Raw genomic sequence first — 144063 nt, 5'->3', positions numbered from 1 at the left:
TATAATTCAGCCCATCCTCAAAGAGTCACATCGTGCGACTATCCAATAGTAGCATGTCACTTTGATATCCTAGAAAGCTACATCACGTTCTAGTTGGATGAATACTCTCAGGCTCCTTTAGGGCCTCTGGATACTCCATCGTAGTTCACAGAAGGCGTCCCGATAGAAACCCATCTTCTTTTAAATGGGAAATGTTCGCAAAGACTTCTAATTTATTGTGATTTTCTATTGAACTCCAAAAGTTTGCTTGTAATTCTTGGCTTTTCTTAATTTTCATTTTTTTCTATTTTATCCTTACGTAATTAGTTCTAATAATTTGATTATATGTGCTTGCGCCACAGGATTAAGCTGCACTATTTAGATTGTAGCATTAAAGCCTATATGGTGTCTGGTTCTCCTGTGAAGTGGGATTGAGCTGTACTGTTCGGGTTATAAATTTCAAGCCTGGGCGGTATCTGGCTCTCCTGTTAAACGGGATTGAGCTGTACTGTTTGGGTTGTCACGTGAAAGTTTGAATAGTGTCTGGTTCTCCTGAAAACCAATGTAAAACTACCCTGGCCCACAAGTGTATAATATCAATAACTATGAATTCTCATTGTATCCAGTCTACTAATTACCTACTGTTGTTTTCTTTTTACAAATGAGATTAAATATTTATGTTTCAAACTGAATTTCACATTTCTTAATTTCTATTCCTATTCTTACGTAATTATTTGCAATAATTAACTGATTGTGTAATATTGTCTTTATTTTGTATCACTATAGTTACGAACTGATCAGAATCTTTAGACTAAATATTGAGATATAGATAATTTATTCTAAACTGTATATTTGTTATACTGTGGATAAGAACAAATCAGCTTCCATATGGAGAAGAAATTAGGGAAAGACGTTAGAAGTGAATAGGTCATACATTGACGAGATCACCAAATTACATCACGAAACAAGCACTAACTTGGAATCCTGAAGGGAAACGGCAAAGAGGAAGACCAAGGAACATACTACGTTAGAAATTGGAAGCAGACATGAAAAGGATGAATAGCAACTGGAAAAGATTGATCAGGACAGAGTTGAATGGAAAGTACTGGTGAGTGGCCAATGGTCCTCTCTGAGATATAACAGGCATAGATAGGAACAATAATAAACCTATTACTACCCTGATAATTCAATTTTTTGTCATTAGTTTTTTCGTTAATGTTTAGTTTGTGTTATATTTCTCTTCCATCATCGAATTCTTAAACCACTCCATCGCTCACAGATTTCCACTCACTTGATTCTCTTAAATTATGTGAACTTTTCAAGTTCTATTCAATTATTACGTAACCCATCTTATCAGTTTTTAATTCCATGATTCCTTCATTACTTCTAAACTGATCACATAGTTTATCTTATCTGTCTCTGAACTCCACTCAACTATTACATCACCCATTCTAACACCAAATAACCTCTGACCTGTTCTTGCACATATATATACATACATATGGAGTTATCATTGATAACCCTTACCATTCCTAATTCTTTAGATTCACTTATTCAATTGTTTCACACTATATTTATCTCAATGTAAAATCCCAATACATATCTGGTTGTAGGCAGCTGATGAGAAACGACGAAATATAATGAATCCATATTATTCTGCATCAATGTTTGTTCTGGCTGTATTCAAATTCAAAGTTAAGTAAGTATATTTGCTATTAATCTTATATTACAATATAAAAACGTTATATTAGTATAGAGCCATAATAGGGAATTAACTAAAAACAAATATTTCTCCTCTTATATTGATAATGTATTTTTAACGTAGTGTAGTATCGGTTACTATGTTAAGCCCATATAACTTATTCTAGCCTCTGGACAGGTCAATTTATCCATTCTTCTTGAGTCACGTTTTGATCATGTTATAACTATTCATTTATCAATCTTGATTGTTTTGATATGAGCGTATGTGTGTGCATATTATCTTACTTATCACATAACTGTGGCTCGTTTTTGTATCACTACAAATATTGATTAACGCTTGGTTAAATCCAGTTGTCTCACGCGCCTACTCTACTGTGAGTCCATTTGTTTCGCTTCGCTCTCTCTTCTTCGCTTCATTCGTAGCGATTCTCTGATTGTCTGTTCCGATCAATGATTGTACAAAATATATGTATTGGGAAATCCATTCTCGTATTTGACTTATTAAATTCCGTTATTCACTAACGCGATCTAAGTCGATAACTATATACGAGGATTGACAACAATCAATCATGCGATCTAATTGAAATCACATAAGGGGCCACTAAAGTACTAATGAGAATAGTCAATTCATTCATATAGGGTGGTTGAAAGTAGTTCACAGAAAACCTTAAACCAAGATTTTTCGGTTCCATTTGTTACAGACCGATCTAAGTTATGGTATGGTGGATTACCAGGAAGCACCATACATCTGTTCCATTACAGTCTGAGAATCCTTAACATTGAAAACCCATGATCCTATTGGAGGTCGATATATTGAATGGCCTTTTTATTATGACATACAAGCATTTTTATTTATAGGAAAACCCTAATATCATTTTTCTGATTCATTTATCTATAATAACATTGTCTAGAATTTGATTAGTTGGTGTCCTTTTTAGTTTACTACCTTCATTATGCGTCCCAACGTCGTTAGGTGTTACTATAAAAGCAGAATTATTTCATTTCTATTTATAACTTCTGTTCTTGAAAGTCCCATCATTATTTCATATTAATCTTTGGATTACAAATGTTGAAGTGTTGTTGTGTGTAACATGTCCGTTCTGTTCGAGTTACCTTTCGTTTTAATTCATATTAGAAGAAACTCAATAGTTCGTAAATAGGATATTAAATAGGCTAACCGGGAATCTCAACAAACATAATGGTTTATATCAAGATTTAACTGTGACACAGTAATCAATGACATCGGATAATCGTCGTGCCATATTGATTGAAGTAGAAATTATACCACTATAGACTAACATAATGATTCTCATAGTTAGGCGCTCGCAGAGAGGACTGAAGATTCTAGGATTCAATCTCTTGTGGTGGGAACGTGGGAGCACAATATATTGCATATAATTCAATGATTTTCTGCCTTATTATACACTTATTGATTTTAATGAACTGCAAAGATGACAAATTAAATATGATTGTAAAGATTAAGTTAATAGTGTTATCGGAATAAAAAATCCTTTTTGTTAAATTACCCTTATTTTTAATAGTTGAGATCATGAGTCAATTAAAGTTAGACCAACATGGAAAGCCTGGAAGCATTGAACGGCCGTTTTGTTCTAGTATGGGACTCTTCATGTTAATGTCTAACTTCAACTAATCAACCAAATTGAGCGACACTGCTGAGGAGTCCTACAGTAGAATGAAACGGCCGTCCAGTGCATTCAGTTTTTTTCCATGTTGGTCTAGCTTCAATTGACTCATGATGTCAGTTATTAAAATTACTATCATATCCACAAAATCCCTTCTGATATTATCTTTATTGTTTATTTAATGATTTTGATGAACTTAAAATAAACTAAAATGATGGTGTTGCTATGATCTTCATAGTTTTAATGATCATTGAACTTTCAGTGCACTTTTTTTATCATTCAATGAATATTATTTGTAATATTGGTTTATAGGTTTACAGAATAGATATTTCATTGATTATTATCTTACTAAGGTGATTTACTCTTTGTAATGGTTTAGTTTCCATAAATATTTTGGGTTGTTATTTAATAGTAATAATTTTTTGGAAATATACGGGAATTAGTGATGCGTATGATGATTAATACATGAATAGAAAAGGAAACTTCAGGTGGCTGTATCATCATGTATGCTACTGATATCGACAGATATATTAATAGTGTGTATCAATAATAGAAAGTGGAATGCCTGGAGACAGAAGACTGAGAAGATCGAATAGAATAGAACGGAAACGGGTAGTGATTTGTATGGAAATGAAGAAGCAATCAAGGATTGGACAATTGATGAACGTTTTGCAAATGAAGTATTGAACGTATGGTATTCATAGGGGGGATATTTCAAAATATGCCCATGTGAATTTCTTAGGAACCATTCAATTTATTGTGGATTTTAAATGCCTTAAACGTGTAGACAGATGATTTTAAGGTAAAAATAGTACTTTTAATTCATCAAGCGATTCTGCTGGTTCAGCGTCGGTAATGAAACCTGAAAATTCTGGGCTCTATCCCCGATAGGGTCGTAAGTGGTCACTACTGATTAGTCCTGTGATAGGACAAGATTTCTGTCCAGTGACCACAGGTTATTAATGCCACATAAAATGTAACCGATCTGTGACGAATATAATCAATAAGTGAGACCAATTTTCATGAAACCCTTTCCATTAAACCCTAATAGTTAGCTCATTAGTAACTGACTTCAAAATGCTCTTGATTTTCTAGTTGAAAGTCATAAATCATAGAGTTTAAACATATTGAGAGTGAAACAGTTGGATGGTTTTCAGAATACATCACAATTTAAGGAATAAATTACATTCATGGAATACCATGAGGTACGTAACTGTTAAGTATTTAAATACAAATAATCTTTTATGAATAAAATAACTAGTTGTCAAGGGGTAATTTGGTTTGTGAAAAATTGAAAAGAAATGAAAAGAAATATTTCTTCATAAATCAAACAAGTGGTTTTAATCATTATGTGATACCTTGAGCCAATGAAAGATGCTAGCGGGTACTGATCAATAGCAGCCCTAAACATCAATAGGAAGACTAAAACAACCAATAGAAAACTGAATTGAATTTATTGTTCTTTGGTAGTGTGAAAACCATACATTTAAAACTTTATTAGCAAATTCTTCATTAATTGTGTCGGACTTCATCGTTCCTTCATTGATAATTCAATTACTCACTTCCCGTTCTCTTCAGTTCAACCGTTCAACGTTCTGCTTCCAGGCATTCAATTTATGACTGAGGCTATACAGATAATCTTCAGAAATAAATAGCGTATATATATATATATATATATATATATATATATATATATAGTTAGCTTATTAGTAGGTAGAAAGGTGGGTAGGTATGTAGGTAGATAGATAGTCAAGTATATATGTACGTAGGTCTGTGTTTAGCTAGGTAGGTTGGTAAGTACGCAGGTTGGTAGGTAGGTATATAGGTCTGCAAGTAGTTCAACAGGCAGTTAGGTGGGAAGATAAGTAGGTAGATAGTAAGGTAGGTACCTAGGTAGACAGTTAGTTAGATAGGTAGATAGATACATAAATGGATAGATAGATAGATATCTAGTTATGTAGATAGATAAGTAGGCAGGTAGTTAGTAGGTAGGTAAATTTTATGGTAGGTTGGTAGTTAGAGAGATAGTAAGGTAATTTGATAGGCATGTAGATATACATGTAGGCAGGTAGGTAGATTGTTAGGCAGATAGGTAGGTCGATAGGTAGGTAGATAGGTAGGCAGGTAGGTCGAAAATTAGACAGACATGTATATAGATAGGTAGGCATGTAGATAAGCAGATAAATAGGTAGACATTTAGATATATGGATAGGTATATAAGTATGTATGTAAGTGGATAGGTAGGCTGGTAGGTGGGTAGATAGGTAGACAGGTAGTGTCGTAGACCTTCAGGTAGTTATATAGGTACGTATGTAGATAGATAGTTAGGCGGATAGGTAGGTAGACAGTTTGGTATTCAGTTAGATAAGTAGGTAGATACATAATTAGGTAAATAGGTATGTAGATGTGTTTTTAGTTAGGTAGGTAGGCAGGCAGATAGGTAGGTATACGGTTGGATAAGTAGGTAGTTAGGCAGTAAGGTAATGATATATTCAGTTATGTAGTTAGATTGGTAGGTAGGTAGGTAGGTAGGTAGATAGATAGGCCGGCAGATAGATATTTCGATAGATAGGTTGGTAGATATGTAGGTAGGTGTGTAGCTAGGTAGGTAGATACAGACGTAGATAGGTATATATGAAGGTAGGTAGTGAGATAGAAAGGAGGTAGACAGATAGTTAGGTAGACAGGTAGGAAGGTAGATAGACAGTGGGGTGGATGGTTCGGCAACTAGTTAGGTAGGTAGATAGATAGTTAATTAGGTAGGTCGGTATATATCCAGGCAGGTACACAGATAGATAGATAGGTATTTAGACAGATATGTAGGCAGGTTTGTAGTATGTCGGTAAATAGATAGGCAGATAGATAGGTAGGTAGGCAAGTAGATAATTAGGTAAGTAGATAGGTTTATATGTAGGTAGGTAGATATAAAGGTATGTAGATAGGTAGGTAAGTAGGTAGGCAGATATTTAGGTAGACATAGAGGTAGGTAAATAAATAGTTAGCTAGGTAGGTAGATAGATGGTGAGAGATATGCATTTATGTAGATAGATAATTAGCAGGTAGGTAGAAGGTAGGTAGATAAGTAGTTAGATATGTATGTAGATAAGAATATATAGATATAGAAAGATAGGTAGTTATGTAGATAGATATGTAGAACTGTAAGTATGTAAGTAAGTAGGTAAGTTGGTAATTAGGTAAGTAGGTAAGTCGATAAGAAGTTAAGTAGGTAATCGTATAATTAGGTAATTCATTAAGTAGGTAAGTAGGTTTTTAGGTAGTTTTATAGGTATGTAGTTAGATAGGTAGGATGTTAAGTAGGTAGGTTGTTTGGTAAGTAAATAGGTAGGTTGTCAGCAAGGTAGGTAGAAAGTCAGATAGGTATGTCTATAGGTAGGTACTTAAGTAGATAGGTAGGTATGTAGTTAGGTAGCTAGGCAGATAGATAGGTAGTTAGTTAGGTGCTCAAAAATACCCTGGTATGGCTGAGAGTGCGACGGGCACCCCTCCCTCTCGGAATGCTCTGGCACGGCCACGCGTATACAGCCTCTGCCAGGGAAGTCCTACTCATTGCCTTCTCGTGTCGGGGGTGTTGTTTATGAAAATGAGAGGACGAAAAGTGAATGTCCGACGCTTTATCCGGATTACAAAACAATGGTACACATGGGCTGCAGTATCCTGAGGGAACGAATGGCGTATGGACCAATAGTTTGTCACCGGTTACCATGGGACTGCATCTCCTCACGATGCTCCACTGCCTTGTGGTAGGTCGATAGGTAGTTAGATAGGTAAATCGATACGTAGGTAAATAGACAGGTTGATAGTTAAGTAGATTGGTAGGTAGATACGTCGGTCTATAGCTAGGCAGTTTGGCTGATAGATAGGTAGTTAGATAGGTCTGAAGGTAGATAAGTAGGTAGGTAGGTAGACAGGTAGGTTGGGAGATTGATAAATAGGTAGGTAGGCAGGATGGTAGTAGGTAGGTAGATATATAGGTAGGCATATTGGTAGTTAGGTAAATAGGAAAGTAGGTGTATATATAGGTAGATATGTAAGAGATCAAAATGCTGATATGTAGGTAGATAAGCAGATAGGTAGTTAGGTAAGGAGATAGGTAGATAGACAGGTAGGCAGTGACGTAGGTATATAGTTATGTCGGTAGATAGGTAGATAGATAGAAAGACATATAGACAGATAGATAGATAGATATTTAGGTAGATAGACAGACAGACCGATAGAAAGTCCTATAAATAGACAGGCATATAGCGAGATAGATACACAGTACAGCGATAGATAGATAGATAGATAGATAGATAGATAGACATAAGGTTAAATAGACCGGCATACAGACAGTAAGATAGGTAGATCAGTAGACATAAAGATAGATAGATGGTTAGACAGACCCACAGAAATGCAGATAGATAGTCAGATAGGCAGACAGATATATAGATATACAGGCTGATAGACAGATAGATAAAGTGATCTATAGAGAGATAGACAGATAGAGATATAGTTACGCAGCAGAAAGATAGATATACTGGAAGAGAGAGAAAGATATATATATATATATGTATACATAAATAGATAGATAGACGAGAGTGAGATATATAGGTAGATAGACATACGGACCTATGTAGATAGGGACACATAGACAGGTGGATAACAGACAAACAGCTGGTTAGATAGACAGATGGCCTGATAGACAAGTGGACAGATGGTCAGATAGGATGATATGGAGATCGATAGATAGACAGATTGGCGGAGGGTCAGACAGACATACAGATAGATAGATAGACTGCCAGACATATATGTATGGTGAGATAGACAGATAGACTGATAAATAGGTAGTCAGATGGGCAGATAAACCGTTAGATAAATAGACAGAAATATAAAAAGAAAGCGAAATGCACAGATAGACAGCTAATCATATACACAGATAGACAGACTGACAGACGGAAATTTAGACAGATAGTATGGTAGACAGCTATGAAGGTATACAGACAAATCGATAGACATATCCACAGATGGACAGATAATTGGATAGACAGATATACAGATAGAGAGATAGACATATGGTTAGATAGGTTGATAGACATGTAGGCATGTAGATAGGTAGACATATAGTGCTGTAAGCCCATTCAACTAAAGCATTATTTGTCTACTCACTGTAATTTAGACACTTTCTGTGTGTGTGTGTGTGTATCATTGAGTGCATGTCTGCACATAAATCCTTAATCTATTCTCCATTTGGTTGTAACACACAAGTAATCAATGATTTATCCATAATCGATTAACACTGATTGATATATATGGATTTCTAACACTGACACACACCTTTGGTTTCACTGTGTGCTTGCGGATTTTATTAATCTTTGACAATAAAATATCTCTACAACTGGTGTTCAGCCTTCTGAATAATCTCGAGTAAATCCATGATTCTACTAGGAGATTTAGCCTGCATTAAATACTCAGTTAACGGGATATCATTTATTGGAGTCAGATATAGGGGCGATTTGCCTCTACAATAGACAGATAGATAGATAAACAGATAGGCTGAGAGACAGATAGATAGATAGACAGACCGATAGGTAGACATCTTCAGAGCTAGAGAGTTCGACAGATAGAAACGTTGACGCGTGGAAAGATAGACAGACAGATTGATAGACCAATACACAGACAGCCAGCGAGAGAGATAGATAGAAAGGTAGACAAATTTACAGAGACATTGACAACTAGAGAGATAGGTAGGCAGACAGATATATGGGAAATAGACAAACAGACATATGGACAGATACGTGTAGAGATAGATAGATGGGCAAGTAGTTGGATAGACAGGTAGACAGAGAGTTAGACTTTGGACAGATAGACATATAGGCAGAGAGATAGACGGGTAGACAGAGAGTTAGACCAGCATTCTCCAACGCACTCTGTTCACCGCCTTCCTTTATAGTTCTATCCAATTTTCTTCATTATTTTAATGTCTGTCTCCATTCCTCGATGTAATGTGTACTTTAGTCTTCCTCTTTTCCTTTGGCCTCGAGGATTTCATGTAGGGGCTTGCCCTGTGACTCAGTTGGGTACTTTCCTCAATGTGTGTCCTATCGACTTCTAGCGCTTCTTCCTGATTTCTTCCTCCACTGGAATCCGGTTTGTTCTCTCCCATAGTAGGTTGTTACTGATAGCGTCTGGCCAATAGATCTGAAGTATTTTGCGCAGACAACTGTTAATAAACACTTTCTTCTAAATAATCTCCTTTAAGAATTCTAACTAATCAGTTACATTGATCTACTTAGAACATCAAACATACAAAACATAATCTTCATTCTTTTGTCTTCAATCTTGTTTACATTCAATAAGAACAATCATTACTCTTAACTCATATTACTAATTACGAATACTATTTCCGTAATCTAAAGAACCCTCTATTGTATGAATCAGCATTTTGAAAAAACTGTAGGAAATACAGTTACGGATTTTTCTTTTTTCTTAAAAGAAGGTTAATTATGCTAATTAGTAAAAGAATTTATCTTGTCCTCCTTAATTTATAAAGGTAATTGCCAAAGGGATTTTTGTATTTCTATTGTTTGTTTTTTTGCCAATAAAAGGTTTCAATATTAAATCATAATTCAGTATTGAAAACCTGGAAGTATTGGATAGCTCATCTCATTCTAGTATGGGACTCTTCATCAGTGCGCATCCACAATCCTGCACACGAACTCGAACAATGCAATGCCATTCAATGGTTTTAGGTTTTCAGTGATGATCTAGCTTACATCAACTCATGAATTCAACTATTAAAACCATTACAATCTGCATAAACCACCATTCTGATTAATAGTTGATCTGATATTTTGTTTGCTCATGTGTAGTATGATATGGAGTTCTAGGTAATATTCACGCTTTCTTTTCATATTGATTGTAGTTAAGTTGCTTGGTTTACAAACTACAAGGTTCAAAGAAAATCTATCGAAAGAGTTTTATCAACCATAATATTTTTTCCTATAATTAAAGACTTCAGACAGAAAATTTAAGTAATAAGTAACCTTGTTATTAATGTAAATTTTTATGTATGTTTTTGATTGAGATGATGAATCGATTGATGTTAACGTTTTTTCTAGCAAGGTTGTTTTCTACTGGATGGGGTTGCCGACTCCACGTCCAATTCCCCTTCTTTACCCTGGCATGAAACCGGCACTAGCCCAAGAAGAGCTAAAGGCGGAATTGATCGATGTTAGACCATCATTGAAAACGTGGAAGCACTGGACGGCCGTTTCATCTTCATATCGGTTATAAAAAACAATTTATTCAATGTGATGGTTAATAGTAGTATGAGAAATGTTAAAACAATCATTAAATGAAATTCGTTTAGGATGGGAGTTATATGTAGTGTTGTATATGAAAATAGTTTGTACTGTGGATAGACTTTTAGCCACAACATTGAAGCTCTTGCACCTCCCACGTGATTAAGTCTAGATCCTTTAAGTCTTGCTTCAAGTGCATCATCTACAGAGCAATAAGTTAACATTAAACGGTTTACGTTTACAACTCCAGTTACTTGACAATATTTTACAATCACTATCTATGTTGTCAGTCTCACGAAATAACTGAACTCCACCGGTTACTATTTTTCACTAGAACGTCATAAATTTGACATGAATTTAACCACCAATGAAAATATTATTATTATTATTATTATTAATAAGTTAGAAAGCTTATAGAGACTACTCGTTACTAAGCTTAAAGAATACGCATAAGTTGACAGAATTAATTCAATGAAAAAACCGATGAATGAAGAGATGATTTGGTGTATATAAAAACAAGAATTATTTTAGCGAAGACCATATAACAGAATAAACACTAATAAAATATTAAACCATCACTGAAAACCTGAAAACACTGGATGGCCGTTTCGTCCTAATATGGGGCTCATCAACAGTGCACATCCACGGCAACACACGGTCACACACTAGCCTCCAGACTAGTGATCCGTCGTCTAATGGTTTTAAAGTCTAATTTCAACTAATCCACGATAGTGAGCGACTATCTTCAACCGTGTTGGGTGTGATATAGTTAGAGATTAACACCATTGGATACTTGTTCACTGGTCTACCAGTTAAGTGCTTTTGAGAGAGACTGAAGAGCCTAGCTTCAAATTCCACGTGCGGGTTCGTGGTGCACAATGCTGAGGAGTCCCACACCAGTACGAAACAGCCATCCAGTGCTTCCAGGATTTCAATGATGGTCTAACATTGATCAGTTCATGATCTCAATTAGAACTCAACAATCTCCAAAAGCCCATATTGACTAGTAAAATAATCATAATAATACTGTCTATTACTGGATAAATAAATCAGGTTTGGATTTTTTAATTGCTAATGCTTCGGCAAACCGAAGAGAATACACTAATTTTCATGTATTTTACCTAAACTGTTCAATAGTCATATATGAATTAGTGGGACTAAGTAGCAGTCAATAATTTATAAATCAACAAGGTAATGTCTAAACGCAACATATATCATAAGATTAGACTATCATAACCCAGCAATGTAAATAATTTACTAGGTTCCTTCAAAACAGTATTATTTTATAAGCAAAGATGGATGGTTGCTAGCAGTGGAATCCAGGATGCGCATTTAATCCTATTTGGGACTCGTTAGCTGGACGTACCTACATCTATAATGCTTGTAACTAGGCAATATATCGAGACAATCTGTACACGATATACATATGCTAATAAGAGACTGATCAATTGCAGTCCTAAACATCAATGGAAAGATTTAAACGATATAAAAGGATTATTATTTCATATTAAGCATAGATATTTAAATAACTTTAAGTTAAAAAGTTATAATCCGACATTTTTGTATTTTCATTAGTAAATGTATAAAGTATGTTTAGTATTAATGGATGGATAGATAAATGGGCCAAGGATTTTCATAGATCCATTTTCATTACGTTTCTATTCCATATATATATATATATATATATATATATATATATATATATATCACTTTTATTGATTTTCTGACCGCTTTATTACTTTGTATATGTGCTAATCAATAAAACTGTTGAAATTAAAAGTAATAGTACTGTTATATCCTGATGAGAATAATGAATGGTAACTTTTGGGATCCATTTATAAACCAGTACTATACGTATATTTTTATTGTATAATTGTTAATTAACTAAACTATTCATATTCATGTCTCTCTTATCATAAGCTTTATTTTAACCTATGAACTGTTATTATAAGATTTTCCATTCTTGAATTATTCCTTGTCTATTAATCACTACCTCCCTCATTCACAGCCACTTTTGGCCAAATCTTGTACAAATGTTATTTCCTATTTTATGGTACGATGTGGTCGGTTTGATTGGTATATAAACCCCGTATGCTTGAAATGAATGATTCATATTGCAGAGGTTGAGAATGGTGTTCTGGACTGAACTGGCTGGGCTAGGCGGAAAGCAGTACCGATGGGCAGGATATACATGACGGTAATCACCAAACTGCATCACGAGGCAAGCCCCAACTTGGAATTTTGAAGGGAAGCGGAAAAGAGGAAGACCGAAGAACACATCACGTCGGGAAATAGAAGCAGATATGAATAGGATGAATAACAATTGGGAAGAGCTAGAAAGGATTGCCCAGGACAGGATTGGATAGAGAGTACTAGTGAGAGGCTTATGCTCCTCCACGAGGAGTAACAGGCGTAAGGAAGTAAATAAGTAGGTATTAGTGTTCATATTGAGACTTGGATTTAGTAGCCTTCATATTAAACACCAACGCTTTATCCTCTATGTATGTTTATTAGATTAATATCTAAATTCACTTGGAATTTAATGATGTATACAAACGGTTGATGCGAAAATCAAACTCTTTAAATTATTCTGGAAAACAGACCAGCCCAGACAGGGACAAAGAGAAACTTAGTTAAACTTATGAAAAATAACAACTGTTTAGTAAATCAATCATAGAACATTTAAATACGATACATTTTCCAGAAGAAGTAAAACCAATTTAACTTTTGACATTATTTTTCTAATGAATTTAGTTAATGTATTGATAGTTAAATTGATGATTCGATTAAAGCTAGACCTTAGTGGAAAACCTGGAAGTACTGGACAGCTGTTCCGTCCTATTACAGGACTTATCAGCAGTGCGCATCCACAGACCCGCACACGCGATTTGAACCCGGGACATCCAGTATCAAGTGCGAACGCTTAACCTCTAGGCCACCGAGTCGATATCCAACGGTCCACCATTGTCTTCAGTCAGTAACTACCTCTATACCAGACACAGTTGAACTCCAGGAAATCCGTCTTGGAGCCAGTCACTAGTGAGCAAATGAGAAAAAAAGTTAATTTACCTTTATCTAACCATGTAATAACAATGTAATAATAATGGGGAAAAAAGAAAACATTATTAAAAATGAATTAATTTTTCTGGTTAGAGTTTTTTCTACGGGATGTGGTCGCTAACCTCATGCCCAACCCTTTTCCTTCACCAGGGCGTTGGACCGGTAGTAACCCTTGAAGAGCTACAAACGGAGCTGGAAAGGATCGCCCAGGACAGGGTTGGGTGTAGAGTGCTGGTGAGTGACCTATGCCTATCCACGAGGAGTAACAGGCGTAATTAAGTAACTTTTCAATCTAAGAACAAATGTACCACTTACCAATGAAACCCTTTTATTCTTGATAAATTGTCATATTTCTATGAATAGAAACTGTATTTAGTAGCTATAAATTCATTTGAATTGATTAATATATACAATATCAGACCATAATACACATTTCTGTCATAGAAATACTCATGCGTACTATTCAGTTTAATTCAGTTAATAAATGTATACTTAACGACTAAGGGTATAAATAGTAAGATATTTAACCTTTTTTGTTTCATATTCATAAGCTTTGTGAATAATTATAATAAATCTGATGAAATCTCATATGATTCGAAATTTGATCTCATAATGAACTAAGAACTAACTTGGTTGTTTCTTTCTTCTATTTTTGTTTGCTTTGATTCATGTCTAGACTATACTAGTTAGTTAAAGTTAAATGTAACCTAGTTAACATCAAGTATACGTGTATACTTTCAGATTTGAGTCAGAAAATTTTAATATTATGTTAAGGTTTAGTGATACTTCTACAATTGATTGATCACTGGGTGGTGATTAATGTCATGTATATCAGGTCCTTCTTAATGCAGATCAAATTCGATCAACAAAGTTGTAATGTGGCCACTAGTCTAGGTGACTCGACATTGCGTGCACTATACTGAGGTAAGATTTTGGTTGGAGGTGGTCAACAGGAAACCCTGAACCTAGGTTCCGTGCTACTTGGCACTCCTCAGTAAGGTGTGCGTGTAACATTGACGGAGCTGATGCTCTCTGACGGGTTCGATCCCGTGTCACCCAGCTTCACAGACAGAGACGTTACCATGAGCTATCCGAGCCGCGTCTGAATCCCTATACGACTGAGATGTATTTACAATTGGTTGATCACTGGGTGGTGATTAATTTAATGTATATAAGGTCCTTCTTAGTGCAGATGGAATGCTATCGACCATGTTGTAAATGTAGTTACTAGTCTAGGCAACTCGACATTATGTTGATACTTTTAGTTAAACTGAAGTATAAAAGCAGTTCGTTTGGAACTTCTAACTTATATGTATATTTTAGCTATTAAGGTATCATTCTACTAACCGATTCATGTTCATCTCTATCTTTATTCCTAGAGCAGTTAATGAATTGACTGTTCATGAATTTTATCATTTACTATTTTAATGAATATTTATTGAAACATCATTACCGGTACCAAACATCAATAAGGTAAATTATCACTAAGTGAAGTTAATTAAACACTATATGTTCTTAACAATTTCTGAAACATTTGTGGATCTGAAACGTGACCTTTGATAATAGAGGATACCAGTAGTTTAACTAGCATTTCTTCACACGTATCTTCCAGATATCATTCTCATATTGTAAGACAATCAGGTAAGGAGTATTGAAATTAAATTTAGGGTACTGAAAAATATATAGCAAATTGGTTGTTGAGGCTGTGGATCTTCATCGACTAGTGAGTGGAACTAGTGTTGCATACGCTTAACTAATATGCAGTGCTAGTTAGCGTATATTAGAAAAAAGCTAGAAACAGTTCAACCAGGGAGTGAGTTCAATTTATGGAAACACTGATAGTTGATTTGGATCATGTTTAGAAGTACAGGCTAAATGGTTGAGTACTCAGCGATAATTTTACTTGGAGTTCAGAGGTTTTGGATGATAAGACCAAATATCAGTCACAGTAATGCCTTATCTTTATTTCGCTCATCATTTTGAGTTTTATTATTATTTCATTACTTCTTCAGAACCATATTTTCTAACAAATAAGCCATTTGTTTATCGTTATTAATACTATTACAAGAATAGTGGCCAAGGATTAGTGGTCAGAGTGTTCGAATTTCAGTCAATAAACCGCAGGATTGAAGCCCATCCAACTAACTCAGGTTTTAGCAACCAGGTAGTATCGTTAGCTTTCACACTCAGAGTGCAGCTCATAACCAAGTATCTGACGAATGAGTTTATTTAATCGGAATTTATCTTTTTAATTTCAAATCCCACTGTCACTTTAACATAACGAAATGGATTGAAGCATGTTTACACCGGTTCCAACAATGATTGCGACTGATGAAATCTTAAAAATAATCATTTCAATATGCTTAACAGGTATAAATTATCACTTCCAAATATCGCTTTATTTCTTTTTAGTAATAATCATAATAGATTTTGTGAGATAAGTAAATGAAACAAATAGTAAATCCTTTTATGCATATAAAACGGTACATCAATAGGGTACAGATGAAAATACGGAGAACACCAACACAATCATAGTTGATGGAGAAACTCTGTAAGTCATAGAAACCTTCACTTATCTGGATAGTATCATCGATGAGGATCTCAGAGAGATGTAATTGCAAAGATTGGCAAAGCAAAGATCTCATTTTTTACAGTTGAACAATATACAGAACTCAAAACAACTGCCAACCAATATCAAAGTCAGAATCTTCAATACGAATGTCGAGACAACCCTATTGTACAGAGCTGAAACTTGAACTACTACAAACATCAACAAAAAGGTACAAGTATTTACAAAAAATTGTCTACGTAAGATACTGAATGCCCGTTGTCCGGCTATCATAAGCAACAACCTATTGTGTGAGAGAACAAACCAGCTTCCATCTGAAGAAATTAGGGAAAGACGTTAGAAATGGATAGGATATACATTACGAAAATCACCAAATTACATCATGAAACAAGCACTAAGTTAGGATTCTGAAGGGAAACGAAAAAGAGGAAGACCAAAGAACACACTACGTTAGAAATTGGAAGCAGACATGAAAAGGATGAATAGCAACTGGTAAAGATTGATCAGGACAGAGTTGGATGGAAAGTGCTGGTGGGTGGCCAATCATCCACCCTGAGGTGTAACAGGCGTAAGTAAGTAAGCAAGTAACAGATGAAAATATTCTGATCAAATCGATTCTTTATTCAAGTTGTTGTCAATTATTCACGTTTACGTATTAAAAGTTTCATTAGATGTAAACAATGTCTGATGTATAATTTAAGAACAACCCGACTGACCATTCGTTTATTATAAATTTCATTAAAACAATTTCTGTACTAGTCAATCAAACAGTAAAACTTGTATATTCGGTTTAAAAAGTGAGTAAAGATTGATATATTTTTTACAGCATAATGTCATTTATCCGACATATACGCAAGAACTAAGATCTCTCAATGAATTATTTATAGTGAAAATTCCAACGATACTATCTTGGTCACTACTGAAGCTTCTGATATTTCAAATAATAGAATAATCAAAACAGTTAATGACTTTCTTAATATAAATCCATTCAGTTAAAGTACATATTAATAATCTTCAGCAAAGTTGAAAGACTTGAATTCATGAGTAAATTGAAGCTAGGCCATCATGGAAAACTTAGAAGCACTGGAGTTCAACTGGGTCTGTTGTGAGATAGTAAATCGGTGAAGACAATGGTGGACAGTGGTTTAATTTCATGGATTATTGAAGTTAGATATTAACACTATTGGATGTCGGCTCAGTGACCTAAAGGTTAAGCCTTCGCACGCGAGACCGATAGGTCCCGGGTTCAAATCTCACGAGTCGGGGTCGTGGATGCACACTGCTGAGAAGTAACCACACTAGGATTGACATAGAATCTCAGGCTCGTGTCATAAATCAGTTTTCTGATTATGCTCAATGGTCATAAATTTACCAAGTCTAGAAATCAGTTACGAAGTCAAAGTCACTAATGATCAGCTTGACAGATGTGTCACACATACAACCTAAAAGTTAAAAATCATACTATCGTTGAAATATTTATATTGTATGAGAATCACAATAGTGATACAGCTTGATGATTCAAGTTAATATTCGAAGCAAGAACTTAGTGGTTAATTTGTTCCGGATTTAACCATTACGTCACGGATTTGAATCTCACTGCACTTATAACAATTTGAGCAACTGGATAGTATTACTACTTACTGGCTCTAAAACATAAGTGGATCTTAAAGCTAAGTAAACAAATCTGTACTTGTTAAGTGAGTTACATCAAAAAACATATACATAGTTCCCTTTATTATTTTAAAGAGAGCAAGAACAAAGGTTAGTGCAGAATAATATGAATTCTTTTTGTATACAAATATCTGGTTTTAAACGTTTGATTGCTATTGCTTCCGCGAATTTCAAAAGGTTTGAGTTTGATTGTTTGTTGGTCACCTTGAAGGACTTCAGTATATCGACTTCGTGTCCTGTGTCAAGGAGATGTCTTGCGACAGCGCTGCTAAATGCTTTTAGTCCGTTTGATCTCAAACTCTTCGGAATATGTTCTTTGAATCGGACGTAGGCTCTCCTTTCTGTTCTAGCAATGTAACTGCTTTGACAGATACATGTAAATTTGTATACACAGTTGGTGGTAACATGAAAGGGAAATTTATATTATTCTGCACTAACCTTTGTTCTTGCTCTCTTTAAAAAAACATATATATTTTTTCCCTGGAGTTCTAGTGAGAAGCAGTGGTCAGTGGAGTTCAACTGGGTCTGTTTTGAGATAGTAACTCGGTGAGGACAATGATGGACAGTGGTTCAATTTTACGGATTATTGAAGTTAGACATTAACATTATTGGATGTCGGCTCAGTGATCTAGAGGTTAAGCGTTAGAATCTCGCGAGGCGGGGCCGTGGATGCGAACTACTGAGGAGTCCCATACTAGAATGAAACGACCATCCAATATTTCCAGGTTTTCCATGGTGGTCTAGCTTCAATTGACTCATGAATTCAACTATTCAACTTTTATAATATCCACAAAAACCCATTTCTGATATATACATATCCTTAAAATTGATCACCATAATCAATAATCAATTACCCAGGTAACATAGATGTACAACTAAAGTGTTAATAACATGTTACTTAATTTCAATGATCGAATGAGAGAAAAAATGTCTATAAGAGAGAACAAATAAGAAATCAACATGATTTCAGATGTGATGAGAAAATATTGAATCTTGATATTTACATACCTATTCTTAACATAAATAACAACAAAAATAAAAAAGTCAAACATTCATATAGTTAGAGAGAATTAATTGATTGATAATGAGACATCTAGTAGATTATAATTTATGGACGAGCATTGGGCGACGCTAAGGTGACCCTGAGAATGTCCACCTGTTGACTAGGACTAAATGACGGTTGTAAAGTAGTGTGAATAATTGGAATTATGATTAACAGTTGATGGTTAGGGTTGAGAATTAGATCTAGAGTTTTCATCACGATTTGACATCGGCTAAAATGCCAAGACACTATCTAGCCAGATGGATGAATGAAGTTCGTGCCAAAATTAATGACCTATTATCTTATATCTGATTGGATCGTTCATGAATTATAGTCTCGCCACTGAATGATAATTGAAGCTTACAATTGGAAAATGGTTGTATCATCGATTGTACAACAGTACTGTAGTTGACCTTGTTTAAATTGGTACCCTACTAATGAGTAATACATGAGTCAAGGAACTAACGTTCATAGCTTTACACGGATTTAACAAAGAAGGTGTAATCTAAATATATTTCTGAAAAATTGATTTTAATCATTACTGATAAAGAGGGAGTGATATTGATTGCTAAACTTAAATCTCCAGGTAAGTACAAAAAACACCGAGAAAACTGTCCACTTGGTTTTTTAAAAAAAGTAGTACGACAAAGTTAAATAACTAAACTGCCAATAAATTTACTGTTGTTTAGGTGACTAATATTATAAAGTCAGGTATCGAATACAAGTGTCCAAACTTATTAATGGTTCAAATAGTAGGAAGCTCAAGTATTACAATGATATGATGACAAACAGCAGAGAAATGATTTAACGTAATAAAAATTACACAGTAAATTAGTAAATTCATTGTGAAACCTGGAAGCAACATACAGGTGCTTCGGCCGAGTATAAAACTGCATAGCAGAGCAATTATTTAGTTCAAGGAGTGATACTTGTCTCAATTCCGATACATTTGAATTTTCCATAACCCTATACATATAATTATCATCTGCTCACTAGCTTCAAAATGCAACTCGTGGAGTTCTAGTGAGAAGCCGTGACCAGTGGAGTTGAGACAGTTATCCACTACAATCAGTGGATGAAGAGTGAGCAACATAACGGAATGACTGAAGTTAGCAACGTTGGATACTAACTTAGGGGTCTAGAAGGTAAACATTCGATACGCGACAACGAAGGTTGAATTCTATTAGTCATTGTAAGTTATTCTGACAATTAACAGATCTTTAGTTTTAGTATTGAGATTCATAAAAGTGTAAAAATTGAAGAACTAAAATGGAACTGTGTTGTGAGCTACTTATGTCCACATAAGTAGCATATAACGATAGTCAGGAATAGATTGTATTTCAGTAGAACATCGAGAAAGAAAGAACAGGAACGGAATGCAATTGGCATGAAAATACAGGAACAATGAAATCTCAGACGATGGACTGATATTTGCAAAAGAAACAGTCGAGTTTGAGACAATGGATTGATATTTTAGAAATGAAGTGTTTACTGTATGGGTCTCAGATTTTAATGAGATATTCTGTAATTTCGTGTTCAGATACATTCGGATGTTCCCATTCGTGTTCACTATAGAGCCAGACGTAAAAAAGTTTTCTTTCATATTTAATTAACTAATATCGTGACTTCATTAATTTTTGTACATGCGTTAAGAATTATTGAACTGTAGACAAGCCTTAATAGCAAATGTTCCATTTTCCTAATGGGATTGACTTATTTCTTTTAATGATATAATAATATAGCTTGACTTATTACATAATACAGAAAAGAAATTACAAATATTTAGTGAAGTGAGTACTTGGGAACAATTTGAGAGAGAACTTAACAAGACAATTTGGTGAATGGTGGTTTGTGGAGATTGTGGTGATCTTAATTGTTGAATTCATGAGCTAATGTAAGTTGGATCGAAGGTCATGGGTTCGAGTTCCATATGCGAAATCGTGGATGCGAACTGATGATAAGTCCCATACTAGAACGAAACAATCATCCAGTGCTTCCAGGTTTTCAATGGTGATCTAGTTTATATTGACTCATGAATTCAACTATTAGGCTAAATTTTCATCATTGATATCATTTACAGAAACTGTGCATTAGAATTTACAGTGATTTAATGAATCCTATTTGTCTATTCAAGAGATAGAATAAGAGTATATCATAGAATTTTTGGATACTTCATATACTACTAGTAGGTTGCGTATTGGTTGAAGAAAGATATGCAAAAGTATTGTAGACGTCACACTTCTAGATCCATTGCACAATCACTCTTGTCGCACATGTAGTATCCAGAAGCTCTACAGTACAATTTTAATCCAAATTTTCGATAGACTATTCATTTATTAAACCAGTATAAATTCTGCTTTACAGTGTCCGTAAACGATATCCTATAACATAATTTATTTATTTAAGCACAAACATTTGTACAAGGAGGCACCAAATAGATATACGCCACATAAATCATCCGATATATGTGAGGGATGGGATACTCTACGGGTGCCCAAACCGAAGCAGGTGGTTTTCTTAGAGGACCACGCCCGGAGACTTCGACCTAAAGGTCTGATCCACAAGGCAGTGGAGCAGTGTAAGGAGATGCAGTCCCATTGTAGCCGGTGACCAACAATAGGTTCATGTGGCATTTGTTCCTTTAACATCCTGGAACTCATGTCCATCACTGATTTAAAATCAGGGTTTTCTAACTCTTCTAGGTGGACTCTCTGTGTCCACTGATCCGGCTAAAGCGTCGGACATTCGCCTTCCGTCCTCTCAGTTTCGTAAACAACACCTCCGCGGCGATAAGACAGTGAGCAGGACTTCCCTGGAAGTGGTTATATGCACGTGGCCATGTGAGAGCATTTCGAGAGCGAGGGCTGACTCTCCCAACTCTCGACCGTACTAGGGCATTTGGAGGCGCTCTTTCGTTAAATTACAGCAACATTCAGAATGACTTGAACTAATATTTATAACTTACTAACCAAAACTTATGTACGTTCAAGGCAAAACTATTGTTAAAGTAGGTATCTTGTCGGTTGTTCGATATCTATTTACTGGAACGATGTTTAGAAGCTAAATTAATTAATATTTGTCAAACACAACGCTTACTTAACAGGAAATACTCTGTAACGATATCATACTTGTATATATTTACCTTAGCATCTAACAGCTTGTGAACAAGACTGGTTTTGTGAAATTTCATATCATATAGTCTTTTGAAAACGATTTACGTTCAGCCCTCATTAACAGAGTGGACTCTGGATCCTCCTAAATATGAGGAACCCAGGATCTTCAAGTCTTTAAAGGAGTAAGTTACAATTCTAGATCATTATCTTAATATCCAAAGGTTTATATTTCCAACTCTAATCAATAATGAATAGATAGTTTTAAACTTTACAGATAAACAAACTTAACTACAAGGAATAACCACTAACAGAATACATCCATTATACTATAGGAGAAAAAAATAATTTATTTCATTTTTAAAAGATCAAATGAGCATTATTTAAACAAATTATGCACAAATTCAAAATTCAATGTTATAATCAATGAAAGAACAATGAACATCAAAAGAGGAAAACACAATTGAAATTGATCCATATAAACCTGATCTATCTATCTATCTATTTGTGTATGTATAGTATGAAGAAGACATGTAGTCGACAATGTCAAGAACAAACAATGAAATAAATAAACTATAGAAGGAAACATTAATTAAAGTCAAGAAATCCATCTATCTGTCTATATATATATATATATATATATATATATATATATATATATATATATATATATATATAGTGTCGATAAATAGTAGTCAAATTAAGTAGTACATACACAGGCACCAAGATAAACTATTTATGACATTTTCTTAGCCATAATTTATGAATACAACATATATATATTAATGTAATATTACTAGAATAATGAATTGTTTTAAAACATCTTTCTGTATATAAACCAATGACCACAAAGAGAAGAAGAAGAAGAAGGAACAGAACTGAAAACCATACTCCATTCATTTATAACAATTCACCCATTTACACACAATATCGATAGAGAAGAAAGATTAGAACTTATGAAGAAAACAAACAAAAAGCCACACAAAGAAAAATCTCGTTCTCCTCCTCATTATCATTATTATTAAAAATACAAACAATGAATGCATTTAAAATCAAATCTCTATATGCCTGTATAAAGTAATAGAAGGAAATAGAGTGGAATGCAGATAGTAAACAGTGAATGTATTAAATTTTAAAGACAAGAAACAAAATAGAACCTGTGAAAAAAACATTGTTAATTACCTTTTTTGTTTTGTTTCATTCTTTTATCGAATGTTGTCAACATTGATAGAAGTCAATATAACAGTCAACACATTTAGTGTATAATATGTAGTTTTGCCAATGTATTTATGTGTGTGTGTGTGTATGAGCTGGTCGGCGGCCTATGCTCCATCGGGAGTAACAGGCGTAAGTAAGTGTATGAGCGTGTGTGTGTGTGTGTGTGTGTGTATGTGTACATTCCCAAGGTTTTTTCCCCCATTTTAATAACATATAAACATCATTAGTGTAAAAATTTAGGAAACAGAAATAATCGACTTCACAAATACAGGGATTTTAATAATAATAATAATAATAATAATAATAATAATAATAATAATAATAATAATACTCGCTTCATGTAAACAAAAAATTGATAATTATTTTTACCCAAATTAGCAAAACTAAAATGTCACGAATGATGATAAAATAAGAAAGAAAAAAAAAGCGAAAATGAGCAAAGAGGAAAAATCATCGATAAGTATGAGAAGAGACAAGTAAGTAAGCAGATAGGTAGATAGGTAGGTAGGTGAGTAAACAGTAGTAGTATATATTTCTCTGTTTTATCACGAGAAAACGATGCCGTTTATTTTTTTTAAATAAATAAATCAATAAACAATTTAATAATATGGTATATTTGTAAAAAAAAAGAAAAACAAGCGTTTTTCGGGGGGGGGGGTTGGATTGGAGAGAAATAGTAACATTAGCAAAACAAACATGTTAATAATTTTAATAAGAAGAGAGGTTATCGACTATAACAATAAATTAACTATGCTAAATGGTATTCTTCTGTAATTGTAAGTGTATTGCACACATACATGATCATACTTTATGAATAATGAATGATTATGACAAATACATTTAAATTTGAAGGCATCAGAAAACCATACAGACAGCATTAGAATGACTCTTTTTATTTTTATTGCCCTCAAACGTATCATTGAGTTGTAGATGGATGATATGGTGAGAGTATGAATAGAAAATGAGAATAATAACTATGAACAATACTGAAGAAGAAGAAGAAGAAACTGATTAAATAAATGATGAATATGTATTTATCATACAATATCATGTGTTAAATACATACTTCCCATTGTAATACAGCTGTATCTTTGCCCCCAATAGATATTAATCTAGATCCATCATATAAAAATGTTACATTTGTCACATGACTTGAATGACCATTATAAGCACGAAATTCAGCCTGAAATAGAAAATGATAAAAGAGAATTGATGTAATGATAAAGGTGATTAATATGAGCTTGTTTATGGTTATTATTATTATTATTTTTTAAATTAAACCTCTGCATTTACCTCATCTGAAACTGTATGATTTATTTAGTAGTTAAACAAATGAAGATTTGCAACAAATTCACAACTACTTCAGTGTGTGAATAATCAAAGTACCCAAGTATATCGATGGTGGGTAGGGTTAAATATCCCTATCGAAATTATCTTATTTGGCCATGTGTATATAGTCACTCATAAGGAAGTTCTACTTACTGCTTTCTCGTAGCATCACTGTTGTTTACGAAAATGAGAAAACGGAAAGTGAATGTACAGCGCTTAAACAGGGTTTGTGGGTACACAGTATACACTTAGAAGAGTTGGGAAACCCTGTTTACTAACCAATACTAATGGTGCATATGAGCTCCGAAATTCTGGGGAAATAGAGGAAGTATGAAGTTATTCTTGATCACCGGATACCATAGGATAACACAATCAAGAATCGATTAAATAATTTCAAGTGAAAAGTTAATATTTATGCAGTCACACATATCATAAATAAATAAATTAATAGGCAAAATTATTTGATCAAGTAATTACACAACTTGATATTGAGTAGTTATTAAAGTGCAGAACTAAACGACAAAACATCCAATTACTTCACAGTCTGGAAGTTTAAGTAATAGTAGTACCACTAGCTCTCAAAGTAAAAAAAGAACGGTTACTTGAACTACAATGGTGTACATGACTTGTTACTCGTTACTGTGTTAAAAAAATATTATCATTATTACCTTGATTTTTACCTAGACAACCAATGATAAGATTTGAGACAGATTCTTTCCAGTTTAGGTGTAAATCATTTTAATCTATAATGTTAACTATATTTTGAATATACAAAAGTTGGAAATACGAAATGATGGGCTTCAGTTCATTCAGTCAATCTTGAGCAACAAACGATCTGACACATACAATAGTTCAAGTTCTGACACCATAAAACACACCAAGAGGAATACCAAAGAAGTAGAAACAGTAACAGTATCAGTGTTAATAAACAAGATTAGAGATCAGCAATTTTTATTTGAGAAGAATGAATTCGTAGGATAGGAAACTTTAGAAATCATGACCTACAAAAATACATGGTGAATGCATTAAGACAAACTAGAACACTCAAATGACCTGAAACTGTCAAGAGTAAGGAAAATTCTCTCTCTCTCTCTCGAAACACTCTCACATCGCCACCTGTATACGGTCACGAACGGCATTACTGTTGTTTACGAAATTCAGAGGACGAAAAGCGAAAGTTCGGCGCCCTAACCAGGTTGGTGGATATGGAGGATCTACCTGGTGGAGTTGGAAAACCTTGATTCCAAATCAATGGTTAACATGGGCTACAGGATCCTGAGAGAAAAATTGACCTATGAACCCATCGTTAGTGATTGGTTACCATGCGACTGCATCTCCTAACGTTGTTCCACTGCCTTTATAGATTAGACCTCTAGGTGAAAGGTCCGTGGAGTGGTCTCCTAAGAAAACTACCTGTTTCGGTTTGGGCACCTGGTCAGTCTCCCAACATTCACACAAATCGAATGATTTGTGTGGCCTCCTTGTAGGAATGTTTATGTGTTTAAATACTATACAAAAATAATATAAGATTCTAAGTTATACTATACATCGTTTCTAACCATTACGATTTATATGTGGACGACTCTAACATGATAGACTACACCTATCAATATGACCTAATCCAACAATCAAAGACTCAATGAACTAACTGTTATTTAAGAACATTTTATTCATCAGAAGATTGAAATATCCTCAAATTCAATCCTATATAAAATCTTGATCCATATACCCTATTGTTAACAAGTTGAAAACAATTAAGATGACACAATTATGTTGATATCTAACCAACCACCACCTTTTGAAGGAATTCACTACCAAAATACATTCAACGTAAAAACATAATAACATAGAAAATTGAAAGAACCATTGATAATGTAAAAACGAAAAGGGGACTTTAGATTACAAACATCAGATATTACATAAACACAATATGTGTCATCTGATTTTCATTTGTTTAAACTTTATATATATATATATATATATATATATATATATATATATATATATATATGTACGTGTTATTTATAGGATGTTCATTAGAGTCGTATACAATTAGACAAGTAGAACGAACATTCTGTCAAAATGTCAAATAGATACCATAAATATGTATTAACCGATATGACAGAAATCAAACTAGAGAACGAAGAATAAATGAATAGTAACTGCCAGGAATTATTTATGGATTATTAATAATACATATATTCTTATAGGGTAATTATCAAGCAACTAGATTATATACATGTTCGTATTCTTTTTATCATAAAACTTCATTCGACTTATTAGCTAGTGTCATACGATTTAACAATCTTAACTTATTCCTAATCCATTCGTTATAATCTCTCACACTCACAGGAACTTTTGGCTTGATTTTGTATAATAATTATTTTTTATTTCATGTTGTGATGGGGTCTGGTCTGTTTGTATGTAAACCATGTATATTTGGAATATAGGATTCATATAGCGGAGGCTGATATCTGTATTCTCAACTGAACAGGATGGGTTAGGCGAGAAGTTACCATACAAAGGATCGATAAGGACTCAGAGTTGACTCAAGGCTGTTAGTGCTTGTTGATACATCGTTGATTTAGCACAAACACAAGGTCATAGAAGTCTCTCATTGGCGATTTCGTAACACAATATTTAACGGGATATAGGACGTAACAAATAGAATATCGGTTGATGTCAATAATGATGTGGTTTGTTGTGTGATGAATAAACACATGAATGAATGGTTATGGATAATTTTCGTAAGTTGATTAGACACGATTCTATTCGAACAAGTAAATGGCTTCTTTGTTTAAAATAAAGGAAATAAGAGTAATGAGAGAACTTGGAATGTATTTTAGATGAGATTACAGTTTTGATTGTTCATTACACATAATTTATAATGCATTTGTGCTGTTAATCTGTTAAAATCGATGTACACAATTCTAATGTTCCTCTCTAGAGTAACACACGAATCCAGTTTTAAACCCAACATGATCCCTGACATATATATATATATATATATATATATATATATATATATATATATATATATATATATATACCGTAAATTCCCTGGTACGGTTGAGGATTTTTAGACCCCCCCCGCCCTATCAGCAGTTCTACCCACAGCATTCTCGCGGCATTTCTATTGTTTGCGAAACTGAGAAGACGGAAAGTGAATGTCCAGAGCTTAAACAGGGTTCTTAGGTATTCAGTATCTACCTAGGCGAGTTAAGCGAATAAACCCTGATTACAAACTAATACTAATGGTGCATATGGGCTCGCTTTGTTTGGTACCATTTCAACTGGCAGGAGATTGAAACGACGAGAAAACTTTGGATTAGAATCAAAACAAGACTACTGAACACATTATGGTAGTTTTCTGATGTTCTGGCTAAAAAGTAAGTCATGATTAGCCAGTGAGCAAAGATGGACATATGTGTTTACATGAAATACAAAAGACTGTCATTTGTCTGTAGGACTGGGTTTTTTTTCACTTTCATTCCATTTATTGGCCGTTTTATAATGTATTATTAAATTGTCCTTCTAGATTCTGTCTGGTTCCTGATTTTTTATCGGATAGCTAACTCAACTGTATCATGCACCTATATAGGATCAAGTAAAATGATCCATTGATTCAGTATCCAATCTAGTGAACTAGTATTTAAACTAAATGATTTATCTAGAATCGTATTAAATGTGGAATTGTGAACTGTGAATCTTGTCCCTTATTGTTATAACATTTCCTCTCAATCATATGTGAGTGATCCAGAAAACGTCTCGCAAAAGACAAAAAAGTTTCTAAAAACAACTAAGAAGCATTTTATCCAATCAGCATTCACTAGAAGTTTGGAGAAAAACATCAAGGAAGTGAAAAGTCACATGTAGAGTCTCTGATTGGCTGGTTACTACACTACTACTATGTTGAGTAGCATTCCAGAATTTTCGTGAAACCTAAGGACATCTAAAATATTATAAAAACCGTATAATTTCTGTACTAAAACGAACTGTTGGAGTAAAGTGCTTCTCGTATATTTTGTGCCTCCTCTCTCGTGTACAGGTCGCTGTTTAGTTCTAGCTTGGGGGTTACGAGAATAGATTAGGAACCAAATATAGCGTTCAATTAACAAGACTTATCAGCAATGTAATATGTATAGCTCATTTTAAATTGACTTAATTCAGGTTATAAATATTAAAGATGATATCTTTTGACAGACTAATATTAACTAAACAACTATCATTAACAGTTAGATTAAAATTAATAGTTGTTTTGTTCAAAAGTTATACTTTCACAACATCAAGATACACAATCCATATCACATATGATCAACTTTAAGTGTTCATTATCAGTTCTTTTTGGATAAGAACACTTTTTTTTTATGTTTACAGGTCACAAGGCCCATTTCTTTCTAAAATATTTCTGGAACCCAATTATATTAAATTTTTCAACAGACCAGACAATATCAGGAGTTCATTGAATGTTATCCATTCATTTAACTATCTTTCCAACGTGTACTTTCTTTCAAAACAGAATTTTTTATACAAAAAAAGGAACCAAATATTGTTAGGTCCCGATAACCATAATGAATAGTAACTTTTGTGATCCATTTATAGACCAATACTAAACGTATATTTTTATTGTATGGTTCTTAAATAACTAAACTATTCATATTCATATTCCTCTTATTATGAGCTTGATTTTGACTTATGAACCATTATTATACGACTTACCATTCTTGAATTATGCCCTGTCTATCAATTAATATCTCCCACATTCACAGCCACTTTTGGCCAAATCTTGTACAAATGTTATTTCCTATTTTGATGGTACGATGTGGTCTGTTTGATTGGTATATAAACTCAGTATGTTTGAAATACAATGATTCATATTGCAGAGGCCGAGATCGGCGTTCTAGACTTAACTGGCTGGGGCTAGGCGGCAGGCAGGGCCAATCAGAACTCTGGGTTGCACGCACGTGTTTTACGCGTCACTGGTTCAATCGGTAATTCGCTGCTCTCTGGTTGGCGGTATTATTACGTTATCCATTAACAGGGCACTCAGGCCACAAGTTATAACAAATATACAATTAGTATTTAAAATAAAAATCTTACCTTTGGTTTATTAGTTGGATATTTGAATAGTTTAACTTTTCCATAATCATCTCCAGTAGCTAAAATATCAGCAGTTGGACTATGATCACAAGCATTAACATCAGTACCATCTGAATCAGATGGCCAAATTCCAGCTACTTCCCAACCAAGTGTACATGTTTGACTAGCCCATTCTAAATCACGTAGTGTACTAGGTGAGACAACCTTGAAAATTAGAGATAGGAAAATATATCCATAATTATTACATTAAATGAAGAAATTTGTAACGTCAACACCTTATTAATCATTAAATAACATGAAGAAAAAGAATTAATAAAAAACCAGACAAATTGGAAAGTGCAATATTAATAAAAACTGAGATCGTGAATGCGCACTGCTGAGGAGTCCCGAAATAGGACGAAACGGTCGTCCAGTGCATCAAGGTTTTCCATGGTGGTCTAGCTTAAATTAACTCATGATCTGAATTAATAAAATTACTATAATATCCACAAAACCCCTTCTGGTACTAAAAAACAGATCCCTTGGTCTATGAAATCAATTTAGTTACATTATCTCGACATATTAAGAGAAAAATATATATGTACATGAGTGGGAAGAAAGTTACGGGGTAGTCATATCAAGACGAAATATAAGTTGTCTTAGTAAATATTTATTTGTTTTATCGAAATTCACAAACATTAGTCAAGATGGCAGCAAATATATACGCGCTAGGCAAATCATTCGATTTGTGTGGAGGCTGGAATACTCTACAGGTGCCCGAACGGAAGGTGATTTTCTTAGGGGACTACTTCACGGACCTTTCACCTAGAGGTCTATTCCATAAGACAGTGGAACGTCAGAAGATCTACTCTGATGGTAGCCGGTGACCAACAATAGGTTCATACGTCATTTTTTCCCTCAGGATCCTGTAGCCCATGTTAACCATTGGTTTGGAATCAGTGTTTTCAACTCCTCTAGGTGGACCCTCCATATACACCAACCCGGTTAAGGCGCCAAGCATGCGCTTTTCGTCCTCTGAATTTCGTAAACAACAAAAATGCTGTGAGAAGGCAGTGGGTAGGACTTCTCTGGTAGTAGCTGTACACAGGTGGACGAAGTAGTCTAGTTGGAAAGACCAATTTATTATTTAATGCAAAATTAAAGAGTATTTTCGTAAAACAATGATAACCAAACATTAAATACATAATTTGCATATTTCCCTTCAGTTGTCCTTTACATGCTTTATGATTTCTTCAATTCTGTTGTTATTATGATTTATTTCTTTTTCCCTTTCTGTTCTCTTCAATTGTGGATTCTCAACCTTCTGCTGAAAGGCGACCCACTTCTCATTGGTGTTACATACTATGGTGTATACTATTTATATCTGTCGACACAAGTAGTATGCAATACCAATCGGAAATGGAAAACCTGGAAACAGAAAGCTAAGAAGATCGATTTGAAGGGAATATAAGGGAAAATAAAAATGAACTGTGAACTTGAAAAATCATACAGAATGTGAAGCACAAACAATGAAAATTCGCAAATGAAGTATTCAATGTATGGTTCATATATTTCACCAAGATCCTCTGTAATTTTGTGTTGAAATACAATTGATTGTCTCCAATTGAGTGTTTGTTCACTACAATACTTCTTATATCTGTCAACATAAGTAGCATACATTACATACTTAAGGTTAGCTAGACTTGAAACAATCAAATTAATCTCATTAATCTTAGATCAGGTGAATGATGATCTAAAGCTTTTACTTATACTCATTCATTAGTGTAGTATACTTTGTTAAGAACACTTTTGCGTCAGTAACCAAAAAACGTACAAAATCGCTAACTGAATCGTTCTTTTCTTGCAAACTTAAACTGCTTTTTGTTTTAGGAGCTACAGCTTGTTGACTCATTTTCAGTTAATCACAGTTAAAGGGTAGGGTAAGAGAGCAAGAATCTAGAACTTTCTAGGGTATAAATTATAAATGAACTGATAATTTTCTGACTTTCGTTTCAACTTTAACTTATTTAACTTGCTTGTTAACAAAGTTTGACTAAAACAATAAACACTGAGAAATAAATGCATTATTACAACAAACTTGAATACGTTTTTGTATTGATTGTTTGAATATCCCCATTGATGTTTAGGACTGCAATTGATCAGTCTCTTATTGACAGATGTGTATCCTATGCGAAATGCCTCGATAAATTGCCTTAAGTCACAAGAATTATAAGCAGAGGTGATGAAGCGAATGGCACTGAGTTCTAGTTCCGTAATGAACATCAACTCTATGATGCAGGCACATCAAGCTAACGAGTCGTAAATAGAACGAAATGCGTGTCTTGGATTCCTCCGCTAGCCACAATACATCTCTGTTTATAAGACTTGTATTCGTTAAATCATATGTCTTGAGTCATTATAATTTTGTTCGGAGATTTATGCAATGTTACTTGGCTTTAAGTAACATTGATGATACAATCAAACCGTAAAAATCAAAACAGAACGAGTAAAGCATAACTCAACTTCAACTGACCACTAGTTAACTATACAATTTGCAATAACAAATAAACATTGTTTAATTCATTTTCAAAATAGAATAATAAATAGAACAGGTCACTTGTTAATAAACTTTTGTTACTCATAACCGATAGGAATGCATTATGTCGTGGCAAGAAAAAACACAAATAAGTCATTTATATACAACCAGTTAAAAGTATGCTTTAATGAGGGCTTTCACTGGCGCTAAAAAAATGACCTTTCATAACATAAAGCCGATCGGAATTTAGATTGTAGGAACAATCTACATTAATTAAATAAACGCTTTAAAGAAAAAAAAGTTTAATGTTAGAATTAGGTTGGGGATAAACTCAATGTTGTCAAGCCATCTGAATGTATCGCAGTTAGTAATTACGGTTATGTTTTCGTTTATTTGGTCACTCAATTGTAGATATTTTGGAACAATTTCCATTACGAAATTAATTAGACATAAGTCTTTTGTTATGTTGTGATTTTTCTTCCATCATAACCGAGTGAACTACACTTGACACATTCATAGCATCATGGAGTGATATTTTCGTCGTAGGAAACTCCACATTTTTCATGTAATCCAACAAAAATGACCAAAAAACGAAACGCCTTCTATCATGGATTGCGATAATGCAAATAATAAATACCCGCTTCATTTTGGTTGGTTGCCAGGTGCAGGGTCAAAATTGCGAGACAATCACTACCAAAAAAAGGGTTTTAAGATTTTGCACATGAAAAAATCAGCAACAACTTTTTATACGACTTAATACCTTTTAATCAATGAGTGGATTTTCATTGCAATAAATGTAACAAAACGTTCAGGTACAAATACACCTTGAAACGACACTCGGAGGTTATCGATAGTGACGTACGTTTTCTCTGTAATCAGTGTATGATGAACGTTGTAGATCAACACCCAAGCCAGGAACTATCAAGTTCTGTAAAATGATTTTTTTAAGCTTTCAGAGGGTTAGAGAAGACAGATAAGTCAGATCAATAGAAATATTTATTTAAGCCGAAGACTCCAATAGATTAGTTCTATAAAATTTATTAGCCATTTGTAATGTACTGGCTGAAAATTCATCCATTATCGAATACAATGACGTGAAAACTAAAGACGGATTGAATGATATATTTGACTGAATTAAAAAGGAATGTAACATACTACTACTATGCAGATACACTTACTTGTCTACAATCAAATGCAGTCCAGAACAGTATTTCATAATCTCCTGATACAGAACGTAAAAATCGCCCATCTACAGACCAATCAATATGCAGGATAAAACTACTATGACCGCAGCATCGTCCAACACGATTATATTTGTAGCCACGTTCTAACACATTATATACATAAATAACATTATCTCGTGAACCAAGAGCTAAGTAATTTCCGTCTAGAGAGAAAGAAAGAAATAGAGATGAAAAAAACTTATCAAAGAAGCAGAACATACAATGGAAATTGAAGAAAACGAAATTCTGTGAGTAAAATGAACTATTAAAAATGGATAAAAAAATTAAGCATCGAAAATGAAACAAAGATTATTCTATTGAGATCACGATTCAATTTAAATCAGTTAACCTTTGAAAATCACAAAGCACTGGGCAGATGTTTTACCCTAGTGTGGTACTGCTCATCAGTGAGGACTCAGGACCTCACAACAGAAGGTCAAAATGAGAACCATAGGTTCCAAGTGGCAGTGCTTAACTTCTAGATCACTCAACCAGCATCCAATAGCTTACATATCTAACTTCAGTCAATATGAAATTTTCTGCAATCATCTTTGGTCGGTAACTGCCTAATATCTAATATGGTTAAACTTTGCTGACCACGAATCTACACTAAAGCTCCAGAAATTTACCGCAAAGTTACTCAACAGTGAGCATACGATACTTTTCAGTAAAGGGCTTTTCAGAAGTTGATGAATCTTCTTAAGATTAAGAGGATGTGTTATGTCCCGATAAGCATAATGAATGGTAACTTTGGGATTCATTTATGGACCAATACTATGCGTATATTTTTATCTTAAATAACTAAACTATTCATATTCATGTCCCTCTTATTATGACTGTTCGTGCAGGTTTTATACGTCATTGATCCGATCGATAAGTCACTGTTCTCTAATTGGCGGTATCATTACTTATCCATTAACAGGGCACTCAGACCACAAGTTATAACAGTATGTTTGCTCAATGTTGCTTACTGATCGTAGTTAGGCTTGTAAACTAGTGAATTACGACATGTTTTGGAGGTTGAGTACTCCCTTGCGAAACCGAAGGTCCTGAGTTCGACCAACTTTTGAAGGATGTACACATATGAGGAGTCCCGTACTACAACGGAATATCTCCTCAATACATCTTGGTTCACAATGATTATTTTACTCAAGTTGATTCATGATCTCGATAGCATTCAATAATCCACATAAACCACACCTTACTGAGAAATTCATTTTTTATTTTCTCTCAACCTAATCACAAAAGAATGAACTTTAAAAATAGTTAACAAGCTAAATGTATGAATAGATCATTCATCATTAATATACCAATGAAATCATAGTGAAAATAATGTTTACCATCCTTCTTCTTACAATGATGCTATTTTCTAATGGATAAAAACAAATTAAGTGGGGGGTTTTTATTTAGAAAAACAAAACATCTAACAAATAAGTATGTATACTTTAGATACCTTTGCTAACTGACAGTTTTTTTCTTATTTTACAGTCTTAAAACCAATGAATCTATATATAAAATTAGTGTATGAATATACTACTATTACTATCAAATTATAGGTTTGTATAGACAAAAGTACATGATTATTAGTATTTACTTTTTAGTTTGTTTTTTCTTTACTTTATACAATTCATTCACTAAATTTGAAAGTGACTAGTCACTGATTAGCAACTAATATTACATTTCCCTAGTTCTTTAATGCTGATCGAGTCCTATCGATCAAGTTGAATAACATAGGATGAAATTCTGCAAGGAGCAAAATTACCTATATGACTTTCAGATGAGTGACAACTATATAGAATCTAAACCAAGGAGGCTTTTCTGTCAGCTACCACGAAATGTTGAAAACATTGCAATACAGTGCACACAATGCATGCAAGTTAATTAGGTAAGTGTTTACATTACAACTCAATTGATAGAATTCAATTAGCCTTAAGACTAGATAAGTATAGCGTAGTTCACAGTAAAACCACTGATGTTAGGTCTTTTATTGAAAGACTTTGTATAAACAATTACACCAGAAAATACTGAAACTGATGACAATTTTCAGCAGTTAAAATATGATACAAAATTAACTTGTTCATGAGTGAGCATACCTAGAATCTATTTAGTTAGAACGCAATACCTTATGTATTCAAAATAATAATCTTAAACATCAGATCAAGTAAATACCAATTTCACATAAGATATCAACTTTAAACGTAGAAATGTATGCATAACTAAATCTAATGACACCACTCATAGTATATTTTAACCAAATTTTGATAGAATATACACTTTAGACAGAAATAACACAAACGACTGATAGAATAAACTTTTGCACTCGTTTATCGGCTCTAATCATCTAGTCTGAACTCACCTCACAAAGGCTCAATTCAACAGTCAATGAGTTTATGAACTAGTAGGTGCTATTTTGTGATTTGATTCGGTTTGAGCTACAGTAATTTCTGTTAAAAATGATGTTAGCTTATTATAATACAGATATGTCCTGTGATGGACTCGATAGAAAGACAATAAAAATACAGCACTACAACCATAATCTCCAGCAATAGATACCAGATAAAGACATCAGTATGCATTCTAAATTTGATACTCTAGTCTCCTCTACAAATCACACCGCTGATGCCCACTTTTCAAGTATAACTCAACTTTTGTTTATACAAATCAATCCATTTCACAATATACTATCATAATCAATAGAAGAGACATCTTTATTCTCTTAATATTGTCAATTGTTGTATGCAGTTAATTTAGAGAATAATCAGGGCTTACTATATTCATTTCCCGAATAATGTAATCGAAGTTAACATGTATTAATTCATTCTTATCAAGGTTTGTCAGTGATAGATGCCGATCATTTATTTCTGATTTATAGTATTATCACGCAATAATGGATAGTTTCTATCTTATCACAAGAGGTAAGTAAAAACTATCAATATATAGTAAGAGGAAAAAACGTCGAAAATCCAGACTAAGGAAAAAGAATGAAATTGACCAATGCTAGAGATAAAGACCGGGAAGTGACAAGTATGTAACGGATAAAATTAATGGAAAATAAATCGAATTCAAATGTATACAACATTTGAATATTTTCAAATTATTCAGGATAATTCCATGTTTGTTCTTAGAACCGAGAACTGAAAGATATCTGGATAACTATTCATGAATATGATTATTGAAACAATCTCTGACTTCCTCAATCTAACTTCTTATACCAACCCTAATATTTTTGGGGGATTTTGATGAAATAAATTATTCATCTGAATTACTACTCGCAACCTGATTATTTTATAAGATTAACTTCATCGTATCAAAATTATTATAAACATCGGTAAAGGTCTTAGTATCTACCAAGTCTGAAAATTGACGGGGATGAAGCAGTTACCCACAGAAGACAATGGAAGATGGTCACGCAATATCATTGGTTGATTAACGTTAGACATTAACACCTTTGTATGCCGGCTCAGTGGTCTAGAGGCTAAGCGTTCTCGAACAAGACCAAAAGTCCTGGATCCGAGTTCCGCACGCAGGCTGTTGGATACGCACTGCCGAGGAGTCCCATACTAGGACAAAACGGCCTTCCATTGCTTCCAGGCTACCAATGGTGGTTTAATTTAAATCGGTTCATGATCTCAACGAAAGAAAATATGATGTTGAAGAAGACAGTCTGTCAAGTTTCTCGCCGACATAGTAGATAGTGCATGTGATGTCAAGTCATTTAGACAGGCAACCACGCAGCAAACTGATTGGTGGAATTCGATCACCATTGATTAAAGAACTAGATAAACGTGACATCTGTCACTACTATGTAATGTTGACAGAAATAGAGTTAACAATTGAATAGCAAGTTTAACAAAGAAGTATGCATAGATAAATACATACGAGAACAAAAGAAAGAAAACAGTAATAACAACGTACCAGGTGAATATGCAACACATTCGATCTGTTCACCAAGTCCATCGGAATGTGCAGCAATTATTTCTTGTTTTAAACAATTGAATACTAACCAACGTCCTGTACTTGTGCCTAATACTACTAATAAATCATGTGAATTCATCATTGATACATTGAAATCTAAATTATTTGTTTCATCAATTATATTATTATCATTATTATTAACTGGACTCATAGTCCCATTTGTTATTGAAACTGATTGAAGTGGATAGAATGCAGCACAATGTATAGCATCAGTGAATTCTTTTGACCAAATAGCTTGTTTTGATAATGAATCCCATAGAATTACTAAATGATCACGTCCACCAGTTAAAAATTGATGAGCTTGTGGATGTTTAGCAAGACTCCAAAATTCTTCAGAATGACCAAACATTAAAGGACTTATTTCCATACCAGGACCAGCCTTTATTTAAAAGAAAATGGGAAATTTACATCACTAGAGACAATTATTTGAATTAAATAATTTTGTATGCTGATCCAGTAAAGATTCAACTACGGTTGACCAGACTCCATTATTCTAATGAGAAGACTGAATCGAATAGGAATTTTAGAGCTGACAAAATCGAATAATCGTGCACATATCTCAACCTAGGCTTAGTGATCAATTTACTTACTCCAGTGATATGCTTCGTTTGTACACCTCACCAACTGGTGGACTTGAGATATAATGATCTATTCAGTCTTCACAATATGTGACAGGTACTGTTATGCGGCGTGTCATCAACCTTTACCTTTTAGAAAATTCAGCAAATTGAAGTTTATGGATGAACTAAGAAATTCATTACTGTATTATAGTTGATGTCACTTCCTGATGAAAACCCTAATGAATCATACATAAACGTTTGATAATGTATGGAGGACTGAATTCTTTTCTCATCATAAACCGTTTCACAACAAAACACTGTTTTCTCATCAGCTAAAATGTACTCCAAAGTCGTCCATACACTCTGATCCCCCTAAGCATTATTCCAACGATCGGTTACAGTGAGATTACGTTCAAAAATGATAGAAAAGTGCTTGTCATGCGGTACCAAAAACGGTAAAACAGACAATATTCAATGCAACAATAATACTACAGTATATAATACCTGTAGTATCATATTCTTCGTTGTGCCAATAATTAACAATTCTCCAGGACCTTGTGTAATAGTTCTTACAGCACCATATAATTCAGTTAATTCTTCAGTATGACCAGTTGGATTAAGAGCTGCATCAAAGAATACTAAACGACGATCTTTCCCACCACCAGATATAAGATGTCCATTATTTGTTAAACACAATGAAAATATACCGCCTTCATGTACACCTTGACATATTTGATTCACTGTATTTGTACCTGAATAATAATAAGGATTATAATGATGATAATTCGAAAATATTCAACAAAGATTAGAAAGGCAGAAGTATAATTTACTGACGAACCACTCATATGTAAGATAACAACTATTGAAATTTTCTACTAAATTCAATATATGATGACGGAAAACTTGCAACTTATTAACAGCTAAGTAGGCGGAAGTTACTAAGTCGCTTAAAACTTCATAAACGTGACAAAAACTACACAATTAGGGACGAATTGGAGCAGTGATGGAAACCATCTCTTTTGATATTCAATAAAAGTGCGAAGTCCAACATTTTCCAGTATTTTCTCTGTTCACTTTGTGGGTTATTGATACGTATAAGGACGTAATTTTCACTGGGGAATTGGTTTTAATAGTACAAACTGATTCACATACAATTTCTGTGAACACTCCACCGTCGGACGGGAAAACGTAATTGAGAGGACGTCACGAAATGAGACGAAATACCAAGTAAAAATTATACTGTTACATGCAGTATTCGCTCACTTAAATGAAACGGAAAACTTTAGATCACTTCATTCGAAACTTCATTTCAGTAATCAACATGTGTCTTCTGTGAATGCATTGTTTTAGTGTTTATCAAATTGCCAGATGGAAAAAAAGCCAGTAAAATCTAGGATAGAGCTTGCAATGAAATCCTCAGTCAAATTATACTTTTTCTAATATGCCACATCCAATCACTAAATGAACGGAAAAAAGGCTAGATATTGCAGATTTAAGATAACACGCTTTGGATTTTGGCGTGAAATTCATTCATTTGTCTAAATAGCGTATTAATATTTTAGCTGAAGTCGGTTCGTGATGAAAACCCTAAATCCAATTCCTAAGCCTAACCATCAATTGTAAGTCATAAGTTTAATTCCTCACACTGCTTTATAACCCTCAATTAGTCCTAGTTAGTAGGTTGATATTCTCAAAATCACTTTAGTGTCACTCAAATGTCGTCCATAAATTATGGTTTCGTCGAAAACAAATACAATTAAAATGTATATAACATTTTAACACGACTTCGAAAGTGATTTAGAGATGCTTGATATTTAAAAGTAAGACAGCAAACACACACAGCATATCCATATGTCAATATTAAATAAGAAGTATTCTTGCATTCTATTACTCCTAAACATCAATTTGAATTTTTGATCCTGATCCAAACTCAAAATTACAAACTTTAATCATTAATACATATCACTTGTATTCTGATTGGCTAAAATGTAGCTTCATTTTCTTAGGATCATTTATGACTTGATGAAGAAAGCTAGTACAACTATACTTTTCCTACTGAAAGTGCCATAATCTGTACGAAAATTAAGATATTTTTGCGAACCTCACACCTTCACAAAATATTCCTCATGTGATCAGTTTAAAAGATGTAAATATAATAGGGAAGGCTACTGTCAGTGACCAATGGTTAATATGTTTAGTTAGCATGTGAGAATCATTTACTAATCGATATTAAAATGGTATTTGGTTTTTAACAAATAGACATTTATTATGTTGGGGGAAAAAACAGACTGTTTGTTTGATTTTGAATGGGTCCTGTGTAACTAGGCTGTAATGACATGATAGGAAGGCAGTTGATTGATATATATCTCTTTCTAGTTCGATAATCGATTAGCTCATTTATATTCGCATGGGGATCAATATCATTCTATTTACCAACTGATTGGTCAAACAACAGAAAGGGAAAAAATCACTTGATAAGCAATAGAGCAGCACGCAAATAAATTAAAAGTATAGTAACTCGTACCACATCGTCTAAAACCATAAAATATTACCATGTTTTAACAGAGCTGCTTTGAAAGCAAAGCATTCTAAGTACATTTTAGAAATACAAAAAAAACAACGTTAAACGGTCATACCAAAGAATTTAACAACGAATAACGAATTTTATTTTAATTACCTCGTTTCCATGCAATAATATTCCCAGCAGAATCACCAGTCAGTAGATCACCATTTTCAGCAAATGTTAAACAAAGTATAAATTTAGGTTTATCGATTGGCTGTTTACCATTCTAAAATAATATGAACAGGTAAGAACATTGATTTCTACATAAAAATTGAGATTGACTGAGTAACTACTGAAAAACAATGAGTACTGAAGGTTGTCACTACTTTTTTTTAAAAAAAAAGAAGTGAAGCCACGACTCTACACAGTGAATCCATGATGTACAATTAGTGACGAAAACTATAGGAGAGACTATAATCTATGGACGAACCGATTTGACTTAACAAAGTGACACTTGAATTTTCGTATAAGATTCATTTATTCATATGGTAGGGGCGTAGATGTACACTGTTGAGAAGTATCATACTAGGAAAGAATGGTTGTTCAGTACTTCTCGACGAGCGATGGATGTCTAATCTAAATCACTTCATGATCTTAATCTAAAAACAAAAGGTATGTAAACAAAACAATACTGTTGTAGATAACAACACAAATATTGAGTTTTACAAACTTTAATTCATGAATTATATTAAGTGCATTGGTTTAATGGAGGGAGTGCTTCAGTACAATACATAAGAACCAATATTTGTGTCGACAAGTGAAAAATGAGAACTACGAACACAAAATATGTAAACTACTACAAATAAAAAAGTTTGTATTAGATACGGAAGTGAAAATAATAATTATTATTATTAGTGTCAAGAAATACAGTAACAGGGATAAATACACTAAATATCATAGATCCACGTTCATGTTTAAAACTACGATACAACAATGAAGTATTATTGTAAGCCATACATACAAAAATAATTGACGACTGTTTTGACTACTGAATATTAGTAAGTAGTATAGTGCAATATACATAAAGAAATAGCATCAGGAGAAAAATAATGGTGAAAACAGCCAAGCGAATTGAAAAAAACAAGATTGATTATATTTCAAGATCAATTAGACAATCGCTGAGAAAAACTACTTTTCTTTCATTAGTTTATTAAATTTGCGACACATTGTTTACCTACATAAACACATATACACATGAAATAACATAGACGAAATTCATTCATGTAGATTTAAACTGCTACCGTCAAGGTTTTTAAATATTACACAACACGGAAGTAAACAAACAAACAAAAAATATTGACTTCTGGACACAAGATGTAAACAAATAACTTGTATATATATAAATATTCAACAAATATACGTACCCATGAAAAAAAATACTATAAGTAAGGTGAACACCAACAATCAGAAACCTTTAACATTGAATAATCTATATTCATATAAATAATTTATACATACGTATATGTATATATATAGACTAGTAAAAACACATACTCATTCTAAGATCTTCAAAGTTAATCAGTGGGGCAGAAAATATTGGGATACAATATGTAGTGGAAGTTAGTGTATAACAAATGAGAAGTTGAATGGGTAGAATAAGAAAACGATGATTAACGTTGAATGAAATTTAAGGTACTGAGTCTGGAAGGGAATGAAATAGTGAATACTATAGTCTTCAACTATAGAAAGCCAGTTGAGGTGGGAATAAATTAGTGGTAGTTTGTAGTACTAAGATGGTGCATGATGTGTGTTCAAACTCCAGTTCCATACAAATTATAGGTACGCTTTGTTGGTGAGTTAAGATTGATGAATTTGTAAATTATTATGCATACATGTAGATGAGGTCTAACATTATTTTAATGATGAATATTTAGAAAGAATCAAAGTAAATATATTAACATTAAAAATCGAATATCGTTTAGACTGTTCAATGTAAAGCCCTTTTAGTTTATTATCATGGAGATCAGTGATGAAGTACAATTTGATGTACTTGGAAGATAAGATGAAGCCTAGTTTTGCACCGCTGAGCAGTTTCGTACAAAAAAGAAACGACTGTCTTAAACTCCTTATTTTTTATTGGTAATCCTGTCGAATACCTCCAACCACCGAATAATACTTTTGATTGTTAATCCTAAACTTAATGTCTCAATTAGAGGTGATGATTATCTTGTTATTCAGAAGATTCGAAAGTATAGTAGTGGTTTGTATATTTAATTTCGAACTATACATTGTCTAGTGATCTTGATCGGATTCGGGGAAACGGAACTCAATATTTTAAAGTCAATCGCACTAATTACCACAAAGGCCTGTCAATAAATACGCTAAATTAGCAACTAGAATTATTTGGTTATGGCTGTTGTACAATGGCAGTTGGCCTACATATTAATCAATGATAACCATTGAATTTCTTGGTGCTAGTTTGATCACTAGACTAAGTCACAATTTCTAATCACTAAATGCAGCTCTATGAGTGATATTTTTTTGTTATCCAAATATGCACTTGTCATAGAGAAACAAAAATGAGATGATGTGTGACGAAACAAAATGTGATATGGAGAGGCGACTGAAAATCTTGACATTAGAAGACTTTCACGGATGATTTTTAGACAATGAAAACATAAATGGAAGTTTTGATGCAATAAATCTATTGTATTCTTGAGGGGATGCTTTAATGTACTTTGAATTCAGTAAAATATAGATCTCAGACCATGTATTTATTGAACAGACTATTTAAATTATCACTTCACCCAAATTTCCATATCCATACCAGTTATTATTATTATTATTATTACATTGATTGCGTGATAACTTACAACGAATCCATTACACTATTTGTAACTGACCTTTCTAATTTACAAACGGTACAGTTTGAAGTTTTTATACACAGTGGTAAATGCAACAGTTCACTATTTTTTACACACACAACAACATTATTCTCTTCACTAACGTGGTTTATTTTGACCATTGTAAAATAACACAACAATTATGGACTTAAAGCTGTAAAGCCTGATGATAGAATTTACTTAAAACAATTGTTCTCTCACATATTTTTGTGTTCTGAATATTTTATGAGAATAGGATCAAGGACAAGTTGGTTTGGATGGGTTTTTTCTCTGAACTGGTTGGTTTTGTCGTGAAGGTTTCATTGTTCTTCTGAACGACATCAGCACAAACTTCAAGTGAAGTGTTCTCCACATACGACGCATAGCTTATCCTGTCGACCTCGATCTTGATCGGATAGTGTTGACCTTTAACTTGTTATTGTTTACTTCTTTATTTTGATTGAATGTCCGATTGATTTGATTATTGGTCCCATATTCATCCATGATTATTCACAAGAACAATGAGAACTCAGTGACCAAACCAACTAGTTCAGAGAACAAAACTCCGCCATAATTATCCACCTGACCTACAAGTTTTCTCCAATATCTCAACAGCAGGTTGACATTATACTGAAATCTTTCAAGATCGTCAACTGATTATAAAAGTCTAATCACTACAAATTCGCTTAAGTCACAGCCGTCAAATATCTAAAGCTAGATTTATATATCCAAAAAGGAAATAGTGGGAAGCTTTCCTTAATATTTTGACGTCATCATCAGTTGATCACACAATATTCTTGTAACGCTTTCTCATCTTTTAATTACATCATCTCTTCCTGAAAAAATTCAACAATTTATTTTCAACCGACTGATCCGAACTCATATTATTCTTAATAACTATTAATTTATGTTCGCTTACAACATTAAATTGGCTGTATGATCTCGTGTTCTGTTTCTGATGATCTAGAATCTTGTATTACATCTTATATTAATTGACTACATTGTTTATATTACTTCTTTGCATCAATTCGAACTGAACATTTTATCATACTGCGATATAAATTCACATCAAATTAATTACACAGTTTTAAGTAATGTGAAGTTTAACTTTCAAAATATATATTATAAGTTGATAAGTATCAGTTGAAGAAAATCTAACCCAATAAAGTGGAATCATATCATACTACCTCAATTATATCTTTAAGGTAGCCTGTTTGAATATGTGAGCGACTTGTTCTTACCGTGTAGATATTTCAACAAGTTATTTGTCTTTTTGTTTGTTTCAACAAATCATCATTATTTCTATTAATCACAGAACTTATTTAGGAGCATCTATGAAATGTTTACGACCTTTCGCCGTACAAGTTACAAAAGAAGTACAATCAGAGACATCATGGTGGCTGGCAAAACATGCATTGAATAGAATGAACATTATTCAGATGTTAATTTGTGGGACTGCTAACATCTAACTGGCGATCACTCAATATATATCGTCAAAATCGACCGAAAAATAAGAAGAGGAAAATTGTTGAAACACTTCATGCTAAGAATTCTATATTGTACCAAGAGTATGATATTGAATAAAGCCATCAATAATAATAATAATAATAATAATAATAATAATAATAATAATCCTTTAATTTGCTCTTTTTAAGAGAATCAAAAAAGAACTTTATTGAAATAACTATTGATTAAAATAAACAAGCATCATTTTCTTATTGTTGCTTTTTAACTTACTTCAAATATTCCCATCTTTTTACTTAGTGTACATCCATCAAATGTCCAAAATGCTAAATGACCTTTACCACCAGTTACAAGGGTTGCATCATCTAATGGATGAAATTCAACAGCTGTAATTGGTTCTGTGGAACACTGAGAAGTAAAAAAAAAAGAAAAGAAAAGAGAAAACAAAATTTCGTTAAAACAATAAATTTTATTAAAAATTCAAAATGATGCATTTTATTTCAATTAAAAGCAATACATACTTGATAATAAATACGTTTTGTTATATCTCAATAAGCGCTGGAAGTGGATAGGACACACACATTGAGGAAAGCATCCAACTGTGTCACAAGACAAGCCCTCACATGGAATCCTCAAGGCCAAAACAAGAGAGGAAGACCAAAGAACACATTACGCCGGCAAATGGACATAGACATGAGAAAAATGAACAAGAATTGGATGGAACTAGAAAAGAAGGCACAGGACAGAGAGGGTTGGAGAATACTGGTCGGCGGCCTATGCTTCATTAAGAGTAACAAGCGTAAGTAAGTAAGTAATATCTCATCAAGTAGAAAAATTGTATTTCTGACGATGTTTCGTGACTTCATGTAAGCCACTTCTTCAGAGCAAATAAATAACCGGAATAAAACAACACAAATTTAAATAATATTAAAAAAAACAACGCAAAATATTTTTTAGTACAATCAAAATCATAATACGTTTAAATATGTCAATATTGAATTATTCTTTGTTAAGGTGAATTCTTATGACCTGCCACTGTGTTAGGGAATTTAGATCCCCAGAACTCACTTGAGAAAGGACCTAATTTTGTAATTTTATTTAGAAAATTTGAACTTCATTGTTTCCGCACCAAAGGCGCTCTTGTCACCTTCATGTCGTATTTCCCACTGGGAAATATCTTAAATGCTATTGATCCGTTGCATCCTTTAGTATGGTATTAGGTAACTCTCTCGAAGGACGGTTTTGTACTGTATATATACGTTTTGAATTGTGTTTGTTGTTATCGCTCGTTTCTGGCAGTTTGAAGGGGCTGGGACGCATCAATAGCTAGCTTACTGGTCTTTGGTCACCGAGTCTTGTTTCTCATTCGCAGATTAAGTGAACACGTGATATCTTCAACCCTAGTACACTGTATTATATTGTGCCCTTTACATATAGACTAATTTCAGATGTAAAACTTCTTTTTGAATTTTTTTCTGTTACTTATGATCCAATTGTAGAAGATTACTAGGAAACTAAAAAGTCAGTCAGTCATCTACTAGAAAGTGGTTAAAAGTCAATGTCAAGAGTTCACTTGTAAAAAAAGAAATTAGATTTACATAATTGATTTCGGAAAGAAAAAATTATTTTCGCAGTCTTTACTAATGATATTTAATATCTAACTATGAAAAACCGAAAAAGAGTCAGAAATGATCATTAACAACAACAAGAATAAAAGTAAAAGTATAGTATAGGTGTAGTGAACAGAACACGGGTGGGGACAATCGAATGTAGTTAACACAAAATTACAGGACTTGTTAAATAAATCTTACAATCATAAAGTAAATGCCTAATTTGCAAAATGTCCACCAATTGCCTCAAAATGACTCAGACTTCATTGTTCTTGCATTTTCATACAAATTGCATTTTGTTGTCATTCTTTACTGTTCGATCCTCTTGTCTCTCTTCTGCCAGACCTTCTGTTCACGACTAACATCATATACTACTTATGTCAATATAAGTAGCACACACCACATGGGGACAAGCCATTCACAATCAAAAGTGCAACATTTAAATTTAAGAGAGGAACTAAAAGGATGAGAATAAACTCCACTCTCGTTCGAAACTTTAACCATGTACTGAGCAATCAACCAAAAATGAGACGGGAATTATTATTTATACTAACGTCATTCATGATGGAGAGTGTATTTGATTCTCTATTATTTTGGTGGCTTACATGAAAAATGCAAAGTTTTCTATGACGAAAATACTAATCCATTATGCTACGGACGTGTCAAGTGTAGCTCACTTGATGGACGAAAAATTACAACATAACAAAAGTCATACTTTCAAGAGAAATTATTCCGAATTATCTAAAATTGAGTAACTAAATAAACGAAAGCATAACCATAGTTCCTGGATGCACTGCTTAAGACGTTTAAAATGAGAAGAATAAATTATTTTTTGCCACTATACAGTAAAAATATTACTATCAAACGTATCAATTGTTCCATTCATTCACTGTAAATTGTATATAACAAGCGAATCCTAAATACTTAACCCTAAACATCCTCAATTCCTGAAATGAACCTCAACCCATTGGCGTTAATTTTAAAGAAAAACTAGTTAGATTCTACTTCTAACATTTTCGGGGAAAATTCATCCATCTATTTGCTAAAAAGCATTTTTCTCACTAAAGTTGATGTCAGTTTGTGAAGAAAAACTTAATCCTAACCACCACCCCCTAAATACTTAACTCTAACCAAAACCAATATATGTTGAATCGCTTCAACATAAAGACTTAAAGAAACGGATAATCTATACTTTTATAGGCCAATTCATAAGTCGTAGATTGTTCAATTCATAGGTAGATAAATCAGGCCGCCAAATGCCCTGGTATGGCCGGGAGTGGGGCGGGTCCGCCCTTCCTTTCGAAACGCTCTCACACGGTCACGCGTATACAGCCTCTGCCATGAAAGTCCTACTCACTGCCTTCTCGTGGCATTACTGTTGTTTACGAAATTCAGAGGACGAAAAGCGAATGTCCAGCGCCTTAACCGGATCCCAGACCAACGGTGCACATGGGCTCCAGTATCCTGCGGGGACAAATGGTGTATGAACCAATCGTTGGTCACCGGCTACCATGGGACTCCATCTCCTTACGATGCTCCACTGCCTTGTGGGTCGGACCTTTAGATCCAAGGCTCAGGGTGAGGCCCCCTAAGAAAACCACCTGGTTCGGTCTGGGTACCCGGTCAGTATCACAGCCCTCACACAAATCGAATGATTTATGTGGCGCATATCTATTTGGTGCCTCCTTGTACCAATGTTTATGTGTTTAAATAAATAAATAAATAAATAAAATACATCAATTCATTACATTAGATCTATTTACACTTTGTAATGTCAATAGTTTCACTTTTCATTTACTAAAAGTTACTTTTTAATTGGCTAAAAAGAAGAAATGAAAATTTATCTCGGTTATTTTAAACTTTTATTCATTACTAGAATATTTCATATTCATTCATTAAAATGTACATTAGTTAGAAAAGAAGAGCACAAGAATAACCTAGAAGAATTCAGATGAAAAATGTGGTTGATTTTTAACTAAGTTACTATTACTTTATCATACACTTGGCCTTTGTAAGTAAACAAAGCTAAATCTTGTGACATTGAAGAAGAAATACACTTTGATAAATAATAAGTTTGAATTATAATGATATTTTCAATCATTATTATGATATATGTAGGTCACTACTTATGCATATTAATGAGATGATACATGTAGATGAAGTCTAACATTATTTTTATGATGAATATTTAGAAAGAATCAAAGTAAGTATGGAATACCGTTTAGATTGTTCAGTGTAATTATCACAGTATAGGGTTGTAGAGATTATTAAGTTTTTGACTGGGATCATGAACTGATTAATGTTAGATCACCATTGAAAACCTGGAAGTATTGAACGGCCGTTTTATCCTGTTGTGAGATTCTTCAGCAGTGTGCATCTACGATCCCGCTAGCGGGATTCGAACATATGGCCGTCGATATCGTATGTGAACGATCAATGCAAAGTTTCTTTTAGTTTTAATATCATGAAGATCAGTGACGAAGTACAATATAATGTACTTGAAAGATAAGATGAAGCCTACTTTTGCTATTCAATAAATGCATTGCCCAACTCTAATACAGGAGTTCTATCATTTAATTATTCGACATAGGACTAAAATATTTAATGTTCGACTATGGTTTAGGTCGTTGGTGCGCACCGCTGAGGAGTTTTGTACAAAAGTGAAACGACTGTCTGAAACTTCTTGATTTTTATTAGTAGTCCAACTGAGACCAATCTATGACAAATTTAATTGCCATGTGTTCACGTTGTATGGAACTAAGTGATAAAATTAATTTAAATACTTCTTTGTTTAGGATAATTAATAAATATATTGAAACAGACAATCGAAATGATGTTTAAATGAAATCATCAACCGGTTAATGTTAGACCAACATCGAAAACCTGGAAGTACTGGAAGGCTGTTTTGTTCAAGTATGGGACTCCTCAGCACCGCATATCCATTATCCTGCAAACAAGACTCGAACCCAGGAATTTTGGTATCGCGCACACGAACGCTTGACCCCTAAACCACTGAGCCGGGACCCAATGGTATTAATGTCTAACTTCAACCAATCCACGAAATTTCGTAACTATTTTCCACTGTTTTCGGTGAGTAACTGCCTCGCACTCAGCAAGATTTAGCTCCACTGGTCACAGATTTAAGTTAGATATGAATACCATCGGATGCCGCTTCAGTGGTCTAGATATTAAGCGTTAGCGCCCGAGACCAGAGGTCCTAGATTCGATTTCTTTGTGAGGGGTCGCGGATGCCTATTGCTGAGGAGCTTCATGTCGGGACGAAACGGCAATCCAATTTTTCCAGGTTTTCAATGGTGGTCTATCTTAGGCAAATTCACGACTTCAATGAAATTACGGATATTACACTAACACTACTATGATAGTTATATATACATATATATCATTTATTTAGAAACTGATGGCTGCTAGTCACAAAAAAAGGTAATAAGGAACAGACATGAGTTACTACGAATTCTGACCTTTTTCTTTGACCAACCATAAAGGTTCACCGTTGCACTTCAGATATGATCACCTCTATGTTATTTGAGATTAAGGTAATGAATAAACACTACAATGTGTGATATCTCAATACAAGAGAAAAATATAAGTGGTGTACACTATTATTATTACTAAACGATTAAAGTTACAAGAATTCCTAATTCAAAACAAGTAATAAACAAAATGATCATGAATTCGAGAAGATTAGGATACACATACGCTATTCAGCTAGAATCTTTAATGAAATCGAAAACCGATACGAAAAAGCTTCAATTAAAAACTTTAACTTTCTATCATCTGATTTGATAATACGTTCTAGTATTCTTCTATACATATTTTGATTCAGTTACAATAGTTCGTATTTCTGATAATCACAAATACTACTACTGATATTTCTATATGTACGTTATTCATCTTGTTACTGAAATGAAAATCTGCGTTGACGTGTGAAACGTCGCAGCATCACAAATCATAAATGAATGGGAACAAAAGGAAACTTTTTATAATTTACGAGATTTTGTGCTGATAAATTGGAATTAAAAACGAAAACAATACAGACTCCGTGTTATACTCACCCCGAGTATTACTTTATTGTGGGGTCGATAATTCATAAATCATATTAAACTAGAATGAACTGCTTTTCAATACAATCAGTATTTTTTTACTGGTTATCGATCTACACTAGTCAGTTATCTTGGAGACTGCTAGGGTTGAAGCAATCAAGAGTTCACCTTAACGGCGAACGAGAACAAGACACGGTGACCAAAGATCAGTAGGCTAGCTATTTGATGCGTCCCAGCCCGTCTAACTAGAGGGAGAAGTCCAAGCTCGGAATGGGGAAGTATATTCTGCAAACAGCCAGAAACGAGCGATAACAACAAACACAATTCAAAACGTATATATACAGTACAAAACCGTCCTTCGAGAGAGTTACCAAATAGCATACCAAAAGATGCAACGGACCAATAGCATTTAAGATATTTCCCAGTGGGAAATACGACATGAAGGTGACAAGAGCGCTTTTGGTGAGAAAATAAAGAAATTCAAATGTTTTAAATAAATTACAAAATTAGGTCTTTTCCCAAGTGAGTTCTGGGGATACAACGTCCCCAACAGAGACTACCATGAAATTTAACAGCAGTTTCAATCATTCATCACTTCAATACATAAAATTACTTGGTAATAATTCCCAACAGAATCTTACGAACTAACAACATTTCATACAGAGATTGTTGATACAAAAATGTTAATTTCACAATAAAAAAGCAAAGAATTGAAAGGTATTATATTTTGCCTACTGTTGTATAAATATAACACGTACTGGTATTTTAGAAAATAAAAACTAATCAATACTAATCTCAATGGATAGTAAAAACAAAAATAATTTCTAATGGTATTGTAAAATGATTAGATGTTGCTAAACGTGTAGCCAGTAAGATGAAGTGATGAAGAGAGGGGGTTGTGAGAAAAAAGTAAGATTCTATATTCATTGCATATATATATATATATATATATATATATATATATATATATATATATATATATATATATATATATATATATATAAGAGAGAGAGAGAGAGAGAGAGAGAGAGAGAACAGACAGATGGAGGGGTCGATATGGAGCAATGACTTAATAGTACAGGGATTCAACTCGTAACCAATAGGTCCCGAGTACCAGTTAACTTACTTCGATCTGATTAACCGGGTAGTATCATTAACCCACAGATATAAAGTCGAGCTTAAAGCCGAGCACACGAATATGTACTTGATGAGTTACAAATTGATATTAACTGAAGTATCGAAAAACAGGTAAAACGCTAGATAGTTGTTTTAATCTTAACAAACGACTTAACAATGCATGCCTATGACACCCTAAAAGATCGACAGGAGAACAATCAAGTTACCCAGCAAACATATTACCTTGGAATTATTGAGTTAGAGGATTGCACTGGCATATATATTTATAATCAATTCATAGAAGAGTACAACATTGTCTTATCTTATAACTGGAGGATATGTGATTCACGCCCAATGTTTGTTATAACTATCAATATCTTTTAAATAAATAAACAACCCTTCATGTAAAATATTAATTTAGATTATAAGTTCAAAGTAAATTTTGCACTAGGCGAGTCTTAAAGTTTAATTATGACATTAATTTCTTTTTATCGAATTGGATTTTAACTACATTGTATTCATATTCACATCCATATTCATATTCATATTCATATTCATATTCATATTCATATTATTATTATTATTATTATTATTATTATTATTATTATTATTATTATTATTATTATTATTATTATAAAACAGTTATATTTGTTACTATTTAAACGCGTAAACATTGGTACACGAGGCACCAAATATATATGCACCACATCTCATCACTCAATTTGTGTGTGAGGGTTGGAGTACTGCCCGGGTACCCAGACCGAAGCAGGTGGTTTCCTTAAGTGACCACTCTCCAGACCTTTTATCTAGAGGTCTGATACATAAGGCAATGGAGCAACATTAGGAGATCCAGTCCTATCGCATCCGGTGGCCAACAATAAGTTCATACATCATTTGTTCCCTCATAATTCTGAAACTCATGTGCACCATTGCTTTGAAATTAGGGTTTTCCTATTTCACTAGGTGGATCCTCCGTACCAACCAACACCATTAAGGCGCCGGACATTACCTTTACGTCTTCTCAATTTCGTTAAACAACACCTTCACCGTGAAAAGGCAGTGAGTAGGACTGCACTGGTAGTTATATACATAAACAACCAAATTCCTATGAACATATGTAAACGACGATGATTGTAAACATGCAATTGTGTACACTTGTAGGTCAGTCAATTACAACGTAAAACTTCGTACGCACGTACATCAGTTCGAGTTGCCACACCACATTAGCACAGAGATGCAGTTGTCCATTCAAATCCCGTAGTGGTAGAGGTAGTAAAAGTATAAACAGTAATCGGAAAGATTAGGGTTTGAAGATGTTATTCAAGGATTATAATCCAGTGAAATAAATTTAGAAAAACACATAAAGGAGAGGAGGATTCAGGAGATTAGAATTTGGGAGGTCGTAAAAAAGCAAAATAAACCCAAATTCATGATATACAGTTAAAAATCAAGTACGTATATATATGTAATTTAAAGATTTGTAATAACTTGCAACAAGAAATCATACATACTGCATACTGTAAGTATAACTAAAAACTTAGTTTTAGTGAGTAAGAAATGTTGTGTCAATATACTAAGTTTAAAAGTAAGATTTCCAAATAATCTTCTAAGTTTTAAGACCTCAAGTAGACTGGTGGGTGATGAATCTTATTCACAAATACAAAATAAATTAACGTTGTTTTCCTAAACGAGATTTGACTGCTCATCAGAATGGACGTGTGGACTAAGTAGCAGGTCTTTATCTATATGAGTCAAATACATTCTTGATGTACCTCAAAAAATTTAACAATCAGACATTTAGTACGGATAAGGTGTTATAACTTGTGGTTTTGTGCCCTATTAATATATAACGTATTCATACCGCCAATTAGAGAACAGTGATTTATCAAGCGCACAAATGACGCATAAAACCGTACGAGCAGTCTAGAGTACTTATCGGTCCTTCTTCCTGCCTAGCCCTGCCTCTTAAGTCAAGAACACCAATCTCAGCCTCTGCGATGTGAATCATGTATTTCAAACATACTCGGTTTATATACAAACCAAACACACCACATCGTACCATCAAAATAGGAAATAACATTTGTACAAGATCTAGCCGAGAGTGGCTGTGAATGTGGGAGATATTAATTGATAGACAGGGCATAATTCAAGAATGGTAAAACGTATAATAATAGTTCATAGGTCAAAATAAAGCTCATAATAGGAGAAACATGAATATGAATAGTTTGGTTACTTAACAATTATGCGATAAAAATATACGTATGGTATTAGTCCAGAAATAGATTCCAACAGTTACCAATCATTATTCTCATCGGGATGTAACATAAGGGATCAGGATATCCGCGATATGTTCATTGTTTAATAAGTGTGCTGTATACGGAAGTTTTTCTCATTTTTCCGTTCATTCAGTGAGCGAATGCTAGACATCAGAATGCATTTTTCGTTAGAGGTTTCACTTCGAACCGTAATTTTCATCACACCGATGGCTTTTATTCTTCATGTGGAGCTGCGCTATGCTGATGCATTCATCAGAGAAAGTTGTGAATAGCCCTAGTTTCTTCAAATGAAATATATAGTGCAAAATATACTCTAATATGCGAAACCCAGACACTAAGTGGACAGATGAATGGCTAGTACTGGAGGATACGACATACATATTGTACGCTGAAAATGTTCCAGATAACCTCCGTCGACACAAGTAATGAGGAGTATCTGAAGTATATTTATACACATATATAGCTTGGAAAATATGTAAATAATCAGTATCTTACTTTAGTTTCCGTTATTTTGCGACTTTTCTGCCAATCCCATATTGAAATTACATGATCTGTAGCTTCGTCAACTGCACATAATTTAACTCCGCTATCCTATAAAAGTAAATAGTTTAATTAACAAAACGATAAATAAATACAAGCCAACAACGATAATACACAGAATGAAACTGAATTAATACATCAATTTTTATTCACTCAACATGTTACTATTGGAAAACAAAGTAATGGACTGTATCCATGACGGAAGTTATTTGCAACAAACCCAAGGAATGTGATTCCTAGCACTTCTGGCTATTCTTTAGTTTATAAGTGTTGTGAAATGTGGTGTTCGAACGTTGATATTGATACGTAATTTGCCTATATATGAGACTAACCAGCTATTCGAATGAAAAGACTAAGATAGAGAAAAGAAGTTTATTAACTAAATCAATTCATTTATATGTGTATTCATTTATATAAACATATGTCTGTCTCTAAGAAAATTCAGCCAATAATGATGTATGTCTCATTCGTTGAAAATGAAAGATATTTCCTTTACTTATCTTTTAGCCGATTTATGATTGTCCCAATCTATCCATATGAATGCTATTTTCATTAAAGATTTCATATTTGACTGTATTAACATTTTTCATACAGGTGTATTGAAACTTTGTTACACTGAACTGTTCACAACAGTTCAAAATGAAATCTTTAGTGAAAATTACCTCTCTCATAAGCAGTATTCATCTATTAAATGAATGGTCGAAAAAAAGCTAGGAATTGCTACATTTAACATTATCTAATGAACATTGAAAACAATGAGAATAAGCTCAGATCATATCTGTTCCGTACAGTAACAAAATGATTTATAATTAGATTTCCAACAAGAGCAATTGGTTCAGTCAAGTGTTGTTCCAAGTTATGAAAAGTAATAAATAATCATTAGTCGAGTGAGGTTTTTTCCTTGTTCGAATGTTCAAGATTGTATTTTATAGAATTCAGTGCATAAGTTAAACATTCAAATTCTTCCATCCATCGAGCAACAGAAGTTTCAACAGATAGATAATGATAGTATTATTAGTTCGAACAGAACAAAGGTAGAAAAAAAAAATATATATATATATATATCGATGATAACATCCCACATTTTGATACCAAATAACTTGAATTCGAATGTCATGGGAAGCATCACAACTCCTCAAAGATTATAGGTACGCTTTAAGGACAGTTATCAATTAGCAGAAAACCTAACCCAAAGGTTTCAATTGCTTGTCTCTTAGCTCCAAACATATATATATATATATATATATATATATTCTCTCGTAGATAGATAACCATCGAAATTTCATCAAATTTGAGTAGACTTTTTATCACCGACTTGAAATCAGCTGGAAAATTATCAAAAACCAAGAAGCGATGGAATCACTGGTCTCAAGTCAAAGTTGTCATATTCACATATACATACATTTTAATTAAACGTAAAGATAAAACACAGATTACCATTACCATTATAATAAGTATCCAAGATAAGTTGCGCCACCAAATTAATAGAGGATGCAGCATATCCAACAACACTTAATTAAAACAATGATGTAACATCAAGGATAAATAAGAACTATTTAAATTCATTTTGTATTGTTTATTTGAATCTTCCCATTGATATTTAGGACTGTAATTGATCAGTCTCTTGTTAGCGTATGTGCATCCTTTACGGATTGCCTCGATATTGCCTTAAGTCGCAAACATTATAAATAAAGATTGATGGTGGCCAGCAGAGTAATCCAGGACGCGCGTTTAGTCCCATTTGGGACTCGTCATCTAGATGTACCTGCATTTCAGAGCTGATGTTCAATCCGGGACTCGAACCCAATAAGAAGAAACGCGCGTTCTGTATTACACTGCTAGCCACCACCGATCTTTGCTTAAGAATTATTTAGTATTTTTCTATGAGATGGTAAAACTTTAAAAAGAATTCAATCGTATTAATTATAAACCGAACAAAAATGAAATTAATTGATCATTACAAAGCATATCACTATCTATATTTACCACATGAATTATGAAGATTCTACTTGAATGAGTCGATTAAAACTGTAGTGGCTGGTACTATGTCAAGCCAACTTAGGCTACTATTCCAGCTTATGGACAGGCCAATATATTCATTCTTCTCAAGCCACTTTTGACTTCGTCAATCATTTACTTACTAACCCTGACTGTTTTTTAAATGATCATTTGTGTGTTAATTGCTTACCCTAGTCATTGTGTATGTAATTTATTTTTGTCTGAATATAAATATTGAGTCACGCTTGATTAAATCCGGTTGGCTCACTAGCCTTTTCCTCTGCACGTCACTTCGTTTCGTTTCGCTTCGCTTCCCTGATTGTATGTCCGGATCAATGTGTGCATAGTATACGTATTCAAAATCTATTTTCGTGTTTGGCTTATTTTATTCCGTTATTCTCCAATACGAATTAAGTCGATAAAAGCATACGAGGATCGGCGGTATGTATATTTCGATAACAATAAGCACACGATTTAACTGAAGTCAGATATAGGGTCACTAAAACTCTTCAGTTTGGTAATTTATTAACCTGTGATAAAACTTAGTAACTAAGTATATGTTCATGTAATCTAGACTAAATTAGACTTCATTTAACACTGTCGGGTTAGATAAATCAAAGTAGCAGAGTCTTAAACCTGAGATTAAGTGACAGCCTCTCTCTACCAAATAATACAACTAACCAATCAAACTCGACATTGACACACGTCCCATGTGTAAGGTCGTCTAGTGATATTATAGGTCAGTCTAAAACAGTTTAAATACAGAGGTGTTCGAATTTATGGTGAACTGCTCAAAAGCGAATGTCTGAACTCTTAATCTATTATCCCATTCTATGTTGGCCAATTGCTAATACTTAAAAAACACGGAGAAATAATGGTCAACAATTTCATTCATGATTATTATGATTCGACCAAACCTAAAACCAAACTGATCAGGCAAATATACGTAACTTTGACGATGTTGAATTGTGAAGCGAGAAATAAACAGGTAATGACAAATAATTGGAGCTATTTTAAGTCAGCTATCTCACTTAATTCCCTTATATCTTAGTTTGCTTATGATTGTATTTTTCTCATTTTTTGCGTGTTTTGGTCTTGTTAGTCAACCACTCATTCATGCGCCTTTTGAGTTAGTTTGGACCAGGAATGAATAGTCTAACAGTTCCCGCTCTCTCCCTCACCCTTTTCTGTTTGCCAACCTATCAAATCATAGGTCAGTGGTAGGATGGTTCTTTTCTTTCTGTCATCAAGGCCTTAGCCTTACAGTCACAAATCGAACTCACATGTTGCAAGTCTCGAGATCATACTGAGTCATCTATCGCATCGAAGATGTAGACTAGATCGAAACAACTCTCTCTTTCTGACTACATTCTAAAAACAGGCTAATGAGAAGACAAATTCATGACGTAACATTCACATAGATGTAAGTGCTTGTAGAATAAGTGAGCTCACTTCTACATGAATCAAGTAAGCGTCGATAATATTATTTATAGAACAATCAAAACTTAGCAGTTAAACCATCAAAAACAATACCAAAAAAAAGCATCCGTCCAACAATTTCACTTCTCTCTTCCCAATAAATCATTGAAATTACAGTAAACAGCTAATGTCACCAAATCAAAAGTTCCCATTCTTTCACCATTTAATCCAATATTGAAATTTTAAACAAATTAGAATAATATCAGAAGGGGTTTTGTGGATATTATAGTAATTTTACTAGTTGAGATCACGCGTTAGTTGAAGCTAAATCACCGTGGAAAACCTTGAAGTGCTGAATGGCCGTTTCGTCCTATTTTGGGACTCCTCAGAAGTGCGCATCCACGATCTCGTCCCCCGCGCTCGTTCGCGAGACAGGTGGGTCCTGGGTTCGAATTTCGCAGGGGGGCGAGATCGTGGATGCGCACTGCTGAGGAATTCCAAAATAGGACGAAACGACTGTCCAGCGCTTCCAAGTTTTCTATGGTGGTCTAGCTTCAACTGACCCATGATCTCAACCATTGAACTTAGGATAACAACGATAGATCATTTGTGTAGTCATAATAACAATAAAAATAACAAAAGAGAAAAAAAACAATAGAAAGTAATAAATTAACTAACCGTTTTTGAAAAGGACAAACAACATACTGAACGTTCAAATTCGCCTAAACCAATAATTTTCAGTGTTTTCAAATCGACTGAACTCCAAATTCGTACATGTGGCTAGATTTTTTTTGTTTGTAAATGATTTAAGGTAAAAACCGGAAGACAATTTTTTTTATTTTGTTAAAAGAAAAATAACGGATGTTAAAAGGTATAATTAATCATGTTGATGATCATGATGATACTACATTACCATTCCATATCAATATGGTTTTGTAAGTATAGCTTACTGATGGGAACAGTCGAAATAGTGATTTTTTTTTAGAATGGAGGTTTGTGGAGATTGTAATGATTGTAATAGTTGAATTCATGTGTCGACCACCATTGAAAACCTGGAAGAACTGGACGGACATTTTGTCCTAGTATGGGACTCCTTAGCAGTGCTCATCCACGATCCTTCCTCGCGAGATTTGAACCCAGGACGTTCGGTCTCGCGTGCGAACGCTTAACCTACCGGACCACTGAACCGGCATCCAATGGTGTTAATGTCTAGCCTCAACCAATCCATGAAGTTGCGTGACCATCTACCATTGTACTGAGGTAGACACCTGTTTCTACCCGACATGGATTCGTTTTTTTAATAATGTCAATTAAGTTAGTTACAAATCTTTTTACTGTTTCATTAGAATTTTCCTTTTTTTCCAAATGTTGTATATAATCTTTTATTCGAATTGAATTACTTCGATGATATTATACTTAATGTATTCGAGTTATATTTTAAGATGGATTGTTTCAATTCATTAAAAACCGATTTAAGTAGTAACTGTGTGTTTTTGCCTTTGTTAATCACATGACAATATCGAAAGCTATGATCTTGTACCTGTGTTAAGCTAATGATGAATCAACCAGAAATGGCAGTCTTGAAATGACTCTGAATACTCACTAGTCCTTCTCTACTAGCCCTTTCTACTGAGTCCAGAATACAATCACAAACTTCACTGTATGAATCGTATATTACAGATATACGTGGATTCTATTTAAACAGACCAGATCGCATCATACCACAAAATGGAAAAATATTATTATACGAAATCAAGCCAAAAACGTGGCTGTGAGTTTAGGATACTGTTGCTAATAAATTGGGAATAAATTAAGGATGATAAATCGTATAACAATGACATGTAAGTCAAATGGAAGCTTATGATAAAAGAAATACGAATATATATATATATATATATATATATATATATATATATATATAGTCTAGTTACTTAATAATTATACAACAACTATATTTATTTATTTGAACACACAAATATTGGTACGAAAGGGGCACTGAGTACATATGTGCCACACAAATCGCTTGATTTGTGTGTGGGCTGTGATACTGCTCAGGTGCCCAGACTGGAGCATGTGGTTTTCTTAGGAAGCCACACCCGGAGCCTTTAACCAGTAGGTTTGATCCAAAAGGCAACCGAGCAGCGTAAGGAGATGCAGTCCCATAGTATCCGATGACTAATAATTGGTTCATACGCCATTTGTACCCTCAGGATCCTGGAGCCCATGTACACCACTGGTTTGGAATCAGGGTTTTTCAACTTCCCTAGGTGAATCCTTTAAATCCACTAACCCGGTTAAAACGCCAGACATTTGCTTTTCGTCCTCCCAATTTCGTTAACAACATTACTGCCAATAACTATATACATATAATAAAAATCTAAAAATAATTCCTAAAAGTTACCGATAGCTTAATCTTCTTCAGATATAACGATAACAATATAGTTCATTCATTTTAATTTGATATAATTTGATTCTAATTAGTTCTAGTTTTAATTTGGTTATGTATTCTAATCTAACTGTTTGCTTTGTACGTTGATAGGTGTTTTTATCAGTCATTTTAAACTACTTGAAATTTTCATTGGATATTTGAAGAATTTCCTAACAAGGAGTAAGTCACATTATTTGAAGATGTTCATTTTATCATTATTATAATTACATTTTAATTTACAGTACCAATTTTTCAGTAGCTTATGATATATATAAGATTTCAATAAGAATAACTATCAGATTGTTAACATACTTGAATTAATGAGGCATCTGTGCTCTACTTATCATATATAGGATCGATAATGTTGAACGTATTAAAGAATTTCAATTTTAACGTAAGACTTAAGTTCATATTACCAACAAACACAATTGGATTTCAATTAAATGTATTTCATGTGTAAATGTATGATCATTTGTAATCTTATGAATGTGTTCTGTAGAGATTTTTCAATGCATCATTAGTTGTTAATGTCATACATTCCTGTTAGCTAGATAAATATTGAAGATCAAGAAAGCATAGGATACTTGTTTTTTGCTACTATGAGACCCCCCTGAATCATAGAATTCTAACTCAATGGTCTAAAAGTAATTCGTTCAACAAAAGATTTAAGAACGTTGAGTTCAATCTCAAGGAATAAGGTCTCTGATATTTACACCACTAAAACGTTCCACACATTGTTATGAAACAACAGACAAGTAGTCACTATTGTATCTTAATGGTTATATAGACTAAACTCTATCCGCGATGTAAAACATTTTCCTTAATAGATCTATTTCATTTCAACTACACTGATGACTTCTCGTATATCTTCTATTATGTCAATAAACAGTAGATTGATGAATTCATTACTATTGCATGAATGAATGAACATTTTAACATATATTTCTTTCTAATTCACTTCTATTTTAATATATAAATTCCTTGTCAATAATCAATTAAGAGATATAAGAGAGAGAACATTATGTTGTATTAATTTCACAACCCACATAATAAAAAAATAGTTACATTGTTTTCTCATCCATTTTTATCCGTTTCATGAGAGATATCATTATAAAGTATCATTCATTAAAAATAAACCGCATACAAAATTGTACTACAGTTGATTATCATTGAAAATAATTGAACAATAACCATATGTTGATATTTATGTAAACACATAAACATCAGTACAACGAGTCAACAAATATACGTGTGTCACATTTCATCATCCGATCTGTGTGTGAAGACAAAGATTCTGTTCGGGTGTCCAAACTGAATCAGATGGTTTGCATAGGAGACCAACCACTCCTCCGACCATTCATCTAGAGGACTAATTCATAAAGCAGTGGAACAACATTAGGAGGTCCAGTTCCATGGTAGTCGGTGACCAACAATAGGTTCACATGTCATTTGCTCCCTCAGGATCCTGGAATTCATGTGCATCATTGATTTGGAATCAGGATTTTCCAACTCGTCTAGGTGGATCCTCCATATCCACTAACCCAGTTAAGGCATCGGACATTCGCTTTTCATTCTCTCAATTTCGTAAACGAAAGTAATGTCGCGAGAAGGCAGTGAATAGGACTTCCGTGGTAGTGGCTGTTTGACGTAGCCTTATGAGAGCATTTCGAGAGGGAGAGCGGACTCACAAAGAAAACTAGAAATAGGTGGACTATGATATAGGCATAAGACGAAAAAATCTATAACTATTGGTTTGAGTTGTTTTGGTAGATAAAGACTATCTGATTAAGATTCACATACGATAATAATTACTGATTGTTAGAGATGTTGAGTGACATGGTCAAAAATCAGCCGGAGCGGTGAAGATGAACTTATTCATTTACTTTATGGTCCCAGATCTTGTGTTTTTAAAAAATATTTCATGCATTTTGTTCCACGATTTCATTATCCCTCGAACCAAATAGAATGCCTACTAATATCCTTATACTACGATTGGTACTAATCTTACTACTCCTGCCATCTTGATATTCATTTTTTATCCCATCTTACAGTGATATGATATGATAACTTGGTCTGATATGCATCTATACCAGGTTCTACGTTGCTTATGATTGACTAATAGACTGATTATATCATATCACAGACTGAGTGTAATGAGACTATAATATTCCAACTCAATGGTCTAAAGGCATAATGTTCTCAGCAAAGCACCAATGTTTCGGGTCTAACTTAATCAATAGATGTGTAGTATTGTGAAGTCCACAACTAGGGGAAAAAAAGTTGATTTAGTTTCAGTAGTTCGTTACTGGTCACAACAATTCAAAGTAACGAAAAAACATCTGAATTACCGATTAGATGAAACTTAAGGACCAACAGTAAACAAAGAAATTGACGAAAGACGAAAACTATGGAGGAGGATAAATTATTTAGATAACATTAAACAAAAATCATCAGTCATGGAGTAAGTAACAGGACCATTAAAATTTAACGAAAGAGAAACCATCATAATATAGAGACGGTCATGATCGAATGTAAGAGATAGAATTTAATTGGTAAGTTTTATGTCACAGATTAATCTCAGTTGGGGTATCAATGAAAACCAGAGAACACTGGACAGATGTTTCATCTAAGAATAAGACTTCTTGGCATTATCCACATCGCCAATAGGAGTCAAACGTAAGATCTTCAGATGTTGCAAAGAATACTTAACCATTAAAACCACAGGGTCAGCGTCCATCACTTCAGGATATGTCACGATGTTTATTTATTAAGTTCCATTGATGACTACTGCTTCACTTATGACATGTCTGAACCCTATGAATCATGAATACCAATCAAAACTTTATATATGTTTTGAAATCCTATATTCTCAGCATATTAAAAACATCAAATGATTACCGACAACACAATGTGACATAATTTTTGATTTGTACATTATCTATCTTTTCCTAATTATCTTCTGCACTTGTCAATATAAAATTATTTGACTAAAGAGGCGATTGCAAATACGCTATGTCGTTTGCTAATCGAATTATTTAACTGAGATTAATACACTGAATAGATGTTTGGGTTTTCATAGTCAAATACTCGTATCTTGTAATTAATAACCTGTTAGAGAAGATATACAACATGTTGCTAGGCAACTATAAATAATATATCAGTAACGATGACGATATCCAAAATATAGTTTAAGAAACTCTTTTCTTTAAAAAAAAAATTCAAAATTTCGGCCAAATACCATTTAATGTTGAATTTACAGTTTTCAGAATTTTTCACCATTTCGGTGAACAATTAACTGTACAGTCAGATATGACAGATCAGTCAGATGTGAGGATAATCATCCTGTTTCAGTATTTTATAAAGTTGTGATATCTAGAATTTTCAAGTATTCTTCTGTTCATTGGAAAGGCAAAAGTATAATTTACTGACGAACCACTCATATGTAAGATAACAACTATTGAAATTTTCTACTAAATTCAATATATGATGACGGAAAACTTGAAACTTATTAACAGCTAAGAAGGCGGAAGTTACTAGGTCGCTTAAAATTTCATAAACGTGACAAAAACTACACAATTAGGGACGAATCGGAGCAGTGATGGAAACCATCTCTTTTGATATTCAATAAAAGTGCGAAGTCCAACATTTTCCAGTATTTTCTCTGTTCACTTTGTGAATCAGAGATACATATAAGGACGTAATTTTCACTGGGAAATTGGAGTTAAACAGATTCCACAGATTACCGTATTTTACGAGGTATGTATGTCATGTAGTTATTTGTATTAAAAAAGAACAGAAATAATTCAGTTCATTAAGGATAAAAACGAAGTGTGCTTCAGTCCAAGTTCTTCCAGATGGAAATCAGAGTAATCGTAGTAAAATCAGTATCTCCAGTATTATATAAAAAAAGAGAATAGAGTGCAAAAGAACTCATGAGACTGAGAAATATGAAATCATTGTTGTTTTCTGAGGTCCGATTCGACTATAACACGTAGGCTGAGACATTAAGTAGATAAATCATTGACTTTTTTCAATAATTTGTCCCGTCTGTAATTTCACAACTAACGTTTGAGCTCCGCGATACACAGTGCAACACAACAATCAATGACCTTAAGAACTTATTTCATGCCAATGATCGTAGGTTGTACCTCCGATGTTACTCACCATTTCATAAAATGGGAAAAAGGTATTCTAGACATTTTATCCAATGATTATTTAGTGAATACGCTGTACTATTATATGAAACTCTACATATCTGACTTTATCGGCATTACACATTCTCCGTAATAGTATCACATAATTACAAACTGACAGAAGAAAAAAACACCACTCACTTTTCCAAACTGTTTATCATGTCCTGCAGACTGACCAGTAGCCACAGTAATACGATCAGGATGGATAGCAATGCTATATTCAAAGTAAAAATACAAGACGGAAATTGTATTCTACTCCTTTTTTGCTTACAACAAGTAACAATAAGTAAACAGAATGACTGTTCTGTTTATAGGTTTTTCCCGCTTAAAACTATATTTTGGCAACAAGCCAAGTCACAAAAACTCAGTCAAAAAGAAATGGAAGCTAAAAACTAGCTTCAAAGAAAAAACTATCCAGAAAAGAGGGAAATCATTTTTTCTACAACTTTAAACTAATCTATACATACTCAAGCAATAAAACATACTAGTAATGTGGAATTTCCTGCATGCAACAACACACTAGAAACTATGCTACATTACGTAAAAATAATTTATTATCAAAAAATAATAATAATGATGATAGTAATAAAATGCCATGGTACGGTAGGTGGTAGGGAGAGTCAGCTCTCTCGCTCGAAATGCTCTCATATGGCTGCGTCTATACACTGCCTTCTCGCGACATTACTTTCGTTTACGAAATTGAGAGAATGAAAAGCGAATGTCCGATGCCTTAACTGGGTTAGTGGATATGGAGGATCCACCTAGACGAGTTGGAAAATCCTGATTCCAAATCAATGATGCACATGAATTCCAGGATCCTGAGGGAGCAAATGACATGTGAACCTATTGTTGGTCACCGACTACCATGGAACTGGACCTCCTAATGTTGTTCCACTGCTTTATGAATTAGTCCTCTAGATGAATGGTCGGAGGAGTGGTTGGTCTCCTATGCAAACCATCTGATTCAGTTTGGACACCCGAACAGAATCTTTGTCTTCACACACAGATCGGATGATGAAATGTGACACACGTATATTTGTTGACTCGTTGTACTGATGTTTATGTGTTTAAATAATTAAATAATAATCGATTTTCTTAACCAAACAGGACGGAACAACAGATGATCAATGATGAGCCTATAATATATATAATGAACACATAATTAGTTATTCAAAAACGGAGTCATAGAGCAAATGTTTTCATACTCATTCGATCAATAGGATATTTTTTGTACAACTGTTAAGTATATCTTTTACAGCTTTTATACAATAAATCGTAACACAGTAGAATCTTGGATAAGTTGTTCAAAGTACTTGTATTATTCATGAATATTATTTTTTTTTATTATCTTAACAAATTCTGAAAAGTAACCGGAGACCCTAAAGCGTCTTATCAGTCAATCCAGTAACTTATTGAGGAATAAATATTTCAGTAACTCAATTTCCCTCCTGATATCACTATTCCATGGGACCCATTTTCATTCAATGAAGTCACCTTGACAAGTTTAATCAATTTATAATATCAGTTTATTTTCGATAAAGTTGTTTGATTATCTGAAAATGTTTCATCCAAGTTAGTAATTTACAACAAGAAATATATGGAATCTTAAAAGAAATAATACTTTTCGTGAGTTTTGATTTCGTGTTACTTAGTCCCATAGTAAGACTAACAACTATTGAGCAAACTAATCCCATCTATCAGTAGACCTAAATCTACGGTTTCATTCTGATTGTTACCAGACATTTAACATCAAAAAATAGTATATGCGTTATCGTAGTCATATAACAGGGGGTGGAAAATTGGAGAACTGCGAAAGCCCCCATCATCTAGAAGATACAGGTGTTTATTAATAGTTATCTACGCAAAATACTACGGACCCGTTGACCTGACACGATCAGCAACAACCTACTGTGGGTGGGAACAAACTAGATCCCAGATGAGGAAGAAATCAGGAAGAAGCGATGGAAATGGATAATACACGCATTAAGGAAATCACCTAACTGCGTCACAAGACAAGCCCTCACATGGAATCCTCAAGGTCAAAACAAGAGAGGAAGACCAAAGAACACATTACGCCGGCAAATGGACATAGACATGAGAAAAATGAACAAGAATTGGACGGAACTAGAAGAGAAGGCACAGGACAGAGTGGGTTGGAGAATGCTGGTCGGTGGCCTATGCTTCATTAGGAGTAACAGGCGTAAGTAAGTAAGTAAGTCAGATAACAGATTGGTTGCTGGAACTCGATTAGCACTAAGAACTAGATAAACATGGCATTCACCACTTTCCCAATGATCAATCAATACAAAGTCGAATATCCTAGGTACAATTATTTCGAATGACATTATTAAAAAAGATAATATAGTAGAACATGATTATTATGAAATTCCTTGTATATTTAGCGAAATAAACAAATATTTAAAATTTCACTGATTGAAATCATGAGTCAAGTGAAGCTAGACCACTATGGAAAACCTGAAAGCACTGGATGGCCCTTTCGTCCTAGTATGGGACTCCTCAGCAGTGCGCATCCACGATCCCGCACCCCACGGAATTGACTCAGGATTTCAATCTGTGAAATTTCTAAAATCTCCACAAACCCCTTCTGATTATAATCATCTGCTCACTAGTGACTGACTTCAAGAGATGCTCTTGGAGTTCTAGTGGGAAACCGTTACCAGTCGAGTTCAACCAGGTCTGTTGTGAGATATCAACTCACTGAAGACAATGGTGTACGGTGGAGCGACTTCATGGATTGGTTGAAGTTAGACATTAACACCATTGGATTACGGCTCAGTGGTCTAGTTGGTCAGGCGCTTGGCGCGAGACTGGTAGGTCCTAGGCTCGAACCTCGCGGGGTGCAGGATCGTGGATGTGCACTGCTGAGGAGTCCCATACTAGGATGAAACGGCCGTCCAGTGCTCCAAGGTTTTCCAGGGTGTTCTAGCTTCAATTGACCCATGATTTCAATCAGTGAAATTTCTAAAATCTCCACAAAACACCTGAAAATATTTAAAATTTATGAGAAATCAAACAAACAAAAAAATTGGCAAAAATTCAAATTATTAATACTAAAAATCGATCAACTGAACATTGGAGTACAATAGAGATTGATTATTTAACAAAATTCATGTAACTGAACTCATATTTATATGTATACATACTTAATGTATACCGGTTAACTGACAGATTACACATATAGTTCCTTCATTATTAAGTATTTAAATTACACCTATATTGTATTATAAACAATAAACAGGCAATATCTGTATAGTTCAATGCTACATAAAAATGTATAAATTCTAAGAAAGTTGTCTGAAATATCTCTCTTACTGTAATAAAACAAACAAGTTTATATTTACACATGTATTATCTATGTAAATGACAAGGTATATTAAAAGTAGAAATCAAATCATACTACTGAAATAAGAATATATAACAAGAAACATGAACACATATACGCATAAACATGCATAGAATGAACAATATAAATATGTCCAATAATCAAACAGTTTTGTTATTCTGCTAAAATCGAGGCTAAATTTTCATAACCGCCCTTATTTTATGATAGAAGATATTTATTTAAAATTGCACTTTTCTTCATATAACCATCATACATTCCATACCCCTTTTGTATTTGCTCCATAATGACAAAACAGTTTAAGAGCAAAATATAAATATATGTAAATAAATTTATGAATAAAGAAGATATCAACGATAATCTTTTGAAAAACAATATGTTTACAAAGGTTTTTTAACTTTATTGTTGTTTTTTTGTGACATGAGTTGTGTATTGTTTAGTCTAAAGTTCACTATTGTTAACTTGTCAATGCTTATACTTAAACAAAAGAATATTTACATTGATGGATTAGTGAGAAGTAACTAACATGCTGTTTACCTAGTCCAATTCTATTTGTAATGTGATCATCTATCTAAATGTTTGAAGATTCCATATACTATGTTTTGATAATTGGCATTTGGAAATAATCGACAGGAAACCCTGTTCAACCTAGGTTTTGTGGTATTTTGCACTCGTCACCGATGGGTACTCAGAATCTTAAGAGGGCTGTTTTTTGATGGGTTCAATGAGTGACAAATACCATGAAACGTATATTCAGTTTCCTGTCAATTAGCTCCGACCATAACATCAAAAGAATATTGATTCAAAAATAATGTTTCATTAACTTGAGGTGGTTTGTAGTAATTTTCATCATATTTTGTTCTCTAAGCTGGATGGTTTCAATTGTAAAGCGTTCATTGCCACTCTACATGAACATTATCCAAATATGCTTTTCGGAGTTGTCAAAATAGCCTGTTCTAATTATCTTCAAATGTTCTATTTGTCTTTTTGAACTTCCATGAATTATTTTTTTGTCAAAATGATCATGTGATAAACTGACCTTGTTCTCGTAAGTTGGAACTACATCAATATGTTTATTGATTACGTAAGGACTTAAATGAGACCTTGTTAAGAACAGTCTTTGATCTACAGTTTAGATGATTTACAGTCAAAGTCACCCTGATAGTCTATGTTAGTATAGCTTGACTAGTACAATTTATTTTAGAAATACTGTTGGATAACACTATTCAGTGCACTAGCTGTTAAAATCTTCAACATCCAAGTAATGATATGCGACACAGTATTCACGAATGAGGTTTTTTAAGGATGATTTTAAGATACTAGGTTGATAAATATTGATGAATTTGCAAGGAAGACTATTCTTTCAGTAAACATGTTGGGGATGCTAGATCCCCAGAAATCAACTGGTAAACGTCTTATTTTTGTAATTTTATTTTAGAAATTTGAGCTTCTCATTTTTGAGCCAAAAGTGTCCGTTTTTACTTTCAGATTAAATTTCCCACTCGGAAGGACCCTAAATGTCATTCGTTCGTTTCCTCTTTGAATACGCTATTTTATGACGTTTCCTAAGGACAATTTTATACTATATATGCGCTCGAGTAGTATGCTTGGTTCGTTCGAGCTTCTGGATGCTTGTGCAATATACCTTTTTCTCATCTGAATCTGGTATTCTCCCTCTAGTTAGCAGGAATGAGGCGAATTGGAATACCTTAGCTTGTCCTGTTGTTTTATCACAGACCTTCGTTCCATTCGCCAGTTTAGGTGATAACGTAACCACTTCAAACATAGTAAAACTGATTAACATTTATTTTTATGATGATAATTGGGGTGATGCATGAGATTATGTTTCGCTTTAAAGTTTACACACAGATCATTTCATGTGATATTACTTTGCAACTGTTGTAATGTGATTTTCGATCACAGTAGCCTAGCGATCTGTATACATGAATTTTCAAAACTGTTAGTGGAAGAATAAAAAACAGCGATTTCAATGGTGGTCTAACACCAATCGGTTCAAGATCTCAATCATTAGGTCTTAATTGGATCACTTCAACTTTCGTCAGCTTTACAATAATAACTAAGATTACTTTATAAACAATCAGTTCAAAGACTGAAAATACATAGTTTGAAGATTAGAAGATATTGTCTCAATAAAAAGTTTGATTTCATTTCAGTTGAAGAAACAATGATAGGCTGCTCAGTTAAATACAAACTTACATAAGAGTGAATTTAAAAATTAGTAAACAGAACAAAACCACTGGATCAGAAGATAACATGTCTAATTCCTAATCCCATATTACAATATCATATGTGAACCCGTAAATATGTACTGCTGAAGTTTAAAATGAGGACGAAACAATTTAACATTGGAATACTGACTTATTCAAAAAATTATCGTGGATAACAAATATGAATAATCATTAAAACAAACTGCATATATTTGGCAAAAATTATGAATGGAGCTACATGACATAACCATTATTATTATTATTATTATTATTATTATTATTATTATTATTATTATTATTATTATTATTATTATTATTAATAAGCATCAACAATACATTCCAACTTACAATATATTGTGATAAAAGCAATTGAAGAGTACATTATAAACATAATCCACACTTGTTCATGTGACTAATATATATGTTCTAGTGTATTGGTTTGTTTATCATGTGATTCATTAAAACAACAATACAGGTTTACAAGTGTCAATAATACATACATAATGATAAAAAGTTTTCACTAGTTCATTGTACTAGGCAATAATCAGGACAAGAGTATGGATTGCACTACCTCATTTCATGATAATGGACATTACTTTAATTATTTTTTTACAGAAAATGTTGACGACCACAATAAATTAACATGAAGTTAGGTAAGTGAACAATGTAGAGATTGGAACAGGTAGGTACATATTCAGTTGAAATGAAATATTTGTGACATTTCAATAAGTAGTAATTTGAATTTCTGACGTTTTGTGACTTAGTGTAAGCGACTTCCTATTAATTTGGGTATTTATTTATTTATCAGAAAGAGTTTGTGGAGATTTTAGAAATTTCACGGATTGAAATCATGAGTCAAGTGAAGCTAGACCACTATGGAAAACCTGAAAGCACTGGATGGCCCTTTCGTCCTAGTATGGGACTCCTCAGCAGTGCGCATCCACGATCCCGCACCCCACGGAATTGACTCAGGATTTCAATCTGTGAAATTTCTAAAATCTCCATAAACCCCTTCTGATTATAATCATCTGCTCACTAGTGACTGACTTCAAGAGATACTCTTGGAGTTCTAGTGGGAAACCGTTACCAGTGGAGTTCAACCAGGTCTGTTGTGAGATATCAACTCACTGAAGACAATGGTGTATGGTGGCGCAACTTCGTGGATTGGTTGACTTTAGACATTAACACCGTTGGATGCCGTCCGGCTCAGTGGTCTAGTTGGTTAGGCGCTTGGTGCGAGACTGATAGGTCCTGGGCTCGGATCTCGCGGGGTGCGGGTTCGCGTATGCGCACTTCTAAGGAGTCCCGTACTAGGACGGAACGGCCGTCCAGGTTTTCCATGGTGGTCTATCTTCAATTGACTCATGATTTCAATCAGTGAAATTTATTTATTTATTTATTTATTCTAAAGTAGCAGCTTATGTTAGGTTATAAAACATCGAAGATTTAAATTTCTAATCATTGAGACATCACAAATATATCATTATTTAATTATTAACATGATCATAATGTTCAATTTATTCGAAGTTATTGAGTCAAACTGATAAATCTTCTGACTGAACGCTTGAATCAGTTTCCTAGGCTCTTCTAATAACCCAAGACTAAATCTATACAACTTCAACACGAGAGAAAAGGAACGAAATGTGTAAAGAACACTTGTTCCAAGGTTAGTTTATGTACAGAAAATCGAGGGTATTTATAGCATTCTATCCAAAGTTATTTTATCCTCTGTTATAGAGCGTTGTTTGCCAACTATAGATGAATTCCTCTAGTACAGTATGAACCTTGACTAAGAATGGTAATAAGTGTTTTGTAAACGATCAGATTTTTATCTCTTATGTGTCGTCAAGTTGTCGTTAGTTTGCATTTCATTTAGCTAAACAAACCTTGTAAGAATTTGTCATAACTTGAGATTTTGTTTCGGTTAGGACCTATGGTAATCGCTAATTACAGAATGATTAAGCTTATTCTAATACGAACAAGTTCTATGACGGACTTGATAAAATAAAATCTGTCACACTAATCACAGATAGGGAAGATGGGACTTTCAGGATAGCTTTATATTTTGAACAGAAGAGAAAAATTAAAATAAAACAACTCTCTATATATAGTAAATCCTATAACTTTGAGACAAAACAAAATTAACAAACTAAAAGCGATAACAACCAATCAGAAAACAGTCGATGTTATGACACAGATATGAATTAGACAAATCCTACCACTCCACAAAGCATTTGGATCTCAATTATAAGATTTTCAATTCGAACCTCATTTCATTTAATTAAATTTAGGCGGCTATACAGTATTAGTAACTCATAAGTACAAAGAAATTAGTTCAAAACCCATTACATATATCTATACATAGAAAAGAAATTACAATTATTTATAAGTGGCTTTTGAGCTAACTAACTGGTATTTTCCATCAGCCTCAATCTGATCTGCCAACTATTTTTGTAGTAAAATCTATTGAAATATTAAGAATATCATAATCTAAACAACCTACATAATTGTATCAATACATTTATCAAGATTAACTGATCCGAGAACAGATCAGAATAGATCAACTGTCAAATTTTATTATCAGTAGGGGTTTGTGGAGATTTTAGAAATTTCACTGATTGAAATCATGAGTCAATTGAAGCTAGAACACCATGGAAAACCTGGACGGCCGTTCCGTCCTAGTACGGGACTCCTTAGAAGTGCGCATACGCGAACCCGCACCCCGCGAGATCCGAGCCCAGGACCTATCAGTCTCGCACCAAGCGCCTAACCAACTAGACCACTGAGCCGGACGGCATCCAACGGTGTTAATGTCTAAAGTCAACCAATCCACGAAGTTGCGCCACCATACACCATTGTCTTCAGTGAGTTGATATCTCACAACAGACCTGGTTGAACTCCACTGGTAACGGTTTCCCACTAGAACTCCAAGAGTATCTCTTGAAGTCAGTCACTAGTGAGCAGATGATTATAATCAGAAGGGGTTTATGGAGATTTTACCTTCAAATGACTCATGATTTCAATCTGTGAAATTTTATTATGCCAAATTCTCAAAAAATACATAACTAGACAAACTAACCCCAACCAACATCCAAACACACACACACACAAATAAGAAATCAATTATGAAAAGAGAAGAACGAACCACTCAAGCTTATTTATAATTTCTAAAATTATTAAATTTAAAAGTAGAATCAAAGGAAAACATTATTTCATCTGTTCTCAGGAAAGAGGAAAAAAAGAAAATCACCATGCATTTTATTGATCATTTCCTTTCTATTTTATTGTTGATATAAAGAGGTTTTGAGATAGAGAATAAAATCGTTAGATAGAGAATCCTTATTTTCTAAACCCTACTTTAGGTAAAACTGTTATCTTTACAATTACTTAATTGAATTGAATTGATTTAACTCAGTTGCTGAATGGTATATTGTTTGTATAAATAGCCTTGAATTACACTCTTTTATATGTGGGAGAGAGTATATGATACTCTACTTTGGTTGACTAGGCTGAAGTGAGATAATGTTTGAATTTGTATTTCAATGAATTAGAAGTTAATTGATTTAAACATTAAGTAGCAACTCGATCAGTTAGTATGATATGTGAAAATATCTTTGGTTTGGTTCCACATAACAAAATGAGTAAGCACCATAAAGTAATTGGAAACTAAGATGAAACAGTTGAGCAACTGCTTTTAGTATTTACTGGTTCTAAAACTTATGTTGATGTCTATAGAAATCTTGATATGGATTGTGAAAGCTCAGTTAACCTTTGCCAACTTGAGTCATTTGTGGTGTAGGTAAGATTTCCCTATCGAAACAGAAAGGGGTATACTAAGTAGAAATCTACTTTCTTCTACTTTGTGACCGTGAAAGACAGTCTTGGAATGTAGAAGACATGAGTAGGCTACATTCTTTTGATTATAGATGTCTTCTAAAAAATAGCTTGCGTTTCATAGAACTATCAAGGGACCAGTAATGTCAAAAACGTCAAATAAGTTAACGAGGTTGTAGATCTTTATTCACTGAGAAGGTTGACGCATATGTCACGAATACCTAAACGCCGATCACCCCAATGTTTGATGTTAGGTGCTGTAAGTGTAAGCTGGTTGAAAGCTATGGGTAACCATACCAAAACATTCTATCAGTCCATGATGTTATCGACTATTAGTTTTAGTCATATTGGTAGGTGCAGACGTTTTGGTTGAGAAACGCATAACTGTGACCAGTACCTAAGATGTTGAGTGATATGGTTTAGGAAAGATCACAATGGTGAAGATAGCTTCTCTCTTTATCTTGGGATTATGAGTTGCAAGACTCCTCCTTAATATATATCTTTTCACCCTAGCTTTACGAACCATATTCTCAATCTTTAGTCTTCCTCATTACCCTTGAAGCTATATTATCTTAGCTTAACAGATATTTACCTTTATCCTGTCGATTTAACATGATATGGCAACCTGTGGAGACGTGCGTATGTGTCATGTTCTACATTAATTGTGACTGAATGATTGGCAGTTGATATTGGTTCGTGTCAGAGCTCACTTTTAATAACTTAACTACTGCTGTATGTAATATCCGAGCAAAGATTAAATGACGAGTAACTTCTGAGACATATTAATTGACTAATATTATTTATACATTCTTATGGTATAACTATTCAATAATTAGATTATGTATATTTATATTCCTCTTAGTATAAGCTTTATTTTGACCTATAATTTATTATTGGACGATTTACTGTTCTTAAGCAATGTTCAGTTTATTGACTACTGCCTCCCACGTTCACAGTCACTTTTTGACTTTATCGTGTACAAATGTTATTTCCTATTTTATGGTGCGCTGCAGTCTGTTTGGTTGATATATAAAACCAGTATGTCTGAAATAAATGATTCGATTCGATTTGCATAGTGGAAGCTGATATTTGTGTTCTGGACTCAAGTGGACGGGCTAGGCGGACATAGGACCAATAAGGACGCTGGTCTGCCCATACCGGTCGGACGTCATTGGTTTGGCACAGTGCTAAGATTGTATAAGTCGTATTTTGATTGGTGGATAAATCACGTGATAAAAAGCCGGACATAAAGTCACAACACTGTACTAAGGTATGATCTATGACTTTTTTGTATGAAATGCTCGATAAAACTACACTGATAACCAGAAATATACATATAGACCAGCCATGCATTTGATATCTTAGTGAATAAATGACTAAATTTCTAGAAAATGTATAACTACAAAAAAAATCAGTGATGTGACCCGCATACTAATAGTAATCGTATGATCGTCAGTGTCTAATTTCACGAGGTAATTTTCTAAGAGTTTTAGTACGAAATAGTGATCAGTCTAGTTCAACCATTTTGGGTATGCGATAGTTACTGACCAATGGCATTGGAAGACGGCTACAAAAAATGGTAAATTGATTGAATTTACACACATAAACCATTAGATTCCAACTTAAGGATCTAAAGGTTAAATGCTCACTGCAAGACCTCAATATCCCAAGTACGATCCCTAAAAAAGGGGTTGTAGATGCCTACTTGATGAAAAACATAAAAGAACGAAACAGCTGTTTATTACTTTCTAGTTTTTAACGATTATTTAACTAACATCAGTCCGTAAAGCAAACTGTGAAATATGCTGTCGAACACAATGGAAGAGTATATAATTAACATGAACAAGAATTCGACAGTAAAACTGATTACTTGGAATAAATGAGTGGTCAGGTAAAGTAAAAATGAATAAGTGTATTAAATAATAATTGGTATTTTCATAGTTGAATTCATGAGTCCATCTAAGCTAGACCACCATTGAAAACTTGGAATCCCTGGACGGCCGTTTCTTCCCGGTACAGGACTACTGAGAAATGCATTTCCACGACCCTGTACTCGCGACTTCAACCCTTGACCTTAGGTCTAGCGTGTAAACGCTCGTAAATGCTTAGTTTACACTTTATATTAGTGTCAGTTGTTGCATAATAGTACATAGAAAAATATATCGATCATTACATAGACATTTTAAAATAACATTATAATATATAATGATTGTAAATGTACTTTTTTCACCGTAGGAATTATTGGGGAAATTGCTGAAATTTCATATTTTACATTACGAACTAATCTTAGTTAAATAACCACTGAAAACGAAGAATCACTTGGAGATTATTTCATCCTATTATGGAACTATTCAGCAATGTACATCCAAGATCGATCCAGAGATTACAAACAGGAACTTTAAGTTTCGTGGAAAACACTTAGCATTTAGGCCATTGAATCGACATTGTAGATTTGGATTGTTGGGGAGTTTTATATCAAGAGAGAAGATTTTTTTCAGTGCTTCTTAGTTTTCATTAGTTATCTAAGATAATTTCATGACGTAAAATATGAGATTAACTTTTTTCAAAGAAAAAAATAACACATACCATTTTACATCATCAGTATGTTCCAAATAATGTCTTTGGCATTGCTCTTCAATATTATACAATACTACAACAGCTGCAACAAAATAAATTAACTCTCCAGTTGGAAGATAATGTAAATTATTTCGACAGTCTCGCCCACGATAACCATAACTAAACAGAGATTATGATGGTGATGACGTAACGAATTATTAGGATGATAATTAAGGAGAATATTTTAGTTCGAATGATATTACAGTGAAAAAATACTTTTTGAAAAAAGGAGTTAAACATCTTCACAAACCTCCCATTCTAGTAAATAGTGGTAATCATTTGTTCAATAGGGACTGATTTCGACGAATATTCTCAAATTATAAGCGAGATATGACTAGTAGAGTTTCAGATGTCATAGAGGCAAAATCAATGGTAATGGATAATGGTTGTGCATTATCATGAAAAGCGGACAACCCCATATGGTTTAAACATATCGTGCTCACTGGGAGAACTAAATATGTTGAGATAGATTCTTAGCGGAGACGTGATCATCCACTACTGGGGAGTCACTTATTAGGATGAAAAATATTTCTAGTGCTCCCTGGTTCCAAGTAGTCAACTAGCTACAATCAGTCAACAATCTAAACGATTTTTTGCTGAATAAAATAATAAACAACATTTCAATTTATCATTAGAGTCCGACTTTTGAAGTACAGAGACTCTTCAATTAACTGAGTGTTCTGTATAAAACAAGAACTAAGGGCCTACAAACCAAGATGTGGCATCAGTTTATGAAGCTATTGACCGTTGATTTGAGCTATTTTGATGGATGCAAACCACCTGATTGAGGTCCACGCAATTAATAGGCAAAATTTTAATTAATTTAAGAAAATTTGTTAAAGAGTAATGATTTATGAAAGTAAATACAAAATAAAAAAACAATCCACAAAAAGGATACATCCATTCCAATTTCAACGTCGTATCCGGTGCTTTCAATGGAATTGACAAATCATAATTATGCATAATTTGCGTAGGCATATAAACATTGACTGGACGTCCGCGAATATAAAATCGTAGAATTCCATCACCTGGTTAGCAAGATATTTTTTAAATATACAAAGTAAAATAGAATGGAAAGAGAGAAAATAAAACAGGAAAATTGATAATTGTATCAGATTTTCAATATAGGAAAATGGCCGTTGCTGAGGTGTCCCGTACCAGGACGAAACGATCGTCCATTGCTTCCAGGTTTTCAGTGGTGGTTCAGCATAGATCGGTTCGTGATTTCAATGAAACTAAAGAATCTCTATAGCCTCATGTTGATAGTCATCATGTGCTAGCTAGTGACTAGCTTCGAGAGGAAATTTCCGAACTTCTTATGAGAAGCCGTGACCAGTAAAGCTAATTTGTATAAGGTGAAGCAGTTACCCATGGGAGACAATGGAAGATGGTCGCTTAATTCCGTGGATTGATTGAGGCTAGATATCAACACCGTTGAACGCCGACTCAGTGGTCTAGAGGTTAAGTGTTCGAGAGCGACACTGAAGGTCCTAAGTTTGAATCCCGCCTGTGGGCTTGTGGATGTACAATGCTAAGGTGCCCCATACTAAGGTGAAACGGACTTGTACTGCTTCCAGGTTTTCAAAGGTTGTGCAACTAAGATTAACTCAATATTTCAATGAAATCGTATCACAAACTGATAACGGTTGTAGAGCTAGTAGGATTAACCAATGTAAACAGGAACAAATTTGTTCTATCTCAAAACTGTCTTACAGTCCATGCGTATTCATGATATCTTGCATAATCGTATACAGAAAATCTATATCTGGCTGCTCCACTGCTAACGTGTTGAAATAAAACTTTAAAGGAATGGTGTACTCTGATTTTGATATCTTGAGTGGAGTGATGTCCCTGGTGAGAAATGCGGACTCACTTTACCCAATGTGATAGAAGAAAAACATAAACGTAGCCGTGACTGACCTCTTTTAGGACTAAGATATCACATTGGCTGACTACTGAACTGTAGACATTGTTATATGTACCTAATCCTCAGAGGTGATCGAATTCCAATCAAATGATCAGTAGATTTAGAACAGCAATAAAGACTATACAAGCATGATATATTGGTCAGTGATCAATTACCGTTGAAGATGAAAATTAAATTACAAATAATCAAGCGATTACATTTTTAAAAATGGCTTGCTAGGCTTACATCTGTATAATTTATTTGGTAAAAAACTAGATTTGGCATTTATTTCCTGATCGTTTATTGTATTCTTAAGTTTACCGCTTTTAACAACGCTAACTACATACCTCATTGGTTTTAGTGATCTGACCTTCTATTCTATTTATAAAGGTGTAGTAGGCACACCTGAATCGATCTTTTGACGTAGAACCAATATCTCTCTTGGTGGACAGTTGTTCTTTTATGTCTAGATTCGATATGGTAGGCGAGTGAGTTCAAGAGGATACAGTCTTTCTTCATCGTTCACAGTGCTCATCATAGAAGAATATTCATGATAGGCAATTTAATAGTATCAGAAAGATATATCAAAGTGACAAATTTATTCACATGTATAAATACAATGCGCAGTTAGACTATACATATGGTGGGACTCGAAACTGAGTGTAACAGTGGCTTGACGAATAAAACAGTAGACGATTCATGTCCCAATTCCGCTCAGTAAACATCCGTTTGGTTAGCCGAGTAATATTACTAGCCCTCCTCTGTACATAAACTAAAACACCATAGCCTGAAGCCGGATAAATAATCTTTAGCAAATGAATTGGATTATTAAAAAAATTGAAACAAACTAATTAAACTGAAAATATTATTAGTTACCTGGTAAATAAGTAGTTTCCTTGGAGCTAAAAGATTTATAGAAGAAAAAAAAGAGTAGGAAACAAAGTATCAATTATAGGTCTACCCAAATGAAAATAAACGACTGCAACTAAGTGATAAAAACTGAAAATAAAATGAAAATGTTACGTAACTATACACAACGTATCTCCCTTTCTATAAGTGCAATTATAAATAGTAACGACATATACAAATCACCAGTGTAGTGTTAAACATTTAGTGTATTACAGTTTATGTATGGTGAATAAAAATTTTGATAGTTATTGAATGCTTAATACTTTTCTTTCGATGGAATTTATGAAATAAGTGAGATTGTTAGTCACAAAAACAATAATTATAACTAAAAGTATTAAATTAAAAATGCTTAAATCACACCAAAACATATTATAAGAATATGTGGTAGATCTTGACTTGCTCATCATCATGAAATTTGGGTATACATGATGGTTTATTCACTGATGGAATCGTTTCTCGATTTGTAGGACATATTGCTACTCCACCAGGTTTCCAAGCAGTAGGATGAAGAGAACGACCAGTTGATGTTAAATGTACAGAACGATCATCTGAATCATTAGCACAATAATATATTGAGGAAGATGGTCCAGAGGATGGACGACCACGACGAACAAGATTTGGCGGTATACATAAAGATGATGGTGGGAGAGCAGGTGGTGGTGGTGGTGGTGGAGGTGGAGCAACTGTATGATTTTTCCGAAATGATGAAGACATAGATACAGAATGTTGTTGGTGTTGTTGACTTGTAGGACTTTGACAATGATTCATTCGATATATATCATCTAATTCACCATCATAAGCTGATCTCCAAAATACTGTATAACCAGATGGTCCATTAGAAGCTTCATAATATCGTGAAGATGTATTCGATTTTAAAGTGGATGATTTTTGTTGGTAAGTAATAGGTTCACTTTGTCGTGACATTATCATATCATTATATTCATACATAGATAAAGTTTTGTTGTCACCTTCATGTTTATTATTATTGAAATTATTAAATTGTCTATCCTCTGAACTAGCACTAGTAATCCGATTTCGTCTAACCAATAATTAATAATAAACACAAATATATATATACTACTAACACTACTACTACTAACTTAAACACTTGGTAGTTATGTCAATAAAAAAAGTCTCACAGGTATACTAACTATGAAGAAGTTTCAAATATAATAAATATTTAACTAACTTAATAAATTAAAATTTCTATCAATAGTATTATTAAAAAAGAAGAGTGTTTTAGAACTTGCAGTGAAATTTTCCTCACAAAAGTACATCATTTCAGTAACTGTTCAACAATAAGGGACATAGAAATTACTGTTAGGGACTCCGCTCATGAGTACTTATAAATACTACTAAAATACATACCACTTTTGCGTAATCAGAACTAATATTGTGAAATTACATACATGATTACGTGTTACGTAGAGTGAAGCATAAACAATCAAATTGTATGATAGTAAACTACAACATTACTCTTCTAAATAAACCTTATCAGCTAGTGGAAACTGAATTTTAATAGATAACCAAGGAACCACTGACTAAAGTAGTCTCAGTGTGGATATCAACACTGGGACTGTAGTTCATCCATCTGAACAGTCCTAAACAGGACAAAACACGCCTCCTTGATTTCATTACTAGCCACTATCCTATTTTATTCAAAGAATTGTGGCTTGATAACAATACCAGGACAATGCGCTCAAGATGCATGTATGCCAAGAGACTGATCAGCTGCCGTCCTTAAAATCAGAAAGGGGAAAATGTAAACCCCTTACAGATAGTGAAAATTGAGTTTTAACAATCCAGTATACATACAGAGGTTCGTGGAAGTGTGCATGTGTTTTTGTGTGAAACATATCAATCGAATATAGCGTTGATAATATTAACTGGCAGGTTAAATTAGAGGGAGTGGCATGTTAGTTACTCCCCCAACGATTAAATGGACATAAAGAAGTGTCTAAAAGAGGTAAATTGATCAGTTTTTAATATTGTTGCAATTACCATTATCATAAAAAAATTTTGGCTTGAATCACAAACTGACTTTAAGCTAGACAACCGTTGAAAACTACAGTGCACTTAGACAGATATTTCATCCTAGTAGAAAACACCTAAAAGTCAGATTATGCCCCTCCAACAGTTGCTGAAGGCCCTGAGAGTCCTGTCCATGATGCAAACGTAGGTCCGCACTCCTGAAAGAGACTTCATACTGAGATAATAAATAATAGTCTGTATTTATAATTTCAGTCATTTCGCGATGTTGTACGACCATCATTCATTGTCATTGGTGATATGTCAAATCCCCAACATGGTGGAACTCTACTGGTCACGGCCTCTCATTAAAAGTTTAGGAACTACGTTTTGAAACTACTTACCAGAAAGCACATAATGATTGTAGTTTTGGATGTTACTAAATTTAAATCTTCACATCACAGACTGAATTCGACACCTAGTGAGATGGTCATGCTAAAGGAATTCCATACTAGAATAGGGTTAAAGTTGTCCAACTGAAGCCGATTTATGAGTTGAAACTTAAAATCTAACCATTTTCAATACAGCCTATAATAACAAGATGCTTTTTTTACTTATGAAATATAAACATAGATTCTTAGATAAACAAACAATGAATTTATATGAAGTAAACCAATAATCAATCAATCTAACATGAATTCCATTGTTTAATAATATAATAACCAAAGTAATAATCAAAATAAACACCTTGTTTGATTTGTTCCACCGCTAACACCAACCGCTTGATTATTTAAAGTAGTTGATGATGAACTTAATCGAACACTTTGAGGACTTTTTAAACGAGTTCTTGCTGTTGTACTCGTTGTTGTAGTATGTGGAACAACTAATGAACTGTCACGTGAATTTTTCGATTGATGTCCAGTAGAAGTAGGATTACGAGAACTTGTATGTCGTCTTGATGAATAGGATGAGTCAGTACGTGAATTAGTTTTAGTCACATTGGAGCCTATGAAAAAATAAATAATAAATTATTATATAACAAGGGAAAATGAATGATTAAGCTAACGATTGTTATCTAAGTGAGAAAAGAAACGATATGATTACGTGAAAATTAAATAGAATAATAATGAAGTTACATAATACATTGGTGTAGTAGTTTACAGGCATAACATTACACAATACGTATATATATATATATATATATATATATATATATATATATATATGTACACACATAGATATAATGACAACAAACACATTGGTGTAGTAGTTTACATGCATAACATCATATACTTGAAGAAGTTTGTTAAAAAAATTATCCAGTAACACAACTGATCGGATGAATAAATAAATGGATCAGACAAACAGACATTTTCATTAGATAAGTTAAATAATTCCACAGATTGAAATCATGAGTCAATTGAAGCTAGACCACTATGGAAAACCTGGAAGCACTGGACGGCCGTTTCGTCCTAGTATGGGACTCCTCAGCAGTGCGCATCCACGATCCCGCACCCCGCTCACTGAAGACAATGGTATACGGTGGCGCAACTTCGTGGATTGGTTGAAGTTAGACATTAACACCGTTGGATACCGGTTCAGTGGTCTAGTTGGTTAGGCGCCTGGCGCGAGACTGATAGGTCCTGGGTTCGAATCTCGCGGGGTGCGGGGTCGTGGATGTGCACTGCTGAAGAATCTCGTACTAGGACGAGACGGCCGTCCAGTGCTTCCAGGTTTTCCATGGTGTTCTAGCTTCAATTGACTCATGATTTCAATCAGTGAAGTTTCTAAAACCTCCACAAACCCCTTCTGAAGTTAAATAATTATCAAGAATTAACAATTGAATGAACAAAAAAAAGAAAGCACGAAAAAATTCTGTTAACAAGAGATACTAACAAAAAGAGTCTAGACAAATACAAATGTCTACAGTTAATAGCTGCTAATGAACAATAGTGGTAATAAGAGTAAAAATAAATAGTAAGGTTTCAAAATTAATTAACATGATGTGGTTATAACACAGAACATATTTAAAAGTACCGTAACCAGTAGTGTAACATCTTAGTTTGGATGTTTAATTAAATGATGCCCAAGAGAAAGAAAGCATCACACCACCATTGTCAAAACTTTAATCTGCATAAAGTGTAGTGTGTAAGTATGGAATTATGACGTTGACGAGTTCTATAAGCTAGATGGTTAAATTTTCCGTTAAGACATTGGTCTGGTCGCGGATATACATTGATGATAAGTCGTATACTAGGATAAAGCACTTGTACAGTGTGTTCCTAGTTTTAAAAACTGTCTCCAATCTGAAGGTGTTGGTCTAAAAAGTGAATATTTTCCACGAAAACTTCCTGTGATAATATTAACCAAAAATATATTCACGAAAAACTACACTAAGATGACTTTAGTGAGAGTATAATACATGGATGAACTAAGAAAATAACGGTGACAAGTTTTCATTTACTTCTTAGCCCATCTGTAGAAGTGTCGACAAATAAATTCTGAGCAAAAATCCAAGAGGCATAACATGATTAGTTTGTCCATAAAATATATTGCCAATTGGCTTAAGTTTATTTCAATATTAAGGGGTTATGATTCAAATATAGGAATAGTGTCTATTTCCCCGTTATATACAATCTACAGGGATACAATTAAGCATTCGATACGTTCATCATTATCCCTTTCACTCTATAGTGATGAAAAATATGAAAGCTAACGGATACTCATTTACCTAGTTATCAGGTACAGAATTATGCGCATGGTTTTAAATGTGAGAGCTAGAGATACTAACTACTTGCGTAGACAGAAGTATTTTGAACGAGGTTTGAGTCTGGGATTTATTGACTAAAAGTTGAACACTTTAGTCATTGATTCAAAAAGCTGAACCCAACCTAGGTGAGGTACTCTTTGAATCACTCCAATTCTCAGGTGGTTAAAGCATGGACGATTTATAACCACTAAACCGCTACTCCACTAGGCACATTTATCTAACCGAATAACCAACCATCGGAAACAGAAATAACTAGGTTATTAGGTAACATATATACCACTGAATGGTCGCTGAATAGTGACCAATGTCATATAGTCATATTGATCAGATTCTATCGGTCTAGTTGCATTAATCTGAATGACTCAAGATTGCGTGCATTATGTTGAGGTGTTAGGTGGTTGGAAGTAATCGGCAGGGAGCTCTCGACCTAAGTTTAGTGCTAATTCAATGGAATACAATCAACACTGAAAGATTAGACAAATATGACATTAGTCATTACTAAATATTCAGTCAATTGTAAGTATTTCAGTCCTATAAAAAATTCAGTAGCAACCTGAACAACACAGATTGTGAAGCTGGGTGACATGAGTTGAGATTCAATGAGCAGTATTAGTTCCGTCGAGATTGTAGGTAAGTTTTGGTGATGATTATCAATTAACAAGGAAGCTAGCTTGAACAAAGTATCCTGCCGACCACCTACAACCATCCAGTAATCCTATATCAAACAGCCATCCTCAGTGCCTAAGCAGCCATCTGATCTCAGTTTAGGTGTTATCTTAAGTAATCAAGATGACAAGGTCTATTTCGTTACCTCGTGTACTAGATGTAATGGAACAAATCAACAAGAATATTCATAGTTTACATTATGAACTAATCTTAGTCAGACATCTATTGAAAACCAGAAAGTACTGGAAAATTATTACGTCCTAGTGTGGAACTCCTCATCAGTATACATTTAAGACCCTACTAAGGGAAGAATCAATGACCAATGGAGCTTAACCATGCCGGGTATAAGGCAGTTATTACCCACCGATCCCACTGAAAGGTGGTTGTACAATCCTGCGAACTAGTTAAGGGTACTGCGTCCGATCCCGTGGGAAAATGTGCGCGCTGCTGAAGAGCCCCATAACATGATAAGACAGTTATTGATCTTCACTAATTCCCTATGGTAACAATTCAATACTTATTAAAGTGTTAATTTATTTTACTGATCGCAACGATATGAATCAAAGGTATATATATATATATATATATATATATATATATATATATATATAACCCTTGAAATTTATAAAAACTTAATGTTGCAAATGCAAAGGAGAGAAAAATGGAGAAAATGAATAATCATGGTAACATTTCTTCTCGAACAACAACACCATTATCAATACTGAGTTTTAACAGAAAGAAGTTAGAAAAACACCAACTACAATAAAAGTATATATAGATGAGTGCATGTACACAAAATTCTTAATAGCCATATATATATATATATATATATATATATATATATATATATATATATATATATATCATGCATAAGATTTTAATATGCAATGAAAAACTGAGCAATAGGTAAGAAAGCCGACTGATACATACAATATATCCAGAGGGTTGAAAGAAACTATATAGACATTTGCACACATACACACACACATACATACACGCACACACATAGAAACAAAGAGTATAATTATTATGTACACCCTTGAAAAATAATAATCATCATCATCAGATAAAAATGGAAAGTATTAAAACCAAAAAAAAGAAAAAAATTGAAATAATTTTGTTTTACTGAAAAAGAATAATATAGAAAAGATAATAAAGAATAGATAAGACAGCATATACAATTCAATTGTATCAGGGTAATAAGGCTAAATAAATCTAAAAGCATCTATGATGATGATGATGATGATGATAATGTGCTTATTATTGATCCATTCCAATTAACTATATAAACCAAATCTAACACTCATCATAATATTAGTGTTGTATTGATTCCAGTTTTTTTAATTTTATATAATTGTAAAACTAAGCAAAATTTAAAAAAAAAGAGGCGGTTCAAGATTGAATTCTCAAAATAAGACATGATCAAAATGTCGTTGAACTAGATATTAAAATAGAATTAAAAATTTAATGAATTCAATTATTCTAATGTAATGTAAGACGTGGAAGATCGATAACTTTCCATTAGATCGTTGTTGAATTTTTGAAGATTAGATTCGACAGTAATTCTTTTTTTTTTCTTAAAAATTCGATTACATGTTCAAGTAGGTGTTATATTCGAATGGAGAACAAATGAATGATAACTGTTAGGAGTTATTTATGAACTGTTATTATATATATATACACTTATTGGATAACTATTAAGTAACTAGATTATATGTATATTTATGTTCCTTTTATCATAAGCTTCCATTTGATCTATTGGCCCCCAAATGCCCTGGTACGGCCGAGAGTGGGGAGAGTCCGCTTTCCCTCTCCAAATCCTCTCACATGGCCACGTGTATATAACCTCTGCCACGGAAGTCCTACTGACTGCCTTCTCGTGGCGATACTGTTGTTTACGAAAATGAGAGGACAAAAAGCGAATGTCCAGCGCTTTAACCGGATCCCAAAACAATGGTGCACATGGGCTCCAGTATCCTGCGGGAACAAATGGCGTATGAACCAATCGTTGGTCACCGGTTACCATGAGACTGCATCTCCTTACGATGATCCACTGCCTTGTGGGTTAGACCTTTAGGTCAAAGGCTCAGGGTGTGGCCCCCTAAGTTAACCACCTGCTTCGGTCTGGGCACCCGGGCAGTATCACAGCCTACACAAAAATATGATGAACTGCCTATAATTATGGAAACTACTTTACTTGCTTCAACTAACAATCAAATTATTATTATTATTATTTACCACATTATTCACCCTCTTTTATACTTATACAGCGGCTCGTCTTTGGTTGAAATTCGACTGTATCTAAACGTCCTCGAGTCACTGCCTGGCTGAAAATTTTATGCTACCACCAAATACGAATACTGAAGCAGTTTTTCTGAAACCACGTGCACAATTCAAACTGGCTGCCTTCAACGTTCGCACACTTATGCAGGTTGGACAACAGATAGGGCTGGCTATGTCTTTGGAAAGTCTTAATATCGATGTCTGCTGTCTATCCGAGACCCGTATTCAAGACTCTGGTGAAGTAATACAAATTCGCTCTCCATCTGTCGCTTCGAAAAGCTTGTTTCAGGTGCGCTTATCCGGGGACCCTGTGGCATCTTCATTTGGTCTCGCTGGCGTTGGTGTCGCACTAAGCGCTAGAGCTGAGGCAGCACTAATCGATTGGATCCCCAATAACAGTCGGTTATGTGCTGTTAGATTAGAAAGTTCCATCAAAGTGAGAAATCGGCGTGAGAAACGATGTCTTTTCGTCATCTCCGCCTATGCTCCGACAGATTGCAGCCCGGATACAATCAAGGATGAGTTTTACCACCAGTTATCTGTTCTTCTCCAGAAAGTGCGTTCGACAGATATTGTAGTACTAGCCGGAGACTTGAATGCTCAGGTCGGGCGTCTAGGCACAGAAGAGAGTCGTTTAGGTGGCTGATGGGGACTCGTTGGTCGCAGGTCAGATAACGGCGACCGTATACTGCAACTGTGCACAGACCACAACCTGTTTATGGCTAGCACTAACTTTCGGCACACTCATCACCGATGTGCCACCTGGCGTCCTCCCTCTGCATCCCAAGCATGGACTCAGATTGATCACATCGCGATCAGCTACCGCTGGCGTGGTGGTGTACAAGACTGCCACTCCTTTTGGAGTACCTATCTGGACTCTGACCATGCCTTGGTCTGCACCAATCTTGCCTTACTTTTCAGTGGCCAACGAAGTGACCGCCACCAACGGATTGATGTTAGCAAGCTGGTTGCAACTTCTGTTGCAAATAAGTATCGAACCGAGCTAGTTTCTAGGCTAGCTACCACTCCACCGAAAAGTATAGATGAGCATTGGTTGCAATTGCATGACGCCATGAAAATAGCGGGTACAGTCAGTTGTGGGTTTGCGAAACGTCCCGCTTATAAGCACTGGGCTTCTTCAGGTTCCTTACAACTCATTGAAGCCCGTCGGTCTACTCCGTGTGACCGTGAGTTTGACCACAAACGAAGGACGTTACGTAAGGAAATAGGGCAAAGCTTGCGTAAGGACCGAGAAGCCTGGTGGTCGAAGTGTGCTAATGAGCTGGAAGCAGCAGCTGCATCTAGTAATTACCGGAAGCTCTTCCAACTCATCCGAGCCACTGGCAGCAAGAAGTCTGGTGTGAGCGAAACAATCTGCGAGGATGGTGGGATGCCAATCACTAACATCCATAGACGTCTTGGACAATGGGCAGAATTTTTCGAAGGGCAGTTCAACTGGCCTGCTGCTCCGGCAACATCGGTCAGACTGTCCTGCCCTCCATGGCCGGTGACGACTGATCCACCAAATGAGGCGGAAGTCCGCAAGGAACTCCAACTCTTGAAGCGTTACAAATCACCTGGCCCAGATGACTTACCTCCGGCTCTTTTTAAAGATGGTGGTGACTTTCTGACTAAGGAATTGACAACGTTGTTTACAAAGGTTTGGGAACTAGAGAGTGTACCAACGTCATGGAATGAGTCGATAGTTGTCCCTATCTTTAAAAAGGGTTCACGTCGTTCCTGTAACAACTATCGGGGGATAAGTCTACTTCCGATTGCGTCCAAGCTATTGGCTTCCGTTGTACTTCGTAGGCTGTTCAAAACCCGAGAAAGATTGACTCGCGAAGAGCAGGCTGGGTTTCGTTCTGGTCGAGGATGTATTGATCATATCTTCACCCTCCGCCAAATGTTAGAACACCGCCATACTTATCAAAGGCCGACAATCGTAGTGTTTCTTGACATCAGGGCTGCCTTCGATTCGTTGGATAGAACTGTTCTCTGGGATTGTCTATTGAAGAAGGGTGTGTCTGAGAAGTTTATTAACATCCTAAAAGCCCTATATACAAACACCTCAGGCAGAGTGAGGGCATACAACCACTTTTCTCCATCGTTCCATTCGAGCAGTGGGGTTAGGCAGGGTTGCCCAATCTCACCATTCCTCTTCAACTTTGCCATCGATGACATTCTGGAAACAGCTCTGATGGATGTGAGTAATGGTGGTGTGGATCTGTTGCCTGGAGAAAGACTCCTCGGCCTTGAGTATGCGGATGATATTGTCTTACTGTGCGATAATGCCCAAGGCATGCAATCCGCACTTAATCAGTTGGCAATCAGTGTCCGTAGGTATGGTATGTGCTTTGCACCTTCGAAGTGCAAAGTACTTCTACAAGACTGGCAGGATTCTAATCCTGTACTCACCCTAGATGGTGAGCAGATAGAAGTAGTCGAGATGCTCGTGTATCTGGGTAGCTGCATAAGTGCTGGTGGGGGGTGTGAGTGATGAGATCAATGCACGTATAGTGAAAGTCAGAGCGGCTTATGCCAATCTTGGTAATCTCTGGCGTCTTCGTGATGTCAGTCTAGCTGTAAAAGGTCGGATCTACAACGCGTCGGTGAGAGCAGTTTCGCTCTATGCTTGTGAAACCTGGTCTCTCCGAGTTGAGGACGTTAGACAACCCTCTGTGTTTGATCATCGTTGTCTCTGAAGGATTGCTGATATCCGGTGGCAACATCATGTCAGTAATGCGGAGGTTCGGCATCGTGTGTTCGGGCACAGAGATGATAGTGCAATCGATGCCACCATCTTGAAACATTGACTTCGGTGGCTTGGACATGTTCTACGAATGTCGTCCCAGAGAATTCCACATCGTGCATTATTTGCGGACTCGGGGACTGGTTGGAAGGAGCGGAGAGGTGGTCAGTGCATGACATGGTGTCGTGGCATGAAAGAAAGCTGCAAAGGACTGGCTTCTGTTGGTCCTTCACGACTCCCTGGTTGAAGTCCGAGAGATGGTGCTACACAGTGGCTAGAGACGTTATCAGATATGGCTCAGAATAGAAGCCAGTGGCGATCCTGATGTAACCTTCTTTTACTTCATAAAAAGTGGTTGTGTCTCCCTTAACTGAAAGATTTATTCTGATTGAACCTTTCCGTTCCCTCATTATTACTACACTACCTTACACCAATCTCTTCGTTATTGTTCTCCTTTTTTTACGCTCCTTACCTTTTTTTCTCTTCGAATTCTCATTGTTTTGTGTGGCACATATATATTGGCGCTCTCTTGTACCAATATTTATGTGTTCAAATAAACTATTAGTGATTCTTCTCAAAAAGATTCGTCTTTTGGATTAGGTTAAGGCTATGAATAGTACAAGGGAATCGTACCATCCAACATATCTGAATCAGGGATAAAACTTTCTCATTGCATAGGTAAGCCATAAAATTTGATATTTCTGGTGAAAATAACTCGTGATTGGTTACTGAGCAAAGACAAACAGCCACTACGTAATTTGTACAATAAGTGAGTATTTTTATACTGTAACCCGGATTTCTACTCTGGATTTCACTGCATGTGAACTGCTTGTATTTGTGCCCATAAAACTAATGTCTCGTGTATAATTAAGCTCTCAACCGATGGTCATAATTGTGTATACCACGTGACCTAGTGAGACTGATTTAATGATATTATATTATCGTATTTCGTGTCAGAAGACAAAGCGTAACTTTTTCAACATTACATCGAAAGGTTTTAAAAAAGATTCTCAAATAAACCGTATAGTTCACACAATGACTAATGAACTTAGGAGAATATCAGTAGTTCTGGGGAAAAAACACCTTACGCAACTTCACTTATAAACTTTAGGACTTTACTCAAGACATCAACAATTCACATTGTAGTCGTTATAACAAATTTAATTAGTTGTGAAAATAATTTTTATGTAATATCTGACATGATATTGATAATCAAAAGTTGAAAAATTATGGTCAAGAGATGAAGTTTATCATACATTTATTTTATTTATTTAAACACATAAACATTGTTCAATAAGGCACCAAATATATATGCGCTAAACTTCGCCATCCGATTTGTGTGAGAAAAGGAATATTGGCCGAGTGACCGAACCGAAGCAGATGGTTTTCTTGGGGGCCATATCACCAGCCTTTCACCTAGAGGTCTAATGCACAAAGCAGTGGAGCAACGTTAGATGTAATTCCATGGTAACCGGTGATCAACAATAGGTTCATACGCCATTTGTTCCTTCAGAAGCTTGTAGCACATGTGAGTCATTGGTTTGGAATTAGGATTTTCCAATTCCTCTAAGTGGATCCTCCACATCCACCAACCTGGTCAAAGCGCTACACATTCACTTTCCGTCTTTTCGATTTCGTAAACAAAAGTAATGCTACGAGAAGGCAATGGACAGGACTTCTCTGGCAGTAGCTGTATAGACATGGCCGTGTGAGAGCATTTAGAAAGGAGAGCTGACTCTCCTCACCCTCGGCCGTATCAGGGCATTTGAATATTGTTGAGGGAAAATATCATTGGTAAAATATTGTCAATAAGTAATATTTTAACACATCAACTCATATTATGACAAATTGTTTAGTCGACAATATATATAGGAGTAGTAAATTTACCTCATACTCAACAATTAATTATACAAACTACAGATCGATTAACGTTTAATACAACAACAATAATGATAATAACAGATCAACACTATTGAGATGGTGAACAAACAACTATAGTCAAAGTAATGTATATCATATTCAACACACAAGGATTAATATTTATTTATATTAAGAGTGCTATATCTACAATACATGTTAAATGCAATTTACAATCTAATTGAAAATTAGTTGTTAAACCGATTTGAAATAGAGAAGACATAGTCCCACTAAGGTTTAGGTCATATACACGTGATGCATCAATCTTTTTCTTATCCATATATAATCCACTTAAAGCAATGAGAACTATCTTAGACTTTACAGATATTGAATTATTAATAATATTATTGATAAATAATAGGGCTTTCTGAAAGGACCGGGTATACTGGTGGTCATAAGGCTAACTAATACTTCTAATACTACCACAAAAAACCAACACGTACTTTTTCAAAGCTATCTAAGCAACTTTCAAGATACTGATCAAATGAAAGTTGAAATTGTCAGAGAAACAGATCATGTATCAAGATAGGAAGTGACCTCAATTCAACTCACCAAGTACAGATTTATAGATTTTTCTTTAAGCCATACTATATGTAAGAGGACTAATGATACCACCTGGTTGGTAAAACTGAAGTGAGTAAGACGAAACTCGAACCTGTCACCTAGTGGTTGAAAGTTGAATGTCTTCACTATTAACCCACTACTCCATTTTATAGTTGTCATTACGGTATAAGTTATAGTTCTTTTTTAAAAGTACTTCTACAGTAGTAATATTTTTCTAATAATCTGTTTTAAAAATAAAATATCTATAGGCACAATGCGCCCTATACCCAACCATAACAGACAAATACAAGAAGGGATACAAAAGTGAGTCGTCTTAAAATACTACAATTTACGATTATTATAGACGAAATTCACTGTGAGGCCAGCTTAAAAGATAAATATGCCATTACCAGATTATTTCGTTTTGATTACGAAACAAGTGTTTGTGACAGCGGCACCCAGAAGGAAGTACGTCAAAGAAGACTGATAGCAGACCACAGATTAGATTAATGCATATTTCATGGAGGACGGATAATTGGAAAAGATTAGTATATCCTGGTGTAAAATTATAAATATACTAACGTTTTTTATTGTGACTAATACTTCCATTCAACTCCGTTTAGTTGGAATATAATTTCGCTCCTGTTCAACCATGTTCCGAATGCTAAACAACAAGAGTAGCAGAATTGTATGAAGAGAGATCTTAACGAAGACATACTGATAACATCGTTAAGTGTGAATCATGTGAACTTATACAAGTGTGAAAATTGTGATGAATATAGAGTCCATGTAGGATAGCTGTAGATCTACAATTTCAAACCACTGGTACAGGTACCCTTCAATATGTTTTAAGAGCGAATGGTGTATGAACTTATGTTGACAACTCGGTACTAGCCAAATGAATCCCTTGACATTGTTCCATTGCCTTGTGGGTTGAAGCTTTTGGTCAACAGATTAGAAGTTCCAAAAAAATATTCTGCTACAATTAAACGCTCAGGTAATGTAAAGTTAAGTGTTGTAGTAGACGAGATGAACCCATGTATGATAAAAGTCATAATTTTTTATGCCAACCTGAATCACAATCAGCGTTGTCGCAAATTTTGAACGCACAATTTTGTAATGTGATTAGTTTTATCAAACCTACTCTTTGTGAGAAAATAATGCTCTTTATAATGATAATGTCTCTTTATAACCCGAAAATCGACCACAGTCGTTTCTGAAAATTTGATGAGACACAGAATTTCGAAGTGAGGCACTGTTGTGGAAGTTTTGTATTTCCTAGCACACTGTAACTTCCTTGATGAGTTACTAAGTTTAACATGACTTATTGGCTTGGAATGTCATCAAACATGAATCAGCATAGAAGCTAGTAACTATCCTGTTGTAGTTTTTCAACGTGTTGGTTAGAAACCAAAGGATTCGCCTTCCAACTTGTTTTATTATTGTATCTATTACATGTTTTAACTTTTTACTTCTGTGTGATATGATCATTAAGTTCTGTGACGTATTTTTTAGGTTCCTTACAGCGTACTAATAATCTTTTTGTGTTGTAAAATAAACGTTACATCCATTCTTAAATTTATCTATCTATAATCGATAAGTGAATGGCAAATTAGAATTGAGAAATTAATAACAGATAAGATAAAAATATAGAAAAAACGCTAAAATCTAATCTATATAAATCAATGGTGAAAGATCTTGCTCAGTAAATGTAGAGAAAGAAAATTATCGACCAATACGTAGCTAGTTTAAGACTTAAGGTGTTAATTCAAACGATATAAACTAGACTGTAAAGTGCTTTGAGACTGGTCTCACTACATTCAACAGGTGTAATGGTATTAGGTTAAGGATGCATTATATTTAAGAGAACAATAAATACCATTGAAAAAGTCTATAAAAACACGGGCATGATTAAGAAATGTATTCCTCTCGGAAAAAAATAAACAGAAATAAATGAACGGTCTTACTTAATTTACTCTACACCCTGAAAACACCCTTGATACGAATATGTGGTCCAACTTATACATTCAATCCCTCAAAAGTATATAGTTGGTGAAAATGCAAATGCTTGCTTCATCCCAGTTAAGAACACTATGTGACCGTACACAGACGTTATTTCATGAGTCCTTTAGTAAAGAGTATAGTTCTCAGTAGGATAAAGACTAGACAATACGAAAATTATTACGACTTAATGGTTGGTCAATGTAAGCATTCTAATCCCGAAGGTCGATCATCGTCTGGATGACTCAATGATGTTGCTGGTTGTAGGGACGGGTGACGAGTGTTTAAGTTACCAAGGATACCAGTTTCCATGAGATCTTAATTGCTTTTTTTCATGAGTATGAACTGCAATTGGTGCAGACCGAAAATCTAACAAACTGACTTATCCTCCTTGTTTAAATCTTCTCATTATGAATTTCCTCAACCCTAGACTACTTCGAGTTAAAATAGTCAGTGTAACAAAAATGTAAGACGCATCAAATGACTGAAAAGGCTAACGAAACTCTATGCGTTAAAACAGATCCTGCTGAAAGTATGAATTGAGGCCTATGCATATCACTAGTAAGTTCTGAAGTTAACAGGGACCTGAATATTAGCCAAGGACACACTGAAACGCATTTTTAGTACTATAAGCAGAAATATTAGAAACAATAATTATTTCTAGGTAATCTGGAGCATAAAAAGTGACAAATTCAAAATATTCTGCAGACGCAAGTCATATATAGTGATATCGTGAAAATGGAGGCCGTAACATATCTACCCTTTAAGACTGGAAAAACTTAATTCTACAGGTAGGACGCTATTAGAATCAAAAAAGCACTTTGATTTGAGGCGTTTCAATTTCAACTTCCATCAGATATCAAATATTTTAGAATCCAGTTATATCAATTAGCTACTCCCTACCTTTGAATTAATTACTGTAGCTTCATTGGAAAGCGGTCATATATAGATACATAAAAAATGTACTAACAACACACTGATAATATAAGTTCTTACTACTATAGAGTGAGTAGCAATTAGTATGTTACTAAAAAGAATATTGATATGCAAAAATAAAGACATGAATACCTACCATTATTGTGCAAAACTGGTCTTTGAGAAGAATGCAATTTCATACCTCTAGCACTTTCCAAAAGATTTAAGCGACGTAGACAATCAGCCAAAGAGCTTCTTAGACAAGCTAGTTCATTGGCTTGTTCAGCACTTCGTTTTTCCAAATCTATAACACGGTCCTGGAGACCAGCATTCTCCAAGTTCATTAATTCAACTAAATGTTTTTTAAATTAAGAATAGAACTATGAATAAAAATGATCAAATCATCTCAAAGTGCTTGTTAATTCAGCACGTCACATAGCATTAGCATAACAAAAAGAATAACAACCAGTACATCACAGAAATTACAGTAGTTCATATCCTAATGTACAAGGTTCCTGGAAAACTTTATGAGTGAATAACATGGATCTCATATTTAACTACTAGTTCGTGCAAAACTAGGATCTTTGCAGTTGAGCTAGTACCTGTAGGAGTACAGGAAACGAAAGATTGATGCATAGACATCTGATTGTGAAGTGAATCAGTGGTTAAGGCGTCCGACTTTCAGTCACTAGGTTACAGGCTTAAAACTTACTTGTTTCCATCGATTTTAGAAACCATGTAGTATCCCTAGCCCTCACACTACATTGCTCAAAGCTACTTTTACGAATCTGTATTCCGTTAATCTTGTTTGGCACATACATATCTGGTGTCCATATGTACCGTATTTTGCGTTTTAAATAAAAATTCACCACTATGATTAAGAGAGATGATGTAAATATCGGTACTTAGGTCGTTCGAACAGATCCAACCTCAGTGCTGTTAAATCGAAGGAAGTGATTATTTCATACAAGTTCGTTGCCAACAGAGTATATGTATCATTTACGTTAGTTTCTGTATTGCTTTCAGATGAGTTTGGTGTATAAAACACTCAACTGAAACAGTGCACCTAAGGCCGAAAACAATGTCTTGTGAAAAATGCGACAGAAAGTAGTTTTCTAGAAAAGTGAACTTCGTGGAGTAAATCTGAGTATATTTTTAAGGACCTATAACTCGTACGAAATATTGGAGTAAAGTTTTCCACAGGCTCAGAGAAGTCGGTATCTGAATTTCCAACCTACTATAACTTTTTCTGGGATTTCATCACATGTTTCTCAAAAATTATACAGTGAACCCTCTAAACCTGGATTTTTTCACAGTGAAACTAGTAGAAATACGATTAGAGCATTGTTTTCGGACAATAAGCTACATAAACACCAATTCACGTTAAACCTAACCCATGGGAGGAAACACGTTTTTACGCGCTGACGATAAAATAAATGAAAATAACCACACTAACCATGCATCCCTTAGACGTTCTAATGTAGTTAAATTAGTTGCAAGGTCGTAGGTTATTGACCTTGGTACTTTAAAACCACCGTAATGAGTGTTGTTCCTTATATAATAAAGACAGGTTTTATGATTAGATACAAAAAGCAGTAGTAGGTTCCTCGAATATATATGATATTATCTGCACATTGCAAATTTATGTACAAAGTCTGTGTCGATTAATTTTTGTATGATCACTTCTGTTCGTTTTAGTATTGTTTCAGGTCATTGATGACGCCCGACGAGTCGATTGTATTCAACTACCTCCAATTGTTTTGGTCATTTCGGTAGTTATTTTGGGTCTGTGTGGGTAGGTTTGCGTCAGGATAGTAAGGTTTCTGGAACCAGCAATTATTACATCACCACGGAGAAAATTAGTTGACCATAGTTTAAAGGATGAGGAAGTAAAATATTTTAATTCGAATAAGCTAACAAAAGACGATCACTGAAAATTAGTAACGCAAACAGTATGAACACTCAGAAGTGTAGGAATAATGCGTAAATGAAGATAACAGACAAGTTGCGAGTTATGCATCGGATAAGGGTAGATCTAGTGGGAAATGGTAATGCATGGGTTAGTATATCGTTGCATCAGGTCATTCCTAAGACTATACGCTGGGGGATTACAGTCACTTACTGGGATGACATCACAGATGGGTACAACTAATGAGAAATATGTGATTACGACTGGGTTTTCTCCCTTTGATATGCAATTTTTCAAAGGCTTCCTCTGAGAGAACCGTATCAAGTTTGTCAGAGTATGTACTTGTTATGTTATCTGCCATCATTGAGTCGCTTTTTACTTTCCTATAGCCTAGCCTGAAGTTTCAAATATTGAGGTATCTCTCCTCGATAATACACAACTCTGAGATTCGCTCCCTAGCCTTATCACCCACATTTTCGTTCGGCCCTATTTGTTTTGAGAAAGTCATGCGTCTCATGAAGGATGCCTTAAAGTGTCACGGAATTGAAATCGAGGCTGAAAGTATATATTGAACAGCTCAAGAAGCAATTCTGGTGCGGTCACGAACATCACCAACGTGGATGTTGAAGTCTGCCCATGTCGGGTAGGCATAGCGTGACTTTCTAGCTCACTTAGGAGTTACATATCACACTTGACACCTAACCTGCCTTATGCTATCGTATTGGTGAGATGAAATGTCTTCCTTGTGGGCTGTACAGAACAAATAGAATCCTTCTGAAACAACATCAATTTATAAGAACAGGTGAGAAAAGTACACTGCGGAACCTTTCCCACTTTGTCCTGGTCCATGGTATTCAACTCACTAATCTGCATTAGTTATCCTTGATATTGGTGATGCTCGGTAAACTGTTAAACTTTTGATGACCAGCTATTTAACACCAAAACTGTTTAGCTTGACGAATGGTTTGACTAGTGTTCATTAACATTTCGCTAATTCTACATGTGCAATTGGACTGTATGTAAAATCTGGACAAGCCATGGAAACAAAATAAATTCCTACATGAGATAAAAATTTATCCTTCCACAACAGCACGAAACTGTCAACAAAAGTTCACTGTTCAGTTTGAGAATAGTTTAAGTGTTACCAGAAAACTGATGTATATAGAGCTTAGTTAAATAACAAGTAAATAATACTATGTACACATCAGTACCCACCACTAAACATAAGGGATCCAAAGGTATGATCATGGTTGTTTAAAAGAAGCTGGAGTCTTGACATTACCGTTAGTTGCGTGACCATATCAAACCTCAGGCTGGCGTTTGTTAACAACTTCCATAACAGAAAATATTCCCGTCATCCTACAATAGCGACTAAAAGACGAAAAAACTTCATCTTTGAACATTCATTCAGTTCTAATGATTCCATGATCCACATACTGATATTAAGGTTCTTCGTAAATTTTGTCCAAATGTATCAAGCATCATTCGCATTCAACTTTTTCAAACGGCAGAGTTTCTTTTCATTCACGGAATGGAGTATGAACTTCATGCTTAAAAGTAATCAGTCTTATCGTCGTCTTTTTCATGATCTTAAACATCAATATTATTGATGCTTATTTCATTGTCATAGAATATGAAAATATTCCTCCTTCCTAATCGTTTCCTACATACCATTGATTTTATTTATGACTTTTCCGGATATCAGTACATTTTATTTAACCATTCTGATATCATTAGTAATTACGACAAAACGTGTTAATTATTTTACTCTACCCACATTTCTATCCACAGTTAACTTATTAACTTTTACACTACTTTTATTTATACATACATAATCTTTTATTGTTACTGTTTACCCCTGTAATTTAGTGTTGTGATCTTTCCATTAATTCAGCATGCCTTTTTATTGTTCATATGCTCTCGTAGAATTAAGGCTTTACATGCTTGTAAAATGATACTTGTAGAAATACTGGTTTCCAATAGAATGTGAAACACATAGCATCGTATGAGACATTTTTCTTGAAATGAACCTTAATGAACCCAAATCACAAAAGGAGGGGGTGGAGTTACGGACCAGCAATCACTGATGGTAAGGGCGATAACTTCAATCTACTCATGTTTGTGGGGCAGGATATTTTTTCGTTTCAGGTTCTTAATGATTAAGGACAAAGAAACCAATCAGTGATACTGAGGTTATTATCCTTTGCTCGTTAATCAGACTCATGTTGAGTTCGCTATTCTACCAAGATAACATATCACATGCTAACACAAACTTTCAAATTATGATCTTGTGGCTGGCACCACGTAAAAACTAAGAAGGACAACCACTTACATAAACAGAAGTGGGTGGTGGTTAGACGTGAAATTCAGGACGCGTATTTCGTTCTTTTTAGGACTCTCCAGCAGGATGTAGCTGCATTACAGAGCGGCTGTTCACTCTAGGGCTCGAAATCAGTATCGATCTCCTCAAACGTCACCACATCGTTTACTTAGCCTCTGAATCCAGATGGTCACTATCCTGTGCAATGAGGTGAAGTTTTAGTTCATTTTTGTACCGGATGTTTCGAGTTTTCCCATTGATGGCTAGAACTGTAGTTGATCAGTCTCTCATCGGCATGTGTGCATCCCAAATGTGATGTTCACTTTGAGATACAGGAACATTCTGCTGACGAGTCCCAAATAGAACGAAACAAGCGTCCGGAGTTTTACTTCTAACCATCACTCATCTCTGTTTATAATCTTTGCGACTTGAGGCAATTTCGAGGCAAACCGCACAGGATGTACATGCTCCAAAAAGATTGATCAACTGCAGCCCTGAACATTATTAGGAAGACTGAAACAACCAATACGAAGATGAAATAAAAATCAAAGTCATCGATATTAGCGTTTCTTTGAAGAGCTATAGGGCTTCTTACGCCTGAAACAATCTTAATGTTTACAAACAAATGTCACAAACTATAGATCATGCCTGTAAAAATGATGTATACCTGCTCTCTCAGAAAGGTATTATTAATAATCAGAGCTTCATATGTACAGATAAATATATTCGTGATTGAACAGAATGATGTACAATTCATCAAAATGAGATCTCTTTACCGTATTTGATGTTTTTGATCTGTAATTCGTTCTATCATCTTAAAACTAGATGTCTAAATTAAAATTGATTTTTCCAATCCAAAGCTACAAACAAATACTAATCTTTATAAATGAACGACTAAATTTGGTAACTGGCTTATGTTGCGGACTATTTGTATTCAGAATTGTCCATATTTTCTAGAGTTTTTTTAGTATTAAAAACCCTTTATTACTCTACTGACTAACCTGAGGGAAGGTGGGAGCACAATCAATAATTAGTGGTGGGCCAGACTAGGCACCCAATAAATTACGAAAGTTTGCTCATGTATGCGAAGTAGCTACATAGACGTATTTGGGTTTACTATCATGAGATATGTGATATCTTCATACTGCTTGAGTCGATACTAGGTCTTTTAGAACGTTATACTACAACCTTGTTCTAATTCCATCCTGAGTCTCGAAAAAGTGAGCACGTGAAGTAGCCTAGTAGCCAACAGGAGTTAAGCATTAACCTTAGTCGCATCTCGCCGTTACTGCTTTATTGATAGAAGGACGTTTATTGTGTCATTCACCAACAGAATTTTATTAGTCCTCTATAGTCAGGCTAGAAGAAGTGATCAATAAGCAAAATAAATGAAAACTACTACCTATTATGCCAACAAGATCACGGACTTACAAAGATGGATAGTGTTGTTTTTTGAGAGAATACTGATTATTTCATTACATAACAGCAGAACATTGGACTCTCTCAACTTACTGTTTGGGCTAAGCAAACGGTGAAGTTTAGCCGAAATACTACCAAGTACCATCACCTTTGCAAAATTATGTTGTGTAAGGCTGATAGAGAAAATAGATTGCAGTATCTGAGGGACATTTAACTGACTGGGTACCTGCCACATGAAACCATGAATCGGATGGCGCAGGCAAGAATACAAAGATAATAGAATAGACGAGTCGATTGTATTCAACTAACTTCAATTGTTTTGGTCATTTCGGTAGTTATTTTGGGTCTGTGTGGGTAGGTTTGCGTCAGGATAGTAAGGTTTCTGGAACCAGCAATTATTACATCACCACGGAGAAAATTAGTTGACCATAGTTTAAAGGATGAGGAAGTAAAATATTTTAATTCGAATAAGCTAACAAAAGACGATCACTGAAAATTAGTAACGCAAACAGTATGAACACTCAGAAGTGTAGGAATAATGCGTAAATGAAGATAACAGACAAGTTGCGAGTTATGCATCGGATAAGGGTAGATCTAGTGGGAAATGGTAATGCATGGGTTAGTATATCGTTGCATCAGGTCATTCCTAAGACTATACGCTGGGGGATTACAGTCACTTACTGGGATGACATCACAGATGGGTACAACTAATGAGAAATATGTGATTACGACTGGGTTTTCTCCCTTTGATATGCAATTTTTCAAAGGCTTCCTCTGAGAGAACCGTATCAAGTTTGTCAGAGTATGTACTTGTTATGTTATCTGCCATCATTGAGTCGCTTTTTACTTTCCTATAGCCTAGCCTGAAGTTTCAAATATTGAGGTATCTCTCCTCGATAATACACAACTCTGAGATTCGCTCCCTAGCCTTATCACCCACATTTTCGTTCGGCCCTATTTGTTTTGAGAAAGTCATGCGTCTCATGAAGGATGCCTTAAAGTGTCACGGAATTGAAATCGAGGCTGAAAGTATATATTGAACAGCTCAAGAAGCAATTCTGGTGCGGTCACGAACATCACCAACGTGGATGTTGAAGTCTGCCCATGTCGGGTAGGCATAGCGTGACTTTCTAGCTCACTTAGGAGTTACATATCACACTTGACACCTAACCTGCCTTATGCTATCGTATTGGTGAGATGAAATGTCTTCCTTGTGGGCTGTACAGAACAAATAGAATCCTTCTGAAACAACATCAATTTATAAGAACAGGTGAGAAAAGTACACTGCGGAACCTTTCCCACTTTGTCCTGGTCCATGGTATTCAACTCACTAATCTGCATTAGTTATCCTTGATATTGGTGATGCTCGGTAAACTGTTAAACTTTTGATGACCAGCTATTTAACACCAAAACTGTTTAGCTTGACGAATGGTTTGACTAGTGTTCATTAACATTTCGCTAATTCTACATGTGCAATTGGACTGTATGTAAAATCTGGACAAGCCATGGAAACAAAATAAATTCCTACATGAGATAAAAATTTATCCTTCCACAACAGCACGAAACTGTCAACAAAAGTTCACTGTTCAGTTTGAGAATAGTTTAAGTGTTACCAGAAAACTGATGTATATAGAGCTTAGTTAAATAACAAGTAAATAATACTATGTACACATCAGTACCCACCACTAAACATAAGGGATCCAAAGGTATGATCATGGTTGTTTAAAAGAAGCTGGAGTCTTGACATTACCGTTAGTTGCGTGACCATATCAAACCTCAGGCTGGCGTTTGTTAACAACTTCCATAACAGAAAATATTCCCGTCATCCTACAATAGCGACTAAAAGACGAAAAAACTTCATCTTTGAACATTCATTCAGTTCTAATGATTCCATGATCCACATACTGATATTAAGGTTCTTCGTAAATTTTGTCCAAATGTATCAAGCATCATTCGCATTCAACTTTTTCAAACGGCAGAGTTTCTTTTCATTCACGGAATGGAGTATGAACTTCATGCTTAAAAGTAATCAGTCTTATCATCGTCTTTTTCATGATCTTAAACATCAATATTATTGATGCTTATTTCATTGTCATAGAATATGAAAATATTCCTCCTTCCTAATCGTTTCCTACATACCATTGATTTTATTTATGACTTTTCCGGATATCAGTACATTTTATTTAACCATTCTGATATCATTAGTAATTACGACAAAACGTGTTAATTATTTTACTCTACCCACATTTCTATCCACAGTTAACTTATTAACTTTTACACTACTTTTATTTATACATACATAATCTTTTATTGTTACTGTTTACCCCTGTAATTTAGTGTTGTGATCTTTCCATTAATTCAGCATGCCTTTTTATTGTTCATATGCTCTCGTAGAATTAAGGCTTTACATGCTTGTAAAATGATACTTGTAGAAATACTGGTTTCCAATAGAATGTGAAACACATAGCATCGTATGAGACATTTTTCTTGAAATGAACCTTAATGAACCCAAATCACAAAAGGAGGGGTGGAGTTACGGACCAGCAATCACTGATGGTAAGGGCGATAACTTCAATCTACTCATGTTTGTGGGGCAGGATATTTTTTCGTTTCAGGTTCTTAATGATTAAGGACAAAGAAACCAATCAGTGATACTGAGGTTATTATCCTTTGCTCGTTAATCAGACTCATGTTGAGTTCGCTATTCTACCAAGATAACATATCACATGCTAACACAAACTTTCAAATTATGATCTTGTGGCTGGCACCACGTAAAAACTAAGAAGGACAACCACTTACATAAACAGAAGTGGGTGGTGGTTAGACGTGAAATTCAGGACGCGTATTTCGTTCTTTTTAGGACTCTCCAGCAGGATGTAGCTGCATTACAGAGCGGCTGTTCACTCTAGGGCTCGAAATCAGTATCGATCTCCTCAAACGTCACCACATCGTTTACTTAGCCTCTGAATCCAGATGGTCACTATCCTGTGCAATGAGGTGAAGTTTTAGTTCATTTTTGTACCGGATGTTTCGAGTTTTCCCATTGATGGCTAGAACTGTAGTTGATCAGTCTCTCATCGGCATGTGTGCATCCCAAATGTGATGTTCACTTTGAGATACAGGAACATTCTGCTGACGAGTCCCAAATAGAACGAAACAAGCGTCCGGAGTTTTACTTCTAACCATCACTCATCTCTGTTTATAATCTTTGCGACTTGAGGCAATTTCGAGGCAAACCGCACAGGATGTACATGCTCCAAAAAGATTGATCAACTGCAGCCCTGAACATTATTAGGAAGACTGAAACAACCAATACGAAGATGAAATAAAAATCAAAGTCATCGATATTAGCGTTTCTTTGAAGAGCTATAGGGCTTCTTACGCCTGAAACAATCTTAATGTTTACAAACAAATGTCACAAACTATAGATCATGCCTGTAAAAATGATGTATACCTGCTCTCTCAGAAAGGTATTATTAATAATCAGAGCTTCATATGTACAGATAAATATATTCGTGATTGAACAGAATGATGTACAATTCATCAAAATGAGATCTCTTTACCGTATTTGATGTTTTTGATCTGTAATTCGTTCTATCATCTTAAAACTAGATGTCTAAATTAAAATTGATTTTTCCAATCCAAAGCTACAAACAAATACTAATCTTTATAAATGAACGACTAAATTTGGTAACTGGCTTATGTTGCGGACTATTTGTATTCAGAATTGTCCATATTTTCTAGAGTTTTTTTAGTATTAAAAACCCTTTATTACTCTACTGACTAACCTGAGGGAAGGTGGGAGCACAATCAATAATTAGTGGTGGGCCAGACTAGGCACCCAATAAATTACGAAAGTTTGCTCATGTATGCGAAGTAGCTACATAGACGTATTTGGGTTTACTATCATGAGATATGTGATATCTTCATACTGCTTGAGTCGATACTAGGTCTTTTAGAACGTTATACTACAACCTTGTTCTAATTCCATCCTGAGTCTCGAAAAAGTGAGCACGTGAAGTAGCCTAGTAGCCAACAGGAGTTAAGCATTAACCTTAGTCGCATCTCGCCGTTACTGCTTTATTGATAGAAGGACGTTTATTGTGTCATTCACCAACAGAATTTTATTAGTCCTCTATAGTCAGGCTAGAAGAAGTGATCAATAAGCAAAATAAATGAAAACTACTACCTATTATGCCAACAAGATCACGGACTTACAAAGATGGATAGTGTTGTTTTTTGAGAGAATACTGATTATTTCATTACATAACAGCAGAACATTGGACTCTCTCAACTTACTGTTTGGGCTAAGCAAACGGTGAAGTTTAGCCGAAATACTACCAAGTACCATCACCTTTGCAAAATTATGTTGTGTAAGGCTGATAGAGAAAATAGATTGCAGTATCTGAGGAACATTTAACTGACTGGGTACCTGCCACATGAAACCATGAATCGGATGGCGCAGGCAAGAATACAAAGATAATAGAAGAGTATATTTCTAAAACCCAAAACGAATCAATATGTTATCTGACTGAAATACTTTTCGAACCATATATTTACGGTCAGATTAACAGTAACACTTGCATAGACCTAACGAAATGGTATTTAAAATCGCTTAACTGACAATTTCTCGAATAAACACAGATATACAATGTCATAAAATTATTATCTGTGACTCGCTAATACGACTAATGCGATGACTCCGCAATGTGGCTATACATGATAAAAATTAGAATGATAATTCAGGAATATATATCGCTGGTTCAATTACAACAGAAACAGGCATAAACGTGGAGATTATCTGGGGAGATCTGTCAAAAGTTACTGACTTATAGAGAACAAAATCTAGATTGAATGTGAGAATAAATTTTGAATACGTGTAGTTTATAAACTCGTTGACTTAGAAAGACAGTCAGACAAGCGAATTGAAGAAAAAGACAGAAGACAAGCGCTCCAAATCCATTTGATCAAGCGTGACTTAATATTCATGCCCAGACGAAAACAAACGAAAAAATATGTGATGAATGAAGTAAGTGATGTACACATACACTCATATTAAGTGTATCAGGGTTGATCAGCGAATAATTGACAAGGTCAAGATGGCCCTCAGATTAATGGTATAAGTTCTAAAGATTTCACTTAAGGCTATCAATCTATCAAATTTAAACTTTTTTAAAAATTATTAGGAAGAAAACATAGACCATGAGCAAACCCACTTGTTGGTAGTCATAGCATAGAATATTTTCTGAAAAATGATTGCCATAAAAAATCAATTTGCAATTATACCATTAGTGTTAAATAATTTATGTCGACCATGCTTATTTTACTGGATATCAACTAGCCGTATTTACTAGGTCAAACACCAACTCTAGTTTACATTTCGACCTACTACCTCAGCTAGTCAGTGTATACGCTTAATATTACACCTCATCTATATACAGTAAAATACGTTATTCCTTCTAACCAGTACAGTCTCCTTTAGCTGCCTTTGGGTAATTTTTCCTGAGATCCTTGATTACTAGCATTATACGATTCTTGCACACACACAGATACTTCACACAGAATTTGTGAAGCACTTACTCACTTTGCAATCTAGTACATAGGTTAATCTGGAGGGCTAAAATTGTCCTTATTCACCACCCAATTTTGTTTGTGCACTCTTAACAACCAGATTTTTAACTAGCGATCATGTTATGAGTTTGTATTTATTCACAAGGCCAGGAAACTTTAAAAAGGGGTTGTAGTAGAGATATTTCGGCCAATTACTGTGGAAACGAAACTCTTTACTGAGTGTACATTTTTCTTAAGGGAACAAGGAGAAGCAGCTTTTCGTGAGCTGTGACATATATGAGGAATACTGTCTAGGTATGGATAGAGACTTGGTTACTTGCTTTACAATTATGGTGTCAGAAAGAGGAAAGAACGAGAAGGCGCTTAACAGATAGAATGAATGCAAATCTCCAACGGTGCTAAAATGTTTGCAGTGAAATTAACAAATGTACATTTGATCGGTACGTTAAGCTCATACTAGTTGCCGTTGCATCTTTTAATTGATTACGGCAGAGTACGATACACAACTAGCGGCACCCAAACTCAGAGAACCCCACAGTCTGGAATCAGAAGACAGAAGAGGCACGGGGAGTGATAGGTGGGTAAAAGTAAAAAACACCTGACCTCACTTTCCACAACATTCGTATCCATAGAGAATTCTATACTCTCCACGTCACCTAAACGTTCCTCGTGGCGTTTTCCTAAAGCTTACAATAACGCAATACCGCTACGATTGCCTTGATTAGACAACCTTGTCCGAACTCATTGACATTGACATGGTAGCGATTTGGGCCAGAGGTGTTAAGCTCCAAATTAAACCCTTTTTATTGTTCACATGTCTGAGTCTATATATGTGACACACTGAGCAATATTTTATTTTGGTTTTCAAGTCCTCATGTGCTACTCGCACCAGTAGTTCTAGGGAAATGTAATTTTCCGTCACCTTTTCTCCACAAATAGTAAAATTTACTACTACTAATTTCAAACTTCCTTTTGTATGAAATAAAGGTGTGGCTCAAAAATATTTCACACAGACACGTGATATTCGTAAAACAGAGGTTTTGGGATAGGTGAATTAATTAATGTGAGCAACCTACCTCTCAAAGTAGAAAGAAGATAAGGGTTTCGTCGAAATTCTTTACTGGTTAATGAATACTTCATCTTATGTAACATAGGCCACTGACCATAGATCTTCAAGCATCTCTATCCCGGGTTGCTTTAATAGTTATTTTAATGTGCTACTCACACCCTTATGGTCCACTTCCCATCCCCGCCCAAACGTGTACTTTGGTCTAACTTTTTCTCTTTTTTACGTATTTAAATTCAGCCCTTGCCTTAGAGTACGGTATGAAAATGTTCTTTAATTTCACCCTGACCACCTTTAGGAAGTCTTATTTACTCTTCAGCTAGAATCTGGTTTGTTCCCTGTCACTATAGGTTGTTGCTTATGTTGTATGAAGTGCATTGCTGTGGTGTTTGAATGAACTAATGACACCCTTGTACTTGTTGAATGCTTGATTTAGAATTCCAAATACAATACATTCGCTTGTGCTTGTGTCTCACTTCTTAATTCAGTTGCGTTATTTCTGGGACTCTTAGTTCGTGCTATAATTCAAATAATTCAAAACATTATACTGGCGTCGCGATGGAGCCTGTAATGGAAAAGTTAGATATTCATTCAACTTCGGAAGCTTTTGAAGATTACTTTGAAAGGTTCGAAATCTGGGCTATGTCCAAGGAAGATGATGAGGATGTTAATATTGTGGCACACTTCCTCACATTCATTGGAAAAGAAGCATACAGCTTATTAAGAACTCTGGCTATACCGGAAAAGCCTATCTCGCTTCCTAATACAACTCTCAAGGAACTGCTGCTAGACTATGTTAATTATACAAATTTCGAATGCGGTAAAGGAGGGAGATCTCGTAAAATGATTTAAGAGGATATAAAAAATTCCACTACATTACGTCATCCCAACCCAGTTCATACTCAAGGTTATGCAGACAATTCATTGAGTTTGTATGCAGTTCACGAGGATGGGGACAAGTTTGGTCAGTGTTTGTCCTGTTGCAAGTTCCACTCTTTTAATTCATGTAAATTTCGTAATTCTAAGTGCTTTAAATGTGGCGATATTGGACATATTCAGTCAGTCCGTAATACTAATGTTCATCTTATTGCAACTAATGTTAAGACTTGTAATTCTGACTCTACTGAGTTGAGTATTTATAGTGATGATTTATTTTTATCAACGATTGCAATAGACAATGTAGAGTCACAAAGTAGTTCAGAGTTAAATGAAATCCAGAATTCTTGCAAAAAAACAGTTTCTAACCAATCGATTTATCAGATTTCTCATTTTACTGTACCAAATATGGCTTTTCCTAATGATTCATATATTTCTGATGAAATTTCTTACAAATCTGAAGAAAATATGTTTAGTGAACATAATTATGATCGAAAACCTGATGTATTTTTGATGGATGCTGGTTTTTCTAATGATCCTTTAATCTGCAATGACATTCTTAATGATATCGAGGAAACTGTTCCAGAAGAGTCAAGTCTTGATGTCATACCAAATATTATTTGTCCCCATAATTCATTTGTTTCTTGTGGGAAGCTTGTTCAATGCGAAGCTCGAGTATTAAATAAGCTCCATTCTGATTACAATTCAGATTGTTTCACATCAATTGCTGTTAATCCTTATCACAAATTCACTTCCAATGTATACTCCAATCAATGTGAGAAATATGTTTTAAACGAAGCCACATTATTCATAACTTGGGGATATAAAGATCCAACATTATTTCGTGGGGGAGGGTAGTGTTCAAATTCTAGATATTAATGATTTCAGTACAAAACCGACATGCTGATGGTATACAACTCCAGGTGAGTCTGTTCCGATTTCGTTTGTTAATTCCAATACTAATGAGCACATTTTAGATACTACAAAGTTTCTATCCAATACAATGTCGGACAGACTCAGGATGAACTTAAGAAGAAGACGTAAAACCGATTACAAATACTTTCACTCCTATTTAAGCTGTGGCGGATGTGGTGTTTGAATGAACTAATGATACCCTTGTACTTGTTGAATGCTTGATTTCGAATTCCAAATACAATACATTCGTTTGTGCTGATGATGTCGTTCAGAAGGACGATGAAAGCTCCACGACCAAACCATCCAGCTCAGAGAACAAAACTCCACCAAAATCATCCACCTGAGCTACAAATCTTCTCCACCATCTCAAAATCATATGAGCGTAATACGCTTCTCGTTGTTCGAAAATGGGAGAATTTCGCCGAAAGGCAGGCTTCCACTCGAGAACAACTATATTTTCTCCATGAGTGTCTTCGCCAGCATGTTCTACCAACAAGTGTAAGATATAGACCTCCAATCAACTGCCCATTAGGATGGAAAATAGCTGAGCAAAGTGGAAGAAAAATGGTACACCTAATGATAACGGATGCACACTACAGAATCCGCAAATACCAACACGTCATAGAGTACCAAAAGATAAAGCTACAAAGGACACTTACATCAGAACACTTGGAAATCTTGACAACAGCCATCGAGATATCATGCAAACGACACAGAGAACAAAGAAGAAACACCTTAAAGAAAAAACTAATAAAGATCTCAAAACCACCCGTGGAAGAAAACACAAACAACTGCGTGGTCAATTTGTCAAAACAACCACTAACAAATACGGAAGAACACTTACTCCAAAAAGGATTAAACTACAATACAAGTGACGCCTCAAAGCTGGAATTCTTCGCAGCACTGGAGTCACCACTCAAAACTTCCGGAATCAGTGAAGATACACAACAAGAAATAAGGCAAACTATAGTACCGCTAACTCAACAGGTGAAGGAAAACAACCAGCTGACTCCACAAGAACAAAAGGCCTTTAAAGAACTCCAAATTGAAAGGATATTGTCATAATACCAGCAGACAAAGGACGCACCACAGTAATCATGGACAAAGAAGAATATGTCAAAAAAGCCGAAGAACTACTGGAAGATAAGAGTACATACAAACTGATGGATACAAATCCCGTCAAAAAATTAGACAACCAAATCTCAAAGACCTTAAACAAGCTAGTCAAAGCAGGAGAAATAACAAAACAAGAACAATAGAGAATGAAATCCAACGGACCAGTACTCCCTTGATTCTACGGCAGACCCAAAATACACAAACCAAACATCCCACTACGTCCAATTGTAGCACTCCCTGGAACACCAACGTACAATTTGTCAAAAGAAATTTCAAGAATACTGAGACATTTAGTAGATTCAGCCAACCACTCCATCAAATCCCCTTCACAATTCCTGGACCAAATTAAGGACATCCAAATCAACAACGACGAACTGATGATATCCTTCGACGTAACAGCACTATTCACCCCAATTGAACCAAAATTAGCAAAAGAAACTATATCCCTGCTGCTCAACAACGACACAAACCTCACTAAATACACGAAGCTCCAAACTCAAAGTCTACAGGAACTAATCAATTTGTGCCTAACAACATATTTTCAATTCAACAACAAATTCTACGAACAAACGAAAGGGACACCAATGGGATCACCAATATCAGGACTGATCGCAGAGGCAGTGATGCAAAGACTAGAAGCCGCTATATTACCAGTGATCAGACCAAAAATTTGGATTCGTTATGTAGACGACACCTTCGTCACCGTCAAAAATAATGAACTAGAAAACACTTACAAACTTATCAACAACGTCTTCAATGACATCAAGTTCATAATGGAACAGGAGTCAAACAACAAACTAGCATTCTTGGATATACTAATCACCAGAACTGACACAGGAAAACTGGAAACTCAAGTGTATAGGAAACCGACCCATACTGATCGAATTCTCGACTACAATAGCAACAACCTAAGAGCTCACAAAATCAACTGCGTACACAATTTGTTCAAGAGGGCGAGAACACATTGCAGCACACTGGCAGCACGAAGAAATGAAGAGAAATACCTGAAGGACGTATTTCAGAAGAACGGCTACCTAATCAACTTCATCACAAAGTAACAACCGCACGCAGCATTAGAACTCAAGTTAAGCACAAAAATCAACAAAAGGATCACCCTACCACATATACAAAGAATATCAGAAACCGCAACAAGACTGCTGAAAACCTTCGGAATAGGTGTAGCACACAAACCGACAAAATCACCACAATCAATCCTATGCAAACCAAAAGATGAAATAACAAGGGAAGACAAATCAAACATCATCTACAAAATAAATTGTGCCAACTGCGAAAAACACTACATCGGACAAAGCGGACGCTCCCTTCACCTGCGCCTACATGAACATCAATTAGCAGTCAAACGGCATGATATCTCCTCACTTATATCAACACACGTGGACAACTGCGGACACTCATTCGATTGGAAAAATGTGGAAATCTTAGACAGAGGAAACTCCAAAAACACCAGAGAATTTTTAGAAGCCTGGCACTCAGGTCAATCAGAAATCAACAAGCATATTGAAATCAATCCAACTTATCAACCAATCAGAAAAATCATGCACAAACATAAGAACAAAAATCAAAACAATGGGAGACACAACCAAAACAAAGAAGTAAACAATGACGATGAAAGCTCCACGACCAAACCATCCAGCTCAGAGAACAAAACTCCACCAAAATTGTGTCTCACTTCTTAATTCAGTTGCGTTATTTCTGGGACTTTTAGTTCGTGCTATAATTCAAATAATTCAAAACATTATAATTGCATAGACGGGCGTCTCTAAATGCCTGTGGTGTTTTAGTGATTGTTGTGGTAGTTCTCCAGGTCACAGCTCTGTGCAATAGAACTATTTTAATATTAATATTGAGAATCTAAACTTTAGTGTTGGCCGACAACCGTCATGAGCTCCATATATTCTTCAGTTATAGGAATCCTGCCCTCGCTTTGCAAATCCATACCTTCACATTAGCATCTGATCCTCCTTGTTTATCAGTGATTCTGCTGAGGTACGTAAACTTTCCTACCCCATCAAGAGCTTCTCCATCAACTCCAAATTAGTTGGTTCCTGCTGAGCTATATTTTAGAATCTTGCCTTTCCCTTGTGAATTCTGAGGCCTACTGCTACTGAGAGAGGTGCTACACTGACTGTACGGCACGAAGCGCCTCGTCTAAAATCTAGGGACAACTTTCGTTTGCCGCATGTCTTGATATCCAACTTGTTCGCCGCTCTTACCACTAGTGACGCATTAACGTTTCTTCTCTCCTCGCTTACTGGAGGTACTACGCTGATTTCTGCTCTAGTACCAACTAAGAATTGAACGCCTGTCGTACGGTCTTGTGTATAAAACAGGTGACTATTTGCAGGAACTATGTTCGTTGATGCCGCCACCATGGACAATCGTGGGCATTACTTACCTGTTATGCTAAATCTACAAGGTTGTAAACACTTTCTATCTCTATAGCCATACATTTGATGATACCAGCATATCATGGGAGCTGTGCGCCGTCCAGAAGCTGATCGGTTTCTGTCGTGCGAGCGATGTCTTTATGATCTTCGTGGCTTTTTGCTCTGTGTTAATTCTGTAGGCTTACGGCTCACAACATTTACCTCTTTCTATAGAGTACTAAGTCTATCATCTATCGTCACGCTGTGTAACGGGGGGCTCGTTTACTTGGTTCTTTCGTATATTCTATCGGCTAGTTTTGCTATGTTGTCTATATCGACGTCCGTATTTCCGACGGCTAGGATCTGTTGTACACTTGACGGGAGTCGGCGAAGCCACAGTTGGTAAAACAGGTTATCGTCTATTTGCCTGTCGCCCAGCAGACTTTTCATATACGTTTTTAGCTGTGACGGAGTTCTATCCCCCATTTGTACTTGATTAAGAAGCTTTTCAATGGCTTGTTGGTCACGTAGAGAGAGAGTTTTAATTACTACTTGCTTTAGTACGTCGTATGACATTTCAGTGTCCGGTTTAGCTAACGCCTCTCGTTTGCTACCTGCTACTACATCTGGAAGGAGTGTGGTTGTGAGGTCGAATTTCTCTTTGTAAGTAAATGCGGTTAGCCAGAAAATAGTTTTCAAGTCTAATAAACCAGAGCTTTGGGTCGGTTACCTAAAGGAGGGGACAGGAAGACTAAGAGACCTCGCGGACAAGGTTTGCTGTAAACTTGATACAGTGTTTTCGGAAAACATGATTGTAAAAAATTTAAATGGCACTCGAATATAATGTAACTCACAGAGAAAAATGGACGGACAAAAACAATGATAATAATATATGGTACAATATATAAGATAGGACAGACTTGCTAAATTGCACCAAAATATCAATTGTTTGTGAATAACCGTTATTTTTTATGATTATTATCGTCACGTTCAATAAGGTTTGTGAAATAATGTACGTGTAATTAAAATAGTAATATAATAAATCCACAGTTATGATTATAGTCTATATGGTAATCCAAATTGAGACGAAGTGCGTTGAGTTTTCGGAATTCGATTATATCGTCGAGATTCGTTTCGTGTTTGCATGTCGGGGTTGTCAATTCTGTAGTGGCTGTTCTTCATTAACCAATCACCCTCGTTAGGTTATCATATAATCCTCAACGGTGTTTGAAATCAGAAGGCAAAGAGAAGTAGAGACTACGGTTGTATTAGCATATAACTCAGACTACAAAGCAGAGAGGCGAATGAGTGAGTCAGTGAGTCGAGTATATATATATATATATATATATATATATATATATATATATATATATAAGGAAATGAACGGGTCATCGAATCAATTAAGCAGTCGATAATAAAGCTAGCAGAATGAATATATGCGTAGGTGGTAAGCAATGTCCAGGCAGACATATTTCATAATAGCACAACAATAATGAAGGTACAACGATATGGATAATTTGTTGTAGTACGGATGACTCTGTCCGCTAAATAAGTTAACAAAAGGGCTTAACCAAATTAAATGTGACCAAACTCAGTTGCACGTGAGCTGCTATAAGACTTTGTATCTCCCTCTTCCAAGCTTTGTGACATTCTTCCAGGAATTGATAAATCTGTATGTTCCGTAGTAAGATTGTCTAACACATCAGGATGTCAAGTTGGAGTCATTTACAAAAAGCCCACCGCTGATACCGAATACGATAGTCATGTTCTGAAGAAACTATCTCGTCCTACCAATATCCGACACGCTGATATCCTAATCGCATGACGGCTTGATCTTCCTAAAGCAAACGTTGTTAAATACACGCACAGTGAAGTTTGTGACTTATTTGAAGCTCGGTTCTTTAACCCCTTGGGAGAAATAGGGTTATTTGAAAATATGAAGCCAGACGTTTGATAGAGAATCGATCAGACACTTCATCAGTTGAAGATTCCTTAACTGACAGCCTCACAATCCCGACTCTTAACAGAAAACGTGATCACGCCGTAATCGCCTTCAATTTTATCTTCAAAATTGAGCTAAAATGCCCTACGGGCTACAGGCCTTAGAATTTCAAACGGTCGAACATGCTGGCTTTGAGGTGCAACCTACAGCATGTGTGTTGAGAAGCCTGCCCTTAATCTGATGCGAGGAATACTTAGGATTTCTTACTGAGGATGGTCTTACGTGCTGAAAACCTGTCTGTCCTATGAACGGTCCCCAACAGTTACAGGCAACCTAAAATCACAAGGGGCCGCACTCTTTAAATGTTAGAGATTGAAAAGTACTGCTTGACATAATACTAAAGAATCCATGACAAAAACACATAGGAAGTTTAAACGAGCAACGAACTGATGTGCAAAGAAGCTAGGAGAAAATTGGCTCCAGTATCAGATCAAGCCAATTGATCTCCAATCCGAAAACCTTATTTCTTTATTCAGCCTTTCTTCCACAGGCCATGGCCGTAGTTTGCAATTTGCTAGCTTACGGTAATCCACTTAGCATCAGTGGTGGTCCCAGTAAACGCTTGCCAAAAATTATTTACAAACATACCAGCTATTACACACAACTCGAAGAAGACTTTACCTTCAACTTACTAAAAGTTTAAAAAGTAAACCTAAACTGCAGAACGTAAATAACAACAATGCCCCCGTGCCGGAGATGGTTCGCTATGAAATATTTAGAGGAGTGACTTCAATCTTGGCAACAGCTCATAGTGTAATATTCTTCCTCAAGCCACAACGCGATCATGGAGAATTGAATGTTGGAACATATAGCAACAATTTTCAAAGGAGAATAATGTGATAAAAAACTCTCTTGGATTGATAAGAGTGACTTTCCTCACAAAGCATCGTCTTGGTTACTGCTTCTCTCTGACAATGTTAGATTATGAAAAGGAGTTTACTAACAGGACAACAAACTGTTACTTCAGAAGTACCTGACTTGACTATAAAGTTAGGCGGATAACAACGGACTCACATTCAACACCTCGAACTGTAAACTAATTCACTTTAGACATGTTTCAAACTACACAGACAAGTGAGACAATTTTGTCCTAGAGGTGTTCCAGGTTGAAAAGACATAGGATACTTACACTAACTGCGGAAAAATGCTCTATGAGCAAGTCCCACACTAGTAATGCTGAAACTAATTTTTGTCAGTCAACAAATAACCTACTATCTAGTTTTCAAGTTTATTCGGAGTGATTCAGAGTATGAAAATATAGTGTTTCTCTCTTCACTTCAAAGTCACTGAGTCTTTTCCAATTTGCATATAAGCGACTCGAGGATGACATAGCATCATAAATACTTCTGGCCATCCCTTATTATACATGCTTACTGTCAGTCCCTTCATAAACCTTGGGGTCAGTGTCAGGAAATTGTTGGCACAGAATAGCAAACTGAACTGCAGACACGCTCGTTCTTTACACGTTGTAAAGTTCCGAGATTCACTGTTGGCCAAGTTGGTCAGAACAACTTCCCAAGAGTCTTTTGAGAAGGAATTTGATATATTTTTAAGTACTCAGGAAATTATGTTTATTTACTCACATTTGTCGTTTGTTTGCTAAATAAACTTAGTTTCATATCTGGAGCATCGGTGATCTTTTGCTACTAGATACGCAGGCCCTTCAAGCGTGAACATCTTTTATTCCGTCCACAACCATTTAAGCATGAAGATTCTACGGATATTCAGGGCTTAATAACACTTTTGTCCGTAAAACCTTTACGATTCAAATATACCAACTCAGTCAAATCAGAAGTCAGGGATGAATAGGTTCGAAGGTGCATTTTTAAAGTTCCGGATATGTTGAGAAGCGTTTGGTTTAGGCTGGCTAGTAGCTAAAGGGGATGTGTACTCATTCATGTTCCGAGCGCCTTCTGCTAAGGTGTGTCCGGCTAAACTAATGAGGTCGGCATCACTGATAGACCTATAGAGTTGTTCATTATGTAGATTTATTTGTCGCCAAAGACGATTTGGGTGAAGAGTGAGCATACGAGTTCTTGTAAATTTTGTCGTAATTGGGTTTTACACGATGGTGCATTTCTAACTGGAAGCGATACTTTTCTATGAAGTTCACAAGAGAAAGCCCGGCCGTTACTTCTGTTACTTAGGTTGTAACACGTTCAAAAACCTACATTATTGACCTTTTGTTATGAATAACAGACTATCTTAATTTCATGCTTTCTTTATTTCTGATTGTTGTCGATTACTTTCGTTATAACATATACGCGCGTTCTGTGTGGTCATTGAGTTGTTGACTTTCTTTTCTTCTCTAGATAATTTCGCTTAGAGTTCCCAACAATCCCCCAGCACACAAGATACGTCCAGGTTAGATTCAAGTCTACCAAAGACTGAACATTACATGGTAATGGAGGAGATTATTGTAGGCGTTCTTGCTCAAACTCTCAGACCATCAACTGAGTTTCCTCTTTAGGTTCTGAAAGAACAAATGAGAAATGCACCTGATTATGATCGCGAACGACATTCTGCAATCACACCCAAACCCTAAGCAGCGAATAATTCACTATAGTGTCCAGGAAATTTTGAGGTTTTTGTCTCAGATCTGACCTTCAGTATACGCGGCCTGTTTTTGATGTTCGTTACAATGGCCCTTTCTGTGAAACAGTATGTTTTGATCTTTGGGATGCTTTTTTCCGGGACTATTAACACAATTTCCAAAAAGGTTCAGCTTGACTGCATGTAAGTTTCTTCAGAAATACATCTGATAATTTAAATAGTGCTAGTGGATACTTCAATCACACTGCGAATAACACACGTTCACCTCATTATTTTAATAAACCATGGTTTCAGACTTTGCTCATGTTCTTTGGGGAAGCTTTTTGTATTATCGCTTTTCTGGCAATGAGGTGCAGAAAAAAAAGACGAAATACACTACATGGTGCTAGTTTCGTAGAATCAAGAGGTCCAAACGTAGTAAGCACACCGTGAGTTGATCATGTAATGGCTGTTCATTTACAGTGTTTTCAACTGGATTTTTATACTGCCAACATGTTGTGATCTATTGGGTTCAACATTGGCAGGTATGCGACTTGTAATTATCTTACTGTTAGGTATTGGTCTTCTGTATATCGATGCGTCTATCTGGCAAATGCTACGAGGATCACTTATCGTATTTGCTGGTATTCTTTCTGTATGTTTCGTTCTTTAAATTAATTTTACTTATGCTGAATTCAGTGTTTTTGTTTTTGTTCAAGTTATCAGTGTACTTAGGCAATGACTGATAAAGTTACAACATACCGTAGTTCCAAAATTAGATATTCTTATGGTTGCAATTACTTTTTCAGTGGCTATTATGTATCATCCAAACAGTCCACTCCATTAGCTGTTTTATGCATAAAATTCTGGTATGTCATGATGTTCATTCCCTTACCGAAATCCCCGTTACTTATGTTTTATGATACTCCTCACTATTACTACACAATATATACGACTTCACAAGCAACAGTTTTAAACTTTACAACCCGTCGCACATCTGTGACTACTAAGCTATATTTCAACTGTGTAACAGACAAATATTGCTGTTTCATCTGTGCACATGTCTTGGGATGTTTGTAAATATTATTTTATTTATACATGATATTCATACTGAAATAAACACTGGTTGATAAATTTTCTTAGTTGCGGTCATTAACGAAATACTATACGAAGTACGACTTTAGATGCGAAGTCCACTAATAATTGAGTGACAAGATACTTTTCAACTTAAGCTCTATAACGTATCTCATATACTGATTTATTATCCAGAGCGGTAATCACATTTGTTTTTGTGTACTTTAATATTTTTTCATTTGTTATAACTCTCCCTTAACCTGTCTAGTTGACCTTTAATTTTCATATATAAATGTTCTTAACAAGTATATGTGTGATCAGATTGTTCGAGATGTATTGCTCAAATATACCACATAATTCTGATAAACTTCGTCTTCTCATTGCATTATCGAAATTTATCAAAGGAACTAATTGTTTTAAATTTCATTAAAATACTCTTACTATAGAGAATGTCACATTCGGTTGCTGAAGAGTCAAACCGAGTGCCGATTATTTTTAAAGTCTAAAGTTTAATCTCATGATAGTTCATAAAATCCTATTACTGGGGATCTTCATATAAGACATATCATTTAGTTTTAGTTTCCAAGTGCTTTGGCATAACCAGTACACATAAATCTACCCGACCATCTCAGCTAATCTGTTTTTATTTACAGAGAAGCTAGTTGTTAACTCACTTGGACCTTAACAAACAACTCTATAGTTGGAACCCCGCATCATCAACGGGTTAGTACTACTAACTTATAGGCAAACAATATACCTTGAAGTCGATCACAAATCTGTACTTAGTAAATTAGTTACATTCTCATTATTATTGCTAGAGAGATAGAGGTAGAACACCGTAATCGTTGCTTATCCATAACAATATCTTTAAAAATACTAATTATCTTTTTTTCTCATGTTTGAAATTGTTAAAGACGTGAATTCTATGCTGCACCTCACTACTTCTATTCCTCCAGGTCATCTTTCTCAAGCGGCGTTTGCGTTACTTTCAGTGGACTGGAATTTTGATCACTGTGTTTGGATTGGCTCTTGTTGGCTCAAAGTCTGTATTCAGTGCAAATTCAGTGAAAGCAACCACTTTACAATCAATAATAGGTATATTAATTAATTTTGATGTTGCACTCTTATTTTATAATTTAGTACATCTTTTATGTAACTGGAGATAATTTCATTTTTCAATTCTATTAAAGCCTTTGATAAACATAAGAACTGTTATTATGGGTCCGCATTAATTGATGCCGTTTCAATAATCAATTTAATGTACAACTGGATAACAAGTGATCATGCAAGTGACTTATTTAGCCTTGCGTGATATTCAGTATACCAATAATAATGTTTAAAAAACTCATTAATTCGCTGGTACTTTTCAGTGAGAAATTAGTTTATGGGTCGAATATAAGAAAAACGTTGAAGTCAGCCAGTCACATGCAACGTAGGACCTGGTTCATGTGTAAATCGGTTTAAGTTACTGCACCACATCAGTACCTTGTAATAAAATTACCAAGACAAATCTCAAAGTAGTGAGGGTTGTAATATTATTACTAGTAGGGAAAATTAGATATGTAAAGAAATATAAGTATACGAGACTTTAGGATTTGGGACTTAAAGAAAGACGGAGTGAATGCACTTAAGCCATTTCAGACAATTCTGAGCCATGCCAACCAAAATCTTAAACCATTGATCAGAATAATCGGGCAGGCCCCAACCATATAGTATACACTTAATTCTATGACTCAGTCCAATTGACAGTGGTCTTATGGACTGATGCCACATTTAGGTTTGGCATACGTAGCACATATCACAACCACCTCAAACACAACTATTTCACTCCCTATCATTAGTTTGGGCCTTGACTCAGACTAGTCCTGAAGCAACAATTTACATTTAGAGAGATGGGATCCCATCTGAAACGTGTTTGCATCATTACTCAAGGCAGTTAGGAGACTTCGTTTCATCAGAGTCTTCACCAGATCGAACTATTTTTATCTGTGTATCCTAATTCAGTAAGTGAACCTCTCGGTAGTAGATCAATTCCTGAAAAGTCAGACTATGAGAGCATTACTTCTCGAAGAATGTCTATGACTGAGTTAGATAAAGGTGGAGGAAGTGAACAACCTTTAAAAAACCCGCTTGAGGTTAACAATTTTGGTAACCGTTTTCTATAAACACTAACTCAGTCAGTAGTGTTCAAGTAGAAAGCTTGTACAAGGTTTATATACTTCTTTGATAATCTTCTTAATGACAAACATGGCCATGAACCACTCGGTCAGCTAAGTCGAATGCTGCCTTAAGTTTAAGGAATACAACTATGATTGGACGTCAAAAAGCATATCTCTTTTCCAGAACTTAACGAGGGGCGAATATTTGATCCATAAATCCACGCCCAAGTTTGAAACCAGCCTGGTTTTCTCAGGTTTTCTCTTCACTAGTGTTGGTTAGGCGTTGGGTGCTTACTGAGGCTAATATTTTACGTATTGTGTTAGTCAAACTGATTCCTTGATGGTTGTTCCGATAACATTCTTATCTTTTCTTGCGAGATGAGGCGATCAACAATCGAGACTAGTAAGATAGGATTACGTTCTGTTCCCAAGCTTCAGTTAGTATCTCAGTTTAACATCTAAAACTGGACCACTATCCTCAATGATCGGTGTTAATCTATCATGGTCCACTGATCTCCTCCGCGTGAGATTACCTATAGCCTTCTCAGCCTCATTAAGAGTTGATGGGCTTGTGTCGATTCCCCGCTCAGGGTGTGTAGGATTTGATTTGCATACAAATGAATTTCCTGAATAAGCCTCTATATTGTCGCAAATTGGATCCCAGTAGGATTATAGTCAAAATAGGTAACTAAGTATATGGTAAACAATTATGATCTGTTTCTAGAACGTAAATCAATACAAATATTACCAAAATGCAAAATAGTACAGCCAATTACAAAGGGAACAATAAATACACACCAACTAAATGTAACAAGGATAAAAAAGTGAATCAACAAAAGGGTTAGTCATGTTTATGTAGAAAACTAGTGTGACTCTATGGCTGGTAGTTTAGTAAGAAAAGTAATAATAATAATGATAATAACCAGTTTGAGATTAAATGAGTCCTAAGTGATGAGCGTTTAACTCAAACACCGTTGGTTAACTCAATTTTATCAATCTAGATTTACAAATTGTTTGAAGATACTGGATAAATTGAGGATATTTGGAGGCCACTTAAACTGTTCCCTTAAGTGTTATCCCCACCATTCTAACTTCCCAGACTGAGTGTGAATATCAGTTTTTTTCTTTTCCGGGATAATTTCACTAATAGCGGGATTTCTAACAACTGTTTCTTTATTAGGTTTGAACGGTTGTCTACTGTTACCCATTACATATACGTTTTCCATTTCTTTTACTTAAGCTGTCCACTACTACTCAGGCTCACTACTTTTCGTCACTGCATTCAACCTGCATTTACTCCTAGTCGCGTTCGGAGCCTGACGAGATGAATTTCCAAGCTGTTATCAGTTCAGAGAATCTCTATAGAAATCCAGTAATGTTTCTTAACAACTTGGTTCAAGTTACTGGTAAATCTCACTGCTGTTTGAACGTCATTCCAGGCTACTTCGAAGTCTATATCACTTTTATGGTTGAATAACTGCTTCTCTCGTTGTTCCTGAAGTACATTGTTGACTCTTTAGTCGTTAAGCTGAACTTTAATGAGTCTTCTTGCTGTAGATTTTCTTTGTCTACTAAGATACAAATAAACATGTGCTCTCAGTTGATCATGGTCACAGTCTAAACACTTCCTCTAGAATGACCGGCAGTTTTCTGTTAAGCCTACCCAACAATACCTGATAACAGTGTGGTTTATTTGGGTTCCTCGGCGGATCGATTTTATGGGGTCACCATGTTAGACAATGTCTTTTCCTATGCTTAAAGTCGTTACTTGTTAGAGATAAACGGTTGTTTGGTCGTTATTTGAGCAACCAGCTGCCGTTATCTGCTCTGTGTAAAATTCAATCAAGGGTCTATCAATTTGGTTTAAACTACCTACTTGGACGTTAAAATCACCTGGTGTTATTAGTGCATCTAGGCGTTTAGCTTTTTGAAAGAGGGTGGAAAGCTTTCTACAAAATTCAGCTTTTTATCTGAACAAAAGTCATTGGGAGCATAGACAAAGAAAATGGTGTGTATCTCTTTTTTCTTATTCTTACTGCTCCGTTCAGTCAGATGGCACACAAACAACTATCCGTCGGAATACAGTTCATGTGTTGCGGATTTCGGGATAACAATTCTAACTCTAACAACTTCGATACCGTATACAATAGATTTACTATTATCTGCCCCTAGGTACTCAAAGAGACATACCTTGTTCAGAAAGATTCATTGAAAAGAACTAAATAATAATCAGTTTACATCCACTTTAATTTAATCATTATCAACTAAACAGTCATCACTGGAAGTTAATGAATGTATGAATTTAAAAGTTGATTCCCTTCTATATTTATTTGAGGAGTTAGCATCCCCGATACCTGGAGAGTTTGTTCTGATTCTCAACATAGTCCTATGTCTACACTAGCTAGGTCACGAGAAATAGCAGCCAAGTCCCTAAATATACAGAGGGTGAATCTCTGGTTTTCTGTATTGACTATGTGAGGTCTAGAGAATAACTGTTCTTGGACTTTTTATGCCTGTTTCCAAGATGTCATACATTGATAGGATACGATTCTAAAGTCCTAGCTAAAGAAGCCTGGTGCCATATTTGGTTCGAACATTGAAAAGTTCAACATGTAGTTTAGAGGGTGGCTGTAGGAGACTAGGAATAAAATTCCGTGAACTCGGATAGTTAGCTTTAGTGATGCATGACAATAAGGCCAATAGGAAGGTTAATTCTTCAGGACAGGAGAAATATTGGGGTGACAGAGGAATTCGATAGTGAACAAGAGGACCTCGGGTGCCGTTAGAGGTATAAGGACGATCGTCACTTGCCAGTCTTCCGCATCATGAATAACTACTTCTTTTTGAGAGACATGTGAAGAAAACTTAATTGGTAGTGATCTTAGAGACCTATGAGGGTGGCTGCAGAGCCCAAGGGACAACTGCCTAAAGCCAGTCACGTACGACATTTTTTGTAATCAGATTTTAATGTGTCAATTTCGTACACCAGAGGGACTTATTGCCCAAGCCGGAAAACCGTAAATTAAAGTGAGGTGTGACATCTATAGGGTTGACCTTTTTTAACCTCTTCCTTTCGTATGTTGGTTATTTGAGGGAAATGACTTAATACTGTCAAATTCCTGTACAGTACAACTTCCATGTATAGTGAAGTAGAGGCGATTGACTAATTGACAAATGAAATCTTTGTGTTATGTATGAATTGTCCTTTTTTACTGTCGAAAAAAGTCGTTCAATGGGATATTCATAACACCATAAAATAACTACTGATTTCTGTAAGTTTGTTTATACGAATATTTAGAAGTCATAATTGTCTTGTTCAGTTGTCATATAAATCTTATCTTTTGTAGGGTCTCAGAGATGGTATCGATATCACATCCATTGAATTTAAGTTCCCATTGTGAACATGGAGTTTTAATTAACTTGAAAACGACCAATTTGTAGGATTTATATTGTTATCTTTTTATTACATTATATACAAGTATTGGAAAATTATTCTCTATGCAACCAATTTCTTTTTTATTTAAAAAATAGGATTGATACTAGTATTAGCCGGTGCGTTCACTTCTGCTACACAAATGGTAATAGAAGAGGTTTTTCTGAAAAAACGTGGCTTCCATCCTTTACAAGCTGTTGGTATGGAAGGGATCTTTGGATGCATTTTAATGTCTGGCGTAAGTTGATTTCTGCTTGTTTCAGATTGTTAATTCTCATATGTTTGACTCTAATGATATATATATATATAATCCTGAGTATTAACACCGTGACGAAATATAATTAAATAAACGTGATGATGTAATAGGAAGATTGTAATACTAGTTTATATATCGTAAGCAATAACATGAAAATTTTATATCGTACTAAACATAGTAGTGAAGAAAGCCATTACTATATATGATAGAATAGTAAAAGGTCATGTAACTCCTACGACATGTGTGCAAATAAGTGTGTGAAATTAATAAAGTAACTATCAATTATAATGTGAATGGAGTACGATAATTAGTGTGCTTTTTGTCAAGATAGTTAAAGATATCAAAGAAATGAAATAAAGTGATATCAGAAATACTTATGAATACAATCATGGGAGTATGAAAAAAAACAAAAGGAGAGGGACATTTTAAAATACAAAGTCGATGAAATGAAATTGAAATAGTAAAAATACCAGTAGTTCCAGGGCCCAGGGTTATCAATCAAACTTTCCTGTTCATGGTCAGTTAAGACTAATCCACCTAACCATGTGGAAGAAACTCCAAATCCTGAAGCTCCATAATGCACCGGATCTGATGAATTACCTCCGAGCAGTTTTAAGGTGTCAAACTCCTCGACAGTGAACTAAGTGAGTTAAGTGCAAACACTTGGCAATTAGAATGTTCCAACATCCTGGAAAGATATGATAGTCCTCAGTGTTTTTATAAAAGGTTCACGTCACCTATCTAACAACTGTCGGGAGATAAATTTACTTCTCGTTACGTCCAAACTATTGACTTCCGTCATACTTCGAAAATTGTTCAAGACCTGTGGAAGATTAACGCGCGAAGAGTAAACTGGTTTTCGTTCCGATCGACGATGTATTGCTGATATCTCAACCCTTCACCAAATGTTAGAACAAAGCGATACTTATTGCAGGCCAAGAGTGGTTGTGTTTCTCGATATCAGGGTGGCCTTAGACTCGTTGGACAGGACTGTCCTCTGAGACTGTCTGTTGAGGAAGAGTGTGCCCGAGAAGTTTGTTAATATATTGAAGAGTTTGTATGCAAACACTTGATATATATTAAGTGAGAGAATACAACCACGTCTTTCGACCGTTCCATTTAAGCAGTGGGGTTAAGTAGGGTTGTCCGATCTCACCATTCCTCCTCAACTTTGCCATTGATGACGTCCTGGAAACATCTCAGATGGAAGTAAGTAGTGGTGGTGTGGATCTGTTAAGTGAAGAAAGACTTTGCGACAGTGAGCATGTGGATGATATTTTCTTACCGCGTGATGATACCCGATCCGTACAATCCGCACTTAATCATTTGACAATCAGTGTCTGTAGGTATGGCATGTGCTTTATACCTTTTGAGTGTGAAGTACTCTTACAAAACTGACAGTAGCGTGTGCTTATACTCACTTTTGGTAGTGAGCAGTTCAAAGTATTGGAGACTTCTGTGTATTTGAGTAGTTGTGTGAGTGACGAGACCAATTCGTGTATAGTGAAAGCGAGAACCAATCTGGGCCATCTTTGGTTCATTCGTGATGCTAGTCTGGCTGTAAAAGGTCGGATATACAAGTTGTCGATGAGAACAGTTATTCTCTATGCTTGTGAAACCCGACCTGTCCGAGTTGAGAGTGTTAAGTTACTCTGTATGTTTGATCATCGTTGTCAACATGAGGTTGGTAAGATTCAGTGACAATGCCATATTGGTAATGCAGAGGTTCGGCTATGTGTATTCGGGCACCGTAACTACAGTTCAGTTGGTAACAGTGTGCTGGGTTGTGAAGGAAAGTTGTGCAGTACTGGAGTCTGTCGATTATTCACAACTCTCTGGTTGAGGTCCTAGAGAAAGTGCAATACAGTGGCTTGAAGCGTTATCATATGTGGCTCGGAATGTAAGCCAGTGGCGCTCGTCTTGTGGTTTTCTTTTACTTCTTCATATGAGTGTAAGGAACTTCTTTAACTGAAAGGATTCTTCCATTATTATTTTTGTTTTTCATCGTCACTCACTAATTTTTATTCGCTTTTTTTGTTTTTTCATACTTGCCTTCTTTTCTTTGTTTCTCTTCACATTTTAATCTTTATTGTATGTCAGCTGTATATTTTAGTGTCCCGTTTTACCAATATTTTGGTGTTTAAATGAATTAATGAGAGTTCAAGTATTAGACGCATGGTTTTTGGATTTTAATTTTAGGCCTTATTTCATGTTTCGTTAGGGCTTCTGGTGTTTTTATAAGTTTTGTAAGAGTAGTTTTTTTGTAGATCTTGACAATTTCTGTAAATGACCTTGAAATCAACTCTTGAGTTAGTTGAGCGATTAGAGTTGACTAAACTTTCAAGGATAAAACTCCTAATTATTCTCCTATCTTTTTATAACGGTACCGGAATATGTTTCGCTACCTGTGTTTAAGGCAAACACTCGCTACAGCCTATCTAGCTATCGGACACATGCGTAGCCTTTACTGATACGGAAAAAAATATTCTTGCCTGTGAGTGGTAGTCAGAGTTTTGCTTTACAGAACGTTTCAATTGCTGTAAACAACCGACTCTGAAGGTGATCAAAAGTTAAGCTATCTTTCATTGTTAGATTTATGTAAAGCTATTTATGTATAACGGGATTCCTCGAGTCTTTGCTCCGATTTTTCTTGACGAATCCGCTTGAATAGTCGTTTTCCGGAAAATCAATTTCTTTCTCAGCTGATACAGCACTACATATTCTACGTATTCAATAACATAAAGAATCAATAAGATTTCTGTGCCCACTTAATAGAACTCAGTAATAGAAATTGGTTAACCGACTATTCAGTGTTTGCTTTCTATAAATTATCGTTTTCATGAATCCATCACTCCTTGTTAGAAACACTTCAAAAAACCAGATAGGATAACCTATTTCGTTTACTAATGTGAAATCTAGGTAACGATAGGAAATATTAAAGGAATATGGAATTTTAATTAAGTTAACATTCTTGCCAAAAAATGACTAAAGTATCATCCATATATATCATTATTTATTCTCAGAAATCGGAATTCTACACCAAACCATATTATTCCTTAAAATTTTTATAAAGAAACCGTTTTAAAATGTTATGGAGTAGTTGCTCAAAGGTTAAGGAATTTGATATCCAGTCACTAGATCTCAGGTTCAAACCCCGCTCCACCTACTTCGGTGTATGCAACTGAGCGGAGTATCACTAGTTCTCATACATCGAGTGTGGTTCCAAGTTAGTTACACCAATCTGTATCTATCTGGCAAATAAGTTGATAATATGTAATACATAACTAATAGCCTTTGCTTCTCTTATTATTATTTATTTATTTATTTATTTATTTAAACACATTGGTACAAGAGACACCAAATAGATATGTGCCACATAAATCAGTCGATTTGTATGAGGGTTGGAATACTGCTCGGGTGCCCAAACCGAAGCAGGTGGTTTCCTTAGGGGGCCACACCCGGAACCTTCGACCAAAGGGTCTGATCCACAAGGCAGTGGAGCAACGTGAGGAGATGCAGTCCCATAGTAGCCGGTGACGAACGATTGGTTCATACGCCATTTGTTTCTTTAGGATCCTAGAGTCCATGTTACCATTGGTTTGTAATCAGGGTTCCCCAACTCCCCTAGGTGGACTCTCCGTGTCTGCCGACCCGGTTAAAGCGCCGGAGTTTCGCGTTTCGTCCTCTGAATTTCGTAAACAAAATTAATACCGCGAGAAGGCAGTGAGTAGGACTTCCGTGGCGGAGGTTGTATGCTCGTGGTTATGTGAGAGTATTTGGAGAGAGACAGCTGACTTTCCCCACTCTCGGCCGTACCAGGGTACTTGTGGGCAAAGGTTGTGATGGAGGTGGGATTCGAACCCACGCCCTTTCGGATTGGTAAATGATTGATAACTTAAGCTAATTAAGTTAGTTATACAGAATCGCAACTTTTTTCCACGTCAGATTATGTAATTTCAAATGTTTCAACTTATTAACGATTGCGTAAACATAACCATTATTAATATCTGTATACATCTTGAGATGTTTAATTGTATCATTTGTGCATTACTTAGATTGTACTACCAGCTGTTCATTTTATTCCTGGAAATGATTTAAATGGTTCATATGAAAATGTTATCGATGCAATTTATCAAATTGGAAATAACTATATTCTATTAGGCAATTGTATTATTTATGTCTTTTCCATTGCAATATTTAACTATTGTGGTCTATCAATTGCTCGAAGTCTTAGTTGTAAGTTTTATATGTATATTTGATCAGAAAACAAAGTTTAAAATATTGTTTAAGTGTTTAAGCAGATTTAATTAACAAGATTGTAATTTATAGACGACCTTTGAACGATTCCTGAGTGACCTTGAGAAATTTCAGTCAATCAGGAAACAGTAGGTATAATGTAAGAATATATTATACGAAACCGAGAAATTACAGTGGATACACTTCTTTAACGTGGTTTAAATATTTTTCAAGGTTACAAAGAGGTTCTGCAGTTCTGAAATCGTATTGGATACTGTACAGGAACTCACTTATGTGACTCCATAACAGTCGACCTCCGGAGCCATGATAAGGTCGCAAACATTCTTTTGGCCTCGACCATATCGTGTCTATATTAGTGGTGTGAACTCCTGTGATGGAGTCTAGAAAATATCGCTTGCGAACGATGATACGATGCACGTAACCAAGGTTAGATAGGCATCTATATGCTCTCTAGTCATTTGTGTGTATTGTGGTATCTTGTTTCTCATACTCTTGTATAATTGGTATAATAGTTTTAACTTGTTGTTTTCTCACGCGCTGGAAGTGTTCGTTTTGAGACGATCTATAATATACCAAGGACATGCTAAGTATATTTAAGGAAGTGCTACTTACCCAGTCTTCTTGAACACTTCTTTATCTATTGAATTTGAGTTTTATAACAACCGTTTTGTCGATTTCTACAATTCTCTCGATTCCTTCAAACGACTGATGCAAGCTTGTCATTTTCATTGCACATATCTCTACAGTAATCGTACCATTGGACTGCTGAGACTTCAGTAACATCTGCAAACGTTGCAGCCAGTGTTACTGGTGCTTTTATTATCCAGTTTGTAACAATCATCATAATGTTTTCGTGTCGATTGAGATTGAGAGAGAAAAGTACTAATTCTAGCAAGCTTTTACCTCCAACATACATTACATCCAAATAAAACATTGTCACAATAGTTTGCACAATGTCCAGCAGTTATTTGGACATTGCAATGACAAATAAAGAAATTGACAAGTAACTCCATCTATTTTAGCCGCTCAACTATAACGTCCTCGTTGAAATCCTCTGTAAATTGGACGTACGTGAGCTTAGTGTATTGAAATAGGTACTATGACCTTGAAACCACCCACTCGTTTCTGATTGGCTGGAAAAACACACCGAATATACTTCACCTGTATTGATACAGGGAATATAGTTGTCATACCAAACGAAATCATATGGAATCTGATTAGGGTGGAAGTTGATAGCTCACCCCCATCTGCCCTGCACGATACTTTTTAATACTAAATCATTATATTTACTCATGAATTTTCGTTAATATTTTAGCTATTCACCGAACATTGATAGATTCTTTACGTACTGCACTGGTATGGATTTGCAGTTTAATTTTATACTATGGGATCGGTCCGCCATATGGAGAACCATTCAATATTGGATGGGGTCTTATTGAAAGTTAGTGATACCTGGATTTTCCTTCTTTGCTTGTATACTAACCATAGTATATAGTACCAATTAATAGATAAATTATTCTTTCTATAACATTCATCAACCTTGTATTGAATTAGAAACATTGCATAACTGTTATGAAGTTAAAATATCTTGTCGTTTTTGTTATAAACAAGTTGATTTTCAGTTTTAAAAAACTGCCATTCAATAAAGGTAAACATATAAGCAACTGAAGAAAAATATACTACAACTGCACTGAGAATAGTTTTCTTCACGAAAATTTAGTATACTTTCAGAACAATCAGGTTCGAGATAAGGACTTCTGAGTTTTGATGCAATATTTATGTATTTTCTAATGAGTAATTTCAAAAGGTATACCATTGAAGAATGTTTGAAATGCATGAGATTTTGGAGAATCCTATATATGTATAATAGAGAAATAAAATGTTAACATGTAGTGGATAAGTATTTTCATTGACCTTATATTCTCCCAGAGTTTTTTTTGAATAAAATATTAGAAAGCTTTAAGGTGAACACAGAAAAAATCACGACATTCAACATACTCCATCTCTATTTCGGTAATTATAAAGTATCTACGCAATAATTAAAGGTGTACAAAATTCACTAATCAATAAACTAACCTACCCATAATGAATTATCATTTCCAACTTATTTGCGCCTGTTACCCCTCTTAGAGAAGCATAGACTGCCTACCAGTATTCTCCATCGAACTCCGTTCTTGGAAATCCTTTCCAATTGCTACTCAGTTAGGGGCGGTCAAAGCAAAACGTGGCATCAGTGCTTGAAGATACTAACTTCTGGTCTGAGCCATGTTGGTAGATGCAGACTACTTAGTTGGGGTCCACGTGACTATCGTAACCAGTGGTTGGAGACTCTAAGTGACATGGCTCAGAATCGATCACAACGGCGATGGTGTATACACTCTTTGTCTTCCGTTAAACCGTGAGATTAAAATTACTTTATATCTTTCTTTCTACTAACTAATTCTTTTTTCCTGTACTATATCCTTATATGCAATCTTTCTTTTATATATTACCACCATTGACTTAACTACTCCTATGAATCTGATGTTCATCTTGTTGTGCTGATGAGGTATGGCAACTTGGACCGATGCATATATGTGCCTTGTCCTTCGCTGTAGCTGACTGACTGACTGATTTCCATATATGCATTTAAATGTCTGTTATTATTAACCTCTCTATATTTATGTTTATATTTTTCTACAATTTTTATTTTAGTCGACGGTTTCGCATTACTCATTATTGGCACATTAATTCATAATCGTGTATTAGATATAACTTTATTACCATGTTGTCCAAATTCTACAGATTCAATAATAATTAGAGAAGAGGATATACCAGATAGGAGTGAATTCTCTGAACCATATTCACTTGATCATACAGATACTTTTGATTCTAGTGATTATGATGATTATGATGATGATGGTGATAATGATGATAATAATAATAATAGTGGTGATTGTCATAATCATAGATTCAGTGGTATATTCAGTCATTCTAATTGTCCATCATCAATTGATCAAGAACATGAACATTTATTACAGAAAACATCGATTGTTCGTACAAAATCATGGGATAATTATTCATCTATTAATTAGATAATAATAACAATAAGGATAATTACAATGATTACTTAATGATTGATTCATAATTATTTTCAATAAGATATATACACAGTTTTTATATGTGCAAATATACAATGAAATATCTGTATTATTTTTTGATCTTTTAATTATATCCTTTCCTAATTTATATAAACTATACTGACTATAGAAATGATAATGATCATGATGATACATTTCGATTGTATTCTCATTTAACCGGTTTTATTTTATTTTTTTTTGTTTTATTTGTCTATACTTCACCCCACTTCATTAATGTACATTCTCCCCTTTGTCTTTAGTAGTAATGATGCCCCCAGATATCCTTAGTGATAGGAATGATCTACAAAGCTTAGTGTTAATGTACTTTAAAAACAAAACTTGTTTTTATATCACTTTTTTTAATTATTTCAATCATTCTCAATGACCATTTAATCATTTCGACGCTTACTTTCATTGATATTATTATTGTATTTAATATTATTACTATTATCATTGTAATTAATGTGATCTCGCGTTTGATTCGAAATTTTTTAAGTTTTAAGATTGTTAATTATTCTCATTGAAACATGAAAAAGACAAGTTTTAAACCAAGAAATATTTCTTTTCAATTAGTTCTTTATCAAGGCTCTTATTTACGTATGCCTGTTATCCCTTGTGGAGGAGCGTTAAGAGCAGCCCACTAGCATTCTCTATCGAATTCTATCCTGGTTAATCCTTCCCCAGTTGTTATTTGTTCTTTCCATGCCTATTTCCAATTCTTGATGCAATAGGTTCTTTGGTCTTCTTCTTTCCCGTTTCTTTTTAGAATTTTAAGTTACAGTTTGTTTTGTGCTGCAGTTTGGTGATTTCCCCTAAAACATATATGTTTTATAAGTTAGTAGAAAGTTGATACCAATTAGATGATAATCAGTTAACTATTACAAATAGTTGCATAATTAAAATTGGATGTAAATACGTTTTTTTTTGTTATGTCAAATTGAAGATTAGTAATTAGTAGGATTGGTGCAATGAAAATTAGATAGCATAATTAATAGACAGGTTATGTAAGATTAGAATTAGTACTTAAAATGTTAACGAGGTCGGAGTCCGGAAGATTTTAAGAGAAGAGAAGTCTTAGTCATGTAATGGTATCTAAGTAGAAGACCAGGATAGATCCAAAGGTTGTATATACTTTCTCTGTATGGGAAGGTTAGATTTTCTGATGTGCATTCCTATGGCTTCTGCTATATGTACGAATCGGATTCCTTCTTGTCGAATAATATTGTTTATCACTATAAGAAGAGATGAATAGTGGGTGACAGTAGAATTTTGGACATACATTTCATCATACCAGAGTGGATGTTCACTGTGGGATGCGGTTATGGTTGGCCGACGAGCCCTGAATAGGATGGAACGCGGTTCATGAATTCCACTTCTTAGAAGTGCTTGTAACATAATAGTAATCCGCACATATGACGAGAAGGACTGATCAATTGCAGTCCTAAACTTCAATGGAAAGATGTTAATAACCAATACAAACGAACTGTTTATGACTGATCTTTTTCATGGATTTGGTGTAGACTAGTGTGGTTGTTGTTGTTGATACGTTGGCTAACTTTAATTATGGATATATACAAATATTGAATTTGTGAAATTATTTTCTTATTTCGCATTATGAATCAATGGGCGTTGTTTTCAATGGATCTATGAATTGATATAATTTTATGTGGTAGTGGAAGTAAATATGATCGATCATTGAACATGGACAAAGAGGCACTTAGCGTACTAAGTATTAATGATGTGGTTCCCTTACCTCCTATTGATTTCTACTCCTGACTGACTGCTTGTAATTGTGTGGAATAGAGTATTGTTTAGTCAATACTGTGGTTCTCTGTTCTAAATTATGAATCCTGGATCCAATATAACGTGACTCGTCAGATTATTGTAGTATATTTGCGAGGAAGGGAAATATTTTAAACCATCTGTGATATCAAATTTCCATTAAGATTATAATCGTTCATGTCAATTACTATATTAATAATCTATATCTTAAGCTATTTACCAAACATATGTTTATTTCATGGTGAGATGATTTTATGTAACTCAGTTACTGTTGTTGGCTATGAGACATGCTTTTAGTGGTGAGACATTGTGTGACACCGATAAGCTGACTACATTCAAGTAGTTTTACATTACGAACAGAACTTAGATAATCGTTGAATACCAGAATTTAGTGGGCATCTGTCTCATTCTAGTATTGAGCTCCTCAACTGTGAGCATCCGCTTCCCTGCCATAGATATAACCCAGGACCTCCATGTCTCATAATGAGTTGACATCCAATAGTTCATATTTCTAACTTCAGTCAAGTCAATAGCATCTCATTGGTGGTAATTTTCGGCATTTATAAAAGTCATAGGTATTTTTCCTATTCGGTACATCTGATATGCGTTTTGTAAACTAATATCAAGATCTTTAGTCTGCAGAACTATGCATTTTTCTGTAAAAGAACACTGGATCACAGACAATACTGTCACATTAGATACATGTGAAATGTCATTATGACTGTTATTTCCGTCATTGATTAATTATTTAATATGCAGCAAGTCATACCTAATTGGTTGAATACACTGAAATGATCAAGAAGTTAATATATTATGTAGATGTTTTAGTTTGTGTTGTATCCCCATGTAAAGATGCTTGCACTAGTTAGCATTCATGTTAGTTATGAACGGGGTGTTGATCGATATCTAGAGAAAGTTTCCCAAATAAAACTCAGGTTGCGTTTCTTTATTTCACATGTACTATTTTGCTTATAGTGTTTTGATCAGTAGGATTATTGTTCGCTTGAAGCACAGACAATATTCACTCTTACTGGTCGTCCAGAGTGTATGCATTTTATCCCCAGTGGTAAGCTGAATAAAAGGATATTGTAAGCAAACTTCTATTTTCTGTATTTCAGGTATCCAGTCCTTTTTGGTTGTCTTGAACACTCATTAGTTCGGGTGTAGTAAACAGAACATGGGTGGGGACAGTCGAATTATATTTAGCACAAAATTACAGAGTTACTTGGTAAAATAGAAAAACCATACTATAATACTTAATTCGCAAAATGTTCAATAATTGTCTCGAAATTCATTGTTCTTGCATTTCCACACTAATTGCTTTCTATTCCCGCTCTTCCTTTCTTGATCTTCCCCATCTTCCGACTCGATCATATACTACTTATATCAATATAAGTAGCACGCATCACACGGGTACATGGATTATCAGATCACAGTGCATCGAAAATAAAAAGTTATCTTTAACATACAATCAAGCCATATGTGACAGAACGGAGAAAACAGTACATAATTAATAACGGAAGCTTACAATGCAGTAAGTATAGTGATTACAGTAAACTACTTATTTAATGGTACAATAAAGATATCAACAATGATTATCCAAAAAATAATTAATTTCTTATTGTTGTTTGAATCTTATCATCAAAGTCGAGGGCTGCAATTTACCAGTCTCTTTTAATGGCATATGTGCATTCTGTGCAGATACTGTCGATATTACCAAGCATTATAAGCGGGTGCATTCGGCTGATAAGTTCAAAATAGGACAAAACGCGCGTCCTAGGTTTCACTGCCAGCCATCTCTGATTAAATTCCGTAAACATTTTCAAAAGTTACAACATTACCAGGATTATCTCTGTTACAACTATGTTATCTGGAACAACTATGAAAGCTTTGCAATTAAGCAATCTAAGTTGCTTATATATTATGCTCATAAATAATTGACATAATTTCTTTTGATGTGTATATTCTTTCAGATGATTAGTGTTTTTTTTTTCTGATAAGTTTTCAATTGACGTTACAGAAGTTACCATTTCAGGCTCCTCAGTGAATTTTAGCCATTTTAACAGTTACCTGTTTTTACCAAACATACATAGTATTCATTAGTTTTGACCTTATGTAATGAAAAAAGGCATTTTTTTCTTTGTAAATATTGAAATTCCGGTTCACCTGATTATCCACTTCAAACAATTTTGACTTATATTGTTTTTACCAAATAGTACGTTTCTTTCTTGAGATTATAATATATTATTTATAATTGAGGAGGGGGGACTAGACAGTTTAACAGAGAGCATGTATGTTCCCACCGGGTGACCAGTGGAGTTTTATGAGATTACTACTCATCAATAGCATCAGAAGATTGTCTCTCAAAATAGCAGAATCTTTGGATTCCGACTTAGTAGTGGTCTATAGTTACCTTACTTGTTGCAAGACCTAAAGGTCATGAGTTTCATCCACGGGGGAGTCGTGTGTATACTCTATAAATGAACATAATACTAGGATGAAGAAGCTATCCATCGTTTTCTGGATTTCAATGGTACACAAGTGTATGAAACATCTTCAACCAAATACTTAAAATAATATAAACAAAGATCGATAGTGGCTAGAAGTGAAATCCAGGGCGTGCGTTTCGTCCTATTTGATACTCGTCATCTGGATGTACCTGCATTTCAGAGTTGACGTTCATTCGAGATTCGAACCCATTACTATCTTTTTTTATAATGCTTGTGACTTAAGGCAATACGCACAATATGCATATATGCCAATAAGAGACTGATTAATTGCAATCCTAGAAATCAATGGGAAGATTCAAGCAAACAATACCAAGTAAAGTTTAAAATATTGTTTTACATTTTTCATAAAAATGTCGAACTTGGATTTTGTTGGTTAATATAATGTTCTCAGAAGGGGTTTTATGGAGATTTTAGAAATTTCACTGATTGAAATCATGAGTCAATTGAAGCTAGACCACCATGGAAAACCCGGAAGCACTGGACGACCGTTTCGTCCTAGCATGGGACTCCTCAGAAGTGCGCATCCATGATCCCGCACCCCGCGAGATGTTTACTAAGAATGTTGACGTCGTTTGTTTTATTTACTGTCAAATGGAAACATCGGATTTAATACATAAGCGAATTGATTCAACCTCTAAAAAGTTCAACTTATTACAGTAAGATTTTTTAAAAAATAGCACATGATACAACATGTTCAAATAAGTTTTAAGAATGAAATGCAGTTAAAAAGGCGATAATTATATAGGCAACATTATTATTATTTCACTTGGTATTGTTTTCTTGTATCTTTCCATTGTTGTTTAAGACGGCAATTGATCAGTCTCTTGTTGGCTTATGTGCATCCTGTGCGGACTGCCTCAATATTGCCTTAAGTCACAAACTTTATAAGCAAAGATAGATGGTGGCTAGCAGTGGAATCTAGGACGCGCGTTTCCACTGCTAGCTACTGTCCATTTTTGAGTATTATTTGTTTACTCTGAAGAAGTATCTTACATTAAACCACGAAGCGTCAAAAATACAAATCTTTACTCATTGTGATATCACAACAGTACTAATTATGATGTACGTTTAACGCTAAAAGTTTTGGCTAGGTAATATTGTTTCTTGTTGATATCATGATTTATTCTTGAACTTTTCTTAGTCTATTTGGTTTACATGGAGAAGATGGTCGCGCAATTTTGTGGATTAATTGAAGTTAGACACAAACACCATTGAATGCCGGTACAGTGGTCCAGTAGGTTAAGCATTTGCGTGCGAAACCGAAGACCCTGGGTTGGAATCTCGCTAGCGGGATCGTGAATGCGCACTTCTGAGGAGTCTCTAAAAAGGATGAAACGACGGTCCAGTGCTTCCACGTTTCCAACGGTGGCCTAATATTAGTCGGTTTATGGTCTCAATCAAAAACTTAATAATCTCCACAACCCGATATACAGGTAATTAACATGTGACTAGCTTCGTGAGGGAATTCTCGGAGTTCTAATGAGAATCCGTGACCAGTGGAGCTAATCAGTGTCGGGTAGAGGCAGGTATCTACCTCAGTACAATGAAAGATGGTCGCACAATTTTGTGGATGGGTTGATGTTGGGCACTATCACCATTGGATTCCGGCTCAGTGGTGAAGAAGTTAAGCGTTCTCCGAAGGTCCTGTGTCTGAATCCCGCAGACGAGATCGTGGATGCTCACTGCTGAGTATTCCCATACTACAATGAAGTGTCTGTCCTGTGCTTGTAGATTTTTCATGATAATCTAGCTGTAATTGACTCATGAATTCAACTACTAAAAATACAATTTTACTTAAATTACGTCTTAAAAATTGCCAAAAATGTAAATAATGTAGACAGATTAAGTCATGAGGATCCCATTAATTATAAACAGTGAAAGAATGACATAAATATGTAGTTTACGTTTTCATAAATGAATAAATCATAGTGTAATTATAAATATTTCAATGGATTATAAGATGATGCCTTAGAAACTCAATGAAACTTTTAAAACCCTATTCAATGGAAAGTGGTATGACCAATTTGTTAGTATAGGATGGTTTTGAAGGCAATTGGATTTGTAGTTTACATTTTCACAACTCACTTTAATAACAAATCCTCGTTATTACCATTGACTAACTTTAAGTTCTGATGAGAAGCTGTAACCAGTGGAATTCAATCATACCAGTCGTAAAATAAATATTAACGGTGGAAATAGATGATAGTCACGGGATATTGTGAATTGATTTAAGTAGCAAGTGTAAATCATTAGATATCAAGTTAATAGTCTATAACTCAAGCGCTCAATACGATAACTGAAGTTCCTTGATTCGATTCAATTCCCGGTATGGTCATGGATGGATACAACTGAAAAGTTCCATGCTAAAATGAAGCAAATATTCAAAGTTTCCTGGTTCTAAAAACTTGTCTAACTAAAGTCATTTCACAGTGTAAGACTATAAATAAACTAGTCAAAGAAAGTTTATTACATGACGGTGTGTTGACTTTTTGAGGAATTTTCATTAATGGTGACTACTCATATTATAAATCACTAAAGTCCCTTAGGATCAATATACATATATTTTGCATTAATTGTATATATCGTTGGTTAATAGACTGAGGTCTTATCTAAACTCTTAGTAGTTTTTAAAGAATAAAAATGAAACCGTTTTATTAATCCTGAAATTTAAATAATTTTCAAACACGTTCTTACATTAATAACAGCAGAAAACAAGTTGACTATCTATATCATCTACAGTTGTTGGGGAGATCTAGAAAACTCCGTGAAAAAAAAAGACAAAAATGAGGCTATCAAAACTCTGAAAAGCATCTTATCCAATCAGCATTCAATAGAAGTTTTGTCAAGAACATATAGAAAGTGAAAAGTCACAATTCGATTACCTATACTACTACTACTACTACTACTACTACTACTACTACTACTACTACTACTACTACTACTACTACTACTACTACTACTACTACTACTACTACTACTACTACTACTACTACTACTACTACTACTACTACTACTACTACTACTACTACTACTGCTACTACTACTACTACTGCTGCTACTGCTACTACTGCTACTGCTGCTGCTACTGCTGCTGCTGCTGCTGCTGCTGCTACTGCTGCTGCTGCTACTATACTACTGCTGCTACTACTACTACTACTACTACTGCTACTACTACTACTACTACTACTACTGCTACTGCTACTACTGCTGCTACTGCTGCTGCTGCTGCTGCTACTGCTGCTGCTGCTACTGCTACTACTACTGCTCTGCTGCTGCTACTGCTGCTACTCTACTGCTACTGCTACTACTGCTACTACTACTACTACTGCTACTACTGCTGCTGCTACTACTGCTGCTGCTGCTACTACTACTACTACTGCTGCTGCTGCTGCTGCTGCTGCTGCTGCTGCTGCTACTACTGCTGCTACTACTACTACTACTACTACTACTACTACTACTACTACTACTACTGCTACTACTACTACTGCTCTGCTGCTGCTGCTGCTGCTCTGCTGCTGCTGCTGCTGCTGCTGCTGCTGCTGCTGCTGCTGCTGCTGCTGCTGCTGCTACTGCTGCTGCTGCTGCTACTACTGCTACTACTACTACTACTACTACTACTACTACTACTACTACTACTACTACTACTACTACTACTACTACTACTACTACTACTACTACTACTACTACTACTACTACTACTACTACTACTACTACTACTACTACTACTACTACTACTACTACTACTACTACTACTACTACTACTACTACTACTACTACTACATTTTTGTTGGCGTTTCATAATTTTTCGGAAACTCAGGGTCATCTAAAATACGATAAAATCTATAGATTTTCTGTACATAAATGTATTTTTGAGTAAAGTGTTTCTTCTATATTTTGCGCTTTTTCTCTCGTCTACATGTTTCTGTGGAGATCTAGCCTGTAGGTTACTAGAAGAGTTTAGGAATCGAGACTAGCGTTTAATTAGAAGGCTTATCACAATACACTATCAAAATTAGTAGCTAATAAATGGAGTAATGTTAAAATTCAAAACAGTTGTGTCGCCTTACTTTTTCATCTCTTATCAGTGTCATTAGAGAACTTTTAATAATGATTAAGCTATTAGATAAACTCAGAGAAACTGGCAAATGTATACTATCGTGTATCGACTATGTGACTGAATAATATCATGATTATTGGCGAAGAAGAAAGAGGCTGTTCACTTAATTCCTTGTATAGTTATAACTCTGTACTATTGAAGATTATTAGATAAAAAATGAAATGGACGTTCGGGTAATCCAAGTTTTTTTTAAAAAGATTTTTAAATAATCTGAGACCAGTCCGAAATCAACCGCTTAATTAATCGAACATTTTCACAGAACCATTTGGAAATCGAAACTATAAATGCCTCAATTATACAATGAATTAAAACAGTTAGTACACTGTTGTTCAGAATTACTCAATGAATTAGGTATTAGGTAAGTGAATGTAAGAAAACATACATGTGCAAAATTAAACGCATGAATAATCTATACGAGTTGTTTATGAAGAAATTCGTATATGAGCTACAAAACTATTGGCAATCAGACAGTATTGGATGAATGATTCATCCTAGTCTGGAAATCCTTAGCTGTGAGAATGGGGTCAAACCTGGGGTTTTCAAATCTTACAATGACCATGACTTTTTATTTCATTGAACTGGAACTCCATGGTTTATAATTTTGTCCGTAGTCGATTTGTAGCATAGTGTAATGATCTCATCAAATATTATTAGTGATTTACGGTATCATTCTTGACTTGGCTGTCTTCACTGATCAAGAATTACTATTAGAAATTCATGAAGTACATCTTGATACATTCCACTATCTTCTGATGCAAGTACACACGCTTCTTATCTACTCACCCAATATGCTGTGCAAGTGGGAAGACTAGGGTGTTGTAATTGTTTGACAGAATAAAATGTACACGTAACATGGACACATATGTCTATTCTTATAACCTAGGTAAAGACGTATAAGCCTAGGCCTTGACTAAGTGTATTATTTTACTAGTTGAAATCATGAGTCGATTGAAGCTAGACCACCATGGAAAACCTGGAAGCACTGGTCGACTGTTTCGTTTTAGTGTGGGACTCCTCAGAAGTGAGCATCCACGATCTCGCCCCCCGCCAGATTCGAACTCAGGACCTATCAGTCCCATACTAGGACGAAACGGCCGTCCAGTGCTTCCAGGTTTTCCATGGTGGTCTAGCTTCAATTGACTCATGATTTCAACCACTGAAGTTTCTAAAATTTCCACAAAACCCCTTTTGATATGTGCATTATAGCCATCCTCTATTAAGCTGTCATTTTCAGAATTATTCACCGATTGTTTAACCTGTTAAATAGCTTGTGAGCACAGAGATTCGTTCGATCTATCACATCTTACAAAACAATCGCTAAAGTTGTTTTAGTACAGAAAAAAATTCGTTTAACCTGATAACAGTCTTTTCCGCAACTTTGATAAGAAAAAGTACTTAGGAGTTTCAAACTAGGCGAAAACACCTTTTAGTACTTTTTGGTCTCAACAGTACACCAGACAAAATCCTTGTTCATGAATGATTGTCCATTAAACTCTCTTCAATGTTGTTCAAACAAATATACTAGTCAATTTCACTGATCAATCTAATGTAAACTTAATTACAATATGCAAAGCTCAGCATTGAATTTTTTTAAAATTTACTAATACATTAGTGAATATACAATATTTTAAGTAATGTTCTCCGGCAGCCTGCTTGAATATCTGGGCTACCTGTTCCTGCCATCTAGATATTTCAGTAAGTTATCTCTTTCCTTGTTTACTTTAACAGATCATTATGTCAGTTAATTGCATAACCTGTTCAAATGCGTTTGTGAAAAGTTTACGACCTTTCTTTGTACAAGTTACAAAAATTTGTAATCGGGGACATCATGATAGCTGGGAATGTGCACTGATAAAAATTAATATTATTCAGATGTCGACTTCTGAAATGCTTATATCTAATTAGCGATCACTCAGTATTTATCGTCAGGATCGACCAAGAAGTATGAAACGGAAACTTACTGAAATACTTTGTGCTGAGAATTCTATATTGTACCAAAAATATAATATTGAATAACGCTGATGATAATACAAAGATTTGTGAATAAATATTACAGAGACAAGTATATTTAACTACGAAAGATCGTAAGTACAATAGTCAAATTAGGTCATTCAATAGCTAAGATTACTATTGATTAATTAGCCTTGAGGTAGGCCAAGGAAGAAGGAGTAGTTGAAGATATTTCTTCTGTACACATAACTTCAGTTTCTTCATCCGGATTGACTACTGCTTTAGACGTTTGAAGGACTTTAAGTCTGACAAGCTTAATAATACATTTGTTTTTGTCTCACTTGATCATTTACAATAATTGACGAAAATCAACGAGTTAAATATCTTATACATGGAATTCTAATATGGAATTCTTAATCGAAGTATCTACTAGTTAGTTATCATAAAATAAGCATGATCACATATCATATACAAACTAATTTATGAAGTGATTTATCTATCATGAATAACAAATTACATGTAAACTCTCAATAACACTAATAGTTTTCAGACTAATTCAAATATGATATACTGAACAAAACCGGATAAGTTATGTGCTGTCTCATGGTTACATAGTAAATGTGTGTGAGTGGGTGGTATTATAAATGAATTATTCACTTAGTTACAATCACTACCAATGTATCCTTGTCTAGATCAGTCATGTAATTTGTTAAGGTGTTTAAGTTATATTCATAATTATTTGTGTGTTTTTTAACACTAAAACTTCCTACACAGACTCAGTTTGTTTTTTATGTGAATAAATAGTCTCAGAAGGGGTTTCGTGGACATTTTAGTAATTTCAATAATGAGCAGTGAAGCTCAACCAGGTCTGTCGTGAGATATCAGCTCACTGAAGACAATGATGTACGGTGGCGCGATTCCGTGGATTGGTTGAAGTTAGACACTAACACCGCTGGGTGCCGGCTCAGTGGTCTAATGGTCAAGCACTCGTTCTGGTAGGTCCTGGGTTCGAATCTCGCCAGGGGCGGGATCGTTGATACCCACTACTGAGGAGTCCCATACTAGGCTGAGACGGTCGTCCAGTGCTTCCAGGTTTTCCATAGTGGTCTAGCTTCAATTGAATCATGATTCCAACTATTGAAATAAATAGTCTGTTAAGCATTGGGAAGAATGTTTTAGATGGTGGTTGGAGGTAGTCAACAGGAAACCCTGAACCCGGGTTTCGTGCTACTTGGCACTCGTCAACAGAGTGTACCTGTAATCTTGAGGGCACTGGTGCTTCCTGGCGGATTCGATCTCGTGTCACCCAGCTTCACAGTCAGAGACGTTACCACTGAGCTATCCGAGCGGCTCGGATACAATATATTCGTATTTGTTTCATCATAAGCTTTCATTTGATCTATTGGCTGCTATTATACGATTTAGTACTCTTAAGTTATTCCCAATTTATTAGTTACAATCACTCATAATCACAACCACTTTTGCCTTGGTTTTGTATAATCATTATGTTTTATTTTGTGATATGATGCGATCTTGTCTACTTGTATATAAACCAAGTATGTCTGAAATGTGGGATTCATATAGCGGAGGCTGATATTTGTGTTCTGGACTGAACAGGCTGGACTGAGGCGAGAAGCCACTACATAGAGAACTAGTAAAGATTCAGAGTTGACTCAAGGATGATAATGCTGGTTGACGCATTATTGGTTTAGCACAAGGACAAGGTCAGAGAATTCGGTATCCTGATTGACGATTTTGTCATATGATAATTAACAGGGGCATAAGTCATGACAATTATATTTCGTTAAAATGAAGCGCATTAACTCTTATTTTTAATATAACACTAAATGACACTACTGTGCATCAGTAGCAGTGGTAGAAAGAATTCTATTCACATAAACATTTAATTTTAAATTCACTTGGCGTTGTTTGCTTGTATCTTCCCATTGTTGTTTAGGTGTGCAATTAGTCAGTCCCAAATAGGACGAAACGCGGGTCCTGGTTGGGCGTCTAACTGAATAATTCGGAGACACAAGGCTATTGAGGAAGCAGCAAATGTGAAATAGATCAAATTAGACTTAGGATTCTGATAAGTGGCTTAGCATGTGATAATGGTCAACGGTCTACAAAACGTGAGAAAG

The 144063-nt window shown here is 34.9% G+C and overlaps 2 protein-coding genes across 2 annotated transcripts; one reads left to right on the top strand and one right to left on the bottom strand.

Annotated features, from left to right (window-relative positions):
- Positions 1-22402: 22402 nt before the first annotated feature.
- Positions 22403-96684, bottom strand: EML1 (Echinoderm microtubule-associated protein-like 1). The gene is made up of 16 exons (XM_051209355.1): positions 96609-96684; positions 95310-95504; positions 82053-82311; positions 79305-79330; positions 77421-77550; positions 76493-76642; positions 64625-64697; positions 58541-58642; positions 54401-54496; positions 45116-45250; positions 40671-40782; positions 38498-38745; positions 37374-37812; positions 33414-33622; positions 29721-29924; positions 22403-24474 (listed from the first exon to the last, which is right to left on the bottom strand). Exons 1-16 carry the CDS (start codon positions 96613-96615, stop codon positions 24346-24348), a joined length of 2514 nt encoding a protein of 837 aa, XP_051073059.1. The 5' UTR covers positions 96616-96684; the 3' UTR covers positions 22403-24345.
- A 20668-nt stretch (positions 96685-117352) lies between these two features.
- Positions 117353-132116, top strand: MS3_00010042 (uncharacterized protein). The gene is made up of 8 exons (XM_051218378.1): positions 117353-117469; positions 117508-117714; positions 117749-117920; positions 119296-119434; positions 124030-124169; positions 128243-128423; positions 129760-129885; positions 131139-132116. Exons 1-8 carry the CDS (start codon positions 117363-117365, stop codon positions 131516-131518), a joined length of 1452 nt encoding a protein of 483 aa, XP_051073058.1. The 5' UTR covers positions 117353-117362; the 3' UTR covers positions 131519-132116.
- The last annotated feature ends 11947 nt before the right edge of the window (positions 132117-144063 follow it).

The sequence above is a fragment of the Schistosoma haematobium genome, chromosome 1, assembly GCF_000699445.3.
Source record: "Schistosoma haematobium chromosome 1, whole genome shotgun sequence".
NCBI classification, from domain to species: domain Eukaryota; kingdom Metazoa; phylum Platyhelminthes; class Trematoda; order Strigeidida; family Schistosomatidae; genus Schistosoma; species Schistosoma haematobium.
This window is presented reverse-complemented; position numbering and strand designations above follow the sequence as displayed.

What these genes read in the sequence shown, in the direction of transcription:
- EML1 (XM_051209355.1), bottom strand. An exon ending in ATGATAAACAGTTTGGAAAA is followed by an intron (nt 58,643 to 64,624) that starts GTGAGTGGTGTT and finishes AAAAAAATCTAG; the next exon opens with CCACATGTACGAATTTGGAG. An exon ending in CTGCATTTGATTGTAGACAA is followed by an intron (nt 29,925 to 33,413) that starts GTAAGTGTATCT and finishes CTAATTTTCAAG; the next exon opens with GTTGTCTCACCTAGTACACT.
- MS3_00010042 (XM_051218378.1), top strand. Translation starts at nt 117,363, where the DNA reads ATGTTCGTTACAATGGCCCTTTCTGTGAAACAGTATGTTTTGATCTTT. An exon ending in CCAAACGTAGTAAGCACACC is followed by an intron (nt 117,715 to 117,748) that starts GTGAGTTGATCA and finishes GTTCATTTACAG; the next exon opens with TGTTTTCAACTGGATTTTTA. An exon ending in TGGATGGGGTCTTATTGAAA is followed by an intron (nt 129,886 to 131,138) that starts GTTAGTGATACC and finishes TTTTTATTTTAG; the next exon opens with TCGACGGTTTCGCATTACTC.